The sequence below is a fragment of the Pinus tabuliformis genome, chromosome 3_1 (genome assembly GCF_031772625.1).
Source record: "Pinus tabuliformis cultivar Carrire ecotype Pingquan chromosome 3_1, CPIR1, whole genome shotgun sequence".
Taxonomy (NCBI): Eukaryota; Viridiplantae; Streptophyta; class Pinopsida; order Pinales; family Pinaceae; genus Pinus; species Pinus tabuliformis.
In genome coordinates, this window is record NC_142301.1 from 854452482 (window position 1) to 854596660 (window position 144179).

The 144179-nt window shown below is 38.1% G+C and overlaps 1 protein-coding gene and 1 pseudogene across 1 annotated transcript in view; one reads left to right on the plus strand and one right to left on the minus strand.

The window, feature by feature from the left end:
* LOC149190248 (plasma membrane ATPase 1-like) overlaps positions 1 to 522 on the plus strand; it is a 1037-nt gene extending 515 nt beyond the window's left edge. The window contains exons 3-4 of the mRNA XM_089410459.1: positions 96 to 215; positions 328 to 522. Coding sequence (XP_089266585.1) covers positions 96 to 215; positions 328 to 522 — 315 coding nt within the window. The remainder of the gene's footprint in view (positions 1 to 95; positions 216 to 327) is intronic.
* Positions 523 to 10270: 9748 nt separating this feature from the next.
* Positions 10271 to 93121, minus strand: LOC149190249 (uncharacterized; annotated as a pseudogene).
* Positions 93122 to 144179: the final 51058 nt, after the last annotated feature.

The following is a 144179-nucleotide window of genomic DNA, read 5'->3' on the forward strand; positions in this document are numbered from 1 at the left end:
AAATTGGCTAGTTAGGGTTCGTGGTAATATTCGATGATCGAGTACTGTTAGCTTCCTTCAAACAAGTATCAATTACTAATTGTTGTCATGAATAGGTTTTCACGAAAGGATATGACAAGGATGCTGTTGTCTTGATGGTTGCAAGAGCATCCAGAACAGAGAATCAAGATGCCATTGATGCAGCAATTGTTGGGATGCTTACAGATCCTAAGGAGGCAAGTATTTTTTTTATGTCATCATATTAAATTTTAGTCAATAAGCAGGCCTATGCTTATTTTACTGATTTGTATCTTTTGTTGTGGCTTTTAACATCCATGCATCTAAAAGGCACAGGCAACCATTCCAGAGCTCCATTTTCTTCCTTTTAATCCAACTGACAAGAGGACAGCTCTCACTTATATTGACAATGAAGGGAAAATGCATCGAGTTAGTAAACATGCTCCAGAGCAGGTATTGTTCTTTGGAAGTTTGACCTTCTTCATTAGACCTCTTACATATATGGATCATTTTCTGGATCTTTAAATGAATCAAAAGAATAAACAGCAACAGGTCAACAACATCTCAACTACAACGTATTGATATTTTCCAATATACGAATATTTTCCAATTTTAAAATGATAGAATTGATATTTTATGGCCTAATATAGATGTCCTTTACCAGATATCCTTTATCAAATATAGAAGCCTTCATTTAACATTATCTTTCAATGATTGTTACCCATAAATGCTTAAATTCTCTCAGTTATTATTATACACAAATACTTACGCAACTTCAGCCATTATTATACATAAATACTTACGAAACAGGGGAGGTTATGAATAATGATATAGTAGACAACCATATCCTTCAATGCGATGTCAATACAGTCTGATGCATTAATAACTCCAAAATGATGCAATGGCATTAACAGCTTCCTTCTAAAAGAAAGGTTTCCACGAAATCTCAATTATTTTTATCTTTCACACAGAAGTAATGAATAATATAAATTTTCACAGGAATGCTGAATAATATTCTTCTTTTTATAAGAAAAATCAATGAATTACGGAAATAGATTTAACCCGAAGGTCGGTGTTTGGCTCTGCACTTGTGGGTGTCTCCCACTAGAAATTTGTAGATAACATTATACATAAAACTACTAAGATTCATAGTACGTAGCTCTCTATTTCAGGAGAAGGTGCAATCTTTGCATCACTCAACGATTAGATATCAGTTCCAGTCTTATTTGTATTTTTGGCCTAAACAACATAAATTCTCAACTGGGACGGATGGAAATCTATTGGAATGCATACTTGCTCACCAGGATATCCAAGTCCTATGCAATAAAAATGGGCACTAATGCTTTGTGAATGACCTGGTAGAGTTTATAAGAATAATTTCATTTATGAAAGATGAAGACCTGTAATTTCTAACCCTATGATGGCCAAAGGTGTCAGCCTTGGCACATCCTAATGAAGCGGTTCCATATCCCCACTCGTGGAAGCTGCATTGTGTGTTACAGATCGCCTGATCGATCTCTCTTTCGACATTCCCTAACTGTTGGTTGGTATTTCTTTCCACACCAGCAAGTTTTTTTTGTCTTTTCCACCAAATTCATTAAACAGACCTTGTCTTCCGCATTTAGAGTCCTATCAAGAAACTACCTTTGGAGTTCTTCGGCAAGGGGACTTAAAGGTTTTTATGAAACCCGTGCCTACAATTTCTAGTTGGCTGTTTGCATTTTCTTGCACCATTTTGCCCCTTTGTTCTATACTAAGACAATGGCAATGACATGGTGATCGAAACCGACATTTACGGAAATTTCCATAAAACCCATGCAGATAAGAGAAACCCTCAGTATTTAACCAGAATGCCATTAACTTATAATGCTCAAATAACCATGGACTCTTGAGGGAAACGAACAGACAATACTGTGACAAACATCAACGCCACTGGAAAACGCCAAACGACAGAGGAACAAACATCTAAACAATACAGTAGCCGAACTTAACAAAGCGACACCAGACAGTCGAGGCATACAAGCCGGACCTGGAACAACAGAACCGCAACCAAACGTTTGCTATACAGTTAACCGAGCAAGCAGGAACCACATTCTGTTTTCACCGCAGACAATACAACAAATACAAAGGAAAAATCGCAGAGACTGCAGAGCTAAACAACCAAGTAACAATAATAACCCAAAGGGCGGAAACAGGGTAAAACCCAAGCCGAGTAACTTTCCAGGATCTCGACAAGGGACAGTTGTCCGCCAATAAGACCACCACAGTACATGCCGTCCTCAGCACTCTGGAATATTTTGAGCCAATGTTCGTATTAGATCTCGTTGAAAAGCATTAGCTAGTTAGCGTGAATCTGAAGTTTGATGACACATACAGATCTGTAACCAGTAATAGGATTGCATGTGATAAAGTACCTTTGAACAGCTTGATCTTATTTTGAATTTTTTTTATCTAATTAGCAGCGCTACTGCAGTGACTTCTGAAATCATGCACACAACAGCTGCCAATATTAGAATATTACCAAGAGAAGACCTTCCTCGGTGTGCTTTCGAAACTGATCAGTTGGTTCAGGTATATACAATACTCAGTTTCTAATAAATTGTTTTTGCAAATTAAAAGAGATCTCGTCAAGATTGGAAAGCTGCAACAAGCCATGTTAGAGATCTGTTTTACTCTTATACAGCTTTAGTCAATCAAATACTCTTTTTAATGTTAAACAAGCTTTTGACACATTGTACATGATATAAGGATTGCACAAGAAGCTTTAGTTCACATAACTCCTTAAGATGTTTTGTCTCAAATATGTCCTCTCTTCAATTTACAATGTTATCATTTTATTCTAACTAACTATTTGTTATACAAATTACAAAATGCAGGAACATGCTGGCCTTCACGTCCACAACAAATGCAAAAGTAATATGAATATGTTTCTTCATATTATGCTCTTACTCCAATACAAGTATTATGACTTTGTAGCCTCACGGTTTTGATCTCTCCTTCTGCATTGTCATGTTCAGCTAGTTAGCGTGAATCTGAAGTTTGACGGCAGATACAGTTCTGTAACCAGTAATAGGATTGCATATGATAAAGTACCTTTCAGCAGCTTGATCTTATTTTGAAATTCTGTTGTCTAATTGGCAGGGCTGCTGCACTGACTTCTGATATGAGGCACACAACAGCTGCCAATATTAGAATATTACAAAGAGAAGACCTTCCTCGGTGTGCTTTCGAAACTCATCAGTTGATTCAGGTATATACAATACTCACTTCCTAATAAATTGTTTTTGCAAATCAAAAGAGATCTCGTCAACATTTCAAAGCAATGTGAAACCCACAATAAGACCCCAAAACTTTGGTTCGACTTAGGTTATAATCACTTGCTTATAACAATGTGTTAAATGGCTAGTGATTGAAGCTCGATTGTTGATACCTTGCTATGAAGATCCTTTATTGATCAATCCCATTCATCATCAAGCTATCCGACTATGCAGTCTTCACCAACCCCATGGTCATCAAAGGTCAGCTTTGTTTAAACATTTTTATTTATTTCAAGTGCACCCATTTTGTATGCAGTTCTTGATTTCCCTCCAACATTTTCCAACATTTGCCAACAATTCCTCTACTGTCCCTCTGTTACTACTTTTTCATTTTGATTTCTTAGAATAAAAGCAGATTCCTTGCTGCAATTAAATTTCTATTTAAGATAATTAAGCATAAATCTGTCTGCAAACACCAACCCCTGTAATACTAACTATATGCTTTGTTTCAAAATTCAGTCAAATCGCGATATAAACAGTATTGGCAATTTCTCTGAGTTTGAGGAGCCAATTCTTCGTCAAGGGAGTTCTGCCAGATTTGGAAGGTACACAAGATTTGCAAAACTTTGTCAATTGCTGCTATCATGGGGGGTTTTGCTGATCACCATTTCTATACTAATGTCCCTGGCATTGTATATCGCCTTTGGCAGTGTCACAGCAGCTCGTGAGCTTATCACAAAAACTACAGTTGAAGTTGTAATATCTGAACGCACAGTCGCAGCCATTCTAGGAAAGTCTGGAAATGATGTTGTTAAAATTCAGCAGCTAAGCTCGTATAAAGAAGCATAAATTTCTGCAAATTCCATGGGATCCCCTTCAACTGAAATTTTTGAAACATGGAGACTTGGAATGAAGTATTGTACTGACAGAATGACAAAATGTTACAGCACAAAATTTGACATTGTACTGACACAATACTTCTTTATCCAGCCTATAAAGTGCCATTTCTTTGACTTGACATAAATGTATTTTGATAAACATGAATTGCATTATATTTTGAATTTGGATTCTACTGCCACTGCTTACGCTCCAAAACCAATGTTCTCTGTGTAAAAAATATATATTTTTATATATATTCAATATATCATTACACAATGTATTAGCTTATCATTTTAAATTATAAATTATATTTTTTAATTCGAATACTATGATATTGCAAAAAGCAAGAGTATAGAACACCAAAAGATAATGGATTTTTTCTTGGAGATCATGATCAATTTACATTTCAACTCGTAAAGATTAAATGTTTATTTAATTTTAATTTGTTTATTTTAATTTATAAAATAAACTTATCAAAATTATTTTATTATTGTACTTAGATGCTATATTTACTAACCCAAAACTATAAAAAAGGCCAAAAGTCATGTCCTTTTGCATCACAACAAATTATTAATTAAATGCAACAAATTACTAATTACAAATTAGATGCATTTCAACTCGTAAAGTTTAAATGTTTGTTTTATTTTAATTTGTTTATTTTAATTTTTAATTTATAAAATAAACTTATCAAAATTATTTTATTATTGTACTTGGATACTATATTTACTAACCCAAAACTATAAAAAAGGCCAAAAGTCATGTCCTTTTGCATCACAACAAATTATTAATTAAATGCAACAAATTACGTCCTTTTCTTTGCTAATTAGTAATTGGACAAATTTAAAGTTCACACTAAAGTTATGATAAACAATATTTTTAAATAAATATATCTTTTGTTCTTTTGACCATGGAATAATTCCTCAATCATTGAGATTAACCTGAATCGTATCATTTATGTCCAAACATGTTACTAGATATGTAATCTTTCAATCATGGGTTCAAGACTCCATAACTATAATTTTTAAATGCTTAAGTTCTCCACCACGAATTTAATTAACAAATTTATATTCATAATAATGTTTATTTGGTCATTATCATTTTATCAATATTTCCATAATATTCAACTGTAAAAAAATAAAAAAATTCTATGTTTTGTGCACCATGGTTATTAAAATACATAACTTACTTTAACACCTTCCTATTATTTTAATATGTTTTGTGCACCATGGTTATTACAATACATAACTCACTTTAACACTTTCCAATTCTTCATACATTATAATTCATTATTATGCATTTCAAGATATTTTATACCCCGTGCTTATTAAAATACATAACTTACTTTAACACTCTCTAATTCTTCATACATTATAATGCATTATTATTACCTTTTATAGTTTTTTTCCCTCAAGTTTTCTATGTTTCACTGTTCAATTTTATTATATTTTAATTATTAATCTAAGCATTTTTTAAATCATGAGACATTGGAAAATTATATCTAAAACTAATCTTATTTTAAGAAATACAAACTCAACATTATAAGAAGATATATGACAAGTGTCTTTTGAAAATTAATTTTAATCGTAATAACAAAATATAGGACCAATGTCTTTTAAAAATTACTTTATAATTGAAAATAATAAGACAAGTGATAAGGTAATTTTACTTTATACTTTTAAAACATATTTTAAATATATATGTTAATGTATTAAGATACAAATTAAATTATTATTTTAAATAGATGGATAGATTTGTAATATGAAACAAAAAATTTGAGATATAGTAAAATTGTAACAAGCATTTATCAATTCAATCACATTTCTGACAATCCTTACTTAACAAAGGCAAAGTTCATTATATTTCACTCTTCGCATAAAGTCAAAAAGTTCATACAACAATTGGCCATCCAATTCATTAAATCTTAATACAAGTAAGCATGCCTACAACACACTACTAATGGAAACCAGCTCTCATGATAACGCAAATTAAATCTCATAATAATAACTGACCAAACTGTTCTGTTAACCGGCAGGGACTAGCGCCACAACAGTGGCTCCTTGTTATTATAATTCCTATCTATATATAATAACTTATTAAATAAATAAAATAATTAATTTGTAATTAAAAAATAAGATCGCATTTATTTTTAGTGAAATATTAATGAATTCATATTAAATGCTAACAAAATTCATATGAATAAAAAAGATAAACCCAACCACATTTATTTTATGATATATTATATATTTAAAAAAAATCATAATTATAATTTTATTTTAAGCTATGATTATTGTTGTTAATTAGAAAAATTAATATATGAATTATGTGAAAAGATATATAGCAAGATTTTTAATTATGGAAATTCATTTCAATTTATTATGGGTTTTTAACCTATAAATAGCTTTAAGAAAAAAAGGTTTATAATATTATAGGCTAATACCATGGTTTATTAATATTGCATGCCTAAAAAACCACAACTCATATTCATTTGACATTTTTTTTAATTAATCAACTCAATTAAAAGAACAAAAAGTACATGACTATCTTGAATATAAATCTCAACCTTTTGTTTGTGAATATAACTAGCAATTGTCCCAAAAGGTACAAAAAGAGGCCGATAGGATTATTAAATTAGAATTGTTGAATTTCTCTAAAAGAGATGTTGGTCCAAGTGCGCCAAAATCATGGAATGTAATAATTATAAGAATTTACATCTCTTTTTAGTGTAAAATTACCTTAAGTTAAAAAAACGGATAAAGTCAACACGTTCACAACCTCTGGCTTTGTAGCATGAAGAGCATTTCAACAAATTTTAAGAATTAAATAAGGTGAGACTGAATAATCTGAACAATGCCATGAAATGGAATGGAATGCAAATGAAGGCTCGACTGAAATCCACTGACAATGAACGAGACTGCAATGCAATGTAATGAATAACAAGAATCGAGTGGGGAGCGTTGCGCTTCCCTACTGTTTTGTTTTGTTCCCTACTTTCCACCACTCATACAGCTGTGAAATTAAATTAGAAAAAATCAAGCTCTAATAATAACAACAGGCATGCATGCAACCCAGCCCGTAAATGGAAACAATACCGGGTAATAATAGAAAGCTTCCCTTAACTTAAAAAATCTTCGAGCTTTATCCATTTGTAAATCTGCATACAAAGTTGGCTTTTGACAGCCTCATGCTTAGAAATCAATCATCCCTGTAATGTGTAACAACTGTCTGTAAACTTGGCAATGGTATTACAGCTAATAAAAGTTTGATGGGCAACAACAAACCTCGAACCCCAGACGTATGAGTTGGTAATATTGAGCAATTATTTGGCTGCCCCTGCAGGGTACAAGGTCATGACTTTAATTCAAATATGTTTTGTCCAAGGGAAACATCCAAATATGGCAAAAAAGAGGGCATACAAATGACATATGTAAAGGAATGATTCAGAACATTTTGTACCCAAGAAACAAATATAGAACATCAAAATAACAACAAGAAACATATAACATTTGATTCAGAATCTAGAATGCAAAATGTAACATGCATAACCAAACAATCTACTTACTTGGCCAATGAAAAAACCTTCTCTACATCCTCTTTGTTGCAAAGATCTCCCTGCAATCATAAGCATAGTTCAGTTTGATTATTCCTGTCATTTTAAGTACCAATTTTCTATCATTACACCCTAACCAGAATTTAATATATATTCAAATACATAAGTGATTCTTCTTAAAAATAAATACAACTAATTTACAGACATTTCACAAAACTTACACAGTTCAATCTGCAGAATTCGAGCATCATGACTTTTTGTTGAAATCAATGCAATCCAAAGGAGGTGAAAGGTACAACTAGTTAAAATAATCTATATAAAAAGTGAATCTTCCTAGAAACCACAACAAGACAAGCCTTAAGAATTTATGAATAAGGATATATTTTAAGAAAATACGAAAGATAAGTCAGATCATCTAAGGACTTGCGCTTTGTCACCATGCTTACCAAGTTGTTTTGTTGAAGTTAAAAATTTGTCAAAGTTCAAAGCCTCCAACTGAAATCATAGTGTTTTATAGGAATTCATTTTTTAAACATGACTTCTTTGGGTTATTTAAAAGTAAATTAAAGTAAAATAAAAAAGTGATATCTTCAACTGTCATACATTCTTGTCAATGCTCCCAATACATTCTCCCTTGTTTTTGCTGCTAAAGCGACTGTAGTCTGTGTGCCTAAACACCAATGGGAGCTGAAAAAGAATACAATATGTGCCTTTGCCTGAAGCAATGCAGTCTATGCCTGTGCCTGAAACACAAGCCACTGCCGAAAACCTGGAGACTGAAATAATTCTCCATGGATGTGCTTAAACCTGAATCAACCTGTCTGAAGACTGATCTGAGGGGCATACCAAGTTGAAACGATTGATTTCTTAGCTCAACCATGAATAATTATGTATATTAATGTTATATTAATATATTCATATTCAGGTTCTCTCTCTCTCTCTCTCTCTCTCTCTCTCTCTCTCTCTCTCTATATATATATATATATATATATATATATATATATAAGTTAGGACAATATAAATTAACATAATAATGGAAACATAGGTGAAACCAGTGTTGAACAGATAACAAGTGTAAGGAAAGTAATTTATTTTGCACCAACTCTGTTGAACCTTGAATACGGTCAGGTCAAGGCCATTGCATCCATGGGTGGTCATGTCTCTGCAGTAGTAGGAAGATAGGGTTACCTACCACCACAAATCCATTCATCATTAAGGAACATCGAACACTGTCTGGCCAAGGCATTCCATTTGTGGCTGCCCTGCCTCTATATTTTCAGCAGGGAGGGAGAGCTTGCCTGCCACCAAAAAATCTATTTAAAGAGCCATGAAATTAGATGTTTGTTCAACCAAACATAATTTCACCTAAGCTTATATCATTATGGAACTGTCTGGATGCCACAACCCATTATGATTTTAAGGGAAAATATTGCAATATCAATTGGAAAAGGGATTATTACATTTCTATTTGCTTGATTTATCAATGCGGGAGCATACTTAAATGAGGTACAGCATGACGAATATCTATCTACCTGAATCTTAAAACATCTAATGTCTCTTCAATTGAGGATAACTATACAAAAGCTACAATGTCATACTTACTCCTGTGCACCTTTCAGAGATCACTAATGGTATAATTAGTACTCAAAATAAACTGCCTAGTATGGCGTGCAGAAAATATTTCGGAATACAAAGAATATCATTTCATGACATCAATGAAATTAGTGAACAAACTTTAGCTCCTATACTTTTGCCAGCCTATTAGAAACCCTTAGATCCTTATTCAGATTCAGAAGAACAGTTGGAAAAGGAGACTAAACCACCACATTCTTTTCAGAGAGATCTACCAATTCACAAATTTAGCTTCTAGTCGGTGCAGCCTTCCAGAAATTTTATTAAACAGTTCATATACATCCCATTCAGAAATGTTATCAAACATTAGACATGCATCCTATTCAGAGAGTTTATCGAACAGTTCCCCTGCATCCCAGGTTTTCCAAACAGTTCTTATGCATCCCAGGTTTTTCAAATAGATCCCATGCATATCAATTCCATCAAATTGAACCCGGGTGGGTACCCTGATACTATAATTTAACAACCCTATCCACCAATGCAAGAATGCCGGAGAGATGTTCTGGACCATTTGAAACCAACCAACAAAAAATATAAACGAATGGCAAAACATCAACAATTAATTGAAAATACATGCGAAATGCAACTCGCAAGCTAAGCTAAATTTTGGCACAGGATGAAATTGCATACCAGAAAAAAGTGAAGATTTTGGCGGAAGCGCTGATCAACTAAATCCCTCACTCTGTTCACTGCTTCTTCAACAGAGTTATCTAAATTGTTGATGATATAAACCTCGTAGCCATCCTCGAGGAGCTGCAGGGCGGTGTGGCTTCTGATGAAACCAACGCCTCCAGTGACTAGAACGCACTTGTTGAAGCCTTCCTCTAGTTGCCCTTGTGACCCCATCGCCAATTTTGGTTTTGGTTTCTGCAATAGCGAAATTCTCCGAATGCTTCGATTGATATTCCTCCAATTATGATGAGTTTGTATTTATAGAGAGAAAATGGGGACAATTCTGCTAAAAACGGAACGTGGGAGGAGATGATGATGAAGCCCAGTAGGAGAGCGGAATCGAATGTGGGAGTATGGTGTTTAAAGGAGGCTTTGACAGAGGGCGAGCTTGTTCACGGCGCTGCAGTAGCCTCTGTTTGTAACATGTTCCTATAGTTCCATAATAGGAAATGATAGTGAGGAAATGATAGTGCGGAAAGGCATGGGATTGATGATTTTTCCACAAGAAAAGGGCGGGCTTTCTTGATTTTTGGTATAGAATCCTTTCTGGTGAGCTTTTGTGCTTTCTTGACTTTCCGTGCTTTTTTGATTTTCCGTTGTTCCCTTTTCTAGTTCAGATCAATGGTTGAAAGTGTCTCACTTGATCAAACGGAGCAGGATAAAAGTGTTGACAAAGAAATTGATGCATAGGAAGGGTGCTTTTTTTATTTTCCGTTGTTTTCTTTTCTAGTTCAGATCAACGGTTGAAAGTGTCTCACTTGATCAAACGGAGCAGGATAAAAGTGTTGACAAAGAAGTTGATGCATAGGAAGGCCTATCGGCCTAATTAAGAATGTTTTAAAACATTCTATGGAGGTTAAGTCTTTACTGTCCACCGAATAGTTATTGATAATTAAAGTAAAATTCTAGAAGCTCTATTATAATTTAATAAATATATATGATTAGTTAACAATTAGATGATTGTAAATTAGTAATATTAATATGCGTAGTCTAACAAGGCGAAGAAGTTGCCCGGAAAGTTATGAAAATTTTGGTCATATTTAGAGAAAATCCGGCAAGGATTTTTGTAAATCCAAGTTATAATTGTTAAACTTCAAAATTTTAGGTGTCCAAGACGTTTTTGATGGTGTTGAATCCATTTCCACCATCAAAAACATGATTCAAACACTATCTTTACAAGATTTTTTGAAATTTGTTTTCCTGGATTCCAGCAACTTTTGGTCGTCCGAACAATTCCTCTGCCTCAACTTCATATTAATATATAACAACAATCATAATTATCTAATTTTTAAATTGTGATCTAACTAAATACCAAATTAGTGTATAAGATTTTCATTTTATTTAAAGTTAACTATCTAAATTTGTTGAAAGTACATTTAAATTTAATAATATAGTCTTTTGTCATAATTTATAGCGCTAATTAAATTTTTTATGTTAAATTTATCTTTATGATAGCATTAATATGGTGATGATATTTCATAATACCACAACCAATAACATAAATAATATACTTCTTTGGCGAAAATCACATGGAATACCACACTAGTTGGTTCGAAACGCGTCGACAAATGGTATTCCATGTGATTTTCGCCGAAGAATCTCTCACAAACTTGATATGGATCACAGAAGCCTAAACTCGTTAATATACTTTTTTATTACATATATTGTTCCTCAAATTATATAGATTTGGTAATTGATTTATACATTTAATGTTCAATCAATATTGTACTTACACCTTATAATTCAACACCACCAAGTTGATAAACAGCATAACACCTTATTTGTGAGTTAAGTGATTATACAACTATTTGAATGCTTAATTAATTAATGACGATTTACCCACTTATCTTTGTGACTACGAGGGAGCACATAATGTTCTTAAACTAAACCTATACAAGTTGTATGACAATATTTTTCAAACTTTGACTTCATATAGTTGATCTAAATTATATATCCAATTAAAGTTCTTTATACAAATTGTACGACAATACTTTCAAACTTTGACTCCATATAATTGATTTAAATTATAAATCCAATTCGAGTTGAGTTAAAATTGGATGTTAAGTTTTAATGTTTGTAGTATATTTGTATTTTCATTATTTTCTAAATAAATCATCAATATTTTTATCTTTCATTGACATTAATAAACAATACCATTTATTTTCTTCAATTTTACGTGGATCTTTATAATTGACAAAATATTATAACTATATATATAAAGTAATGAATCTATATATATAAAAAGAGTAGTTATTACAATATAATATTATATATATATATATATATATATATATATATATATATATATAAAATAATGACCATTTAAATATATAAGGATATAAATATTTTAATTGGAATATATATGTGGGTGTGCAAAGGTTGGAATATACATATTTGTGTGTGGGGTGTTGAAGGTGGATAGGGTATAAGGTGATATAAATAATAAATAAGGATTCAAGAACTTATCTATTGAGTCCTCTTTGGTCATGGTAATTATATATATCTTTTTCTTCTCTAGATTCGATAACTACATTCTAATTAACCTAGTTGAAGTTCTTTATTGTAGAATTTTGCAAGTTTTTCTTGGATAGTTCTAGGAATCGATAATTCCAAGAGTTGGGCAAGTGTTGCAAGTAGTGATGATGATGATGATGAGTTACTTCCTAGTCTTGGAAGTACCTCCCTCGTTAAGAGGGAGTGTTGATTTCTGGTAGCTTGGGAGGTACTCCAAGCCCTAGGGTTCGGGGTTTGGAGGTTGGAGCACCACAAAAGAGCTTTGTGGGTTTGGAACCCAAGATGTGGGCTTTGCACCCAAGCATGTGGGTGTGAATCCATGAGGACTATTGGACATGTGATAGATGGAGATGATAGAGGACGTCGAGACAAACTAGACACATAAAAAATAATCAAAATTCGAGTTGTCTATATGGAGAAATTAATTTTAGGGTTAATGAGTGGGTTTGGTCAAAGGTCGACTAGGTGTTTAGAGGCCTTATGACAAGTTGTTAAGCACACATGAGTGATTTGTTGAAGCCCTTGTATTTGTGTATACATATAAGGTGACTTGAGATCATTTCCTCACATCCCAAGTGCACAATTCATGAGAAAATCACATCTGAAGTTGGTTGTAGCCGTAAGAGACCAAGAAAGGAGGACGAAGAGCATGTTTTTATGATTGTTTGATTCTGTTTAGGGTGCAGATCAAGGAAGACTCTAACGAAGGTAGAAGAGGGCAGTTAGAGCACTTCTTGGTGATTATTATGGGGCCGAAATGATCAGATGTAGGGGTTGAGTTTGATAGAGATTCTGGGCAGTGTTTAGGTGGTAACGTTGCAAAGAGGACAAGCTCAGCCTAGACAACAACAAGAGGGCCATGACCTCTATCTTGGAGTGTAGAAGGATTAGACTTTTTAGAAAATGAGAAAGGCATACATATTTTCTTATGTTGATAATTACTTGTGATATTCTTGTAGTCTTATTATCTTCTCTTTATGTTCTTCTTTTATCTTTGTTTCATTAAGCAATCATCAAATCAAAACATGAAGAACAACAACATTAGATTTAGGCAGTCAACTAGGTTTAAATTCCCTCTATAGGGGAAAACTTGGTCAACCTCTTCCACTATTAAATCAAATTGAGATAGACCAAAACCTTAGACCCAAAAGACTTTCCTCCTCCACCAAGTCATCCTTCAAAAATGATTCAACAAACTTCAGTAGTCTCTTCTTGTCCAACAGATTCAGCCCAACAACAATCCATAATTTTGACCCCTAGCTTCCAAAATTTCCTTTAAAAATGATTCAACAAACTTCTGTAGTCTCTTCTTGTCCAACAGATTCAGCCCAACAACAATCCATAATTTTGACCCCTAGCTTCCAAAATATTGGCTCTACTGCAGATCTGAAATTTCGGCCTCCCCAGCAACTTCGGAATTTCGCATGTGTGGGAGTAGAGAGAGAAAATTTGACTTCCTTTTGCTTGAAAAAGACTCACTTCTCCTTCACTAGGGTTTTCTTCCTTTTCCTTGAATTTTGAACCTTTTTTCTTCACCAACAACTGTAGATCGAACTTCTTGTGGATTTGCTCCAAATGAGGTAGAGCAGTTTCCTTTATATAGTGGTTTCTGCCTCTCAATTAGGTCGACTTGTCTAGGTTGAGGCCGACTTGGTGGAGGAGGCGTAGAAGACCTAATTAAGGGTATTTTACATATTGAAAGGGACAAGGAATCTTGACAAAAATGATAGAAGCCTACAATGGAGGCTTTGACCTAAAAATCATTAACCCAAGCTTGAACCCCATGCTTTAATAAGTCAATTTATTTTATAATAAAATTTTGTTTTCTTTCTTTTGACAAATACACTACATCATGACTCAAATATAATTATGAAGACTGACAGTAGTTACATTTTTCAAGACTCCCTCTTAACTAGGGAGGTATTCATAATTACATATAACAGAGGTACATGGAAGATCTCAAAATGATATGCTCTTATGAAGAGTCACAACAAATGCAGTGCTACAAATTATATCTCTGACCAGGGTACTCTAATCGGGTGGGACTAAGGTGTACTCAAGCTTTAACCACTCTAGGTACCATCAAGATTTTAAGCTCTAACACCAACCCAAGGATCTAGTTGTGTATCCAAGGTCAAAGCTCCATGGCCAACACCACCCTCCCTACTTTGGGATGTAAACATCAACACATAGGTCGACCAGATGTCCTCCCAAGCATCTTGTTGCCACAAGATGCCTTTATCTCTCCAAATCATATATATATCTACCAATCTGAGCATGCTTCAAACGTTCAACCTTTTTAGAGAGATCCTACACAATAACAAACCCAATCAGTGATAAACCTTCAAATATATATACAAGTAAACACAAACCTTTGGGGTACTCAATCATTCTGATGCTACATATATCATCAAGAAGTTATCCAAATACAACTTGTCAGAAGCTTTTTTCTTCTTTCATTTCTTCGGTAGCACCGAATATAGCCTCAATACTTCTCAAATATTTTCTTTGCAAATCCAATTGTAGTACTTTCATTCATTCTTCAAGGTATTCATTATGACTATCATGATATGCCCTCCCTCTCAACTGGGAAGATATACCTTTTCTTTTATCCAAGCTCCCTCTCAATTTAATAACTTCCTTCTTTTATAACATTGGAGAAGCTTCAACATTTCAAGGATTCATTTTTTCTCATGGCATCAAGGTCATCTTGATCATCATCATTCTTATAGCTTCTTTCACCATGCTCATCATTATTATCATCTTCAATCATGAACATCTTCAACATCTTGAAGATTATGTACATACAAAACTTTAATAGAAAGTACAACCAAATACAAATATACAGAAGAACGAAGTCAACTATATCAAAATGATGGAAGCATCAAAACATTTAGGCTTTAAACATCAAATACCTAATCTTAGTTAGGTTCATAATCAACAAGGGTCACATCATTTTACATACTAGACTTCAACTTCTTGCTTGGGTTCTGTCATAAACCCTAGATTCCATCTTCGAGACACAAAGCCTTAGATATCAACAATAACAATCCAATCATAGTACTACACACCTAAGGTTTCAACAATATGCTTTTAGAATTTACATGTCAAACTCTGCTAGGGTTAGTTGAAAACCCTATATTTTATCAAAGCTAAATCATATCAATAATAAAAAATAAATTCATCATGCCCTAGAATATTAATCTATAATATGGTTTTGTTACAAACCCTAAATTTCTAAAGCATGAATATCAACAATTAGGTTAGCATACCAATATTTCATCTATAGAGTCTCATTCCTTATATCAATTCTTTCTATGATGTAAACCCTAGATGCAAACATTAATTTCCAAAATTAGATAACAATTTTGACCAAGCTAGGGTTTCAATCACGCGGAAGAATATACACCTAGGTTTCCATTCCTAGGATCTTACTATAATTATTACAACAATTTTCTTCATAAACCATAATTTACCAAACCCTAAAAATCTAGGGTTTCAATATATAACCTATACATTAACAACAAACCCTAAAGGACTAGGGTTTTTACTTCAACATTACTAAAACCCTAAACATAAAAAGAATATGATTTCATTATGTGTTCTAGATTTTTTTAATAACAACTAAGTAAACTAGGGTTTCATTATCAACATTGGCATAACCTTAGCATCAAGAGGTATAGTTTTACAGTGAACCCTAAGGGTTAGGGTTTCAAAAGAATGACAAGAGACAGTATAATGAGGGTAGATTCAATCTAATGATTAATCACCCTAACAAGAATCCTAAAACATTAGACATAAAGATGTCAGTAATATAAAACAAATTTCAAAAGAAGAATGATCATACCTTTTGCAACAAAACTTTTAAGACATACCTTGAGTTGTTATTTAACAAACCTTGTAGGACATCAATTCTTGAAGGGCTTCCTTTGCAACATAACTTCTTTCATGATTCAAGTCTTTCCTTTGAAGTCTACTCCACAACCTTTGTGTACTCTGCAAGCTTTTCGTAGCAAGGAAAATATAAAGAAAAAGTTTATGAGTATATAACACAAACAAATCTCGATGTGAGGAAACCAAATATGAAAGATGAAACAAAGAACAATATACTTATATTTTGGTAAAATGGTGAAGGCTCCCTCTTGATCCAATATTTCTTAGGGATACCTACAACTTATCAAAACAATTTCAAGAAATTTTAGCAGGACATATTCGATCTATGGATCCTTAAGATCAAAACATAAAACATTACAAAACTTTGAATAATAGATTTAGAAGGATATGTGAGAGAATACTTAATAGTATAAGTCTTTGACATCAGATTATTTAGTCTTGTTCTTCTTAGCTGGAGGTTCATCGACAACATTTTCATGTTCTCCTTCTCTCTTCTTATTTATTGGATTTTCTGGAAATTGCACTACAAGAAAAAGACCTTCTTGCGTTGGTTTTTGCGGAAGCCCCTATAAAACTAGCCCAAAAACATGTTTGTAGCGAAGGTGGGCGGACGAATGTTTCAACATATGTTTTTTGGACGGTGCGTCTACAATATACAAACACATCGATACTTTACTATCCATACAAGCACCGATGTTGCATATAACATGGTGCATCGTGGAAAAATTATTTTTATAAAATAAAAAAACACGGTGCGTTAAATAACACGACGCACTGGTGCTTGAATAATTGATGGCACCAATTCCCTTTATGTATTAAAACATCCAAGTGCATACCACTAAGTAGAAATGCTATAGTTTTTAAATTTCAGAAAAATGTGGTGTTATTTTCCAATGATGCACTGGTGCAGTAAAACTAAAACACCCCAAGGCATCTACAAAAGAGCACTACTGAGTGATTTTTAATTTTTAAAAATAGAGCTGTGATATATTCTGACGAAGCACTGGTGCAATACCTATATTAGAGCGTTCTGGAGTGTCCTAAGAAGTCCTAAGAAAAACACTGTGAAATAATTTTTAATTAAAAAAAAAAACACAATGCTCTTGAATCTATTACACACTAGTGTAGTTAGCGTAACACACTAGAAGAGGGTTAAATAAAAAGCCCTTCTGGACGTAAATTTAGTTTTTACCATCTATAGTGCTGGAGAGCTCTAAAGCACTAGTGTCACTCTTACCTCATGCAAGCACCCTGATGTCGATGCTTCTATTGCTCACCATCCTTTCGTACCATGCTCACTTCCTGACTTTCCAATTTTTTCACACTATGCTAAAATTTGTTTTTCTCTATTACAATGACCAAATGTGTGGTGTGTTCGATATATTCAGCTCACACTAATAGCGATGCACCCTGTATATTTACAGCATGCACCGCATTTTGGTGTGTGAACACAACACACTATGATTATCGTGGTGTGTTTCGTAAATAAAAACGCACCGAGAATTCGATAAATTGTATGTCGGTGCATTACTCCCAATGCGTTTATTTTTACCAAACACACCACAAAAATAATATTTAAAAATAAAGTTCCAACTCGGTGCATTCAATAACCTGAATGTTCTGTGCCGATGCGAAAAGGTTATAATTGCGCACAGGTGCACAAGTGTGACACACCCCTATGAAAAATTAAATTTGTGTACAACCAATGGTGCGTCATAATTATGTGCACACCGTCGTCAATGCGGTTATGTTTGGAAGCACACTGGAGATGGTGCATGACTGTGTTTTGAGTGCACCGATTTTTTTTTCTTCTTTTCTTTAATTAAAATTATGTTTCCATATTTATAAATACATGTTTCATTTAATAAAAACAAATGTATTTTATGTATAAGGCTAATGTATTTTACTTGTGAATCACGTAGCAGAGACGTCAACAGAAGGAGCAGGAGTAGTAGGCGAACCCATACAACATGGTAAGAACATGGGAGGCTAGAGAGAGGGAGAGGGATTTATACCCTCACTCTATTATTGTAGTTACTCAAGTGCTCTTGAGGAGTGTAGGCCTCCTTAAGTACTATGAGGAGGCTACATCCCTAGAGGCGCACTCTATCTTATTGTTGCATCTGATTCACTAATGGATGCCCAGGAGCAGGCTTTCCATGTCGATCCTGGGGCGTGGTATAGGCCCACTCAAGAGGACATATGCTTTATCATGACCCTATCGAGGAGAGGGGTGGATTGTCCCCAATTCCCTGATGTCCCCCATGGGGTTGCAGCAGAGAGTCAGCTTGCCTAAACTCAGAGATATGTTGGAGCTCATGCAGTCCTTCCAGCCGATTTTCATGTCTGTGGAAAACAACTATGGATTTCTTCTTTTTCCACACAGGAGGTTAGGTGCCTCTCTCTATTAGTCACCACCATTGCACACTTTGGCAGTGATGTGTAGTGCATTAGTTGCCCTGTTTTGTATTATGTTGACTCTTTGATTCGAGAGCCACACTGTATCAGATGATCTACCATTTTTTTGAGGCAGTTTTGCATGGCTTTAGATAGATGTTGTGCGTTGAGACAGGAGAGGGCGACCTTCCCATTCACTTCATATATATTTTGTTTATTTTTTTTATAGGTTTCCAGAGACAAGACCTAAATTTGACTGTCGACCTCCTACGCTGATCACTGAAGTCCAGATGCACATGCGGGGACAGACGATGCCCAATAGCGGCCTGCCAGAGTATTCGGCTAGGATTTCTATCGAGGAATTGGTGCTACTAGCCAGTGAGGATGACCATGCATTTGTTGCATTGGCGTTCCTGTATGTGGGGATTGGTTAGAAATAGAGCCTCAACATCCTCTTCACAACAACTGAACATCTAGATGATAAAGGTAATATTAGTGTTTTCTTTAAATTAATCTAGTTTCATTCTATTGTTTTAATTAATTAGAATGAAATTTATTCTAGCATGTTCTTTAACTTGTTTTATTAAATTGTTTAATGAAATTGCCTAATTATTGTTGTGTACTATATAATTTGTATACATTGGCACATTCGATGAGGACATGCCTCCTCCCCCATCGGATGGATGAGATGAGGAGATGGGCGAGGGTGCCTAAGAGGGTGAGGCACATCCTGAGGGGGGCATGGGCGTCCGAGGCCATAAGGTTGGTTTGCAATTTCAGATGAACTACTGTGACAAATTGGCCTGATTTTTTATTGACGTGGAAGTTGCCCTACAAGGGCTTGAGCTATTAGTATGGATCTTAGTTTTGTGGATCTGTACAGGGATTGTTTGCATGAGATGATGTCACTTATATGTCATATCATCGGAGCTAGTAGGTTACTCACACCGATGAGGGATGCAAGGCATGTAGTGGTAGACACATCAAATAAGGGTGGTGATGATGATGATGAGGGTGATGATCATGATCATGATCATGATCATGATGCTTTTGGTAGTACCACCCCATCGAATCATGACTGTCAGGGTGGTGGTGATCCTTCTGGTAATACACCTCCTCGTTAGTCACCTGATGTTGAGATGCTAGAGCTAAAGGATGTGCCTTATGTTTATCCTAACAGAGCAGAGAATCCACCTCCTCCTCCACCTCAAATTCTGACAGACTGCATTGAGACAATAGTTGACCATCCATCATCTTCTACTGTAGAGTAGCCACCTCCTCTTGATCCACCTCAGCTAAGTTCGACAAACCTTGAGGCAGTAGTTGACCATCCATCACCTTCTATTGCAGACCAGGCTGAAAATGTTGATTTATAGTAGCATTATAACGTACAATATGTGAAAAAAAGGGTAGTTGCTATCATTTGTAAACCATTAGTCACTACTAGTTAAGTGCGCCCCTCATGCTTTGCGTTGCCAGCTTTGCTTTGTCTAACCCCTTTGACCCCCTGCACCTATAACATAACTATACCCCACTTAAGGCTTCTTTCGAGGAAGTGAAAGACGGTGGAGGGGCACTAGACTGACTCGCTTTTCCAAAAGGTTTTGTCTTCGCCTCAATCCGCCTCTTTCCCAACAACTCCAATCGCCTATCCCTGCCCTTATTGACTTAAAGCTGGGATACTTAGACCCAGACCCCCACGACTATTAATAAAGCACTGCTCTTTCCTCACATCTACCTAACCAACAACGACTACCCTTAACTAAGTTAAGAAAGGGATGCCTTTCCCCTGTCGGGCCCACCGAAATGAACCTGATGCACTTTGGCCTAATTAGGGAGTGAGGATGTGCTCTTAGCCTCAAAATTTGCAGGGAGGCTAGGATGCATGTATTCCATAATACCCATAAATTGTTTTGGGAAATTCCATCCGGAGACAGTTTTATTAAAATAATTAATTATTTTTAATGGGTGCCTAAGTCTAAACTTAGGAAATTCAAATAATTAGAGGGTATTAATCTAACTGTGGGTGAAACTTCTAGAAGAAGACAAGGATCAAGCCAAAATGATTTGAGCCATTGGTTAGGATCTAATCTGGGTCGTTGATTCTCAACAAAAGGATTATAAGAGGAGGCTTGAGGGGCATTTGGAAGACACATCGAGTAGAGATCAGAAGATCGAATTTCTGAAGCACAACAATTACCAGGAAGAGAATTCGAAGTGATATTTTGCAGTGAGGGGTAGGATAGCATTAGGAGAGAAGTTTTTCTTAGGCCATAGAGTACAAGGCAAAGAGGGAAGAACGATGTCCAAAGAGGATGACGCTGGGCCACGTAGAGTTGACGCAGTGGCAGTGTAGAGCCTGAAGGGAGATTGAATTCCTGCTAAGGAAATTGAGTTTCAGAAGCTAAGACCCGAGGTGTGAGACAGGGAGGCTGAGTTGAAGTTTCGAGCAACCAGAGAGTTAAAAGGAAGAGCAACGCAGTCCCCAGTAGAGGTGATGCAGAGACTGTGTGGGGTTGACGCAGTTCTGCGCAGAAGGGACACAGAGGCTCATTTCCAGCGAGACCAGAGCCAAATCTTCTAGTGACAGGGTGAGATCATCTCACTATTTCGTTTTGTCCAGTTTCTCTTTGTATCGGATAACTAGTTGGGAATCCAAAAATTGTACTCATAATTACTGCTGCATAATAATAAAACCCTCAGTTGTTGCACCGGTTTTCCCGCATTCGGTTTTTCCGAGGACATTTGTCAAAAAATAACTTTGTAGATTTGTGTGATGCTTATTTCTCTCCTGTGTTGTATTTAGTTTCTGCAATTTTATTTTGGTGTAGGCTACAATGTATGTATTTCATTATTTGTCGTAGAAAACTGCAAGTAACTTGTTCAATTAATTTAACAAGTAGGTGAAATATAATCAGTTTGTTTTAGTAGGAATCGGGTAACCGATTTTGCACATGGTATCAGAGCACAGATTGTGAGCAAAATAGCTTAGAAGAAGAAAGGAAGAGGATTTGAAAATTATTGTAGAGGCAACAATTCGAACCCCAACAAGCAGCGCAGTCCTTGGGCTAGAAGGTCAAAGTTTTTGAGGAGAAATTGATTTCTCTGAGAGAGTTGACAGAGAAATTCGATCTCCAGATCGAAGCTTTCCATAGGGAGAAGGGAGCAACATTTTTTTCCTTGCACAACAGATCTTCAACTAGGACGCAAACATTTTGCATTAGTTGCTAGCAGAATAGCGTCAGTGGGAGAGAGAGAGAGAGACTTGAGGGAATTTCTTCCTTAGAGAATTCCTAGCCAAGGAATTTGAGTTCTCATTTTTTGAGCAACAACAAGGGGTAAGAGATCTACTGACTCCGACAGGGAGTGCGTAGGCTAGCCTAGTAGCAACTCAGAGGAGGGAGGAGGTCATTCAAAATTTTCGATTGGTAGAGATGGCAACCAGTAGATTGAGAGATCAGGTTTGTTTGGATGGTGCATCCAACTATGTGATCTAGAAGGCAAGGATGTCATGCCTTCTGGATGAACATTTTCTCAAGATCTACGTCGACAGTGTGGTAGTTGAGCTCGCGGATCCAGCTCCGCTCAAAAAGTACAAAGGAGAGATGGTGAAGGCCAAGCGAATTATCCTCGACGGAGTGAAGGATCATGTAGTATGTCACATCTCAGGAAAACACACTGCTAAGGAGATGTGGGATTCCTTATCCTTGCTATATCAAGGATCTTCTGAGCAACGAAAGATGTACTTGGAGCAGAAGATGAGATCCACACAGATGCAAAAGGGGGAATGCATTGATCAGTTCCTTGCAAAGCTTTAGGAGACTCGTGACGAGTTGGTAGTTGTGGGGTCAACACCTCAACCTAACTAGATGGTGAGGATAGCTCTAAATTCAAGATAGATAGACTAATTATATATATAGAGGTCAATATATATAGATAGATTAGTTATGGGATAAGACCAAAATCTACAAAAATAGCATGAAAAACAACTGCTTTGAGATTGAGATGCATTGAGATCCAGCTCTCTTCCCTGTTGGGGAACTGATCCCTCCCCTTTCCTGTTCAAATCCAATCTTTCTGCCACCTTCCGACAATTTCCCAACATGGAATGTGGATGGTACAGTCCTGGTTCATGATCATCCTGGATTAAAGAAAGGCCATTAGACTGTACAAGCATGGCCATTCTCTCATCCACTAATGCTCTAGTTGCAGCACGCCTTTCAACAGTAGTGGGATTTATGAGCTCTTCCTCTTCTTCTTGTTCCTCCTATTTTATAGGCAGAGGCATAAATGCCTAACTCTCGCAGCTTGGTAGGGGATTCTCTCCATTGCTCTTATGGAAAAGTTTTCTCCACCTTTTCTTCTCAATTCAATTCTCTGATTCATTCAAACTCTACTCCATGTTGTGGCCTGCAAACTGATTTTGAGAGAAACGATCTCCATGTTAGGGCTTGACCTCTAGGTCCCCATGATCTTGTCTATGCATGTCCATCAATGGAGTCATTTTCACTGGAGAGTAATTTGGCTTCACGCTCTTTGTAGGAAGCTTGGAGGCCAAATCTGCAACCTTGGCTCTTGTGCCTTAAAGGCATGCTGATGCCGATGCTTATGATGCCAATGTCTGTTGTGCTTTCTCTAATATGGTCTACAAATATTTACCTACACCTCTATTCTCCACTACAAGTGCATTTGAACCTACATTGACATTTACAAAAGATAGATTCCATTCAGTCATCAGGTAACTGAAACAGGGGAGGGATATTATGTTCATTGATTTTCATAATTTCAGAAAATAATTGTCATACCTCTAACTGGTCATGGAATCTTCTCTGAACTTCTATCTGAACTTCTATCTACATTGCTCTGTAAACATAATGATAATCAGAAAATCAGTTCAAAACCAAAGGGCTTATTTGAGTTTCTAGCCAAGTTTGCTTCTGCTGATTTTTTATTACTTACTCCTTATTATTTGGTGTGATGCTGCTATCCTAGGCCATCTTGATTAGGAAGTTTCCACCATCAAAACTTCCTCCTGAAAAAGATTGCAATAATAAGCAGAAATCTCCTAGAATGTGAAGGGTGGCAGTGGGGTTGAGGGTGGAAGGTGTCATCTTAGGTAGGGTCATGGTGCCACTACAGGGAATGGCTTGTAGAATTGGGCTTCCCCATTCCCTAGTGGGGTGGAAGCATTCTCTATGGGGCCCTGATCCATGAAGGTTTTTAGATGCTTGACCAATGACCAAGGAGGAACCAAGGAAAGGAAGTGAGGTTTCTGACCACTAAAGTGAGATAGATAGATTCAGACAAGTCCTTACAAATGTCCCAGGGAGCTTGTATAAATGCAGGGTAATATAATTTTCTATGTAGAGGTACTTCAAAAGGTTATTTTTTGAGCTGAAAATCTCAACCATTCCTATTATTATTGGAGGGTGAAAGGTGAGGGTAGGAGGTAAAATTCTTTAATTTGAGGATGGGGATGGGATGAAGCTGTCTTATTTGAGAAAATGGATAGTTGAAGTTGTGTAACTTGCAACAATGATAAATGGAAGCATCTTGTGACTACCATAAAATTTTTCAATGATTTTAAATTTCCAATTTAGAAATCTACTAACCATCATTACTTCTATCGACACTGACTTCTCTGTGGCACTGCTTACCAAGTCTATATTTCTGCAATAATCAATCAACACATGAGACAATGTCAGGTTTCTAAAATAGGTTGGTCGTTCTTAGTGTTTGAAATATTATTATACCATTGAAGCAAGATTATGTAAATAATTCTCAGGACCAGTGAATAAAGATTGCTCATATAATTCTCAGGAATTAATCTTGCCATTGCAACGCCCAAGAGTGAAACAAAAACTTGAAAACTTTTACAACAGGAACCTCAATTTAGAATTCAAAGCTCCTCATTTAGAATTCCAAGCTTCTCAAGGTTCAAGAGCTTCTGGAGGCAACTTGATATTAGACTTCGTTTCCCAATGTTCCTTGTCTAGTCCTGTAACAACATTATTTTCCTGAAATCTTTATCATTAATATATGGACGTAAACAATATCACAAGTTATAGTAGGAAACAGTTGGAGATTAGAGTTCCTTCCCAAGCCTAGGTGAAAAATCATGTCAAAATTCAAGCACATCCATGGCTTTGAAGTATGTTTGAAAGTTCCTAGTATATAACCAAAAAAAAATGTAATGCCCTTAAGCTTCAGAACTAACACTGGCAATGGTTACCCTATTGAATTGAATTTTAATAAATTCAATACTAAAATGGTAAAACCATTAGTGTATTTTATTGACAGTAAAGTTTATCACAAAATAAAGGTTTATTTTACTTGAGAAGCATAATATTGCAGTTAAGCATGAAAAAATGTGTGTATCCATAATTTAAATTAATGGAATTGACTCTGAAAAACCAATACATTTATCATAATAGGAATCCATGTGTACAGGTGTACTTTCCACAATTATTGTGAAATCGATGTAAACCAAGAAAGAAGACTCAATGACCAAACTATGTTCTACTTCCGAAATTGTTGACCCATCTCAAAAGAATGGTGAGTAAGAATGTATCCCATTACTACATCTTAATTTAAAATTCTAAAACTCGCTAGCCAGGCTTAAAAATTCTGAACTATAGATCCTATACCAGAACCAAAGGGAGACAAAATTTTTTGCTTCTCCTCGCAAGCTATATAACCAAAGAAAAATGGTAAACCCAATAGCCTAATCAAAAGCCTTCTCCAAATCATCCACTTCACTAGAAGAGTACTTATTTTTATTCTCTTAAGAGGATGAAACTTCAGTGGAACCCATAGATGTTAGAGGCTTGGAAGATGGTTGGGATACATTAGTTGACGAAGTCTCTCTTGCATTATATATCTCAAGAGCTCCATATGGATTTCTTCTTGTCAAAATAGGATTTCTATGGAATTGCCAAACTGGCCTCGATACTTCAACACTTGACCAATCCTCCATCCACACACTTTTGCTCATTTTTAAATTTTTTTCCATGCATTAGCCTTCATTGTTGTCCCATTTTTGTTGCCCAAGAATTGCACTTGGGTAATCCACCATTATGAGGAACTACACTAGCACCTCGATATACAAAAGCATGATCCACATGTATAAGAGCAGTTGCAACCCTCACAAGATCTGTAAACATGGATAATGCATTCTTGTCATTCATCTATACAAGTTCACACTCACCTCCAAATCTCAAAATCAGGGAACTCACTTCTGCTTCTCTTGGTAAACAAAACAATGCAAGGACGAGCCTGGGATACATATCTATAACTAAATTGAAATGTGGAGCTTACAACATCCCTATGGTAGGAAGTGACCCTTTGGGCATTAATCTATGTACAGGGGTCTTGACTTCTGTGTAACATGTATGACCAGAAAGCATTTTGGTTCCCATCCAGCTGAAAATATTGAGAGGTTCCATCTTTCTGCAAGATGTCTCAACATATCCCTTTGTCCTTTGGCATAGGACCAAAAACATGCACATGAATGCTGCTTGAGCTGGCTTTTGCTTTCCCCAAAACCAAAGTATCTAAACCTTTCCTCAACAGCTGAAACCCATTGTGGTTATCTCCTGATCAAATCAGCCAGAAATTCTGAAATCTATTCATTCACCCCTAGCAGATCAACTGTTATGCAAATGCCAAAAGCGTATGCCAGAATCTTCTTCTTCTCCAACTTTAGACATTCTTCATCACATGCAAGCTTTATCTGGCCTAGAGGCACTCTATTTGAATTCGACTGTACCGACTGAACAGGAGCAGGCAATTTGTGAAGAACAGAGGCATCAAATACAACATCAACTCTAGTATTGTTGCCTCCAGCATCACACGGGACCTTTGCAGTAAATCGACCACATGAACAAGTAATACTCACTAGAAATTCACATCTAGTATCAGGGCATGGAAGAGATGGGTGACATAAAGTAGTACAAGTATGCCTGCAATCTCTTCGAGGAGCTCCAAAAGGTTGCCCACATGAGATTCTACCTACTGATGATGAATTTTCCTTGGAAACTAAGTCACATGGAGGTAGATGGAATGTCCTAGTACACGCATGCATTCCACATTGCCATGGTTTCCCACGGAGCTTATTGCATCTAATGTCCAAAGAACCACATGGCACATTTTTCAGAGCTACATGACCCCCCACACATTCTTTTGCAACAGGAATAGTACAAGGAGGGCAATCCCTGAAATGACAATCATGAGTCGCAAGATGACCACATGTCTGAGGAATGGAGCAGGGATATGAGCACGAAGGAATGGGTGTTCCACAAGGGACTGGAGGAGGAATTGAGTTCTTCACACATGCACAGGAAAGATCAGTGAAAATATTTTCAAGGTAGGGTGGACAGTGGCCACTATGGCAAAGTTATTGGCAAAAATGCTACCCACATTGCAACTTTTTCCCACAGGGAATTTTACATAAATGTGGATCCTAGTCACCTGAATGAGTAATTGAACCCCCTCAATTTACAATAGGGCAACATCTTTCACTGCATCTATGTCTACCACAATTTTTCTTTGGTCCACAATGCTTTTCACATGTGAATTCATCATTCTTCTCCATGAATACGATGGTCTTCTAGCAAGGGATCGTCTTAGATGATGATCCACATCAAAAAAATTTATTAACATAAACCAAACAAGGAGGATATTTCCCCTGGTAACATGTATTTATACACAAATGTTTTCCATGGGGAAGAAGCTTCTCACATACCTCTGAGCAAGTTGGTATGTTATCCATACAACTCTTCCTCTGAATTTGCAGTTGAGTTTTACCACAGGGGCAATATTTGACCTTCCTAGGTGATAGTTCACACTCTCCACATTCTCCAGGATGACATATCTTGTTGCACTTATGATTCTGAGAGGAGATCATTTCATGCATGGGTTCTTACATGCAAATACACCAATTTTCATCAAGTACATAATACTGGAAATTGGTAGAGAGCCACTATTGCTTGATGATACTGGCTGGCCAATTTACCATGACCACCATGGGCTACACCTAATGTCTCAATAATATTCTGGACATCCACTTTGACACCATTAATGTCGACACTTGTTAGATACGAGGGGAGATCGTCATAAAATTCAAATGCAATTTTGGGATGGACTAATCCCAATCCATTTCATTTTATGCATTCTAATGTCTCGTTTGGTTGGTGATGAAGAATCCCATGAGGCTCAATAGAGAATGACAATTTTGAATTATAATGCGTCATTCCAGAAACATCAAGCTTCACTCCTCCCTAGTAACCAGTGATATCATGCCAAAACTAAATGTACCTGGAATAATACAAATTTAATATAAATTCAGAACAAAGTAGCATGCCAAATCAACTATGGAGGTAAGTTGTCTACATATACAAATGATAGTTTAAATATATCGACTATTCACTAAACAAAGAATGTAGCTTATGAATTCATGAGGCAAGTGCTAGAATGCAGGGTTTGCAGCATATAGATAAATAAGGAGTATAATTGAGTAATTCCTAATGGACAACTAAGGTAGCTTACTTTAAATTTGGGTCTTATTTTCTTTTGTAACAATGTGTCTGAGGCCCAAAGAAGTATCCTCTTGTCTCTGACCAGTCTTACCATATTTTTGAAACTTATAATTCTCTTTTATATGTGTCAGTCGATTTGCAAAACCGAATTATAAGCCCATAGAATGTTTAGAGTTCCACTAGAAAATTGAGAATCAAAATGAAATTATCTTCAGATTATAAGAACTTTGAGAATAAAAAAAAAATTATCTTCATATTGCTAGAAGATTGAGAATCAAAAGGAAATTATCTTCAGATTTCAAAGAGAGATGAATTATTGTCTTAAATGTCATATTTGAAGAAAAAAGAAGGTCAAACCTACTTTGATGTATTTCCAACTGGAGGAGGCTTTGCATTAGGGTCCATTTCAACATATTTCCAGCCATCATCAAGAAGCAGAAACTTTGGAGGGGTGCCCCCTTTCTCTAGACTGTTAAAGAAATACAAAAAAATCACAAACATTTGGAACTATACCCTTAGGATAAGGTCACAGTGTAACTACATCTCGACAAGAGTTGATATACGATTATAGAACATAAAAGGGGGGTGGGAAAAATAATATACATTTCTAAACCTTGTTTTACACCCTCAACTCTGACATCTGTGTAAAATGCGTCCCATGTACACCACCCAAACCAATTGACTTATCAGGTAGTTGCAAGAAAAATATTCAAATCATAAGACTACAGAGAACCAACGAGAACTTATAATGACTTAGTAAAACAATACACAGATATGTGTCATTGTCAATTAAAATTCAAGGCGAGCTAAAATTTTAGCACACAAAACAAATTCAAACACCATTGGAAAGAACCAAGCTTCAGTTCCATGAGAAATTATTGTCTTTCTTTCATGATGGGCAAAGGTTTTAGAATGCCTCTCAACAACCCTGCGCTATCAATAATTGATGTTAATCATATAACATTGATTCTGAAATATGAGAAGTTCCAAAAGAGAGGAAATTAAATAAGAAATGTTTTAGAATGCCTCTCAACAACCCTGCGCTATCAATAATTGATGTTAATCATATAACAAGGATACTGAAATCTGAAAAGTTCCAAAAGAGATGAAATTAAATAAGAAAGTTGAAGCATGGAAAGGTTCTCACTTGTTCTCACTTTAATGCACTAATAATCGCTTCATATGGATCTGTTCCAGCACCAACAAAACCTGAATAAACTCCTTGAGTTGTCTCAACAGCAGAATCTCCTGGAATGCCAAATACGAAGTAAATTCAAGAGAATCAAAATGCCTATTTTACTCCAAGGAATTGACAAATTGAGTTATATTAAGAATTTTATACCATTCATAATCCCTGCAATTCTTAACGCTTTCTAGACATATTTCAAGCTCATTGTTTTCATTTCCTTGAAAAACTGCTCTGAAATATCCTTTTAACAGTGGTAATAAAACAATATAGGTTTTTGGCTCTCCAATGCCATCACCCACACCAGTGCTTAGAGGTGAACCTTCACTACCCTCAACTAGCAAAAATTGAGTCTCAAATGGGACATCTCTCCCCTAGTAGCCCATCCTCTATGTCATCCACCAAAATTTGAAGCAGAACAAAGACATAAAACAAATGCCTCTACAAACATACATATAAAATCATCCATCATAACCTGTAGAAAATAATTGTGATTAGAATAACCAAAAAAGTCCCCAAAAAGTGCACTTCTTGCAGCTATCAAAATGCATTGTAAACGTCCTGCACATTGAAGTTGACATTTTCTGAATACAAGACACTAGTAATAAGGATTTCATACACTAAGTATGCACTTTCAATAAATTAATGAAACCCAGTCTTGACAATAAAGAAAACATCCAAATTGAAGACAAAAATATCCTAATATAGTAGTCTCCTACATGAGATTTTATTGCATTATTAAGCATGTAATCTTCAGTATGTCCTTCAAAATTCTCATAAATTATTAAAACTGAGTCCTCATCAAAACATATCAAAAGTTCAAAACCAAAAAACAAGAGATCCAAATATCATTTTGGTGTTTATTATCATACATGAACATTTAGTTTCTTCAAAAATTAATGAGACCCATTCTTGACCAAATCATGTTGCAACTAAAAACACATAAAATGATAGATTCCAATACCCAACATTCTACTACTTTAGGTTTTACATAAGTAGATAATGTAAACTATCAGACTACTGAAAAAAAAAATAACAGTCAAGATAACCTTCAAATTAGGCTTCTAAATACAAGATCAAGTTCCCGAAAAAAAGTGTAAAACACAAAAGCAAATTCAGTTAGGCTTCTGAATACAAGATCAAATACTCCCAAAACAAAGGTGTAAAACACAAAGGAAAATGCAGTTATGCTTCTGAATACAAGATCATGTTCCCCCAAAAAGGTGTAAAACACAAAAGCAAATGCAACATTTTGTTGCTCAAGATTGTACAGAACCTAAATACATTTTGTTGTAACAGAAACAACTAGTAAAATGAATCAGATCGTTACCCCAGAGAAAGCCACATCTAAAAATTTAACAACACAAACAACCTTCAAATTAAGCTTGATTTCGAACCCCTAATCTTCAAAAACAAAAATTTTCCATGAACAATTTCGTTGCATGGAATAACCGTTCTACGAATTGTAGAATCTTGAATTTTCTAGTCCCAATAAAACACCAAATATAGCCTACAAAACTGCAAATTACACTACTGAAAAGAAGATAAAACTCCCAACCCCAAAAAAACCCATAAAAACTGCAAAACAATATATTTCAGTAGCCTCAACGGGAAAAAGGCATCAAAAACATCCTAGAAAATAGGCTACTCAAAAGAAGATCAAGCTCCCTTGAAAACCAAATGAAAAGTGGCATGAATCACTAAGACATTTATGGGCACAAACAACCAATAAAAAACTTACAATAACAATTATAAAAAAAATTGTAAGGAGAAACTCAATCAAAATCAGTGCCCATGATAAAATCAATAATACTCAAACCAAAAAGTAAAACAACGTGACGACTATCTCACTTAGCAGATAATCAAACTATTGTAGCGGCTACATCCACCCTCCAAACTTTTGCCTTTGCTTCATTTTGGAGCCTCCCTACCAACCATCCTCAGTAGCATGTCTTGCCTTGTCAAGTACACAAGCTTCAGTGATTTTCTAGTAGACTGCCACCCTATGCATGATGGCATGTTGTACCCCCCTCACAGGTTGTTTCTCCAGACTTGCTCCAGCTGCAGGCTTAGCGTCTCCCTCAAGAAATTGCGTAGTTATGGAGGGGAACCAGCCTTCCCTCCAGAAATTGTGCAATTATGTTTGGCAGCCTGGTGGGCTCCAGAATTGCGCAAATCTGCCTGTCAAGCTTCACTCAGAAAATTGCGCAATTCTGGGCAGTAGTCAGCTGCTCAGCCCAGAAATTGCGCAATTCTGGGTAGTAGTCAGCTTCTCAACCCAGAAATTGCGCAATTCTAGGCAGTAGTCACTGCTCAGCCCAGAAATTGCACAATCCTTCTGGGAAATCAGCCCACCTCCTTCCAAGAAATGCGCAAATTTCCCCCCCAGCTGAGCAGGTTTTTGCATGTGCCATTAAGTTGATCGGTTCCACCCGAGACCGAGAAAACTTGACTTGCATGCATGGGCTACTTTTTCTCGGAATAGCAAAAAGCAACATGCAAAAAGCATCCCTAGATTTTAGGGAGCTATTTTTAGCAGCTGAAGGTTACATGCAAAGATCGTTTTAGAATCTTTCCTCCAAGTGTCACCTTTTCCTAGATTTGTGGCATGCGCGTCATGAGCCTCAAACTTATTTATTCGATGTTTCAGAGCTCATTTCTTCACATTGATATTGGAGCTCTGAAATCCCACAACACATCCAAGAGTCTTCGACACATAAAACTTAGCTATTTCCGGGTAAGTCGTCCTAATTTCTCTTTTGCATCATTTCTGTCGCTTTTTGTGTTTTGGCTTGTGTAAGTGTTGTTTGCTTGATTTCTGTGAATGCTTGTTGTCGTTTACATGCATACTAACTTGTACTAGCACCATTTCAATTTTTGTTAGCATCTCACTGTTGTTGCAAGCATGAAACTATTTTGCACAAATAGTCACTGATTTGGCGGCTCGCTTCACCCACATACATGTTTCATTTTCTGAATATTTCATTCACTGTTTGCATGCACGATCATTCACTCATGCTTACACTCAGTATCACCATGCATTCACATTCACATTTGCTTTCAGTTTCCCGTCAGCGAGTCTGGGCAGCCTTGGCCCGGACTTTGCCTCACCAAGACAACATTGCGCAATCCTGAGAGGGAAGGCTCTATCCTCCCCTCAGAAAATGTGCATTTCTGCCCAATAATTGTCCTTCAGTCTCACATTGCGCAATTATGCGGGACAGTGACTGTTGGCCCAAAAAATTGCACAATGCAGTCACTGGGCCTGCAACCATTGCCAGCTGAAATTGTGCATTGCGTAGTTCCAGCAGCTAGCAGGCCAGCCTAGATTGGGCATGCTCAATTCCAACAGCCAACGAACCTCCCCAGACAGCCCATACTGCCTTTTGCGCAGTTCTAGAAGCCAGTCTCCGTGACTCCCAAGAAAAATTGTGCAATCCTTGCCAGTCAATCCCCAGGTATGTTGCATGTCGTTCCTCAATTTGCTTTGGTTTTAGCTGACAAATTTCTTTCCATGCATGTCGCTTTGTCTCCAGATCTAGCAGGTGTTCGTCCGCCTCTTAGCAATTCAGGATCAATGTCCTCCACGAGAGCAGAATCAAAGGACATTAACGGAAGTGCAACTGGAGCAGCAGTTGAGCGAGTGTCTGCGAGTCTGTCGATGTATGAAAACACCAAGTTGATTGTAGACAAGGACATCAAGCTGAAATGGCAAGAGGTCAATGATGCATTTGCAGGCACATCTGGGGAAGACCTCGAAGACCGCCAAGTCTATGTGAACAACCACAAGTTCGACTTACACCGGATTGCATGTAAGTATCACGAGCTCCCGTGCGCGGACATGATACATTGGATCTTCTCGCACACTGATCTCGAGACGATGACATTGAGTAGTGTCAGCAGGACAAAGATTGCTACCTTCAAAGCACAGGATTATGATGAGACGTCTCAGATGTCGAAGCATGTGATCACCATGGAGATACCTTTCAGCTTACCCAGCAGCAATGCCAACTCCAAAGATATCTTGAATTACTGGGTAAAGGAGCCGGCTAAATTCAGGATGACACCCAACTAGGTCTACAAGACGAAGATACTGCAGAAGGCGTATCAATACTTGGTCATATTTGCATGTCGTCTATATGGCCAAGAAATCACGAAAACCTTCCCACAGAGTTGGGTGATCACGTTGGACCAACTGACCAGAGAAGGCAAAGCATGCAACTGGTCCAACATGTTGGCTCACCAGTTGAAGGAACAGGTAACAAGGGCTCAACAGCTGCCCAAAGGTATGCAAGCATAAATCTACATGTCTGCCTACATCTTGGATGCAATCTGTGCCCGTCAGGAGTTCCCGGGCTTGAAGTGGGCATGGACACTGGCGGAGACCTCTGTGAACACTTATTGTAAGATGTTGTCCGAATGCAGCTTCAGAGGAGTTATCACACAACTGTCTGATCATTTTGTCACCCCAGTTTACAAGATGATATTCGAACAGGATCCACCCTGCATGTCGAAGGCAGCAATGGAGGCACTAATCGACATAGCTAATTGGTATGCCTCACTATCTAGCACCTTCATACGGATGTACAGCGTGGAGAAGCCTCTGCATGTTCTACCGAAGTTTTCCTTGGACAAACTCGTTATGCAAGAAGTAGCATATCACATCTTGGCCGGGTTATCAGCTAGGCTGCACCGAAAGAAGAAGGCACCTTGGCCCGCTTTTCTGTTGCATATTAGGTTTTTACGAGATTCAAACTTTCAAATATGTGGATGTCTAAGCAAAAAAATGAAGAAATATCCATTCGACACTAAAAGTTACAATCCATATGACCCGCATTGTCTTGTGAAAGACCACTACACGAGAGTACAACTTAACTGGATCCACGGGGCATGTCATTGGGCGGAGGAAGACCCATGGAGATATTATTACAACTCCTCTAGACTCAATGAATCGGTCAGCCTCGTTGTGGAATGGATAGCGAAACAACATGAAGCAGCACCCCAGAGAGCACCAGAAGCAGCAGCAGCAAAGGTAACCATACTAGTGCGTGACAAGGAACTTGCAGCATGGAGGAGGAGCAACGCTGCAAGTTCCGAGAAGACCCACTTGTGCAAAAAGCAGCTTTGGAAATCAACGCAAAGAGGCAACAACGCGACAAGAGAAATGTGAAAAGGCAGAGAGAGAAATAAAGAATGGAGGAAACAGAGAAGGAGTTGCATGAGTTGAAGGAGCAACTTTGGAAGGAACGGGAGTTGCGCAGACAGGAGAAGGTAGCGCCGCAGGAACAGGTATAATAGGGGGCACAATTTGTGTAGACAGATGAAACTGTGCTTGTATAGATAGTAGACTCATTAGAACAGTTGGCATCAGGCAGACAGGGTGAACCATCGCAGGAGCAGGACTTCGCTCAGGAGATAGAGCAAGCACTTGAATAGATGGATACATATATGGAGCAACAGGAGTCAGAGCAAGACATCGACCTCATGCCTCACCACCAAGAGGTTGACCCACCAGCTTCACTGTGTCCAGAAGAGGAGCAAGTCCCAAGCGACCAAGGAGACACTAAAATCCTTGGAGACAATCTGGAGGAGGAGATGCACAACATCTCATTCGACGAGTCTCAACATAGAGTTGTGCAATCTCGTAGAGTGTCAACTCTAAATGATCATACATCTCCTGCACAGTTTGAGGAACGAGTGATCGTTTATGATGTGTGCAAACATCCAGCAGCATTGGTCGATGCTACCAGAGCATATGCCAAAGCCACTAGCTCGAGTGTTCACTTCTTGATAGCTGAGAACGAGCGAATGGCTAAGGAGCTACAGACGACCAAGCAGGGAGGAGAATTGGTTACAGCATCCGCTCGAGCAAATTGAAGAAGGCAATACTGGATGAAGTATTGTCCCTTGACACAGTCATGCGGGCGTTGTATTCCAAGTTTGGTACCGTGCATAAGGCAGTCATCCATCTCAATGGATGGCAGCAGCGATGTGCTAGAAGAGCACGTATCCTGTCGAACATGCATGTTGTTGTTGATTACATGCAAACATGGACGATGAGATACAAGGGAGCCCCACTTCACTTGCCTAAGATGATGAAACCCAAAGCATTCGAGCTAAAGGCACACATCCGAAGTCAGATCCGGAACTATGAAGATATATCGTAACTCATCACTAGTCTACAGGCTTCCCATGCACGTGTATTCAAGAGTATGGATATTGTTGTGCGTGCACATGCAATCCCATCTACTAGGACAGTCACCTAGGCGAAGACAAAGGAACAGGTCCGACTAGAGCTTGATTCATACTTTGACGAGTTGATGCGCATAGCCACCAACCCAAACTTGTCAATCAGTGCAGACACCATGCACAAGTATGTTGTTGGTTCAATCGCACTCAAGACAAGGATGCACATTCTATCAGACAAGTTTGACAGAGGAGATCGAGCAGTGTACCTAGATGCTATGGAGGCAAGAGTTCGTTTCTAGAAATATCTCACCTTATAGTACACGGACACCATCACGGATTACTGAGCTTGGCATCAGTTTTGGTACTATCGACCACCGTGAGGATGTCGAAGAGTTGGTCTTCCAACAGTTTTCTGAGTCATAGTGATGCCTTGCATGGCTTGCTCAATCCATTTTGTCTCACATGGGTACATGTGCATTGTAATGTAACGTCTTGACAAGTATAATTTCAAGTGTCGATAGTTGGATGTAAAAATCATAGAGTAGATGAAGAGTCATGAGGGTAGATGAACTGTCATAAAGGGGAATCTCAAGGGCCACCCCACCCTTTGCTATATATAGTATCTCATAACTCATTGTATAAGCTTTTGGTCAGCCAAGCTTCCGATAAGACTATCTTAGAGAGAGCTTGGACAGTATTGCAACGAGCCTTGGGTTCTCCACTATGCAGAGCTATTATATCTCTTTGGAGTAGGCAGTTGTGGCTGTAACGTTCCGTTGTCGAAACTGGTGTTTGGACATGGATGTATTGTATCACTGGAACTTACACTTCTTAATATAACAAAGCCAACACATTTGATGCATATGTTGTATTGTATTTTAGCTATCTTGAGTACTCTAAATGATATATGTATTTGTTTGCTTATGCATGCACATGTAGCTATTTCTGTATATATATGTATGAACTTTTCTGAAATGTGTTTTTGGTTTAACCATCACTTTGGATTGCTAGCTTATTTTCCTTCCATGTTGTGATGCATCTTTGCTTGTGCGTTACATTCTTAATTCCATGCTATCACAAGTTTCCAAGGGGCACACTCACCTCACCCTCCATGTGTTAGAACCACTCATGCACCTTCATTGACTTACTACATATGTCACACCTCTGCTACCAACAGGGACATCTTACTTGCCTCTATGCAAAACCGCAGTCAAGGCATTACCGTACGACCCACTGCTAGGACTCCTACACCAAACAATCTGAGGTCTAATTGGGATTTCTTACCAGGGAGATCCCATGACATGTTGGTGGGTCCAGCACCGTCAACACAAACCTTCAACATTTATGCACACAAACAACCAATCAAAAACTTGTAATAACAATTATAAAAAGATTGCGAGGAGAAGCTCCATAAAAATCAAAAACCCTGATAAAATCAATCAACTAAAAACCTCAAACTAAAAAGAAAAACAACTTGATGACTATCACAATCAATAGATAATCAAACCTTCACCCACCTCTCACAAGAAAAACAAAGCGAAAAAGAAAATGGAACAAGAAAATAGAACCAAGAAAAGCATTAGAATTCTGAATGGAAATCAAATAGACAATATCTCTTTAAGTGTTGGGGATTTCCCATTCTCATTAGTCACAACAAAAAATTGTTGCATGCAGAGTTAAGCATTACCAAGGATGTTTGATCATTGTAGATTCCTTATGAGGAGGTGAGAGCAAACCAACCGACACATAGTGAAAATATGAGTGCTCGATTCACATATACCTATTAGAATTTCAATTTTCGCCTACCCAATTCTCACAACTACCAAGAATTACCAATAATAAATTTTATGAAAGTTATAAAGAATAATAAACCACAAGAATGACAATAAAAGCAGGCACAAATTATATTGAAACCCTTGCGAAGAAGGTTGTATCAAAATGAAAACTCAAAAACTAAAATGAATCAGATAAAAGACATAATAGCTAATATGCACTCTCTTCACGATAGGCAAAGGCAGCATCAGACCTACCTGAACAACTTCCAAAATCCTTTTGATCAAGAAGATTCAAAGAGTGCCTTACCTCCATCATTCAGGCTATAATCATTGAAAATTCATAAGTGATCAATATGAACTGTTTTCTAGGGTGATAATGTGGATCCTAGTAAACAATGGATAGGATTTGAACCATGATCTGTCTGCCTACTTGAAATAAAAAATCAGTCCACAACCCCTCCCCCAATATTACCTCCCAAATCACAAAATACAAATAAAGAAAGCATTATGCTCATTGGCATTGAAAACAAACCCAACATCAAAAGGTTGAGCACCCCATGAGCCGATAAAAAAACAGACAAAAGATACAGTATCAAATTCACAAAAATAGAGGGAATCCCAACCCAAAATAAAATAAAAATATCATACCATTGCTGAGAAATGTATATCAAACCCAAAAAATAAATACACATACATATTAAAATAAAAAATGCCAAATCCTGAAGGCAATATTTGCAAAACTCACTCGAGCTTCCCAATAGGAAAAATATGATGACCCTTGCTCTAATCCGACATGGCTCCCAAAAATGCACCGTTAACCATTCCCACCCCTGATGTAGGGGTCAAGGTGATATTCCCATGAATGTTGGACAAAACACATTGCCCCAACACCATCAACTTCCCGTCCATGATAGAAATACCAGGAGTCACAGTCATTTTCATAGCTCTCAGAGTTCTCTCTGCATGTAAATTTATATGTTTCTGTGAGATATAACAATGAAATTCTCATGCAATTATAGACACCCCTTCAATGAAGTATTAGGTGTGAATTGCAGAGAAAATACACCCCCTTCCTACTAAAGGAATTTTATTGCTGAGAGGACCTGCAGAGCATAACACAACAATGCAGATGAATTTGATTGAATATAGGGGTGAGGTTTATATGGATTTCTTGTATGGTCTCCTTGGTGTTGCTCTGCTATGATATATTGTCTATAAACCAAAGTCTCTTGCTTGAAAACAAGTCACAACCTGTGTAAAACTCACAAATGCGCTTCTTTTCTCTAATATATTGTCTATAAACCAAAGTCTCTTAACTATCATAGTTACAGTAATAGCTTTCATATAAGAGCCTGGATAACTCGTTACCATTACTTCTGTATTACTAATATTATGGAGATCATACCTTATACTATAACATGTACGTTAATTAGGTGATTATCATTGTCCAATATTACAGAGCTTAGGGTTATACTGGTAATGATAAGGTCAATAAGCTTACAACTAGTTATGGAATTACAATACCTTTCATATTAGTGGGGAGGTTTTCACGTGAGAAGGGTCCTTACGAGCGTTCAAGCGTTCAAGCAGACAGGGACACAAGTAGTGGGTGGAAATAGTTTCTGCTTGGGATAAATAAAATAAACACTGCTCACTTAGGGGTAATACTTTACTATCCAGCTTTCATGCCTGTGAAGCAGAAAAGGGTGAACCAACCAATCTTTTCGAAGCCAACTTGAAATTGATCAAAGCCAGCTAGAATCTATTTCAGTGGCTTCTAAACAACACATCCATACTTACCCGATGCAGATGGATCTACTCATACCGGCTATGGTCCTGCTACGTATGCATTTGTCTCCCGTTACGACTCAGTTCCTGTTACGTATCAATACCTTTCCTTCCTTTTTGCTGATGGCCTCTATTTTCTTCCTTTAGAGAGGTTGTGAGGAGACCTGCTTTATCTTTCACCATCCTTTAATTGCAACAACCCACTTTCCTTCCTTTGCTTCTATGCATTATTAATGGAAGCTAGCTTGAAATGGTGGAGAAAAAGGTTTATCAGAAGAATTCTGGTCGGTAGCTGTGTACTCTGTCCGGGAAGGTACTCCCCAGGGTAAGAATCGGGACATATAAATGGCCAAAATAAGGTCCCTAGTCGTTCAAAGTAGTGCTCCACCCTTCTAGCTAGTTCAAGGCCTACCCTTATCAGTTTCTCTAGAGTCCATGGCATGTCCCAGGGTAAGAATCAGGACATATAAATGGCCAAAATAGGGCCCCTGGCCGTTCAAAGTAGTGCTCTACCCTTCTAGCTGGTTCAGGACCTGACTTTATCAGTTTCTCCATAGTTTGTCCAGGAAGGGAATCTACCCCCTCATATTTGGTCATTGTTCTTTGACCGGTCTCTCGAAAGAAGTTGTTGTTTTCCTGTGTTTACTGCTTGGAAGAAGTCGTTGCTTTCTTGTGTTTACTGCATGTGTAAGTTTCCTGTGTTTGAGGGAAGAGAATTCAAGAGATTTTGTTCTTTCTGGAAAACGAGTCACGACCTACACAAATAGACACTGAGTCTCTTGCTTGAAAACCAGTCACGACTTGCACCAATGAGACTGTATAATTTAGATAGGAGAATCCTCAAATTCAACCCTACCCTTGATTTGCAAACTAGTAAATTGGGGTGATTGGAACCAAATCCAACCTCCATCCCAAGAAATCGGGCAATTGCAAGCAAATCCAACCTTTCAAATCAGGCGAATGGGGCTTTCCATTGTTTATCTGCTTTTTTGGGGGGCTAAAATATAATAAATACTTTTTTTTTTAAATAAATTTTGGGCTAACTATAGAAAATGGGTGTAATATAAAAATTCGCCCCTCCAAAGTATAAAACCTCTTAAATTTCACCCTTGGGCTAAGATTTGCCCCTAGAATTTTCTATGATCCTGGGCAGAGAAAGATTGTCGGATTGGGAGGGAATGTTAGCCGTTTTTTAGTAGGAATAGATGAGGAGAGACTTAGTCAAGTGAAAACTTGACAGTAGTAGTGGGACGAAACCCAAGCAGGAGGATGAGAATGCAGCCCTCACATTTAAGGGGCAGCTGGAGCAGTGGAAGAAGAAGAAAGAAATTTTGAAGATGAAGTGCTTTCGATGTGGTGAACTTGGTCACTACGCTACATAATGTCCTCTCAAGAAGAAGGACAAGGACGAGAAGCATGATCTAAAGGCTACATTCGCATGGATCGAGGAGGAGTTTTCCTTATCGCCAAGAGGTGGGGTGATATATAACTGTAGTTCGAAAGAACTGCAGATGGGCAGGATCTTTGAGGAGTCCAACTCTTGGATCAATCTTGCTACGGGAGCCCAAATCAGTGGTAGTAGGATGGACCAATTTCAGTTGGTGCAGAGTGTCGGGGTGACATTTGTAGTGGCTAGAAGTGCCAAAGACTGAGTAGCACAGAAGTAGTCTAGTTGGCAGCAGTGCAGTTAGCATAGAGCAGAGATCAGCAACAGCACAGAAACTTCAGAGGGTCAGTGTAGAGACTAGCAGTAGTCAGAACTCCAACAACAGATGCATCATGTTGAACACCAGTTTAATAATTTTGGATTCTTTTTTGTTGTTGATGTAGTAGCAACAACAATTGGAGAAGATTGCAGTGCAGATACAGTGTTGGTAGTGGGAGTGCCAGCAGCAGTATGAAAGCATAATTTGAGAGGGAGTTGCAGTACATATGCAAAATTTGTGCAGTAGTTGGTGGGCAGCGATGTCAGACATCAACAACGCAGAGGGAGATTTTATAGAGCAGGGTGATGTTTCAGCAGGTTGTATTATTATAGCACATTTCTCACTAAGAGGGAGCGTTGATTTCTGGTAGCATCGAATGTGCTCTTAGCCTCAAAATTTACAAGGAGGCTAGTACACATGTACTCCACAATATCCATAAATCGTTTTGGGAAATTCCACCAAGAGACAGTTTTATTAAAATAATTAATTATTTTTAATGGGTGCCTAAATCTAAACTTAGGAAATTAAAATAATTAAAGGGTATTATTCTAACTGTGGGTGAAACTTCTAGAAGAAGACGAGGATCAAGCCAAAATGATCTCAGCCATTGATTATGATTTAATTTGGGTCGTTCGTTCTCAACAAAAGTATTATAAGAGGAGGCTTGAGGGGCATTTGGAAGACACATCGAGTAGAGATAAGAAGATCAAATTTATGAAGCACAACGGTTGTTGGGAAGAGAATTCGAAGTGATCTTTTGCAGTGAGAGGCAGAGATAGTACTCGGAGGTAATTTTTTCCTGGGACGGAGAGTACAAGGCAGAGAAGGCAGAACGACGTCCATAGAGGCTGATGTTGGGCCATGTAGAGCTAATGCAGTGGCAACGCAAAGCATGAAGCGAGATCGAATTCTCGCTGAGGAAATCAAGTTTCAGAAGCCAAGAGCAAGGGTGTGAGATCGGGAGGCTGAGAGCTAAAGTTTCCAACCAGTAGAGGGTGAGAAGGAAGCGCAGTGCATTCCCCAACAGAGGTGACGCAGAGACTGTGTGGGGTTAACGCAATTCTACACGAAGGCTGACACAGAAGGGATGCGAAGGCTCATTTTCAGTGAGATCAAACCCTAATATTCCAATGACAAGGTGAGATCATCTCACTATTTTGTTTTGTCCAGTTTCTCTTTGTATCGGATAGCCAGTTGGGCATCCAACGAATTTTCCTCAAAATTACTACTGCATAATAATAAAATTCTTAGCTGCTACACTGATTTTCCCACACTGGGTTTTTCCAGGGACATTTGTAAAAAAATAATTGTGTAGATGTGTGTGATGTTCTTTTCTCTCCTGTGTTGTATTTAGTTTCCGTAGTTTTATTTTGGTGTAGGCTACAATGTATGTATTTAAGTGTTTTCCGTAGAAAACTGCAAGTAACTTGTTCAATTAATTTAACAAGTAGGTGAAATATAATCAGTTTGCTGCAGTAGGAATCGAGTAACTGAATTTTCACAAAAACTACTACATCTATTGTATCGACAAAGATTTGATTGCACTTATTTGACTTGCTTATATATATATGGTGCATTTTTTTGATCATGTTTATGTATTTAATTTATATGTTGATGTTGATGTGTATATTGTTATGTCATGTTAGATATGTTCATTTAATGTACTTGTAGATATATGTGTATGTGATAGCAATTATTTGACAATAGATTTATATTAATTTTAGGATGTGTGTTGTGATGATGTTAGATTACAATGTTTGTGTTTTGTTAGATGTGATCACAATCATGATCTATGGTTAAATTATTATATTTGTGTGCTAGCTAATGATGTTTATATGTGCTATAGGTGTATAATTAAATGATGGTAGTGAATTCAATTAGATGTTGTTTATGTTTGTTAGAAGGTTATCATCATAATGTTTATTTTTAGGAAATCATATCTATTATAGATTATATATTGGTGAACTTATATCAAACTTGTATATATGAAATTACATGCAAAACGACTTACTTTAAAAAGATGCAAAGATATTTTTATAAATTACAAAGTTTAATATGGTTGAAACTATGATTGTAAAATTATGATAAATATTTTTTCTATTGCTTAAATAGTTCGTTGATATTCGATCTAAATTAATTAGTAAAATATTTCAATACTCACAAGGAAGAAATAATTAAAGGTAAAATAATTTAGTTAGTTCTAAATAAAACGAAAATGTATAACTCATTCAATTTTTAATATAAAATATTATTAATAATAAATTATTCAAAATACAATTTAACTAATTTAATATTGGTTTATAAAATTCAATCTATGGTTAAATTTTAAAAACTTAAGTCATCTTTTTTATAACCATCCTATATCCATCTTAACTCTAGATCTACCAAGCCGAGAGAGAGATCAAATATCTTGAGATGCAAACATCTTTTAGAGTGAAAATGGATTTAATCCCTCTAGGTGTTTGGTAGATCCAGAGTTAAAATGGATCTAAGCTGGTATAATATATATGTAACTAACATTGAAATATTTTATTTATAATTCACGTTCTCCACATTAAAATGTTAAATTATGTCCCCTCATATTTTTTTCCTCTATGTATACATTAAATTATTTCTATTATTAATATTTTATAAAATATTACATATCAAATCCATATTAAACGTTGAAAAATTTCAATTATCCCTCATACATTGAATTAGAAAGCAACTATTAATGGAATAAGAATTCTCTCAATCTTTCTCACTAAAGTGAAAATATAAGAAATTTTTCAATTTAAATTACTTTATTTTTCTCTATATAAAATATCTATAAAATTGTGTTATTTAATATGGACATTGAAATATTTTACTTATGGTTCACAGTAACATGATTTTTGCTATATATATATATATATATATATATATATAGAATGAATTACACATCATGTAATTTCAATAATATTATTTCTTGTCATATTAAAAAATTACATTTCTTCCTTGTAGTAAAAAGTAAATTATATTTTTTTACTTGTTACATTTCTTTGTCATAATAAAAGCTATTTTCTTTTTTTTACTTTTTGTTACTTTATATCTCTATATAAAATTATATAAGATTAAGGTGTAAATTGAAGTATTGTAATTATGGCTGACATTAATTTCTTTTGTTATTACTATTTTTAATTTGTTAATTTAAATTATTATTTTACTATTTTTAAATGTAACGTTACATGACAACATCTCTTCCATACTAAGTTGTAGAGCACCTATTGGCGCAATTAATTTATATTTAATATAACTTAAAAAATTATATTTTTATAAATTTTAATTTATTACTAAAGCCCTGAGATTTTCAAGCAATTATTTAATGTTTTTAGCAACACTCACCAATTTAAATTAGAAATCTCTCTCTCTACAGATCATGATCAAGAAATGTAAAATAAGGCTTGTGAAATTACTTGCAGTTGGAGATTTGCTTTATTTGAAGTTCACCCTTAAAGAGGCAAATGAACTTTTTTTCTAGCAATAAACATATAACCTTTCGGTGTTATAATAGTTATTTATTTGCTATTGTAGTGGTTTAAATTTAATTATTTTTAATAATAAATATGAATTAAATAATACAAAATTGATACTATATTAGATTTAAACTTTTGACAAATAATATATCTCATTATTTCTTAATGAACAACTCAAAAACTATTATTTTTTCCGCATACTTATCACGAGATAGTCACTAAAATTCATGTTTTCACATTTCCCCTAGCTAATATTACATCATGTTCACAATTATAAAGACATGTCTACTTTAAATAATTTAGTTATAAATACATAAAATTAGATACTTATTTTACATAATCTAAATAGGAAACAAAAATACATCACCAAGTCTATTTGAAATTAAAACAAATGCCTCTGAATAACGATCACAAAAGCGATGCTCTGGATATGTTCGGCACGCACCAAAGCTATTATATTTACCAAACACACTCCAAAAATAATATTTAAAAATATAGCTATATCTTGGTGCGTTCAATTCTATGAACGTTTTGTACTGTTCCGCAAAGGATATACATGCGCAACAGTGCGTAAATGCGATGCACTGTTACGAAAATTTAAATTTGTGAACCAATAGTGGTGCATCATACGTATGTGCACACCATTGTCAGTGCGATTGTTTTTTATAGTGCACCGAAGGTTGTGCATGACTGTGTTTTTGGTGAACCGATGATTTGTTTTTTTTGTTTTTTAATTGAAAGTTATGTTTCCATATTAATAAATAAATTTTTCATTTAATAAAAAAGAATTTGTATGCTATGTATGACGCTGATGTATTTTATGTGTCAATCATGTAGCAGGAGCATGAGCAGGAGCAAATGGTGGACCCATACAATATGGTCCAACCATGGGAGGCCAGAGAGAGGGAGAACACCTAATTGTTGTTCTATAATACACACTCCAGTTGTCTTACCTCAATCTCAGAGGTCCCTGCTACAAACCAGCATGGCGCCATGGATTTCAAAAATGGAAATGTGAAAAATTTATACTTTCTTAAACATTGTCAGTTCAAATGGTAAAATAGGAGTGAAGTTAGAAGGAAGTGGTATGGAGAAAATATATCATTTTAGGGTTTCATGGGTCTTATCAGTCACACATCAAACACTGTGAAAACTTACTAGTGAGCCTTTCACGCCACAAATGTCTCTTATTGATTTTGAACTAAACAAGAAGAAAAAACATGTGAACTGATTAATAAAACAATAAGTATCTAAATCAAGGCTAGATCTTCAATGTTACTTCTAAATTCACTATTTTGTTTTCATTTTCCTATTTGAGAAGGGTTGACCTTGAATCCTTATTATCATAGATATTGTACACCATTGAAAATACTTAGTTTTAAATGTAAAAATGTTTCCACTGCAAAAAAAAATGTGTAAAAACATTTGTGAATCTTACCAATCATAATAAAAATCGCCAACAAGATGAATAAAAAAAAAAATGTAATTAGTGAAATAAAGAAATAACACAAGTACATATCACTCTCCATTGGCATCACCCTCGTTATCTTCCTCGCTTGGCATGATAACACCGTTGTTTTCAAAAATATGATTTGATCTAGGGTTGTGTCTTAATACGAACCTCCAACCCCTATCCAACACATCTGGGTAAAAAAACATCTGGTTGCAATGTTTTGGGAAAACATAAGGCTCGCTAACTTCATGCCACATCTTTATAGAGTTGATAGATATCAACACACTATTGTAGTCTTCTTTTACATTATTCTGATCAAAGGTGTCCCACCACTTGCACCTAAAAATAACACATTGGAATGAAGAGAAATCCACTTGAATGATCTATTGTATCTTTCCAACGTAACCTAATGTCCCCTGCATTAGGTTTTGATTGTGGTGGCTAGCATGACTATATTGGTCGAACTTGACTTCAACTCTACATCATTTTGTCATGCATCCATCATCAACATCCTCTATATGAAAATAATGTCCAGATTCCCTCATAAATGGGAAAAAATGCACCTACAAAAAGTGAAAAAAACACAGTGTCATGTACTATCTAATAAGCCGAACATATATATATATATATATATGTTACAATTAAAAGGTGCAGTATGAAGTTAGAATTGTACAAAAAGATATTACAATTACTGAGTTGTTGCACCCAATCCCTATGTTTAGCACATCCTCTTTAGCACGTGGGTAACAACCAGATGCACCATACTTCTTTCTGACTTGATCAACAACCCAACTGTTAGGGCATGTCATTGGCATATTTTCTTTTAAATCATTAGGATAAGACACAACTTCTAGCATTCAACCATTTGAATTCTTTCCTATCACTGTCCCATTTCCCCCTCTTCTCTTCATACAATGTGAGACACGGTTGTGTCGCTTCCATATTGTAAAGAATGAATTTGTTGATGGCTTCAATTTCTAAATTCGCTAAAGAAATGAATGAATATGCATTAATATGAATTTTAGTGTGAATAGTTATTGTGTATTAATTTGACAAATGATAAGCCTGCACTTACTCTTTATCATGCGCCTCTTTCCATTCGTATCGAGAAGCTCTCCTTTTTTGTCTTCCTCCCTTTCATCATCCCAAATCGCCGCACCTGATGTATTGTCGATCTGCTTGATGTACTCACTGGCATAATAGAAAGACTCATACAATCTATACCCCTCTGTCATAGAGCCCTTGAGTTATGCTCTTTGCAAACATAACCTTTCAATTTCCTCATGTACCTCTTTAAGAAGAACATCCAATGACAAGAAACGACCCCAACTAATTCAACCTCATCTACCAAGTGAATTAGAAGATGACTCTGCAAGTCCATGAAACTCATCGACAACTAATGCCACCGTGGAATGCTAGCCATATGAATCTCCTTTGATGTGATCTAATGTAAAAATGCATATAATTTAGATATGGCACATCATAGGCCTTGGGGGAAGTCATGGTTCACACATGCAAGCACGAGCAGAGGATAATGACATTGCACAGTAAATAATATATTATACAAATATTAATTATAAAATATCCCATTACATAAAAATAAACAAACAATAAAATCATGTTTTTGACATACGTACTCTTAGAAGGTTAAAATGGTCATGTGATTTCAACCTCAAAAAATGGTCTTCCATAGTGAAGCAACACCGTAGTGAAAACAAATATAAATAAGACACCTTCACACTCATTATAACTTCCTTTTCCAAAGAAAGATCATATTTCTTTAAAATCCATGAGACATCACCTTATTTGAAAGACCGAGAGGGACTAATCTCTCCTCTAGTTTCTTGTCTTGGCTAATGTTTATTTTTAATTTTTGAAGAAATAATATATCTCGTAATAGCCAATGTGTCACTTTCTTTCGATGATATATGCCTCCATAAAGAAGATGAAACATTTTTAAATATATACATGGGATCTAGTAAATGGTCAATCTTAAGATGCGCCCAATATGGGATCTCATAAAAGACAAATTTCATTTTCATCCCAATAGGAAATTTCTCAACATAGGTGTCAAAGAATTATAGATCATTGAACATAGGCTCCCCATTTGAATTGAACATTTATGTATACTCCTTCTCCTTCTCACTCTCATATGCTCTAATAATTCAAATGGTGTCATTATTGCAGGCCTTTAGGTTCTCTTTGGTTTACCGTTGAAAGTTGATGTTGCTCTTCTATAAGGGTGCTCTTTTAGGAGGAATACCTTGGAGCAGTCATACATTGGATTTCGTAGGTGGTCGGGCCACCTAGAATTCAAAGAAGGCCCACAACATTTAAATCCTTGATACCCTTTTTTTACAAGACCTGCGAAATTATTGTATACAAGCTGACCATGAAGATCTAAACAATTGCAACGAACTAAATTAATATGCAAAAGAATATGGTTACTAAAAAAATCAATAAGAATGTAATTTACTAGAGAAAACTCCTAAGTTTGGATAGTCATGCATGGTGTAAGCACATATGCCATACAACGTAAAACTCATCTATGTTGTGATGGGTCTTGTAACATTTTACACATGTATCCCTTACCATAATTCCTTAAATTCATCTATCAATGGTTGTAAATAGACATCCATATTTTTCACTTTTTTTTTTCTACTAGGGGCTATGAAAGCCAACATAAGATGTTCATTCTTCATGGACAACCATTGGGGGATATTGTTATTGATCATTACTACATGCCTAACAAAAAAATTGGTGTTTTGGAAGGAATATGGGTTGACGCCATCCATGGTTATTCTGAGTCGTAGACTTCGTACTTCATTCTTGAATTTTTTTGGCCATGTAACCTCTATATGTTTCATGGCTATTGAATCTACTAAGATTCGCATAACTCTGGACTCACTTATGTGTGAGATGTGCCATCCTTGCAACATAGCTAATTATTTGCAATGAAAGAGTCTTTGAATCCATAGGATTATAAGCATGTGCCTCAATATCTTATGAGGAGGACCATGTGATTTACCCACTTTTTCGAATTATAGTGCTCGTCATGCCCACATTTCAGACATATCTCTTTGTCTACATATTCGAATCTATATAGAATACAATCATTCAAACATGCATGATATGATATGTACTCAACACCCAACATTTTGAACAACTTGTTTTCCTCTTCGCACTTACTCGACAAGAAATTAAAACTAAGAAGAACCTTATCTTTAAATATCTTGTAGTAGGCGGGGAATATAATTATACAATGTCAATATTTAACATTCATAAAATCGACCATTTTTAATTTTGATTGTGTGACAAAATATAAGGAACTTGATCGATAATGCAAGTGAATTACTTCAATATTTCCTAGAAACATGCATTCGACATGCCAAGCTTTGCTTTCACGTTGTACAACAACATAGTTGTTCCCCACTGAGTAGACTTTGACTTGCCGCGAGGTCCAAAGAAAGGGGTGGTGGAAGCAGATTTCAGGCTTTCGAATAAGGAATCAGTGATATGAGCATCATCCCCTAGCTCATCGTTCTGGAATGCATCTAACAACATGTCTCCATGTAATTCGTATCTCGTAAGCAATCATCCATACCAACCTCTATTTGATTGTCTCCATTGCCAACTTATGATGAAGAACTACTATTGTTGTAGCCATTCCTAAATGGTGAATCTAGACGTAGTGGGAATTGAATAGGTGATTAATTCAACCATTCTTTGTATGCTTCCTCTCTGATTCTTTTTCTTAATGCAACCTTCTCTCGAGTTGACATTGTAGTGGGGTGCTCAGAAAGATGGTAGGTGGGTCACTCATCATCACTACAAGCCTAATTTCAAAAAATATTGAACGTCATTAATATAATATCAATAATATTAGTAAGCATGTAAATGCAATTGGTTTGTTGAAATTACATTATACCAAACAACTATTACCATCATTGATCCAAGATTACGGCTGGAAGATGCCATGTTGCAATTAATAGGATTAAGAGGCTATCCATTTTCATCTACCAACTGCTTTTGATATGCTGCTCCTAATAAGAGCTTCCAATGTCTTTGAAATGGAGGAATATTTTATGCATCTGAATCCGATTCTAAATCAGGATCCTGCAAATTTAGATACATTTTTATTAAAATTGATATGGATTAAAAAAATCAATTAGATAATCAAAATATAAATAAAAACGGAATTCACTGGAGATGGAAAGGGAGAACTCTGTGAAGAAATTTAATCAACAACATAGAACGAGGTGAAATTTGAAGAATTGACCATTTGATAATATTGAGATTTTGTCCTTGCATTTGAGAAAAATCAGAAATAAAATTTTGTGAGCATATCTAAAATGAATCTCGAAAACCATATAACCACAGTCTAAATTTCAATATAATTTTTAAACCATTTTTAAAAAATAAAGCGACTTTAAGCGGAAAATGTATATTATGAACTACTGTAATTCATGTGGATGCATTCTAAAGGATAATTTGATATTAATATGCCATTTTATGTGAAATTAAAATTTCAGATAACTTTTAAACCCAACTGGTGCACTTATCAAAACAAAGTGCACTGATGCGTTTAAAAAATTAATAGCACTGAGGCATTCAAATAATACCTGCACCAATTTCCGACATTCTAGAGACCAAAAAAAAATGTTATCATATCGGTGCTCTTCTACAAAAACACATTGATGCGTTAAAAAAAAACATCGCTATGCACATGTTTCCCAATTTAAAAAAATAAAAATGAATTCAACCAACTCGGTGCTCTTATAACAATTAGAGCATCGATGTTTTTAAATAGAAACCACACCATTGCGTTAAAAAAATTAATCGCATCATTTCAAGATTTCAAAAATAAAATATATATATATCATGTCGATGCGTTGAACAAATTTGGCGCCCCAACAATGTCGATGCATTTTTATTATAAACGCACCAGTGCGCTTGACTATCGAACACACTGATGTGCAGAGAAATTGAAAAAAAATAAGCAATTTGTTTTCTCTATTATTTTTTTTTTAAATTAAAAAATGAGCAGCAATTGATTTTTCGAAATCTAATTTCATAAAGTCTTTTAAATAGTAAAAATTTATTCACCATTTCATTATTTTACCAAAAATTTCAAGTGAGTGATTTGCAAGAGAGACATACCAGGAGCACTGTGCAACAACAGAATACTTTGGAGCAACAAAACTATTCAGAAGATCAGAAGCTGAAAGGTATGGGATTCACTCAAATTTTTGTATAGTAAAAAGATTAAATTTTATCATTTATTTTACTAATGAAAAAATTTACAATTTCTTTTAGGGTTTAATTAAAAGAGATGATTTGCAAGAGAGGCATACTGGGAGCACTATGGAACTGCAAAATATTTTGGATCCACCGAAAGATCAGAAGTTGAAAGGTATGATGATTCATGTGGAAATTCTCACTGTAGATTAAACTGATTATGCAATGTACTAAAGCAAAATACTTGATCTACTTCTACTATCAAACTTTGAGGAAGCTTAATCAATTTGAGCAAGATTAAATAGAACACATATAACAGAGAATGAGAAAGCAATCACACATGAACACAGAAGAATACTCTGGGGAAAGCCTCAGTGAAAAACCCCGATCTCTGTATTATCATACAAGTGAAAATATGTCTAGATTACATAAAGCTTTAGCTCACAAGCTATCCAGCTCTCAGTACAATCCCTCAATGCTGCTCATAGACTGAATAGGCACAACATATGCTTTCCTCTAGTCCTCCAAGCCTCCTATTTCCTTGCGCAGTTTCTCCTGGGGCCCGTTTCTCCTAGGGTCCAATGTTGTCACCTGTGTGAATTCACCTCTCACACAATTAACCAAACTCAGAAGTAACTGCACAGTCCTAAAGGAGATAATTCCTTCTACATGGATGAGTTTCCTATATAGGAAAAATCCTCCAACTGATAGTACACTGTCCCTTCCTCTAATCTCAACTGGGTCTCTGACTGAACTGACATGCATGAGTTATTTATGAGAGAATATTCAGTTATCTGAAGTACACTAATTATATGCATGAATGCATTAACTAACTAAACTCACAATCAGTTCCACAAACTGTTGGAACTAATCTAACTGGACTTAACTCAGTTAATTGAGCTAACTAATTACAACTCAAAGTACAACTCATCATGATCTCCTTAATTAAGGTATAACTTCCTCAATCAAAGGGGAAACTATTGCATGTCTTCACATAGACTTTATGTTTGATTTTCTACAACTAATTAACTCAAAATGAATTAATTAATTATTTTACAAACAATTGCTAAGATCAAATTCGAATTTTAATTTAGGGACTAATTAAAACTGGAATCTATCCTGAAATACTATTTATAGCAATGCTATTTTTAGCATTTCCATTTTTTAGTCTTTGTTGCTATGTCCAACACTGGTACCTGAAATGCTATTTATAGCAATGCTATGTTTAGCATTTCTTGTTTCTATTTCCAACAATTCACTCAAAAACCTAGATAAAAAAACTCTTATATTTTACTGTTAAAATATTTTACAATTTCCATTAGATTTATTCACAATTCAAAAAAAAATTAAAAACCTTATATAATATAAATTTAATATAAAAAAATTACTATACATTATACTATCTCCTGCAAAATTTCACCTTAGGGTTTAGCTTCATATACCACTTCATAATTAGGGTTTTCCAATTAAGATATTTTAGATTTAATGCGTTTGTGTACTTACTATATATAGGTCATTTGACATGTAAAGTACGAGAATAACTTATTGAATTTGATTCAAACCTTGTCGACCCTCTCCATTTTTTTAAAAACGACTATATGTTTCACGGTGCACCCTCTATAATACAACACATCAGTTCTCCCTATGTAATACAATGCACCGATATATTATACACTTTCGATTCATTCTAGTTTACTCGTTGCTCTCGATGTAATATAACACATCGACGCGCCTCTTCCAAATGACATCGTTAAATCATTCCGATGCATTTATCCTTACAAATTAATTTTCCATGACAGAGCTGAACAATTAAACGCCCAATGTGTTTAATGTCTTAAATGCACTAATGCGTTGATTCAGATAAATGTGCCAGTTACCATAGCCTTTTTGGCTGAAAATTATTTGATTTATCTGTAAAATATATTTAATGGCTTCTATATTGCATGGTACATGTTGTATATTAATAAAAAATATCTCAAAATGTTTCAAATAACAAAAATATTGATCGACACAATGATAAATGCATAAAAAAAAGCAAGCAAGACAAGTTCTTTTTCAATTATTTACAAAATTAATATATGTTTGAACTATATATGTAAGCTTAACTAATATGTATTTGTTGGTGTGTGTGACGCAGAACCAGAAAATGAATAAGGTCAATAAGATTATTTCTAATCTAAGTGTAGAAGAGCGTAAAAGCCTGGTAGAAAAATTACAAAATGATGTATCAGGTGAATGAAAAAGGTGTATAAGGAGATGGTCAAATAAATAAACATAATTACATCACAGGAGGAATCATCTCAACAACAATGTGCTTCAAATGTATGTAATCATGATTGACTTTGTACTTATAAAAAAATAATTTAGCATTAAATATTATTTTTCAAGCATTTTCTTGCATAAAAGAAAACAAGATGGAACTCATTCAACTCATAAAACATGGTGAAAAAAAAGAAAATGGTTGATTTCAAAATTTTTGAGTAATTGTTAATATTTCCTCTTAACGACTCAAATTTTCCATTTTGTATATTTTAAGTTATTTTACAACACAACCATCCTTGAATGTATTCAAATATATGGTAACACACAAAAAAGAACCATTGGAAAAATTGATTGACATTGGGTTAAATAAGGGTGTGAATATATGTTGGCATATCAAAAATAAACTCTGGAATTTGTAAGTATCTATGTTGTTATACTTCTTTGATTTTATAATTAATAGGGAAAAAATAAATATATAAATAAATTCATTTATATTAAATCTATGATTTATAATTAGGTTTCAAACTTGCAAGAAACAAAATATGGAACTACGCCAACAGAAGATTTGTTGCAACGAGGCATGAGACTTGGTTTTGAAACCATGTGCACAGTGTATGAGTCAACTCTTGTTATGGTACATCAATATTATATTTACATTGATGTGTATTATTTATTTCAATTTTCATTATTATCACCAATGTAGATACACTCATTACACTTTATTTTTATGTTTGCAGATAGAACAAGATCAAGAAGACAAAAACAATCGATGCAATCAACAAAACATTCATCCAAATAACCCAAGTCATGGAAGTAGCTCGAGCACTGACAACAGTTCCAACGAAGAATGATGATCTATTTGGATATCAATGCAACCTGTTTTATTTTTTGAAATAATTATTTGTGAAAATCAAACATTTTGTTTAATATAATGAACATAGTTTTCCAATTGAAAGACAAGGGGTTACCAATAACAATCCCATTTTGTATGACAAAGAGTCTCTTATTGATACATAATAAAATATATATTAATTTATTCTATTGTGTTATTCAATGTCGTTGTGAAATGTTACACCACTAATTAAATATATGGATAATTAAAAATTATAATGAAGAGATGTGAAATCTGATAATATAACAAATTAATTCAAACATCATATACAAATGCATTAATCAAATTTTAATCTATATGAATATTGTTATAAGATATATGTCGGTTTTTTGATAAATAACAGATTTTAAAAAATTACAATAATTGCACTGTCACATGTCGATGTTTCCAAATAACAGAAAATATCATTAAAAAATCAGTGTGTATAACATATAAATGCATCGATGTGTTATTCTATATAAAAGCACCATGATGACATCTTTTTGCATGACCGATGCCTTTTTGGAAAACGATAGAGCCAGAACTTTTATTTCTTCAAGCACCGATATTGTTTGAGATTAACACCCGAGTGCATTGTAATTCTTAACGCACTAGTGCTTTCATAGAACTAACACCCCGATGCTACAAAATATTATTTTTGGCCCGGTGCAGTATGAAAACTAACACTGGGACTTTTGTATAATGAACGCACCAGGGCGTTTGTACTAACGATACACATCAGCGCTGCAAATTTAAAAAAAAAAAAATCGGTACAACAATTATTTTTTACGTGCCCCAGTGTCATTCCTTATAAGAACGCCCCAGGGCTTTTATATATATTATCACTAATGCAGTATATATTTCGCATTGGTGTTCTTTACATAATGTCTTAGTGCATTTAGTTATGTATGTCGTCTGGTGCTTTTATTTATGCAACACAACAATGCTACTTGTTCCCTGAAACACATCGTTCAATAATAATAATAATAAAAACCTCCGACCACCCATATTTTTTCAGTTGTGATGAAGTTTCGTTGAAACCTCCACTAGAACATCTGCTATCGCAAACGAACGTTTTAGCAGAGATGTTTTTATGACAATTTTTCAATTTTTTTAACTCTAAAAACCTTTGTTATAAGCTTCGCTAGAAGGCATTTTCCTTGTAACGTTGGCTTTTGCAGTGTCCCATCTTATGACAATTGTAGCATTCAATCTTTGATAGATCAACATTCTTCTTTGGACTTTTGAACTTCTTGTATACTCCCTTCTTCTTGTGATGAACAAAGTAGGCAGTTGAAGTGTTGTTTTCTTCATCCTCCTTTTTGTCACTTACTAATGAGATACGGGTTGTTTTTTGACTACGTGCATTCCACATTTGTTCAAAGGTTTGCGTATCCTTCCAACTGCTAATTCCTGATGCAAAAGAGCTCTAAGATTTTGGTAGACCTAGTAGTGCAACAATCACAAGTTCTTTCTTTGGTACAACTTCATCTATACATTGGATTTCATCTCTTATTCTAAAGATGGAACAATATCATCTCTCATCATCTTTATTGTTCTTAGTTCATTATTGAGACTAGTTAGTTGACCAATGTTCTTGATGGTAATTAACTTGGAAAGAGATTCATATATTTCTTGAGTGGAATCTATATTGTATATGTATGGGATTAGATTGTCCTTCACTCCATCTAGTATTAGATTCATGGTCAAGATGTCAATTTCTTTGAATTTCTCCTTTCCTAAACCATTTGTAGGTTTCTTAACTTTTCCTTGAACAATATCCAAACTTTATGCTTAGTGAGAATAATATTTATCCTCTTCTTCTATTCCCTGTAGTTGGAGGCTCCTTCTAACTTGTTTTCAGACTTCATTATCATGTATTATTTGCTTGATATAGTAGACCTTCTTTTTATATCGTCCTTATCCTTTGTATCTTTCAGTAGATCTTCCAGCTACCTTTTTCTTTCCTCCTTTATCTTAGATTTGATACCATGTTAGAAAATCATAAAGGAAGAAATATGTTTTTATGTTGATAATTACTTGTAATATTTTTGTAGTCTTATTATATTCTCTTTATGTTCATCTTTTATCTTTGTTTCATCAACCAATCATCAAATAAAAACATGAAAATCAATGAAACCAGATGTAGACACTTAGCTAGGACTAAAACCCCTCTTTAGGGGAAAACCAAGTCAACCTCTTCCACTATTAAATCAAATTGAGATAGACTAAGACCTTAGACCCAAAAGACCACCTTCCTTCACCAAGTCATCCTTCCAAGATGATTCAACAAACTTCAATAATCTCTTCTTGTCCAACAGCTTCAACCCAACAACAATCGATAATCTCAACCCACAACTTCGAAAATCTCGACCCTACTTCAAATCTGAAATTTTGGCCTCCCCAACAGCTTCGAAATTTCGCACTAGTGAGAGTAGAGAGAGAAAATTTGACTTCCTTTTTCTTGAAAAAGACTTCCTTCTCCTTTGTTAGGGCTTTCTTCCTCTTCCATGAATTTCACACCTTTTATCTTCACCAACCATTGTAGATCGAACTTGTTGTAGATGTTTTCCAAATGAGGTCGAGTTGTTGCCTTTATATAGTGGTTTTCACCTCTCAATTAGGCGGACTTGGTGGAGGAGGCCCATAAGACCTAATTTACATCAAAATAATGTATTCTTTAATAGATAAAGCCCAAGAAGAGTCTTTTACATATTGACAAGGACAAGGACTCTTGGCATAAACCATAGAAGCTTGTAGTGGAGGCTTTGACCAAAAAATCTTGACTCAAGATTGAAACATATGCTTTAGTAAGTAGATTTATTTTATAATAAAAATCATTTTCTTTCTTTTGACACATACATTACATCATGACTCAAATACAATTATGAATATTGACACTAGTTACATTTTTCAACAAGACCTGTGCTAGAAGGGGAGCCACAATTGTTGGTGCTTTGTTTGGTATGTTAGGAAGGGCTTAACAGTGACTGTTAGGAGCCCTAACCAGGAAGCAAGCTACAACAATTTACATCATCCTAAAATGTATGTTGAGATGTTGATTTAGAGTTTTGATGCTAAGTGGATAGAAGTTTGTATTGGACATCTTGTGGTTGGTGGAGGGCAACAAGTAGATGTCCAAAGTAGCCCTAGAGCGGTTGAAAAGAAGGACATTTGACAACTGTGAGTTGGGTAAAGCTTTGGTAGCCAAAGTAGCTCCTTGATGGACTAAGGATGATACTAGAGGAGGCAAATTGGAGCTCAAGGTTTAGCCAGCTAGAGGAGTAGATTGTTGGAGCCCATGTTCATCATTAGAGAAGCGACATTTAATGGTGATAGGTGGAAACCTTTATGCCCTATGTTAGTCTTCATTAGAGCAATGCAAGAAGACTATAGTGGGAATAAAACCTTGAGAATCTAAGGAACAACAGTGGGCAGTTGTGAGTTGTTCACAAATGAAGTTGTGAACAACTCAACAAGAGTCTCGATGTGTTGATGCATTGATGGACAAATGATCAACGAGAGAGCAAATGGGATCGCCGAGATTCAGTGGCTAGATGGAATTGGAGCATTGATAGAGGCAGACGTTGTAGATTGCGAGCGAAGGACCCGCAGGTGTACAAGATATGACAAAGAAGTTGTGATCATGCACTACATCATCCAGACCATCAAATTAACTTGTATTTTGTTTTCTTGTACTTGTGGATATTTTAAGGTCATTATCCCTGGTACGAGAGCTCGAGAAAAATGTATTATTCAATTGGATTAATATAACGAAGATTGGGTTATTGTACAAAATTGTGTATATTTTGTGCACTAGTAGATTCATTGTTGTTTATATTCCGTTGTGCAAAGTAGCTTTGTTGTGATTCTTGATTTGGTAGCGTCAATGATTTAAGATTCTATCCTAGACACCAGGATCGTGGAAAAACAACATGGTATCAGAGCATGTATGAGCCACTTTGAAGGGACAATGAAACAAAGTGTGCACAACAAAGTACAACTTAACAAGGAGTTGTTCACATCGTAGGTGCATGGTTCCTTACAATGTAGAAGTTGCAAGTTGGTCTTCGGTATGAGGATAGGTTGGGAGGATTGTCCAACTATAGTCCATGGAAGGAAAAGATCAAGTTGGTCTTGCAGGTCAATAAGATTTGGGAATTTGCTGAGAAATCCAAGAAGCTTACTGACCTTAAGGAGTTGGAAATGTACGAGGAATTGGATATAAAGGTGATATTTATCATCCTAGATGGTTTGAAGGACTCCCTAATACCTCATTTGTTCGGGAAGAACTATGCACATGATGTGGATGCCTCTTCAGATTTTGTTCAAGAATAAGAACGAGAACTGGGAGATGGTATTGGAGGATAAGTTGACGTCCACCAAGATGATGCAGGGTGAAGAAGTGACTTCATATCTGGCGAGGTTATCTCAGGTAAAAGATGAGCTTACTATCATCGATGTCACTATTCAAGATTCTAATATGGTGAGGATTGCTTTGAAAGGGTTCATCGAGGAATGGAAGCCCTTCATCAAAGGGATCGTCGCTAGAGAGAAGTTACGAAACTGGAATAGGCTGTGGGATGACTTCATTCAAAAGGAGTTGTGAGACGAGGATCTTCATCCGAAGAAGAAGGCTTCAGATGATGACGTGGCACTTACAACATGAATGAAGGGAAAGTAGAAGGAGGACTTGAGTAAGATCTAGTGTTCAATTGTGGTGAGATGGGTCATTTTTCAACCAGTCCAAAGAAGTAGGGAGATGACAAAAAGAAGAAAGGGAAGTAGGTCTCTAGGGTCGCCACTTCTTTCAAGATAGGTGATCTCCCTAGGAGGTTAGAGAAGGAGGACTTTGCCTTGATCTCTCATTTCTTGCAGGGTACCATCAATGAAGCTGCATGGTACGTGGACAATGGTGCGTCAAAGCATATGACAAGGCCACAAGAGCTATCTGAGACTCTAGATGAGTGGGACTCAAAGTTGCACATGGTTTTGGGCTACAAGAGTCAGAAAGAGGATCAAGAGTTGTGCCATTTAGGATGGAGTCAGGACAGGTGATGCGAGTCTAGGATGTGCTATTTGTACCACGACTTAGATATAGCGTGATATTTGTCTCAACGATTGAGCATAAAGGGGTTTGAGGTCTTGTTCCAAAGTGGGACTGAAAGACTCAGGCCTAGAGGCTCTAGCTCCGTAGGTGTTGCGATTGGAGTTAGAGAGCATGGTCTTGTTGTAGTTGCTACAACACCCTCCAAAATTTTGACTTACACTCAAATTTGGAGCCTTCCTTGGTCATGTACATTGTTGTCGCAAACATTAGAGCTTAGTCATGAGCTTTCTTGCAGTTTTTTGTTCCCTTTTCCATGTTGGGTTAACTATACTCTTTCGACATGTTTGGTTGTCACGCAATGTTTGCAAGCCCATTATGATGGTTTCAAAGGTTTGTCTTTGTGTATATGAGTTGTTCTAACCATTTAAATATATGTCACACCCATACACAAAGTTCTAAGCTATGTTGCATAATTATCGTCAGGGTCGCCTCAAAGTTTATCTCTAGTGTCGCACTTGCCTCAAAGTAGTGAAATGGAGGGAAAATGAGTAGTGAAATGGAGGGAAAATGTTTTGTTCATATGTTTGGGTGATCTATGTTGTTGTGTCGTCAAGTATTATAAGTGTGAGATCACAGCGAAAACTTTATCACCTCACACACTAATCTCACTGGTTCGACATTTAAACATTTTTGAAGAGGCTTTCCAACCAGCAACTTGACTTCACCCAGCCTACCTGGACTGCACACTGCGCAATTCCAAAACCTCAAGATGTGACCCAACCTCTTGGCATTGCACAATGCGTAGTCCCTACCTCTCAGGGTTGTTGCACTACAAAGTTCCTATGCTCAAGGCCCTGTCTTGGCCTTCAGGATTGCACACTCATTACTCTCAGCCTGAACTAAACTGTGCATTGCACAAACACAAGCATCAAGCTCTCTCCCTAAGCCTTTGAACTATGCATTTGCCCTGTCCCCCTTGCTTGTGCTTGTGCAGTGCGTAGTTTAGGTCAGGTTGAGAGTAATGAGTGTGCAATCTTAAAGGGGGATAGGGCAACTGCGCAGTTGCCTTATCCCCCTTGCCTCAGTCTGCACTGTGCAAATTTTTCCCTGGGTTGCACAATTTTAGTGATCAAGCTTGACCCTTGTCCGCTTGAACTACGCAATTGTGCAATCATTGGACCCTCTCTCCCAACCTATCAACTGGTTTGGGCGCAGTTTACAGATCCAAATGCTCTATCTTAGACTAAGGGCTTTTACACTGATATCATCTTTTCCTGAGTGAATTGTAGCGCTTCTCACACCATGACAGGATTTTCATGGAGCGGACTTGCTAAATATCTGCTTGTGAAGAGAGGCAGAGATAGTTCCAGAGGGTCGGCGCAGTGACTGAGGAGGATCTAAGTTGCAGCGAGGGGCAGTGAGTACATAGCAGAAAGGCATAGATAGCGTCAAAGGGTCAGCGCAGTGACTGAGGAGGCTACGCAGAGGCAGTAGGAGCCACGCAGAGGCAGCTAGAGACTGCACAGAGGCTGAGGGACCTGCGTGGGTGACGGAGAAGGCCAGAGAGCTGACGTAGAGAGGCAGAAGGCTGACACAGAGGGTTCCAAAGCTACGTAGAGGCTAGCAGGGCTAATGCAGAGCCTTAGAGAAGCGCCCGAATGATTTTTACACAGCAATAATACCTCTTCTCGGAAGCAGATACTCAGCTTCTCAACACTAGTCTGCCCCATGAAAATCCTTCTGGCGCTTCTCCAAGGCTCTGCGTCAGCCCTGCTAGCCTTTATGTAGCTCTGGAACCCTCTACATCAGCCTTCTGCCTCTCCGCGTCAGCTCTCTGGCCTTTTGCGTCACCCACACAGGCCCCTTAGCCTCTGTGCAGTCTCTAGCTACCTCTGCGTGGCTCGTGCTACCTCTGCGTAGCCTCCTCAGTCACTGTGCTGACCCTCTACCACTATCTTTGACTCTCTGCTATGTACTTACTGCCCCTCACTGCAACTCAAATCCTCCTCAATCAATGCGCTGACCCTCTAGCACTATCTCTGCCTCTCTGCTATATATTCACCGCTCCTCGCTGCAACTCAGATCCTCCTCAGTCATTGTGCTAACTCTCTAGCACTATCTCTGCCTCTCTGCTATGTACTCCCCTCGCTGCAACTCAGATCACTTGTTCTATTTTTCTCAACGAACCTCGCTCCAGAAAATCGAACTCACTGATCATTCTTGGTGTATCTCCAACTGACCCTCAAGCCTCCTCTTAAACTTTTCCTGGTGAGTCTTCAATGACCGAGATTAAGTCTCTAATCAACGACGAAGATTAGATTTGGCTTGATCCATGTCATTTAGAACATTCTAACCCAGTTTTATATTAATACCCACTAATATTTTAATTTTCCTAAGTTCTAAAATATTAATTATTTTAATATCTTTCTAATCGGGTGGAATTTCCCCAAACCATTTCTGGGTGTTGGATATCTCATGTGTTTTAGCCTCTCCACCAATTTTCATGGCTATAGCACATCCGATGCTACAACAAATCAACACTCCCTCTTAGCGAGGAATGTGCTCTAATAATGCTCCACCACTGAACATCACACTGATCCTCCAGCACCGGTACCTGTGTTGATGTTGGGCTTGCTGCCCTATATCCACTGCATTGTTGCCTCCTGTACTACTGCCCATGGCTCTGCCACTGCCACTGCTACATTTGTACTGCAGCTCCCTCTCAACATGTTGCATCATGCTGCCTATAGTAGTACCACTAGTAACTGTTGCACTACAAATCAGTTACCGAGAAGTAAGTAACTGATCTACCCAAATCCTGACATCCTTGTCAGTCTGGAAGCCTCCTAATGTTGAAGCTACCTCTGCTGCTATCCGGTGCTTTCTATGTTGTTTCTGCGCTACTACAACCATCTCTGTGCCTCTCGCACTGCTGCAACATCCACTGTGCCTCTCGCACTGCTGCAACCACCTTTGTGCCTCTCGCACTGTTGCATCCCCCACTGCACTGCTACAGACCTTTGCACTCCAGCATTGCCTTGTCGCTTCATTGCATCTTGCTTCTACCTGAAATCCATCATCCTGCTACTGTCATTCGGGGCTCCCGTAGCAGAATATGATCCAAGAGTTTGGGCACCTCAAGGATCATGCCCCTCATCTTCTGAAGTCATCTTGACTACAGCTCGATGTCATCCCACCTCTTTTCTAGAGGTGCATGAGCACTCATGGCATGGTCGTCATCAGCCTCGACTTCTATTTCTGCTTTAGTCGGAGCTGCCTTGGAGTCAGAAGCCTCTCCCTTATTCTTCTTCCTGGGACATTGGGTTGCATAATGACCCAACGCCCCACAATGGAACCACTTCACCTTGGAGATGTCCTTCTTATTCCTCTTCCCCTACTGTCCCGCAGATGCTAGAGCCACCACCTCCTCCTCCTCTTTCTTGATTCAACCTCATTTGCCACTACTTCCCGCCTTGGTCAACCATATGATCTCTTCTTAGCGAAGAGCTGCCCACATCTCTTCCCATTATAGAATATTAGCTCTGTCCAAAATTCTTTCGACAAATGTCTCCCACTCCTCGGAGACTGCATTCAGGGCGGTCCTCGCCATGAACTCCTGATTTGGCATGGACCCTATGGAAGTAAGTTGGTCTCGGATCTCCTACAATTTAAGGAGGTATAGATTTATCTGATCCCCCTTCTGCATCTGATACGACCGTAACTGATTCTCTGATAGCATCTTCTGCTGCACAAAAGTGCCCTGATACAATGTCGTCAAAGTATCCCACATCTCGTTTGCCATGTTCTTCTCGACAATATGTGGTATGACATGATCGTTGACCCCATCAAGGATTATGCACTTTGCCTTCGCCATTGCATCCTCATACTTCTCATTATCGGCTTGGCCGACTGGAATAGCCATGGTTCTCAAGGTGAAGCCCTTCATTCGATTTCTATCCAGCATTGATAGGATCTTGGACTTCTAGATGACAAAGTTGGAAGCCCCATCCAACTTTTCCTAATCCCTCAGTCCGTTCACTGCCATCTCCGCTCCTTCTTCTGGACTCCATTTGAGATTCGACTTCCCTCCTGGAAATCTCCCTCTAAGTCCTGATTTCCCTGCTGGAAATCTTCTCGCCAACTGTCGATCCGCTCCTCTCCAATCCTCTTTCCAACTGCAACTCAGATCTGGATTTGTTAGCTAGAAATCTGTGAAGGCAGTGACTCCCTCTACCTTGGTTTTGTCCCGTTAGGTATTGTTCTTCTTTGACAGAAACGACACCCCACCAGCTTCCCAATCCACAATCTGCCCACAGCTCCCTAGGACTCGGCAACTAAAGAAACTAAGTCTTCCATCTCTGCGCAATCCCAACAAAAGCTGAATCGGTCCTCTGGCCAACTGCGTCAAGCCTACCTGACTGAGTAGGATGACGTGGCTCTTCATGAGCCTCTTCTTCCTTTCTCTGCCTCTGCGTTGGCCCTCTCTCTGGCTCGAAATGATGACATAGGCCCTTCGCGTCACTCCTTCTCTGTTGCTTTTTGCACAGGAGCAACTATATCTCTCGTGACAGTTGCCACTGCTGCAAATACTTCTGATTATGTTGGTGCCTTCAGTCCTCCTGTGATCTGCAACGCTGTTGGGTCCCTATAATACTAGTGATTACCCCATTACTATTGTAGTTATACCCCTTATTTATATGGTTATGCCCCTATTACCGCCATATTGTTATTTCTGTGCCCCATAGAATCCCTCTATTGTTATTTTTGTGGCTTTATATTATTATTGTTAGGTCGGCTGGATTATATTGTGACTCCTTAGACTCCTATATATAGAAAGGAGGTTTTGTCATTTGTATCATCCAAGAATTGTTCATTTATGTAATGTAAAGGAGGTTGCCCCCTCGAAGAGGCTGAATTCTAAGGCGTTGATCTATCTTTTCTATATTTCCTTGAGCTGGTTTCATAACATTTGGTATCAGAGCTTTGGATTTTAGGGTTTTGCTGCTCCAAACAGGTCATCGTGGAATTTTCGCTATAACGTTTTTTCTGTGACGTTTCAAAAGTCACAAAAAAAACCCATTTGAGAAGAAATCGTACTGAACCTTGGGTCCGAATTTCAGAGCTTTTAGAGCGATATTTGCGGAGATATGATCTGAGGAAGTTGGTCTTTTTGCAGACTCCTGAATTACATTCAAAACAGGTGACCTGGGGAAAATCGTCATAACTTTCTCTCTAGGGATTGGATTGAAATTTTGTAAGAAGGTACAAAAAGAGGACGGACTGTAGTTTCTTGTATGCATGTTTCAGATCCAAAGGTTGAAACAGTGTTCACTCTACTAAACTAGTCTAAAAGCAAGTCACTGTGGGAGATTTCACATAACTCTTCCTTGGAGAATCCAATTTGGGTCAGACTTGTGGCATTGGAAAGAGGACGCAGAAGGCTACTACAGGTTGCAAATTCAGAACTGGATGATCCGAAATTACAGAGATACATCAGATTCAATATCAGGCTTCTATAAAGTGAAAAAAAGTGTGTAGTTTTTTTTAAATTTTTGTGTAAGCTTGGTTTAACAGAATTCAAAGGGCATAGTAAAGCATTATTATCGGTAACTGATGCCCCGAGGAAAGAAAATGCAAACACCTAGTAAGGAACCTGAAAGCTCTAGCATGACTCATGAAGAAGAGGAAGAAATGCTACATGATATATCAAAATTACAAGAACAAGTGCAACAAATGTCACGCTCACAAAAGCTAACAGAAGCTAAGATAAATGGCGTGGAATCTAAGATAAATGGCGTGGAATCTAAGATAAAGGGCATGGAAGCTAATATGGATGATTCCAAGACAGATTTGAAGAGAGACATGGTAGATTTGAAGACAGACATGGCAGATTTGACAAATTTTCTACAAGAAATACTTACTAATGGTGAAAAGGTTGTAAAGGAAACTCATGATGTGAACAAAAGAAATGTTAATCATGATTCCATAGACTCTAATGTTGGATCGAAGACCCACCATATTCCAAAAATCGATATGAGGAAGTTTGATGGCAAGGATCCCGCCACATGGATATTACAGATGGAGCAATTCTTCGATCTCAATAATGTGCAAAACACACAAAAGGTACGTATGGCAACTGTATATTTGGAACCAAATCAGTTTGTATGGTATCAATGGCTTTGCTCTCGTAAAAATTTTATCACTTGGGCAATTTTTACGGAAGAATTGATAGCACATTATGAAGATACAAAAAGCAACACTTTTTTTAGCCAATTGATAAGTCTCAAACAAAAGGGTTCAATAATGGAGCACATTGAGGAGTTCCAAAAATTGAACATAAGGGTAAAAGATATTCCAGAGGAGCATAGGATTGATGTGTTCATAGGGTCTTTAAAGGATAATATCCAACATGATGTTCGCCTTTGGGAACCTGATTCATTAGAGAAGGCATTCAGGTTAGCAAGAAAAATGGAAAGCAAAATTATGGCAACCAGGAAGCATACCACTCACAACTATAAAGACGGAAGTGTTGTTGCCCCTAGTCTTCCACAACCTATAAGGTTGACACCACAACAATTGGAAGAAAAAAGAGCAAAAGGGCTTTGTTACAATTGTGATAGCAAATACACTAAAGGTCATAAGTGTGCTGAGAAGAAATTATTCTACATAGATTGTGAAGAGGAAGAAGAAAAGGAGCAAGAAAGGTCAAAAGAAGAAGATATACTCCAGGAACAAAGCCTAGATGAAGAACAAATAAATCCGACCATATCTTGTAATGCATTGGCGGGAATTACCACTCCTCAAACCATCAAGATAGAAGGACAAATCAAGAAGAAAAAGGTAATAGTGTTGATTGATTCAGGAAGCACCCACAATTTTATTCATTGTAGGGTAGCAAAAGAATTGAATTGCTTCCTATATCCAGCACCAGAGTGTCAAGTGATGATTGCAAATGGAGGAACAATAAATTGCTCTGGAAAGTGCCATAATATCAAGCTATCCATGGGAGAATATGTATTGACTAGCCCAATGCTTTCCATTCCAATGGGAGGTGCTGATGTTGTACTAGGAGTCCAATGGCTACAATCCTTGGGTACAATAGCTTTTAATTTTCAAGAACTTTTCATCAAATTTTCTACGGAAGGAAAGGAAGTTGAATTAAGGGGTATTGCAGGGAAACCAGGAAAGATAATCAGCTCTAATGGTATGACAAAGCTTCTAAAAAAGGAGCAAAGAGGTGTAATTGCACAATTATGTTCGCTAGATGTTTCCACATTGGAATCATCTATTTCTCCAGATCTCCAAAAAGTCTTGGACAATCATTCCAAGGTATTTGAGACTCCCAAAGGTCTCCCACCTATGCGTGATCATGATCATGCTATTCATCTGATTCCAGGAAGTGTTCCTCCAAACATCAGGCCGTACAGATATCCCTATGTCCAAAAAAGTGAAATTGAACGTATGGTTGCAGAAATGCTAGAGGCTGGTATAATTCAACCGAGTCAAAGTTCTTTCTCTGCTCCAGTAGTATTGGTGCACAAGAAGGATGGATCATGGCGCATGTGTCCGGATTATAGGGAGCTCAACAAGCTCACTATTAAAGATAAGTTCCCCATTCCTGTCATTGATGAATTACTGGATGAATTGCATGGATCAATTTACTTCACCAAGTTGGATCTTCGTTCGGGATATCATCAAATCAGAATGAAGATTGAAGACATTCCGAAAACAGCATTTAGAACTCATGAGGGTCATTATGAATTTTTGGTCATGCCTTTTGGCCTTACCAATGCACCTTCAACATTTCAAGGTTTGATGAATTCAATTTTCAAACCATTCCTTAGAAAATTTGTGTTAGTATTTTTTGATGATATACTAATCTACAGCAAGTCTTGGAAGGATCATGTTGAACATGTTGACAGGGTGCTACAACTATTGGAGGAGAAACAATTATATGCAAAAAGATCCAAATGTTTCTTTGGAGTCCAGGAGGTGGAATATTTGGGTCATATTGTATCTCATGAAGGAGTTAAGGTAGACCCTAGCAAAATTAAAGCCATTAAGGAATGGAAAATCCCCACATCCATAAAGCATCTGCGAGGATTTCTTGGGTTGACAGGGTATTATCGCAAGTTTGTTAAGAATTATGGGAGAATAGCAGCACCTTTAACAACATTATTGAAGAAAGATGCATTTTCATGGACTCTTCGAAGCAACAAAGGCCTTTGAACATCTTAAAGAGGCAATGTGCCAAGCACCGGTCTTAGCTACACCGGACTTCACAAAAACCTTTATTGTGGAATGTGATGCTTCAGGAAATGGAATTGGTGTTGTTCTAATGCAAGATGAAAGACCCATTGCTTTTGAAAGTCGTCCAATCAAGGGAAAGTTTTTAAGCAAAGCTATTTATGAGAAGGAAATGTTGGCAATACTCCATGCACTTAAGAAATGGCGACCCTACCTAATGGGAAGACACTTCAAGGTAAAAACGGATCATGATAGCCTTAAATACTTTTTAGAACAAAGATTATCCTCTGAAGAGCAACAAAAGTGGGTCACAAAGATGTTGGGTTATGACTTTGAAATCATCTACAAAAAAGGGAAGCAAAATGTGGTGGCAGATGCACTCTCAAGAAAGGATGAGGATGTGGAAGCATTGTTGTGCGCCATTTCTATTATCCAACCAGATTGGATAAACGAAGCAAGGGAGGAATGGAAGAATGACGAAGAAGTGTGGGCACTTATTCGAAAGCTACAACAAGATTCCAGTACGTCTGATACATTTAGCTGGCAAAATGATTCGTTATGGTACAAAGATCGCTTATACCTCTGTAAGAATTCCCAGCTAAAACAAAAGATTCTTATGGAATTGCACACTTCTCCCTTAGGAGGGCACTCAGGATTTTTAAAAACTTACCACAGGGTTAAGAAGGAATTTTTTTGGGATGGCCTTAAATCAGATATTCAAAAGTTTGTGGCGGAATGTTTGGTTTGCCAACAAAATAAAGTTGAAACAATTAAGACACCGGGTCTATTACAACCTTTATCCATTCCAAGCCAACGTTGGGAGGAGGTTTCAATGGATTTTATCACAGGTTTACCCAAGTCTGAGGGAAAGAGTGTCATCATGGTGGTAGTTGACAGACTTACCAAGTATGCACACTTTTGTGCATTATCACATCCATTTAAAGCCAGTACAGTTTCTACTGCATTTATGGAAACAATTCAAAAGCTACATGGAAACCCAAAGATTATTGTAAGTGACAGAGATCCCATTTTCACTGGAAATTTTTGGACAGAATTATTTTCTTGTCTTGGTACTCAGTTAGCTCATAGCTCATCTTATCATCCTCAATCTGATGGGCAAACTGAGATAGTAAACAAATGTTTGGAAGGATATCTTCGTTGCTTTGTATCTGATAAACAGACACAATGGGTCAAATGGTTGCCTCTGGCTGAATGGTGGTATAACACTTCCTTCCATACAGCAACAAAAATGACCCCATTTATGGCACTTTATGGGTATCAACCACCATCCATCACATCATATTTAAGAGAAAATTCTAAGGTTCAGGCAGTGGAACATCACATCGAACATCAACAACAAGTCCTCCAACTCTTAAAGGATAACCTCGTGTTGGCACAAAATAGAATGAAACAACAGGCAGATCAACATCGCAGTGAAAGAAGTTTTGATGTAGGTGATTGGGTATTCCTACGGCTACAACCATATAAGCAAATGTCCCTAAAGCAAGCTAAGAAGGATAATAAATTATCACCAAAGTATTATGGTCCGTACAAGGTGTTGCAAAAGATTGGTACTATGGCATACAAATTGGAGCTTCCTGCAGCTTCTCGATTGCACCCAGTTTTCCATGTTTCATGTTTAAAGAAGGTTATAGGTGACAAGCTCCCAGTTCAAACAATATTGCCAGAACTTGACGAGGAAGGAAAAATTATATTGGAACCGGAAGCAGTCACAGAAACAAGAACTCGACAGCTACGAAATCGATCAATTTCAGAGTATCTTATCAAGTGGAAGAACTTATCCGCTGAAGATTCCACATGGGAGGATGAGAATTTTATGCAGAAGTATCCAGAACTACTCAAGCGTTGAGGACAACACTTTTTTGAAGGAGAGGGGCATGTTGGGTCCCTATAATACTAGTGATTACCCCATTACTATTGTAGTTATACCCCTTATTTATATTGTTGTGCCCCTATTACCCCCATATTGTTATTTCTGTGCCCCATAGAATCCCTCTATTGTTATTTTTGTGGCTTTATATTATTATTGTTAGGTCGGCTGGATTATATTGTGACTCCTTAGACTCCTATATATAGAAAGGAGGTTTTGTCATTTGTATCATCCAAGAATTGTTCATTTATGTAATGTAAAGGAGGTTGCCCCCTCGAAGAGGCTGAATTCTAAGGCGTTGATCTATCTTTTCTATCTTTTTTTGAGCTGGTTTCATAACAAACGCTCTGATACCATGTTGAAATTTATAAATGTTACCCATTAGAAATCCCTACTACATTATCTGGTTTATTTCACCTACTTGTTTATTCCTTAATGAGTTATTTATTCATATACATATTTAAAATAAACACAAATGCAACCTTAACTCATATACAGATCAACAACTGAAATACTAGACAAACACACAAAGGACACCGTTATTTTTGGACAATCGTCCCCGGAAAAACCCATTGTGGGAAAATCGGTGCAACAGTTCTGAGGGTTTTATCATTATGCAGATTTCTTGTGTACAACTAGGGTGCCAAACTGGCTCTCTGGCCTTCTGCGTCAACCACGCAGGCCTTACTAGCCTCTACACAGTCTCTCTGGCCCTCTGCTGGCTCCTGCTAGCTCTACATAGCCTCAACAATCATTGTGTTGGCCCTCCGGAACTATCTTTTCCTCTCTGCTATGCACTCAATGCCCCTCGCTGCAACTCAGATCACTTGTTCGAATTTTCTTAGCAAACCCCGCTCCAGAAAATCAAAATAGCTGATCAATCTTGGTGTATTTCCAAATGACTCTCAAGCCTCCTCTTATACTTTTCCTATTGATTCTTCAACGGTCGAGATTAAGTTTCTAATCAACAGCGAAGATTAGATTTGGCTTGATCCATGTCATGTAGAACTTTCTCACCCAGTGTTATACTCATTAATATTTTAATTTTCCTAAGTTTAGATTTAGGAACTCCATTAAAAATATTATTTATTTTAATATCTCTCTAACTGGGTGGAATTTCCCCAAACCATTTATGGGTCTTGGAGATCTCATGTGCTTTAGCCTCTCCACCAATTTTCATGGCTAGAGAACAAACGATGCTACAACAAATCTGACTGGTTCGACATTTAACCATTTCCAAAGAGGCTTTCCAACTAGCAACTTGACTTCACCTGGACTTCCTGGAATTCACACTGCGCAGTTCCAAACCTCAAGGTATGACCTTACCTCTTGGCACTGCGCAATGTGTAGTCCCTACCTCTTAGGGTTGTTGCATTACAAAGTTCTTATGCTCAAGGCCCTGTCTTGGCCTTCTGGATTGCACAATCATTACTCTCAGCCTGACCTAAACTGCACACTGCGCAAGCACAAGCATCAAGCTCTCTCCCTGAGCCTTTGAACTGCTAAGTTTCCCTATTCCCCTTGCCTCAGTCTACACTGTGCAAATTTTTCCCTCAATTTGGTCTGAGTAACACAGTTTTAGTGATCAAGCCTGACCCTTATCCTATTGAACTATGCAATTGTGCAGTCACTGGACCCTCTCTCAGACCTATCACCCAATCTTGGCACAATTTACAGATCCAAATGATCTATCTTACACTAAGGGCTTTTAGACTGATATCATCTCGCCACGAGTGAATTGTAGATGCAAGTACTCTCTCACACTATGACAGGGTGACGAAGAAGGAGATGCAGAAAGACATCTTTGCAGTTGGGCATGTAAGCTCCTCTATCAAAGCAAAGCAAAGGGACACCAACTTGCGACACAACTCAAGACTTAAGATCATCAAGGTTTCGTATCATCAGGCCATGAGGAGGTGGAAGACAAGGTGTTCTCAAAAAGACATTAAAGACACAACAACAACAGTGGCTTGACATTGCCACATTATAAAGCAATCCATGTCAGCAGTGTCATGTCATGATGCGTCATGAGTTGTCATATGCCACATCATCATCATGGACTATGTATATTATATTCAAAATGTATTGTAAAGTAGAAGTCCAAAGGACACACATAAATATGGAAAGTCATGTAAGTTGAAAAGTCATAGGAATTTGAATAGTGATTAGGGTAGTTAAAGAGTCACAAAGGGGAAGCATCACCCCTTGGTTATATATACACCCTCGTTGTATAAGAAAATGACTTTTCACCTTGGCTCCTCTGCAAGGGATTAGACAGATAAGCTAGTTCTTTGAGGAGCAAGGAATGGCTCTAATGTTCCACTACTGAGGCTAGTGATGTACATTGCAAACATGTGTCTTGGAACTCTTACCTAATAACAGACGCTTTCAACACCAACACATTCTTTATGCAAGGATTATGGATGTTTGTAAAACTATTATGCAGATGTTTGTAAAACTATTCTGCCTTCACACGTACTAAGATAGTTGAACTATTTTGGTTATTTTAGTACTTATCATAGTGAGAATATGTTGTAATGTTTGTTATTGTTGCCCCATCCTTGTGGACTATTCCATGGGATATTAGCCAAATCCTTTTTCATTTGTTGGTTGTAATGACAGTCGCATCCGTTGTGGACTATTCTGTTGGATGTTAGACGGACCCTCCTAGTTCATGTATGTCTCTTATTGGATGGTACTATTACCTCTCACCTAAAGGCTCACTCCCCCCTCCCCTCTCTGTGGTAAAAGAACCATGACAGTTGCAACGGAACACTCACCAAGAACACCTTCTTGATTTTTGAAGATACCACTACATCCCTCTCTCTTGCTGACAGTGAGAATCAAGGCATATCTTTGAGATATATGGCAACCAAGGCGATATTCTGAATGGGGCTCCTACATAAAAAAGTGTGATATATAATTGGGACTTCACATCGGGGAGACCCCTTGGTTGATGGATTTCCAGCATCGTCAACAGTGGCACTAGAAGCAGGGTTGGATGAAAAGTTGAGCCCATTGTATCTGGTTTAAATCTCTTATCTAAAATGGTTCATACACAAATCTTACTCCCGGGGTCTTTTTCTAATTTCTCCCTTTATCAATTTTCTATCCATGATGAGCCTCTCGATCACTTGTCCTAGTTAAAGTTTGATGGTGAGGATGGAACATCCATAACCAAGCACATTTCTGATTTTCTTAAATTTTTGAATCTTACGAAATTAATGACGAAGAGTTTGCTTGTGCAATTTTCTTCCTCAGCCTTCATGGTCGTGTTAAACGATGGTGCCATACCTTGCCACTTGCTTCCATCAATTCCTTTCATAACTTCCTCGGGGAGCTTCATCAAGCCTTTAATAGGTATAATTACTGACATGTTTGTAGAAGAATCAATATCTTAAGAATTAATCCTAATGAGTAAGTTAAGGATTTTGTTGATTGATTCCTTCACCTTTGTTTTGAAATTCCTAAAAAGGACATGAATCAGGTTTTCTTGAAGCAAGAGTTTGAGTGCTTGGTTCTATCTCTTTACACAGTGAACCTAAACCCCCTAATTTACCTAGTCCCCCAACTCTTGTGAATCATGAGACACCCCTAATTTCAAAGGAGGAATCCACTGCCCCTTTTGTTCCTTGTCCTCCTCCTTTTCCATTCTCGATGCTGGTTCCTCCTTGTGGAGGTTGTAAAGTTGGGAAATCTGCAAATCAAATTCATAATCATTACTCTCATTCTGCTTCCGCTTTTCATGATTCAGATTCAATGTAGGAAATTCCAGAATGGCTCATGAAGCCTATGGCGAAGATTAACTCCTCCATTCTACAAGATGTTGCAACTGTCTATAGTTTTAGTCTCGAATCTAATATGGATTTATATTATCCTCTATCATCTACATGACATGACTCTTTATACCGTGACCCACTTGATCAATCTGCTCCATCAGCTAGTTTTTCGCATTCTCTTGATTTTTATGCTGTTAATCCAAATTGCGATCAAGTACAAGGTAGTCACATCACACAAGTAGCGGAGCAGGAAGGTGGAGATGCTTTCAATCTTTCCTCTCTTTTTCAAAATCCTCCATGTCAAAACAATGTGCTTCCATTCTTGGATGATTCTCAATCTTCTAATCTCGGTATTCAATCAAATGTAATCAATTCTTTCGATCAATCCGTAGCCTCGAGCAACAACAATCATTCTAATGATGATGACCTTGTTAATGTATGTGATCACGAATGCCCAGGTGTATTAGTTGATCTTTTGGTTTCTCATGAAAATTTTACTTTAGATCTAGAATCTGATTCGGTCAAAGAAGATGTGCTTATCTAAACTTCCTCTTCATCTCATCATTCCTTGTGCTCTACCATCTGCGATGCATCTACTTGCGACAGGGGTACTCCATGTTCTTCAAGTCCATCATCTGATGAGTTAACCTATCAAATGGCATAAGTTGGTGATATTATCCATGATGCAAATGAAGACAATCAAATCTTTGAGTACTCTCCCCAACCCTCATCTCTTCACTTGCATGAAGACAACTCTTTGAATCAACCTGCTCATCAAAATTCCTTGATTCATCTATCTTTTAATTTGTGATCAGAATAACCTTTCGACATGAGTAATCTAATTGTTGAAGTTGAAGAATCTAATCAAACCGGTGACAAAGGTGGTTGTAATTCAGTGATCAATGGTCTTATTGAAACCGATGGTCGCAGTTATCCTCACACCATGTACGATCTGGTACAATCTTCAAAATACGATTTTACAACTCTGGAAATTTCGGGACCTTCCAGGAAGTCAAGGCACTTCAACTTCCATTGATGGTTATGTCAGGATCTCGCGACTCTAGTAAGCCCCCTGAACTAAGCAGATATGGTTTCTCCTGCACAACCCTTCTCTCTGCATGGTTTAACTCAAAGTAAATTTTGTTTTGAAAAATGTTTGGCATTTCAGGTATGATCTTTCAAATTTTCAAGATTTTACTTCTAATGGGATTCATTAATTTTTTTTAGTTCATTCATCTTCATGCAAATCTCTCCCAGCGAACTTGGGTTTGGAATGTGTATCTCTCATAAGGTCATGGAATTGTGAAGTTGATCATTCCAAAGACCATCTTTGGCTGAAGGAATCATATCTATCAAGTTTATTTCATGATGAGTATCTACTGGCTTTCCTTGCGAATATCATATCGCAAATCTTGTTCTTCATTGCACCTGAGATCCTCTTGAGTAACAATGAATGCACGAGTTATCACACGAGTCAACTTCTCCATTCACCACATCCTGAATAGTCTCATGTATCTGTTGTGCTAACATCCCTTTTAAATTATTTTCATGATTACAATGCTTGCATAGTTTTTCACCAATTACAAGAAAAAGATTTGTCACATTTGGCAAATGAGGAGCTTGGTTTGATTGTTCAGAGCATTCGCAGAATTGTTCAAATTTATTTATCTTTGTTTACCACAAACCGAGAATCTGATGCTTTAATCAGCTCATTTGATCATTATTCTGTCTTTGATGGTTGTCATTCATGCTATCATTTTCCCATCAGTATATCCAATGGCACTTGTTTTACATCCTTCAATCTTCATCGTTCAACATCTCACTATTCATATTTTTTTCAAGTGGTTGACGCGCTTCAGTCTCCACTGATGGTTATGTCAGGTCCTCACTATCTCGACACAACTGTTGATATGATCAAATTTATTTTCTCTCACAAGATTCTCATTATAATCTCATGCCTCTAATTGAAAATCCATATTTTCAAAGATTTCAAGGTTTTCAAGAGGATCATCATGAATTTATTATCCAATCGCTCAATGGTTGGAGCAATCTTACTTGGCAAGCTCCATTGCAATAAACATGTGTCGACCTTTTCTCATGCTTGCTAAGTAGGATGACACAGAAGAAGGTTCATTCGCAAGAAGTCTTCGAGGTTTGTCCGATTATGCTTTCCGTCGAAGAGGTAAGAATGTGAATTGGAAGAAAGTAGTCGTTGTGACACATCTTTCTGCCCACGGGCAATACCTTCCTTTTGTTATGTAAGTTATTCAACTCTCATATTTTCTCTTGCACACTACTTTATATATGTTTCAATCAATCGTATCCTTATGATTGCAGGTCGGGAACGATTACGGTGGCTACATTGGAAATTTCATTATACATGACCCCGACCTATTAGTTGTTAGGTTAGGAGTAGGATTATCTGCATCTTAGTTTTCCTTCTCTTGCACCCATCCCATGTTGTTCTCTTTAGTCTCTCTTGTTTTTTTGTTACTTTTTTCTTGCATTATGCTTTGGTTTAACTTCTTTTGCTTGTCTTCTAGTTTTGTTTCCTTGTTGTGTGTTTTCTTTCCTTTCGTTTTGTGCCTTTTGTTTTTCTTTCTTATTGTTTGTGTCCTTTTGTTTTCATCATGTGAATAAGTGTTGGGCCTGGACCTGTTTTGGCTTCTTAGTATGTGTGTGGCTAAAATCTAAAGAGTCTTGTGACACTTCAGCGTGTTAGATCCCTATAATATTAGTGATCCCCCCATTATTATTGTCGTTGTATCCCTTATTGTTATTATTGTGCCCCTATTGTCCCCATATTGTTATTATTGTGCCCCATAGAATCTCTCTATTGTTATTTTTGTGTCTTTATATTATTATTGTTAGGTTGGCTTGGTTATATTCTGACCCCATAGACTCCTATATATAGAAATGAGGTTTTGTCATTTGAATCATCCAAGAATTGTTCATTTGTGTAATGTAAAAGAGGTTGCCCCCTCGAAGAGGCTTATTTCTAAGGCGTTGATATATATTTTCTATCTTTCTGTGAGCTGGTTTCATAACATTTGGTATCAGAGCTTTGGATTCTAGGGTTTCGCTGCTCCAAACAGGTCATCGTGGCATTTTCACTATAACTTTTTGTCTGCGACATTTCAAAAGCTAAAAAAAAAACCCATTTGAGAATAAAGCTTACTGAAGCTCGGGTCCGAATTTCAGATCTTGTCTCACTTTATTTGAGGAGATATGATCCGAGGAAGTTAGGGTTTTTGCAAGCTCCAGAATTTCATCTAAAACAGGTCATCGTGGAAGTTTCGCTATAATTTGTTCACTACGAAGTTTCAGAAGCTGAAACAAAAACCCATTTGAGAATAAAGCAGTCTAAACCTCAGGTCTGAATTTCAGATCTTGTCTCGCTATATTTTCGGAGATATAATCTGAGACATTTAGGGTTTTGGCAGGCTCCCCGAATTACATTCTAGACAGGTGACCTTGGGAAAATCGTCATAACTTTTTCTTTAAGCATCATATTGAAATTTCATAAGAAGTTGCAGAACTAGGATGGACTATAGTTTTCTGTGTATTGGTTTCAGGTCCTAAGGTTGAAACAGTGACACGTGACACGTCGCACAAGTTCGCTCTACTGAATTAGTCTATAATCAGGTCACCGTGGGAGATTTGGCATAACTCTTCCTTGGAGAATCCAATTTCGATCAAACTAGTGGCATTGGAAAGAGGACACAGAGGGCTACTGCAAGTCACAATTTCAGAACTTTGAGATCCAAAATTACAGAGGTACATCAGATTCTATATCGAGCTCCTAAAAAAAAAAGTGTGTATTTTTTTTAAATTTTTGCATAAGCTTGGTTTGAAAAATTTGTTTGAAGGAATTCAAGGGCCATAGTGAAGCATTGTTATCGGTCATTGATGTCTCAAAGAAAGAAAATGGAAACACTTAGAAAGCAACCTGAAAGCTCTAGCATGACTTGTGAAGAAGAGGAAGAAATGCAACATGATATATCAATATTACGAAACCAAGTGCAACAAATTTCACTCACACAAAAGGTAACAAAAAATAAGATGGATGTTTAAAGAAAGACGTAGAAGCTAAAATGGATGGTTTAAAGAAAGGCGTAGAAGCTAAGATGAATGACTTGGAAGCTAAGATGGATGGCATGGAGGCTAAGATGGACGGCGTGGAAGCTAAGATGGATGATTTAAAGAAAGGCATGGAAGATTTGGAAACAAATTTGAAGACAGATTTGACAAAGTTTCTACAAGGAATGCCTACTAATGGCGAAAGGATAGTAAAGGAAACTCAAGATGAGAACAAAATAAATGTTAATCATGATTTCATAGACTCTAATGTTGGATCGAAGAACCACTATGTTCCAAAGATCGATATGAGGAACTTTGATGGCAAGGATCTCGGAACATGAATACTACAGATGGAGCAATTTTTCGATCTCCATAATGTGCAAAACACACAAAAGGTACGCATTGCAACTTTATATTTGGAACCAAATCAGTTTGTATGGTATCGATGGCTTTGCTCTCATAAACAAATTGTCACTTGCACTATTTTTACGGATGAAATGATAGCACATTATGAGGATACAAAAAGGAACACCTTTTTTAGCCAATTGATAAATCTCAAACAAAAGGGTTCAATGATGGATCACATTGAGGACTTCCAAAAATTGAATATAAGGGTAAAAGATATTCCAGAGGAGCATAGGATTGATGTGTTCATAGGGACGTTGAAAGATAACATCCAACGTGAGGTTGGCCTTTGGGAACCAGATTCATTGGAGAAGACATTCAGGGTGGCAAGAAAAATGGAAAGCAAAATTATGGCAACAAGGAAGCCTACCACTCACAATCATAAAGATGGAAGTGTTACTTCCCCTAGCCATCCACAACCTACAAGGTTGACACCACAACAATTGGAAGACAAAAGAGCAAAAGGGCTTTGTTACAGTTGTGATAGAAAATACACTAAAGGTCATAAGTGTGCCGAGAAGAAATTATTTTACATAGATTGTGAAGAGGAAGAAGAAAGGAACAAGAAACGTCAAAAGAAGAGAATATACACCAGGAACAAACCTTAGAAAAAAAGAAATGAATCCGACCATATCTTGTAATGCATTGGCTGGAATTACCACTCCTCAAACTATCAAAATAGAAGGGCATATCAAGAAGAAAAAGGTAATAGTGTTGATTGATTCAGGGAGTACCCATAATTTTATTCATTGTAAGGTAGCCAACAAATTAAATTGCTTCCTATATCCAGCAGTAGAGTGTCAAAGTGATGGTTGCAAGTGGAGGAACCATAAATTGCTCAGGAAAGTGCCATAATATAAAACTATCCATGGGAGAATATGTATTGAATAGCCCAATGCTTTCCATTCCAATGGGTGGTGCTGATGTTGTACTAGAAGTTCAATGGCTACAATCTTTGGGCACAATAGCTTTTAGTTTTCAAGAACTTTTCATGAAATTCTCTTCAGAAGGAAAGGAAGTTGAATTAAGGGGTATCGCAGGGAAACCAGGAAAGATAATCAGCTCTAACAGAATGACAAAGCTTCTAAAAAAAGAACAACGAGGCATAATTGCACAGTTATGTTCAATAGAGGTTCCCACATCGAAATCATCCATTTCTCCATATCTCCAAAAAGTCTTGGACAATCATTCCAAGGTATTTGAGACTCTCAGGGGCCTCCCACCTATTCGTGATCATGATCATGCTATTAATTTAATTCCAGGAAGTGTTCCTCCAAACATCAGGCCTTACAGATATCCCTATGTCTAAAAGAGTGAAATTGAACGTATGGTTGCAGAAATTCTAGAGGCTGGTATAATTCAACTTAGTCAAAGTTGTTTCTCTGCTCCATTAGCATTAGTTCACAAGAAGGATGGATCATGGCGCATGTGTCTAGATTATAGGGAGCTCAACAAGCTCACTATTAAAGATAAATTTTCCATTCCTATCATTGATGAATTATTGGATGAATTGCATGGATCAATTTACTTCACCAAGTTGGATCTTCATTCAGGATATCATCAAATCAAAATGAAGACTGAAGACATTCCAAAAACAGCATTTAGAACTCATGAGGGTCATATGAATTTTTGGTCATGCCTTTTGGCCTTACTAATGAATTCCATTTTCCAACCCTTCCTTAGAAAATTTGTGTTAGTATTTTTTGATGATATACTAATATACAACAAGTCTTGGAAGGATCATGTCGAACATGTTGACATGGTGCTCAAACTATTGGAGGAGAAACAATTATATGCAAAAATCTCCAAATGTTTCTTTGGAGTACAAGAGGTGGAATATCTGGGTCATATTGTATCTCATGAAGGTGTTAAGGTAGACCCTAGCAAAATTAAAACCATTAAGGAATGGAAAATCCCCACATCCATAAAGCATCTACGAGGGTTTCTCGGATTGATAGGGTATTATCGCAAGTTTGTTAAGAATTATGGGAGAATAGCAGCACTTCTAACAACATTATTGAAGAAAGATGCATTTTCATGGACTCCAGAAGCAACGAAGGCCTTTGAATATCTTAAAGAGGCAATGTGCCAAGCACTAGTCTTAGTTACACCGGATTTCACAAAAACCTTTATTGTGGAATGTGATGCCTCATGAAATGGAATTGGTGTTGTTCTAATGCAAGAAGAAAGACCCATTGCTTTCGAAAGTCGTCCAATCAAAGGAAAGTATTTACACAAAGTTATTTATGAGAAGGAAATGTTGGCAAAACTACACGCACTTAAGAAATGGCAACCCTACCTAATGGGAAGACACTTCAAGGTAAAAACAAATCATAATAGTCTTAAATACTTTTTAGAACAAAGATTATCTTCAGAAGAGCAGTGAAAATGGGTCACAAAGATGTTGGGTTATGACTTTGAAATCATCCACAAAAGAGGGAAGAAAAATGTTGTGGCAGATGCACCTTCAAGAAAGGATGAGGATGTGGAAGCATTTCTTTGTGCCATTTCTATTATCCAACCAGATTGGATAAACAAAACAAGGGATGAATCGAAGAATGACGAGGAAGTGTGGGCACTCATTCAAAAGATACAACAAGATCCCAATACATCTGATACATTTATCTGGAAAAACAATTTGTTATGGTACAAGGATCGGTTATACGTATGTAAGAATTCCCAACTCAAACAAAAGATTCTTAGGGAATTGCACACCTCTCCCTTAGGAGGGCACTCAGGATTTCTAAAAACCTACCACAGGGTTAAGAAGGATTTTTTTTGGGATGGCCTTAAATCGGATATTCAAAAGTTTGTGGCAGAATGTTTGGTTTGCCAACAAAATAAAGTTGAAACAATTAAGACTCTAGGACTATTACAACCTTTATCCATTCCAAGCCAATGTTGGGAGGAGGTTTCAATGGATTTTATCACAGGTTTACCCAAGCCCGAAGGAAAGAGTGTTATCACGGTCATAGTGGACAGACTTACCAAGTTTGCACACTTTTGTGCATTATCTCATCCATTTAAAGCGAGTATAGTTTCTACTACATTTATGGAAATAATTCAAAAGCTACATGGAAATCCAAAGATTATTATAAGTGGCAGAGATCCATTTTCGCTGGAAATTTTTGAACAGAATTATTTTCTTGTCTTGGTACTCAGTTAGCTCATAGCTCATTTTGTCATCCTCAATCTGATGGGCAAACTGAGATAGTAAACAAATGTTTGGAAGGATATCTTCGTTGCTTTGTATCTGATAAACAGACACAATGGGTCAAATGGTTGCCTCTGGTTGAATGGTGGTATAACACTTCCTTCCATACTGCAACAAAAATGACCCCATTTAAGGTACTTTAAGGATATCATCCACCATCCATCACATCATATTTAAGAGAAAATTGTAAGGTTCAAGCAGTGGAAGATCACATCGAGCATTAGCAAGAAGTTCTCCAACTCTTAAAGGATAACCTCACCTTGGCACAGAATAGAATGAAACAGCAGGCAGATCAACATTGCAACGAAATAAGTTTTGAGGTAGGTGATTGGGTATTCCTACGGCTACAACCATATAAACAAATGTCCCTCAAGCAAGCTAAGAAGGATAACAAATTATCACCAAAGTATTATGGTCTGTACAAGGTGTTGCAAAAGATAGGTACTATGGCATACAAATTGGAGCTTCCTGCAGCTTCTCGAGTGCACCTAGTTTTCCATGTTTCATGCTTAAAGAAGGTTATAGGTGACAAGCTTCCAGTTCAGACAATATTGCCAGAACTTGATGAGGAAGGAAAAATCATATTGGAACTTGAAGCAGTCAAAGAAACAAGAACTCGATAGCTACGAAATCGATCAATTTCAGAGTATCTCATCAAGTGGAAGAGCTTACCCGTTGAAGATTCCACATTGGAGGATGAGAATTTTATATAGAAGCATCTAGAACTACTTAAGCGTTGAGGACAACACTTTTTTGAAGGAGAGGGGCATGTTAGGTCCATATAATATTAGTGATCCCCCCATTACTATTGTCGTTGTATCCCTTATTGTTATTATTGTGCCTTGTTATCCCCATATTATTATTACTGTGACCCATCGAGTCCCTTTATTGTTATTTTTATGCCTTTATATTATTATTGTTAGGTTGGCTTGGTTATATTATGACCCCGTAGACTCCTATGTATAGAAAGAAGGTTTTGTCATTTGAATCATCCAAGAATTGTTCATTTGTGTAATGTAAAGGAGATTTCCCCCTCAAAGAGGCTTATTTCTAAGGCGTTAATCTATATTTTCTATCTTTTTGTGAGTTGGTTTCATAATACAGCATTTGGCTAGCTTCTAGTATGTCTTCCTTGTGTTGGTTATATCTTTTGGCGAATGAAGTTTTCATGGAAAATACAATTCGTCCATAAGGAGAGTTTTGGTCCAACAATGAACCCATGTCATTTTTGTTGCTCAGATGGAGATTCTCACTGGACGGTTGGAATATTGACGAGAAAACATGCAAAAATGACTATAAGCTTGACAAATTCTATCACTAACATCTCTGGCCCTCAAGGGAATCTTTTCATCAACTTAAGATTTTGCACGTTCAAGGTTCCACACCCTCTACAAATCATGGTTCTGCCCACTCAAAGTTTCGCGCTCAGAGTTTCGTCTCTCGCTCCTCCGCTGGTCCCCCTGCCGAGCAAATGAATATGGTTTATATATTAATTCTCAAGCGGACTTAACAACGCTTTGGCCATTGGGCCAACAGTGGCGGAGCCCATTAATGGGGAGTTAGGTTGCGTTCAAAACCCACCTGGTCCATTTTTAAAAAGTGGTTGTGTTACCGTTGTAACACATAACGACTGGCAGTAATATGTTGATGCAGTGGTTACATATAATTTAATGGCAACAATTATGGTTTGCATTGTATTGGCATAAAGTTTGGGTTTATGTCGGATTAACACGGTTGCATTTGTTCCATAATAGTTTTTGGAACAACCATATGTGGTTTAACGCCCAACTAACATCACAATTGGTTTTTATATATATAAACTAGATATCCCACCATTATGACCATTAATTCATTGGAAAACCATGGCTCTATTTTTCAATAGTTTGATTTTATTTGGTTATTTTAATAACTATATTCTATATTATATACTTTTTAAATTGGGGTTTCGTTTTAATATTATTCCTTTTTTATGTATTTTTGTTTTATTTGAGATTTTTAACATTATATCATTTTGTCTTTTCTGCAGGAGCAAGGTGCCAATGATGGAGGGCCATGTGTTAATGGATGATTTGATTCCATGTGGGTCCCACTCGTTGACTGGGATGCCATGTGGCGCACTGTGGGCCCCTCTTTTTCCTTGTCTTTTCAAATTTTAAAGAGCCATAAGTTGGTCCTATAGACTCAGTTTTGAGTGTCGTCTGCACCACCAAAATCGTAATGACAAACACTATGACTTGGTATTTGTTTGGCTATATTTTTAAGACTTTGATTTTCGAGCCTTTTCCATAGCCACCACTGAATTTTGAGCGTGTCTGGAGCCACCTGGATCATTCCTCTCCACTAAGGAGCTTTTGGTCCTCCAAAAGCATGAACATAATCTGCAACTGTTGTGTTACATTGTCTGCACCACAAGTGTCCTGACATGTCACACTTACTTCTCTTTCACCCTTGTTCTTCGAAGCCATAAGTGATGAGTCGACGCCTGCATCCTCTACAAACATGTAGTAAAATATTTGCAAACTACATGTTCAATTACATGACCAATCATGACCCAAGCATCCCCATACTTCCCAAGAGTTTATAACACACATTGTGTGGTCAAGTTTACATCAAAATGGAAATCAATACCCCATCTATCAATAAAAGACCAAAGCATCATTATTGCTTTAATAAGAGATGGAAAACACATCATCACTTTTATATTTATATCGCAACACATGATTTACAAAATACAGCCATGAAAAGCTACTATAACTAGTAAAACCATCTCTTACTCATCAAAGTGAACCACAAGGACTCCGGTGAATTTGCGTGTCGAACATCTTCACCAACTAGTTTCTGCATGGGCCCTATGTCCTTGAAACGCTGCTCTGGATGGAGCCTTCAACATGTGGCTCTTTGATGACCACCTCTATTGCAATGGCTACAAAAAGTCTTCTTCCTCCAAACCTGCTTAACTTGATTCCTTCCTTGATGTGGAGATGGCCTTTCATGCCTCATCATTTTTCTTACTGCCATTCTCTTCCAGCACTCAGAACCACATTGTTATGTAAACCACAAAAACTACATAGTTTGTTATGCCATGATTTATGTTCATCATCAACAACATGCTTGTAATTAAAATGAACTCTAGAATACTGAGATTGTTTATACCTCTCTCGGTTGTCTCTGGTGCGATTATGGCAATGAGAGCTTGCCTTAGCTCTCCCTTTGCAATGTGCACTGTCATGAGAGGATGGTGATGTGTTCCCATCATTCTCTTTCCTCGACAGTTTCAACAATGTATCAGAAGCTTCTGACGTCTTTGATCACTCTCCTTCAGTGCACCCCAAACTTGCAAATCGAGGTCTTTGTACAACCTCCAATGGCTGAGTCATCCCTTGGCCATTAACATGAAGTCCTCCTCCTTTATACCCCATCTTGGTAAGGAGTCTCATGCTAGTTCATGAAATGGGTACCTCCACATTTCCAATAGAAATAGTGTCGTGTGAACATAAAACTGAAGAATGATCAACACTGCTTACCTCAATTGTCGAATCTGGATGATGGCTTCGCTAAGCCTTCGTTGCGCTGCAACTTTTCCACGGTCTCTTCCGTGGCTCGTAACTGAAGTTGCAATCTCTTCTTCTCCTCTTTTTCTTCTCGTAGAGGTCTCATCAATTCAACATTCTATGCTTGAAGACTCTAATTGATCTCCTCATCTAAATGACGAGAAGACGATGAGGAAGATGAATGTACACTTAAGGGGGTAGATGGAGCATCATCCTTTGCTCTTTCTCTTTTGTTCCTCTCTTGCCATTTTCTTCTCATAAGCTTCATACATTATGTCGACCATTTTGGACATCATGAGGAAGGCTTCGTACATATCTTTGTCATCTTCCATTTTCTGTATTGTTGCACATTCAATCCTTGACACTCATAATTCACATCAACAAGAAGATCGCTTTGATACCAAACTTGATCCAGATCTATTCAACTACTAGAATTAACCAAGATCTTTTATTTATATGATGTTAGCAAAATCACATTCAAAAGAGCATGAAAAGCCACGGATGCATCACGTCCATCTCCAACCCCATGGCTTCCAAGTTGTTAGTGGGTAGTTCTGTCTACATTCATTTGGTTAGAGGAGGTTGGGTGTCTATTAATTATGGCCATGACAATGGAATACTATACCTGTGATGGAAAATGCATTAATTTCCCTTTGATGCACTATTTGGATATTTTAATTCAAATGGAAATACTAATAAGGTGGTCTGCCATTTTTTTGTTATATTCTTTTTTCATTGGATCATTGTCATGCTATGTTTGATGGGAAGATTGTCTTCCCCTTTGCTTCATAGTTATTGAATTTATTTTTTACGAGGTTTCTAGTCACTCAACCAACATTCAACCATGTCCTTCATAGGTTTATGACAAGATGTATATATGTACATGTGAGGGTAGATATTTCCCAATAGGGGTCAACCAAAGGAGTTGTGTAGAGTAGTTAATTTAGAAGTATTACATTTTCTAGCTAGTGAGAACGATCACATCCTTGATCTTGTATAATACTCATACATAGGGATAGACTTGCAAGGGTGTCTAAACACCATATTTAGTTAAAATGATCCATTAGATGCAAGAGGTAATACTATCATTATTTTTTTATTAATTTAGTTGCAAATTTTATCTTAATTAATGCACATGTAATTGATTATGAGTTTTTGCTTAAATTGTTTATTTATTATTTGTCCATTTGGTTTTGCATATGTTGGTAATTGTGTTCGGGAGATGCCACCTCAACATAATGAGGTGATCATTGAGTCAGATGATTCACCTCAGGTGTAGAGAGTTGGCATGCTACATAGGCTATATCATAGATTTTGTTTACATGTGATGGAATATATATATGCATTGATGGCTCATAGTAAAGCAGACTATGTATGCGCTCAAAAGATCATGCAAACCCCTAAGCTTGCACCAACATGGGATAGACTTCCCTATGATATGATATTATTGATATGTCATGTTAAGGGATAGGTAGAATTATTCTTTAGATTTGTCTACTAGGGATAATATTGTAGCTACACCATCTCCTCTAGTAGCAAACTAGCAACCATCTCCTCCTTCACTAATGGGATGACCACCATATCCTCCAAGAATAGACCAATCACCATCTCCTCCTTATATGCTAAATTCCAGAATTTATATTTCTAAGGATGCATTAATGGGTATGGCTCTCGTGGTGTATGACTCTTAACTCTAGTGCTAAAGGTATTGAGGCTTTTCGCTTTAGTGGTATACTTAGCTAAGAACAATTAACATGCATATATTCAATTGTTGTGATGTGTATTTTACATGTATATTTAACATATATATCAATTTTGATACTAATATTCATATATATTATACATTTTCATGTTATGTTGATGCTAATGTTGTTTTATTTTCAAATATATTGTATATGCTAATGATTTATATTATCAAATATTTCTTTATTTTTAAATTAAATTTGAGATACATCACACATTTAAATTTGAGATGCCATGTAATACTCAACTCATGTTATGAGAAATCATTTAATTTAAATTGTGATTGTAAATATTATAATAATTTAATGCCATTCACAAGGTAAATTATTTTTTTGAATAATAAGATAAAATATGTTGATTAACTATGTTTAAGTGATTCATTCACCGATTTCCCCATTTGATCTATATTTTAAATGAAAAAATTATATTTCTAAATATTTCTAAAAAGCTTTTTTATTAAATTAAAATTAATATAATTAAATCTAAAAAAAAAATCTTCAAACTTTTTTATATAGTGATAATATTATGTAGATTAAATCATGAAAACAATTCTAATTTTATATTTTTAAAATTAATCTGTTTGATTAAATATTCTACTCAATTATGAAAACAATTGTTTTCATTTTTTAAAGCATTTTATATAAAAGAGAATTGGTATCCAAAACATACTATTTATTTGTGTCATTAGGGCTCGTATTATTGCCACTATAACTCTTGACATGATATAATACTCTCTAAACCATATAGAATGGTTTAGCCATTATTCGAATTAAAGTGGACATGATATAATAGTCCCTAAACCATATAGGATGGTTTAGACATTATTCAATTAAGGTGGACATGATATAATAGTCCCTAAACCATATAGGATGGTTTAGCCATTATTCAAGGTGGACAACATTAATGTGGTTAGTCCACAACAATTCTAAATTTTTATATTAAACAAGAGGGGCTACATTGCAGCTAGTCCCGGCCTTAAGTGCAGCGAGTAGGTGGTTGAGGACTGAATGGTTGTCAGGTTTAGACACACGTCCTAGCAAAGTCGGCAACCAAGCCCTAGCTCAGTTTCCCTCAACCAACCCACCAAGCGATCTAATTAATCCCAGCGAGGTCGGCTAGCTAGCTAGGATTTCCCTTATCCATCAACTTGGCTTCTTGATCCACACAAATATAGCAAACTCCTCTCATACGACCAGCAGTGTGTAGTATCATTGGCGGGCTTGATTTATAGATACATATCCAGTTTGGCAGTTTGATGGGAGACCACCACTAACAGGGGAACTAGCAGGTTACAAAGAGTGGAAGAATCATTCATAAGTGAAATCAATTTAACTGCTAAATAGTCAGAAGCAGGCGTGAGTGGACGAGTTCCATGTGCAGTCCCAGAAGCAGGATGCAGCCAAGCCTACCAACTTGGGTGTCCTCGTTTGAGGGTGGTAAATTTGGAAGTGGGGTGTAGCTGGGATTTCCCTTATCCGTCAACTTGGCTTCTTGATCCACACAAATATAACAAACTCCTCTCATACGACCAGCAGTGCGTAGTATCATAGCGGGTTTGATTTATAGAAACATATCCAGTTTGACAGTTTGATGGGAGACCACCACTAACGAGGGAACTAGCCAGTTACAAAGAGTGGAAGAATCATTCATAAGTGAAATCAATTCCACTATTGAATAGTCAGAAGCATCCAACTGAGTCCATCCTGTGATTCGAACCGTGGCCATTCTTTCGCCCCAAACAATAACACTAGTCCACAACATTACATTTAAAAAAGCAACACAGAGGACGATGACGACAACTTCTATAAAATTGGCATCTGAGTAGGAACGGAGACTGAATCAGATGGAGATCAAACGCAAGAGGCAGGGTTCGATACCTGACGATGCCAAGGAAAAAGCCTATGAAGTGTGTAGTTGCATGACACGCAGATTTTGCCGACAGTTCTTCGTATAGACCAGTAACAGAAGAAGTTTCGTGGTGTGTTGTTGTACAGTTTATATTATATGGAAATGGAATCCATCCTTTCCTCCTAAACTTTCGTTTTTCCGCTACTGAGACTTTCGTTTTTCCCTGCAGTGCACCCCACGAGGCATTTAATTTTCAATACTCACTTCCCCAGTCAATGCCCCATCTCACGTACATCAAAAAGCTCCACTCCCATGACCACCCAGCGGCGACCTCTGGTTCTTGGATTGATGTGGGATCGTTTGACTTGCTTTGTCAAAATAGATTTTTTTATTACAATAAGGTAAACTTCGGCAGTCTCAGAATTATCTTTTTATTAAGACAAGGCCAGCCGGGTTTTTGGCCCCACCACGAGAGACAAGCCAAGCGCCACAGAGACGTGGTTGAACATAACAAGAGACGTGGTTGAACATAACGCATAATGCATGATCGAAATGTAGCTGAAGAGCAGGACAACGGTGACAGGTACCATTCTATGTTAATCTTGCGTGTTGGATAGTTAAGCGAAAAAGCTTAGAAGCTTGGTTAGTACTTGCAGTAGCAGCAAGCATGAGCTGAGGTTCTCTCGGTTGTCATGAAAACCTGGAATGGGTGTAGTAAGTAGTTAGGGGAATGGGTGAATCTAGAGTGCATACATGTGAGCATAACAGAAGATCTCCCTATTTGCATAACAGATGAGCTGCTGGGTAGCCATAGTGTCGATTCTACTGCTGGTTGTGTGGAAATGTCAGTCATGTGGAATGTTGTTGTTATGTCTATCTTGAATGAAGGAAGCTGCACTAATCTATCCATGTTGATAGTTACATACACCTCATATCACAATCATTTGTGGCCTGCTAATCGTGCCAACTCCAATTCGAACGTCAGCCTCCCTACAAAGTAGTCTCAGTCTCAGCTTGGAGTAGCTCCCATTGTCTCAGAAAAGAGTTCCAACGTTTCTCAAGAAGTGGCATCGACTCCAGAAGAGGCAGCACCTTGTATAAATTCGTCTGATAATCTCTTCTCACTGATCATAAATTCCCATGGGAGACTAGAGAAATGCGTGGTCTCTTCCATACAAATTCAAGAAGACGAGCCTCTGGAATTCGTGCAGGATGTAGCTGAGAAAAGATCAGAATGATCAGAAGCAAAGATCAGAAAAATCAGAAGGATATTCATTGGCCCAATTTACTTGAGCTGAAATCCGCTACTACCGCATCATGCCCTAGGAAGGATCGACCATCGATTCAAGATTAGTAACGGGATGAGAAGGAGCCTTTTCAAATAGCTATTGTTCATATTGGACCTATGAGGAGCCAAATGATGATGATGACTTATATGCAGAAAATCAAAGCTTGGGGAACTGCCCGAATCATCAGCAATTTTCAGCACAAGGGGTAGGCGGATGAGCATAGCATAATCGTACTGACTGGTTATGAGGTGGCCAGGTAAAGCATGTGAACAGAGAGGATGGACTGGGAGTAGGTGACCGTGTCGCTCGCATTCATCTCAGGTAATGTTCTTCCTGGCTAATACCTGGCTTAGCTGCAAGAAAGTAGTCTCATCCTTCTTTTCTTCATTTCTTCATTATGCTCAGGCAGGTTCTCTTCCCTCTGCAGCGTCTGAATCTGGCTGGTTAAGATGGCCCGAACCTGAACCTGGTTTGCTTCATTATGCTTAGGCAATGTCTGAATCTTGCAGCGTCTCTTCCCTACGCAACGTCTAAATCTGGTTGGTTAAACTATAAGTACGCTTGTTCATGGGTACAGGGGTATACACTGCTCCTCCATTGGTTTTTCTCCACGGCGCTCTTGCAGTAACATCGAAGCAACATGCAGTAACACCGAAGCAACATGCAATAACGGGTGGCAACAGGGGCAAGCAACATGCAGTAACGGGTGGCAACAGGGGCCTCTCATGTCAGTGTTCTAGGTTGCAAGACATAGAGAGCTAGCATTTCATACTTGCTAGACTAATGCTAGCATTAGTCTAAACTAATTCCGAATAGTTCTGAAATATGAATGACACCAATTCAAGATACTATATGCTTATAGCATGTCTGCCTTGGGAAGAGGCCAAATAAGACCATGAAAAAATAAGAACATAGTTTTCAAACCACATAGAGCGGACTGAAATAAAAACAGTGTAAATAATAACCAAAATTAATGTTATACCGGTCGATTCCGATTACTATAGTCTATGCCATCTGCCAAATGGCAGGGACTAATAGCGAATAAGATTAAAAAGAAAATTCTTCAACTAAACTACTCTTGATGATAATAATTTCTAAAATTAATATTTTAAATAGTAATAATAACATTTTACACTATACTGAATCATAAAAATAAAAAGCAATGGTAGATTACATTTAAATCATTTTAAAACGAAATTAATTTTAAAATTAAATTATTTAATTATTTTTATTAAAACATAAAAATATATCTAAATTAATATATTAAATATAAAAGGAATAAAATATAATTTTAACTAAACTCACGTGGTTAATATTAATTTAATTTTTTTTATAAATTTACAATTAATCACTAATAATTAGATGTTTTAATATTGGATTAAGGATAAGATTTAAAGTAATAATAAATAATATAGATGAAAAAATATTTTCCTTAAAATATTATATATATAATTTATATTAAATGTTAATATGAACGTAAAGGTAAAGATTATATCTTTTATGTTTGGGATTCAAATTTATTGTATTAACAAGTGTTGTAGGCAGTGGTAGTCTCTGTTGGGCAAGTATTTTGTCTACACTCTCATTCTATGACACTTATTCTTTGAAAACATCTTTGTTGATTATTGTCTTCTTGGTGACAAGGTTTAACATTTTATATGCTTTTCATTACTCGCTATAACCAGTAAATATGCATTTTTCACTTTATCACCTAACTTGCCTCTTAGCTCTTTAGGTACATGTGCATATGCTACACATCCAAACACTCTAAGATGAGATATACTACAAGACATACTTGACCATGCTTCTTTTGGCACTCTATTTATCACGCTCTTTGTAGGAGATCTGTTTATCACATAAACAACACATGCAACTGCTTCTACCCAATACTCGTTAGACAAGTTTCTTCCTTTTAACATGCTTCTTACCATGTTCATAATTGTCATGTTCCTTCTCTCTGATACACCATTCTGTTGCGATGTGTATCTGGTTGTAAATTGTGTTTTGATTCCATGTTGTTGCAGTAAGCATGGAATGCCTTTGAATCATATTCTCCACCACGATCTGATCTCAATACAGTGATCCGACGATTGCTCTGGTTCTCTACTAGGGCTTTGAATTCTTTGAAATTTGCAAAAGTTTCATACTTCTGCTTCAAAAAATAAACCCACGTCTTTCTTCTAAAATAATTAATAAAAGTGAGGAAGTAACAACTTATGCCAATTGATTGTGTTTTCATGGGTCCACACAGGTCTGTATGAACTAGTTCTAGTGGCTGCTTTGCTCTGTATGCAACTTCTTTAAGAAAAATTTCACGATGTTTCTTTCCCAAGATACAACACTCACAAGTATTAGAAGGTTCTTTGATGGGAGGTAATCCTCTAACCATATGTTTCTAATGCAACAATCTTAAACAAGAGAAATGAAAATGTCCATACCGAAAGTGCTATAACCAATAATCATTAGAACTAGTTCATACTTGAATTGATCTTTGTAATCCCTGATTAGAGGAAAGAGTTTGTTCCTCGTCATCTGCACCTTTCCTATCAGTTGCTTTCTTGGGGGCTTGTCATATATAACACAATCTTGTCCCTCAAAAATAACTCATTATCCTTTTAGCATTAACTGACCAACACTTATTAGATTATGTTTTAAACTAAGAACATAATATACATGTGATATTGTCTTCGGCTCCCTTGCCTACACAGAATGTTGACGACTCCTTTTCCATCTACATCCAAAGTCTTGTTAGTGCCCAACTTTACCTCTGTCCTGACAGATTGATCCATATTTGCAACCAAATTCTTGTTTCCTGTCATGTGGTTACTACAACAACTGCCTAATAGCCAAACATTATCAAAAGGTTTATGCATGGTATGGCAAGCTAGGAACATGTAGTCACTATTTTCTGTAGTTACATTAGCTCTTTGCTTTCCTTGATCAGCTATCATCTTCATACAATCACGTGCATAGTTCCCAAACTTATTACAATAATAATATCTCACCTTTCATTTGTCGACTCTTTGATTATTGTTGTTGCTTCCACTTTCTTGTCCCTACTCTTCTTTGCCATCTCTTTAACCACCATTTCTTCCGCCTGGTCTGTTTCCTCTCAATCTACCTCTTCCTCGACCTCTACCTCTTGAGATAGAAACCTGACTTTTAAAAGCGGTTTCTAATGAGGAATCTGTATTTTTGTCTATCGTTGCCTCATGGGATAGAAGCAATCCCATCAATTTATCAACTGTCAGGAACGCCAAATCCTTGGCTTCTTCAATAGTTGCTACTACAACATCAAACTTAGTAGACAAAGATCTGAGGACCTTTTCAACCATTGTTTGATCTTTAATGTCATCACCATAAATCTTTAACTGGTTTACAATAGTCAAAAATCGATTCATGAATGAATCAATATCCTCTATTTCCTTCATCTGTAGACTTTCAAAATCTCTCCTAGTATTCTGCAACTTAACAATATTGACTTTGGCCATACCTTTATAGCTCGTCTCCAAAGTCTCCCATGTTATCTTTATTGATGACATGGTCATAATCTTCTGGAACACTGCTTGGTCCACTCCTTGTTGGATAAGTTGTAATGCTTGTGCATTCTTCTTTTTGTATATCCTCAATTTCTCCTTCTCTACATGTGTGAGGGCTCGTTTTGCTTCATTCTCAGGTTTCATAAATATAATCTTGATGCAATCCCAACGATCATGAGCCTTTAATGTCGTATCCATCTTAATGGCCAACATATCATAGTTCTTCCTTATAAATGGTGGAAAATGTTACAGAAACTCAATGAAGCATCTTTAAAAAGCTTCTCTTCAAATAATAAAACCCCCTTTTAAAAAAAAAAAAACCTTTACTGGCAAAGCCTTTATTTTTGTATTACTCCTTTTTCAAAAAAATAACTCAAAGTACTCCACTCAAAACATATAACAAAACTCCTTTTTTAATAAATCTCAAAAACAATTTTTTATAAAAAAGCTTCTTCAAACACCTTGCATAAACTTGTATAAGCCCTTTTACAAAACTTTTTAACACCGCTATCTGTATGAGACTTAAAGCACCATTAAACATCATATGAAAAGAGACATCCCTTTTAGATTTTTTTGAAAAAAACAACGAACTTCATAAACCTTTAAGAGTGCTCGAATTTTGGACAATTTAAAAAAAAACCTCTTTTATGTTGACTAACGCGACCTTTTTAATGACTCTCCATTGCTCGCACCTTTTACATGTAAAACCTGCGACAGTCACACGAAGGTGTTGCGTCTGTAAGCCTTTAAATCTACAACAATTCAAAGAAATGTTTTTTATTTTAATTTTTTTAAATTGTCGGCCTTCTTCGCTTGGCTCTCTTCTTATTAGTTCTGCAGTTTCTTCGGATCTTGTATTCTTTCCTCAGTTTTGATACCAATTTGTTAGAAAGGCATAGGAGTAAAGACACAAAAATTCACACGCACAATATGAGTTGTTGCTCTTCTATTGATCACACAAACTTGACTTGATTACAATGAACCCAATAAGGGGTATTTATACTTTTTAACTTGTAACTCCACGTTAATCTTAACATGCAAATACTCACTAAATTTAACCTTTCCCAAAATAAGACTGAACTCGAAGTGACACTCACTTGACTCAATTAACACACATTGACACTGGTTATATCAAACTCTAAATTTGGATTTCTCTACATGTGGGAGTAATTAGCTATCTTTAACAAAATTATTTTGCAGGTTTGATATGGTGTGGAGGTAGTTGAAGGAGGTTGCAAGAATTGTATGTGAAGGAGATGGTAAGAGGTGAAGGAGGTGGCAAGAGGTGGTGAGAGATGTATGTCAAGGACATGCTGAAAGGTGAAGTTCGTGGCTAGAGGTGTCTTTGACATTGGTAGAAGTATATGTATTCAACTTAGTGATAGAGGGAATTACTCCCCTAGGGCTTTTTGGGTTGAAACCCTAGCAGACTGAAAGTTATCTATTAAAAGAAACATACATTCATACAGCCATTATGCTATAGTAAGCAAATTCTATGATAAGGGTACGTACCTTTGGTCCTACGTTTGAGAAGGCCTTTAGGGTCCAAACCCTTCTTGGAGTTCCCTTCTTCTCTTTTGTCCTGCAAAACAACCAATTCAAAGAACACAGCAGTACATGGACAAAACTTATAAAGAAACCATCTTCATGTTATAAAGAAAGATAGTTAGTTATGAAATCCAAACAACCATTTACATATGAATTCTAAACATGACTATCATTAACATAAAGAAGATTCATTTCGGGAACCAAGACATGTGTTTCTTTTATTATAGACAAATAAAGTACATAAAAAGGAATATGTTCACCTGAATCACCTTCAGCAGGCTCCAAGCAAAGCTTCCTTCCGGATCCGTTCCAGTCTCAAGCCTCTAACAAAACTCCTTCCATGCCTCTCTCCATGATGTCATAAATGGTGGATGAACATCAACACACAAGGAAACAAAGGTTTCTTGTACAAAATGGGGGAAGTGCAGAAGGCACAAAGGACTTCAGACCTGGTCAAGGGAAAAATCTCAGCATAATAACCTTTCTCTCTATTCTCTCCCCCCTTAGGCCTTCCTTTTGAGGTCTTTTTATACCATCTCCAAAGTACTTTTTTAGTTAGGAGTTGGATGGGAACAGTTGGGCCACGGGCACTAACAGGTGATCAGCAGGTAAAACCCGCGATCTCCGCCCGAAAATGAGGAGTTTTATATTTTTTTAAGTGTTTTAATACATACACGCGGGTTGGCTATACACATACCCGCGTATACACGCGTTTAACTCAGGGCAATGTCACGCATAAGGGATAAAACACTGTTTTTTAAATTTTAGGACCAGGTCTGGAAGGAGGGGTTGCCCTAGGCCATGAGTACAGCATCACAAACCATAAGAGTGAGATTTGGAGCTATAACACTTAGCTTAATAGTTGCCTGATGTAACGATATGTTTGGTTCGAAGCGTTTTTCAAGCTTAGTTTAAATCAATCTATATAAGTCTAACATCTAGCCTAATGTAATGATATGTTGGAAGCTTAGTGCAAACTTGGTTTAAATCAAAAGAATATTTATCTCCTATTCTAAGTTTTAACTTAGATTATTACAACATTATTACATTGGAAAATTTGAAGTGCTTAATAAGAATTCAAATGATATAGGAAATTGCATTTGGAATAATAGATTTTTTTCTATTATATAAATAAATTTATTGCTATATTATGTTAAACATTAGTATATATAAAGAGGTTAATAGGCAAATGTAGATTAATATCAGGTGCGATTTATAGTTCAGGCAGTTCTAATAAAGGGGTTAACATATTAAAATATAATTTTTTTTTATATTTGTATGTTATTAAAATGTAACAAAAGAAACAATTTGGAATCCATAGGAAGAAAAAGTACATTTATTGAATATTGTGAAAATTCTAAAGTTCTTGGAATATATATTCCTAGTCAAAGGAAGGTTGAAATTAATAGAGATGTTACATTCGATGAAGATGTTGCCCTTGGAAAATCAAGGGACCTTCCTCTACCTCCTCCTCTTGAGAAGAATGATGATATGTATATTTTAGATGGCCCTTCAGTGCCCAAATCTAAGACATATATTGTTGATGATCCCATGGAGCCCATGGATCCCTTAGATCCTCCTACATGTGATCCTGCTGCTAGGAAGAGGCCATTTTGGCTTCGTGACACATTACAAGATGATGAGAGACGAGCTCCCGTTTGAAGATCATTTAGAGAAAGGAAGAAGCCATGCAGGTACCAGGGATATGTTGCAGCCATGAGTACTATGATTCAAGTTGAACCTCCCACCTTTGAAGAAGTCGTAAAAGAACAATTTTGGATAGATGTTATGGCCGAAGAATATGAATCAATTATGAATAATGACGTATGGGATGTTTTGCCGAGACCGAAGGGGAAATCCGTGGTGACGTCAAAGTGGTTATTCAAGATCAAGCATGGAATTGATGGTAGCATTGAGAAACATAAACCAAGGTTTGTGGCCTGAAGTTTCTCCTAGAAAGAGGAAGAATATTAGGATGATATATTTTCACTTGTGGCTCGATATACAACCATTCATTCGATAGTTTCCCTTGCTGCAAGTCAAGGATGGAAAGACTGCATTCCTTCATGGCATGTTACAAGCAGTGTACGCTGAGCAACCATAGGGATTTGAAGTAGAGGATCGAAAGACACATGTTTGTAGGTTAAAGAAGGCATTGTATGGTTTGAAGCAAGCCCCTAGAGCATGGTACGCCCGCATAGACAGTTATTTGGTGAAGTTGGGATTCACAAGAAGCAATGTCGATCCCAACCTCTACTTCAAGGTAGTCCAAGGTATTCCGTTGATTTTGGTTTTATATGTTGACGATCTATTCTTGACAGGTAGTGAGCCCCTGATGATTGAGTGTAAGAGAGAGCTAGCCTTTGAATTCAAGATGAAGGACCTCATACCCATGCACTACTTTCTAAGCTTTGAGGTGTGGCAAAGGCCCTGTGAGATTTTCCTTTCACAAGGAAAATATGTTGTGAAGTTGTTGGAAAGATTTGGAATGACATAATACATGTCCATACCCACACCGATGGAAATGAACTTCAAGAAGTTATGTGGAGAGGCTATAGGACTTGATTTGACGAATCGATCAAGTATAGACAATTGATTGGGGCTCTCATGTTCCTAGAGAACACCCATCCAAACATCTGCTATGCAGTGAATACATTGAGTCAATTCATGACCAAGCCTCTCCATGCACATTAGATCGTTGCCAAACACATTTCGAGATATTTGTGTGGGACGATCACACATGGTCTAAGATATTCTGCTAGAGATGCTCGACTTCATGGATACGTTGATGTTGACTGGGAAGGAAACATTAGCGACATAAAGAGTATGTTTGGATGTTGTTTTAGGATTGAATCTGTCATGATATCTTGGATGAGCAGGAAGCAGAAGTTTGTAGCATTAATTACTGTCGAGGAAAAGTATATTGCTGTTAGCATGGCTAGTTGTGAAGCAATTTGGTTGAGGAAGCTCTTTGGAGAGCTATTTGAGTAGGTCCTAGACACTACAGTGATATATTGTGACAATAAGAGTGGGATCCATCTGGCAGAGAATCATGTATTTCATGACACTTCCAAGCACATAGAGAACCGATATCACTTCATTCATGACATGGTGCAGGTGGAATTCCCCCTAGTTGAAAGGGAGTGTTAAAATTGACAACTAGGGCCAAATTTCACGTTGGAAAACTCATTTGATGGAGATGATGATTCCATTGAATTCCTCTTTTTGAGACGACCAAATAGACTTAAAAATCATCAAAAGTTTAGACAAGGGAAAGTGTACTTATGAAGAAAAGCCCACATATGCACATTTGGACAGGTTGGCCCTAATGGTAAATTGGTCACCCTTGGAAGCCTATAAATACAAGTGACCTCGAGCTCATTTAGATATCACCAAGCATCTTCTTCTTCTTTTCTTCATTGATTGGTTCGCACAGGTCTAAGGCTCGGCCGACAAAAGAGAATAGGTTCGAAATTACATCAATTTCTAGGGTTTTGGGTTACATTTGTTGGGTCATCAAAGGACAAATTCGACCACAGTCACTGGCTTGCAGGCTCAAGGGAGCGACGGGAAGCCTTCAGTCACTAGCACAACTCCTCCATGCGACCGAAAAGTTTGACTAAAATTTTACCGTTGACCGAAGTTGACAGCAGACAAGAAAAGTTGTCTATGATATATTTTGATGCTGGAAACATATTTCTAAATGTTATTGGGCTATTTCGCTGGATGATATTGTATTGGGCTCATTGCACTCTCTACTGATTATGGCAATCTAATTCAAAGGGTTTTCCCCCTTGTGGGGTTTTTCGTTGGTCTTTGACCAAACTTGGTGTCTCTTGTTAATGTGTTGATTGTCTCCTTTGTCATTGCATTTATTGTTCGATCTTCAATTATTGTTGATGGTTGGAAAGATTAATTAGTATTGAAAATATTGCTAATTGAAGTATTGAATTGGGCTAAATTAATTGATACAGTATAAAACAATCTGAAAATTTAACACGATTCATTAGTTGGAGGCCGAGAGAAATTCCGGAGGGCCTAGTGAATCATTGTTAGAGGCTAAGTTGGGCAAGACCACTTGATCAGAGCAACTTCCATGCAGTGCATATGAGGGCATGCGCAGAATGTTGATCCAGGGGTTTAAGCAGCTTAGTTTGATTTTTGTGGCCAATTTCTCTTGTGGAGGATTGCTAGTTTTGGGCATCCAAATTGTACTCATAATTTCATTGTTGCATTATAATAAAACCCTCATCTACCGCACTAGTTTCCCTGAATTGGGTTATTTCGGGGACAATTGTCCAAAAATAACTGTGCCAATTTTATTGTGTGTTTGCATATTATTTCCCAGTTTCCGGTTTATTTACACAACATTTTATTTGCAATGAAATTGCAGTATGAATTATTCATTTTTTTTCCGCAACAAAATAAACTGCTTAATAATTTATTCAGATAGAAGAATTATTTCCAGTTGTTGAATTTCGAGGAAATTTTCACATGGTATCAAAGTGAGTTTGACAGATTAGTAGCTTAGGGATGAAAAGGGAGAAATTCACAGCGCTCAGAGGGAGCAACAACACAATTTTTCTAGGGTTTGCACAGAGGGCAGTGCGATCGCTGGGCAGAGGGGTCAATTTTCCAGTGCAGGTGGAAAGAAAAATTCGCAGAGCCCAGTAGCAGTTCCAACAAGAAGTGGTGAAGCCGAGAAACAGTTCTGGTGGAGTAGAACAAAGAATTCATTGAACAGATTCCTGATCAGGGCGCAGTTGTTTTTGTAGCAGTTTTGTAATAGCAGAATCAATGTCGGGTGGAAGAGAAATAGCACACACTGAGGGATTTTTCTCAGAGGGTTTCCAGATTCATTTTTCTGAAGTTCTTGATTTCCAGTTGCAGAAGATCGTGCTAGTTTGCTAGCCTAACCAGTTCGAGTTGTTGAGATTGCAGATCATGTGCCAGTTTCTGGAAAATGACTTCTGGAAGGTTAGCGAGTAGTCTCAGGCAACAACTGAAGGGAGAGTAAGGAAACAGTGGCAATTTTGCGCTTTGCAGGAGGGAGTGCAAGTAGCAGAACAAGTAGCCGATTAGGAAAGGGAGGAAATTCTCGTTTATTTTCCATCTTTTGAGTTCGCAGATTTTGCAGCTCTATAGAGATGGTCGTATGAGATTCCAACATGAGATCATGCGAGATAGCCAGAATGCAGATCTGGACAACAGATCGCCTTCCAGTTACTGGAGACAGGTGTCAAAGGAAGTATGAGTTATCTAGTGCGAGTTGTAAAGCGAAGAAGGGTCCCAGCGAGGGACTAGGCTTGAAAGGAGATAGTCGGGCACCAGATCCAAGAGGAAATGTGAATTTCTCTAGTCAAGAGTAGTCTTAGTGGCAACAGCAGAGGGTCGAAAACTATGAAGGAGGAGGAGAACGTAGCCCTTACATCAAAGGGAAACGTGAACAAAGGTCCCAATCATGGACAAGGCACATAAGGAGGTGAGAAGAAAAAGGACCTATCAAAGGTCAATTGCTTCAGGTGTGGTGAGTCCGGTCACTATAGTACTTGTTGTCCTCAGAGAAAAAAGGACAAGGAGAAGCAGGGGCAGGAAACAACTTCCACAAAGATAGATCAATTGTCATCCAAGTTAGAGGAAGACTTCGCTTTGTGTGCAACTATACCTCCAGGAGAGAGGTGGGGAGACATTGAGCTCTAGATTCCAGAGTTTCGCAGAGATGGGCAGGGTCCATTGTGGTTAGCATCAGGTTGGTGTTTTCTCTTGGGTTAATACCCTTGCTATAAGGGCCCACAATATTCAGTAGCAGAGGGATCAGTGCCAGATGGCGCAATCAGATCTTGAGGGACAATTGCAGTGCTAGTTGCAGTCAGATGTTGAGGAGCACAGTGTAGTTGCAGTGCAGACAAACTCAGTGGACGATGCAGAGACTGGTACTAGTCAATGACTCAAGAGACAGTTGTAGTCCATAGATACAGTTAATTTAGTATATTAGATTTCAGTTACAGTAGTTGCAACAACAACAACAACATGAGATCAGTCGTAGCGCAATAGTAGAGTTGGCAACAGTACAGGGTGTACTGTGTAGTGTCAACAGCAGAGCATACGTAGGATGATTTAGCTACAGTGTGGCAGATGAATCAAAGTTGCGCATTGGTTGATGAACAGTAGCAGGATGCTACAATTGTCAAATATCAACAATGTGTATGGAGGATGTTATGGGAGAGAACACCTTCCTCACTAAGAGGGAATGTTAGTTTTTGTAGCATCAGATGGTGTGTTAGTCTCAAACCTTATGGAGAGGCTAAAACACATGAGATCTCCAGAACCTAGAAATCGTTTCTGGAAATTCCACCTAGAGACAACTCAATTAAATTAATTGATCGATAATTAAAAAATGCCTAAGTCTAACTTAGGAAAATCGATCAATTATTGGGAATTAATTGAGAAAGGTGATAATTCTCTAGAAACTCACACGGATTGACTCATAGATGATCTCAGTGATTGATAAGGAATTAATCGTGGTCATTGGTGATCCAACTGTAAATTATTAGAGGAGGTCGATGGGGTTGGAGCAATATACACTTGAGGTCGATTTCCTTGGCAGAATTTGAGTTTCCCAACTGCAATGATTCAACAAAGAGAAGTTCGATCGAGAAAGGGGACGCAAAGACAGTGAGGGGGAAAGACAATGAATCTAGAGGAGATTCCAATTTCAGAGAGTTAGCTACAAGAGGGTCTAGTTTTCCTCAATGAAGTTGTGCAGACAACTTCAGAGGTAGAGTTTGATTTAGATGGAGTGAGGGTCGATTCAGCTGTTGGAGGCCACGAAAATTTCTGGAGGGGCTAGCAAATCATTCTCAAAGGCTGAGTTGGGTAGGATGACTTGATCAGAGCAACGTCCAGGAAGTGCGTGTGAGGGCCTATGCGACATCTGTGTAGAAGGTTGACGCAGGGGTTCGAGCATCCCAGTTTGTACTAGATTTGGAGTTGGATCAGTGTTGGGTGAGGCAAGATTTGTCTCACTAATTTTTGTGGTGGGTTTCTCTTGTAGATGATTGCCACTTTTGGGCATCCAAATTGTACTCAGATTTCACTACTGCATAATAATAAAACCCTCATCTATTGCACAAGTTTTCATGTAATGGGTCTTTTCAAGGGACAATTGTCCAGAAATAATTGTGTCAATTTTATTTTGTGTGTGCATATTATTTCTCAATTTCCAGTTTATTTCCACAGTGTTTTATTTGTGAAGAAATTGCAGGGTGAATTATTCATTATTTTTCTGTAACAAAATAAACTACTTAATAATTTATTCAATTAGAATAATTATTTCAAGTTGCTACATTTTGAGGAAATTTTCATAGCTAAACCTAAAGAAAGTACACAGGAACAAAATTAGTGATACAAAAGAAACAACCAAAGTTTTGGTGGATGAGTTGCAGCAAAATCTTTGAAATATTTATTCAATAATAAGTAAACCTAAAAAGGAAATAAGATAACTAGGAAGTTCAACATCGTAAGTGGGATGAGATACTTTACTCTGTGATTTTGGAGTGGGTGGAGCAAGAAGTTATGGAGGCCTTTGTGAAGGAAGGAAGTGGGTTGATGTTTGATTCATTAATAGTGGTTTTGTGAATAATATTCTTATGATGCCTAAAGGAAAACCTTTTGTCTTTAATATCAACAACATAAACAAAGGAAACTCCAATGAATTCAACAATCAATTTTCTTGTAATTTTCTTTGAAGAGGAAAAATACATTAACATACCAGAGTTTTGCAACAATATATAATATTAGGTCTTCTTGAAGTCTTCTTGTGCAATTATGGTATTGCTAGGGAATAAGGATGATGGATCACTACCTCTCTTGCTTATATAACACTTGTCTTGACTTTCTATAACACTTATCTTGACTTTTATAGCATTACCTCTTGACCTTTGTAGCACTTGACTTCTTATCCAAATTAGATCATCATACTATTTGTCATCTATCTCAATAATTTTTGGGTGGAAAAATTGTATAAGTTGGCTTGTAGGGCACATTTTAGTGGCAAGTCCCAATTTAGAAAATTTGGGTATGGAACTTTCTAAAGCAATTTTGAGCCATTAAATGACACTTTAGTGTTGTAGTGTCTGGAACTTATGTGCACACCATTCAAAATTTATCTACAGTCAGAGACCTTTCCAATAGTCTAAAGATCACCTCAATTAGAGCTTGTATGCACAAGTTTACCTCTCACAAGTTGGCCAACCTAGTTAACCGCCATGGTACAAGTGGATGTCACATTAGTCCCTGTTACTCACACTTATGAGGCTAGCCATGGGAATACTTTCAAGAAGATTGTATAAGGCCCAAAAACTTATTACAATAAGGGTTGGGGAAATCAAACCCTTAATCGTAAATGATTATCGAGCTATGTTAAATATCGGGCCACTAAGAGAACGGGTTGCATTCTCTTGCATTGTACTTATATAGCATGATATAAGATGGAGTGGTATTTGTAGAAAATAATAGAGGAAGAGGTTTTTGTAGTAGCCATTCAGGCCACTATGTCAAAGGTGTGACATCCCCTGTAACCCTGTTAATTGTAATGATATTTCTGAATGCCACACCTACATACGAGCAATCATAGCTTATTGTAATGATATTTGTGACCCCAAAAACTATGTGCTCCTCTCCACCTGCTGCCATGAATTCTATAGGATCACACTACTACAATAATGTCGTATTTAACCGCAAAAATGACTTCCCCTAATCTTGTGAAGTTTCCTCTCTCTACCAACGTGAAATCCAGCTCCAAAAGTCTCCACAAATCACACCCCTTAGTGATTGCGCAAATACCTTGTTAGTCCATGCCGAGGCCCAAATTAGAGCAGCTCAGCTCACTCGAAAAATCAATTCTCCAGCCCTGGAATTTTGCCAAGTATCTCTGCTCTCCTGGTAGGTGAATTTCCTGCAAAAACTCCTCCCCCAAATTCGCAATTCACTGCCCCAACCTAGCTCCACGAACAGCCTCTGTGTCCTTGGAGAAATACGCCCTTGTTGATGGTTGCGCTTGAAATTTGCTTCTCTAATGCCTGCAACAATCTCCCTACAACTCCCTTAGGGTGACACTCAAGGTCCGCCGAAGAAGGCATTGGAATTTCCACCCAGAAACTCCTTGTGCTAAACAACACTGGTAGTCTTGGCTAAACAACACAAGAGAACTCTAGTTCAGATGTCAAATTGTCAAAAGTGCCAAAATGAGGTCCTCTCCTATTTATGCTTCTTGGTCCCTTTCCCTTGTGGGCTCCACCAAATTCGAATTCCTCCTTCTCCCTCCTTCCCCACAAGTGCAAGTTAACTAAGGGTGTGAATTTCCCTTATGGGTGCCCCCAACCATCCACCAACACTTTATTTTTTCCTTTTTACTTATGTTTGAGACCTCCTCTTTACCAAAATCAAGTGTTGTCTCCTCAACCCACTTTCCCTACTTTTTAAAGCCAAAATATCTCCGAATGGCCAAAATTGAAAAAATGGAAATTCTTCTTAACAAAATTAATTGATTTGGGACATTTAGTTCTCCCCACAAAAAATGGCTTGTCCTCAAACAATGCCTAAATAAGCACTCTCTCGATTAGTTGGCCCAAACAGTCACTGCAAACAATATCGGGATCCCATTGTGCCACTGAGTCATCCTTGATCTCTACATTATCTTGCATGGGGGAATCCCCTGATACCGGTATCCCAAGCCATCCTTATCAGTATGAGGCATCATTTGCTCCACTTACTGTCTAGCCCGACATAGGCCTCTGTCACCCTTTGCATACCGCCACTAAGTAGAGCATCCTGGTTATATAAAACCCTGATCATCTCCTTGTGAAACTACTCTACTGAGGAGTCCCTCTCGTGCACTTTGTTATCACAATTTTAGTTGTTAATTTTTAAAAGCACTGACAGTTTTAGTGTCAGGGCCAATTTGTAAATAAAATAGTGTAAAAGCGTTAACGACTGGAGAGTCAACGCCGATTTCTAATAAACAGGAGAATTTCGATAATGGGGTTATCAACGTTTATAAGCTGTAGAAAAATGATTGACAGGAATACACTGACAACGGGTGTGTCAGTGTTATCAAGTATTGGCTGATAGCGGAAATATTAGCGCCAAAAATAAAATTTGAATTTGAATGTTTGAAATGCGCTAACAGATTCCACGTCAACAACAAAATAATCATTATTAAAATTAAAAAAGGAAAATGCACTGGCAATGGAACTAGTAGCACATTTCTGTAAAAATGGTCAGTTAAAATTGTGTTTTTCCTATACAACAAAGTAATTTCAGGCACACTTTCCAGACAAATGAGAATGAATTTTTCAAAAATGAAAGAGGTTTTTGTCCACAACAAACCCATCTAGAAAATCCACTCTCAGTTTTCTAACAACTATCACGGTTTTGGATTTTCAAAGGGATAACTGGACCCTATTTTTCAAGATTTTGTGAGGAAAAGCCTCATGGACATTTGTTGACTTGGATGCCACCTCACCAAATTTGACTTGTTGATCCTTATCTCCAGCCATGACTCCAACAACAGTATGATATTTAGCTCCAAATAGGATTGGAAAGTTTTATATGCATGTATTTGAGATAAATGATGTGATTATTTAGACTTTGTAATTAAAGCTTTGCTAGAAACTGGTTTTTAGCTAGTTTGTCTTTTCTATAAAGACAGGGACTAGGTAATGAAGAAGTGTTGGCTTTCCCTTGAAAAGATAACATTTTGGTGTATTATTTGAGCAAATCTTAAATATATACAGTGTTTGATGAACATTTGCAAAAAATTATTGTGCTGTAATTCCCTGTCCATTTTTTCTTTGTTTTAAAAACCTTCTTCATGTCTGGAAAACATAGTATCTGAAATTGGGATTCTTTATGCTCCAGTTTCGTTATTTCTCGGGCATTAGTACTTGTTTTTCAGTTAGATAAAATATTGTTTTCTTCAGTTCTCTTCTTCCAAATTTCTCAAATTGTCAAAGGAGTTGTTGCTACCTTGTGTTTTGTGCCTTGCTCACCAAATCTATAACATCATCTTATAAGCCTAGACTCCATGCCCAATCATTTATTTTCTGTTCAGCCCAACCAAATTTCATCATTTCGTAGACAAATTTGGCCATAGAGCTTAAAGTGAAACCTACTACTGCAGTGACCTAAAGTAGTTGTATTTTAGGGAGAGATCCCTCTCTAGGTTGAAGGGCCAACTTTCAACCTCAAAGAGTTTAGAGGTTACCTTAGAGGTTTTCCTGCAGCTAGGTTTCCTCTAAGAGATAACACACTTCAGGAGTGGACTCTTGAAGATGCAATCCAATCCCTGTGGGGTTGAATCCTCGTCTGCATGAGCTTCCCATGTTCTCCTCCTACTGATCACCCTGCCACACTAGTGAAGTCCCCCATGCCATCAATGAATAACTAAAATCCAATGGAAGATTTGGATGACTTTCCCCTGTAGAAACCAGCTCACCCTATGGGTAGTTGAACTATTAAGTCCTACGATGCCAAAATCCCATGCTCGTCGCAAAATGAACCTATCCTGCTGACACCGTGACACCCCGGTCATGCCCAACCAGATCCTCTTCTCTGGTAACTCTCAGCCACTATATCTGTCATGATCGATGCCATGCCTAATATACATGGGCAACTCAACAATTCTCGAGTCCACCACTCCACAACTAGCCTCGATCCTAAGCAGCAACCTGCCTCCCCATATGATGAAGATCTCAGTGATTCCCCATGTGTCAGTTTGAGAAAGAATCAAATCACTCTCCATCGTAACTCTGCCCATCGAGAAGTGAAATGATCCACACGCCAACTAGATTCCTATATCCCCCAACCATACTAGGAGCTCACAACTCCCACTCCTCACTGGCTACCACTGCATAGCACTATTACCCGCTAGAGCCCATTCGATCCTCATCTATGACCGTGTATGTATAACTTAGGTGGACCCCAAGCATTAAGAATTTGTTCCACGCATACCAATTTACCTTGCTCTTTCAAACCACACAATGAAGTCTATTATACCAGTTCATGATGGTACACCTGGACACCGCTTGGAGTCTAGACACCCTCCTAAAGGCAAAATCTACCTTCCACTATCCCTCATGCTCATGTAACACATATAGGCAACGATGGTATGTTCTATGCTTTAGAGCAATTTTACTTCAATTTCTTTATTAGCCCAGTATCAATATTCAGATTAGCAATCACTTCAACATGAAAGTAGAATGCAGATAGAACATAAACATAAACAGTAGAAGAGAAGCCAAGACAAGAGGACACAAGATGTGTCACCAACCAGGGAAAAACCCCAATGTGGGGAACCCTTGATCAAATATTCTTTTAGTCTTCAATAGTTCAGCAAAGAGATAATACAATTTACAAATATGATAATTTATAACAGCAGCAAAAGAGCCCTAACCTGAAAATTCAACGGTGGTCAACAGGGAAGATTTGACCCTCAACAAATTGGTCAACTTCAGTCAACTTCGGCCTCCAAACAGCAAGATAAAACAACCCTCAAAACAATCAAATTCAGCCCAGTCAAACTCTGGTCAAACACCCCAGCTGCGGTCAGCCCTAGCTGCAATCAACGATGGTCAAAAGTCAACGTTTAGCCTTGATTTATATGCCCAGAAATGTGGCTTGCCCAAACAGAGACAACGCTCACAAAAACGTTTTCAAAGGAGGTCAATGCTTGGTCAAAACCATCAAGAAATTCGGTCTCCTGAAATTTCGGCCTCTTGAAATTTCAGACGTGTGGAGAGAGAGAGGCCCAGAAATCCGTACCCAAACAATGAGGAGAGAGAGAGAGAGAAGTGTGAAGATGAGTGTGTCCAAATGAGAATAAGGCATTATGTATTTATGGCAAACGTTGAGGATGAATAGACGCGACTATTGGGCTTCTAAGCCTACATAATTTTGTTGGTCGACCTTGACAATTTGTCCATAATCAAAATGAATTCATAACTTCATTTGTACATGTCAGAATCAGATGATCTTTAGATTAATCCTACACCTCTCGAAGAGAGGAATCCAAGAAAAATATCAGTTATCATAAATAAGATGACACATGTGGAGTTTGGCCCTAGTTTCCAATTTTAACGATAGCATTATTACCTGTTAGAGCCCATTCGACCCTCATCTATGACCTATGTATGTATCCCATGCGTGGACCCCAAGCACCAAGAATTTGTTCAACGCATGCCAATTTACCCTACTCTTTCCAGACCACACAGTGAAGTCTATTATACCAACTCATGATGCTACACCTAGACACTGCTTGGAGTCTAGACACCCTCCTATAGGTGAAATCTACCATCCATTGTCTGTCATGCTCATGTAACACCTCATACAACCTTGCCAAAAGTGTATCATGCAGCTCCCTCACAAGCAACTTCTGAAGTGAGAGCCCATGGGTGGAACGTATGCTACCTCGACAGTAGACCATGCCATCCCTAAGCCTGTATCTGTCAGCTCGTGCACCCACCAAACATCTCAGTTAGAGAGTCTCCCTCCTTCCCGTTACACATTGTGTATCATCCAACTGCCTAGGGTGAGCCTCCCATGTCCTACTACCAGCACTAAGAGCATTAACCAGTAGCAACCCAACCCTCGACAATTGCAAGCCATAATAGATAGTGATAGGCATGAAAAGTCCCCAAGGGTATGACCAAGAATATGCACAAACACTGAAAGGTAATCCCATGGATGCCCCTCTCTCAGTCTTGGTCCTGCTAATAACTCCATCAAAGACCTATCTCTGTTGAACAAGATGTCCCTAGATGCTCACCAATGTCCCCATCAATCCAGGGTGAGTTTCATCCACTAGTACGCCTAATGTCCCTGTCCATAAGTCTCCAGGGAGGAAACGCTCCAAGAGCCTTCTATGCCTCACCATACACCATTGCATATCACCAAATATCCTTGTACTCCTAGGAAGGCCACTTTACACTATAGCCTATCATTGTACACCATTGGATACCCCTGCATGTTGTTGTATCACTTTGTACTGTCTGGGGTCCCATATGCACCAAAGCATCCATAACTCCACTAGAAAACTCGATGTGGTATAAGTTGCTCATCCCACTCCATGGAGCAAACTCGTGCACCACAACACGCTGCCATGCATCTACGTGCTCACCTGCAAAACGTTGCTCAATGTTGTATGCTCCTACACACCACTGGATGCCATGCCCTAAAGCTGAGATAATGCACGTCGGCGTGCACCCTACTGGCATCACCACCTCCACTGTTGCATCACCATACTCTGATGAATCGATTTTCCCTCCAAATCCTCCCTAAGGGACCCAAGAGGTGAATCACCCTAGATACCAAAAGTAATGCCACCACTACTCTGCCTCTCTTTGTCCTTTGTGCCCCACATAACTATGGAGAATCCCCAACCCCATACAAGGCACTATCTGGTGGCCTGCAAATGCCATCACCTCCGACAATCCCCTGCCAAAGTGTGTTGACCATCCCGTGACCCCATGCACAACTAGCATACCAAGATGACCCATGGAGTCCCCTCACAAACTAATTGGCCACTAGTGCTGACTGAAACTCCCCTAAAAAGTGTGTGCACTCGACCGCTGGATCAACTATACCACCAACGCCATGGTCAATCTACATCTTTGGTAAATGGTCGATAGTCCCACCTGGATCCCAATGCCAACCTGGGCCTTTGGTATCGCCGATGCTTGAATGCGCTCGTTGACTCTCACTCTGGCCCATGACCAACTCCATATGCCTAGCCCACTCTGTTGGGTACCAACTCAAAATCTCTCACCATCCAACATTAAGGGAAGGATCGAAATCATGAAGTCCCGTACATGAAACTAGCCCCCCATCATGCAAATGTTGCTTACTGCGCAGCTCATCTCATTTATCAAGTCGACACATAAAATATCTCAGGATAGTTTTGCATCTTTCTCTCCATTGTGAAAAGGTAGCCTCACAATGTTGCAAGCCCCATCTATATAATCCTGAAGAGAGCTATTATCTGGAGGTATTGCAACTCTGTTGATGCTCTGTGTGTCTGCATGCTCTAAATCGGTGGTTGGCCTAAAAGATAACTGCTCGTCCTCCTTCACCATGGGCTCAACATGAGTCACAAATTGTTCGTCCATGACTAGTTCATGTCCCTCTATGTGTTCTCCATGTTATCGTAGGTGGTTGTCGTCTAGAAATTCTACCATGACTCCAGATAACTTTGTGCTTGCTAACACTTCATCAATGTACACATCTCTAAACACCTCACCAATTTATTGTGGGTTGTTATCACCTGAAAACTTGTACAATGCCTTGGACACCTCATCCATGGGTCCCTCAACAACATATGGCCCTCTAAGTGTATTCTCTACTCTCTCCACTAGGGTGTCAACCGAAGCTAGCAAAGAGATATCCAACAAGGGTGACTTCAACATCACCACTAGGTACATCAACATGTTCCTCACACTCTTGTGTGCCCTCAGCCTCATGCTCAGCATCCTCCTCAGGCTCCTGATATCTAAAGCCATGTCTTCACCAGCAGAAGCGGCTCTTGGTCTCACCCTCTAACTGCCCTCCTCTACATGATGATCTAGTCCTTAACTTATGCTTCTCCTTCTCTAGTTCATAGAAAAAATGAGGCGTGGTGGGACGACCAGACTAGTCATACATATGGGTGTTGTACTATTGGGTTGTGCGTGCACGTGCTTGGCTTCTCTGTTGGTTTTTTATCATTTGTTGCATCCCCTTTAAAATCTGTTGGTTCTTCCTCATTAATTGTTGGCTCTGTCTTATCAACTCCTCCATGGTCCCCTGTGTACTCTTCCCTTTTTGCGTCATTGGAGAGTCTATAAGTTCACCAATCATTGTGCATGCGTGTCTAACACCTCCATGATCTTGCTAGCTTTCCCACAACTGGCCAAGATCAAGATTTGATACCATTGTAATATTCCAAACAGAAAAATACAATAATAATAGAAGCAAAGAACTAGCTACAACTATAGAATTCAAAAATGCACAACCATACACATTAAACACTAGAATAAGAGCAAAAATTCTGAACCATTCTATTAATATGAGTAAAATCTGAGTACAACAAATGAGAGTGGATGAACCTGGGATTGCAATTGCAAGCTATGACAAGGACCCAAGTGTGAATACAATGCTAAAACGCTGGGAAGGTCCCTCAAGAAGAACTGTGCATACCCAAGAAGAATAGTTAGCTACTGCTGGAAGGAAACTAGAGAAACTACTCTGTAAAGTGCCCAAAATGAGAGGAAACTTGATGAGCAGCCTCCTCACAAGAACCCCAGAAAAAACCAGAAATATCTCATGAACCCAAGTGGTGGGAATAGTCTCAGAGTGAATTGCACCCTCCTCCAATAATTTCTAATGTTGGTTGTTGTGTGGAACTAGGAATTCTACCGTCAGAAGTGCTCAAGAAATTCTGAAAATTAATTCTAGCCTCCTCTCACCAAACCCACAAAACCCAGAAACGGTTTGGGTTGAATCCATCGGTCACCAGAGACCCCCAAGACTGCGTGCTCCTCTCCATCGGCTGCTGAGAATGCTACAAGATCAAAATGTCTCAATAATGTCGGATTTAACCCCAAAAATGACTTCATCTAATCCTGTGAAGTTTCTGCTCTCTACCCAAGCACAATCCAACTCCAAAACTCGCCACAAATCACACCCCTTAGTGATTGCACAAATACCCACTTAGCGCAGCGCACTCGAAATACCACTAGTCCAGACTTGGAAATTTGTTAAGTATCTCTGCTCTCTCGGTAGGTGATTTTCTTACAAAAACGCCTCCCCCAAACTCCCAATTCGCTGCCCCAACCCAGCTCCACAAGCTGCCTCTACATCCCTGGGGAAATACGCCCTTGTTGATGGGATGCACTTGAAATTTGCTTCTCCAATGCCTGCAACAATCTCCTTACAACTCCCCTAGGATGTCACTCAAGGTTCACCAAAGGAGTTGGAATTTCTGCCCAGAAACTCCTTGTGCTAAAGAACATTGGCAGTTTTTGCTAAATAGCACAAGAGAACTCTACTTCAAATGTCAAATTGTCAAGAGCACCAAAATGAGGTCCTCTCCTTCTATTTATGCTCGCTGGTCCCTTTCCCTTGTGGGCTCCACCAATATCAAATTCCTCCTTCTCCCTCCTTCACCACAAGTGCGAGTTGCCTAATGGTGTGAATTTCCCTTTTGGGTGGCCCCCACTATCCACCAACACTTTAATTTTTCCTTTTTCCTTACGTTTGAGGCCTCCTCTTTGCCAAAAATCAAATGGTGTCTCCTCAACCCACTTTTCCTAGGTTTTAATGCCAAAATATCTCCCAATTGCCAAAATTGCAAAAATGGAAATTCTTCTTAACAAAATTAATTAATCGGGGGCATTACATAAATCTCCATTTTCCACCATTAGTGCAACTTCTGCCTTAGCCTTTTCTGAATGGCTTTATGAGGATTTCACATATCTCCCTAATTCATGTGTTAGGCCTGATTGTTACGGATTTTGCCTACATGTAGCTGCTGTTCTTTTATTCTCTTCATAAACAGGAAAATTCTGACAACTCATTTCCTCTGTCTTCTTTATTGCTGATCATTATGGAAGGCGCCAACCATTAGTTTCCAGATTGACCCAGCTTTGCAAGTGTTCCTACTGCCAGGTTTGCTGTCAAACTAGATTCAAGTCTGCCCATGAAAGATATACTTTAACATTGGCAGGAAACCTCCCTTGGTTCATTTTAGATGAGAACAGTGGTACGCCTCATTCTTGGTGATGAATTTACTTTGTCCAGCACGCTGTCCATGTACCAAAATTGTTGACTGTGACCTCTCATAGTCACACCATTATCAACAAAGTATATGAAATCAGTATTCTCCATATCTGTCAAAATAGAGCATTCAACATGTCAACATCTCTCGTAAGTGGCCTTCAAGATTTTGGTTCAGGTAGTGATAGGCTACCTTAAAAGCTTTCTAAACTCCCTTAATAGAATCAAATGTGACCTGGATAATGTCACTAGGTATTGAACATAGACTTTGTTATCTCTAAAAGATCCATTTTTATCTTTAACTTGTACATTGCTTCCTATAAAGTTGGCTCCAGGACATGTCTTCCTGTCTCAGACAAAATGGTAGGTAAGACAGTATTCGGTGGATTGAAGAAGCATGTTGTAGCTATTTGAGAGGAGAGAAAGAGCAGTTTGTTCTCCAGGAAAGGCAGAAACAAATCCGGCCATACTGTTGTAGCTGTACCCTCTCTTACATACATCATACACTGTTGTTTGAGGAAATTTTATTGACTATACAGTGACTGGTTTAAGCACACTATAGAGGTAACCTTATAAGCTTTAATCAAAGGTATGAAAAGTTGATTAGAAGGAAAAATCCTTGTGTATGTATGTGTTTTATTTCCTCCTGGTTTAAACAGGTTCTAGAAGTCACTTTGTAAGCTTTCATCAAAAGAATGAAAAGTTGATTAGGAGAAATCCTTGTGAATGTACGTGTTCTATTTCTTCCGTCGTTCATTTTTCAGTTGTGTGATTGATGCTATATTAAGAAATTTAATTTTCTGCTATTAAATAAATTTTGTTTTGAGTTAATTGATGAGAGAACATTAGAATAGTGGTCACTTGGGCCTGAAAACTTTATAGACAACAACCACAAAGTGCTGATGGAGATCAGGAGTCCACTAGGGACATCACATTGATGCCATCCCAGATGCAACGAGACTGTTAATCACATTGCTGAAGCACATTGCAACCCCATTAGCTGTGCCCTACTCAGGACCTTGTGACCTGGGAGGCATCAAACTGACTGCAGTATACATCCTAGCAATATACATTTTGGATACATTATTAAACAACCATAGTGAAGTTGGGAAAAACAGTATAAATGAAAAAAAAAAAAAAAAATCTATCAAGCAGAAGACTTAAAAAATAATATTTTCAACCTCAGAAAATCGAAGGCACAAACAATAGGGTTCCTTTACTTCAAAAATCACAAAAAGAGTTAAAATATTGTTGTTCGCAAAAAGAGTTAGGATTAGGTCTGATAGTAGGTCATTCCCTATCTACTATGATCTCATTCTAGTTATTGATACCACATCCTTTGCAAATCTATTCTTGGGGTATAAGTATTGGCTAACAGTGGTTATTTGATCTTCCTCTAAATTTGTCCCTCAATGAAGCTTGAAATTTAAATGAAAATGCTGGTTGTGAAGACAACCAAGGGATTGTGTACCAAAACCACCACATATATTCCAACCAATGGTCTACTACCAGGTGAGTGTTGAAATTTAAATAAAAATGTTGGTTGTGAAGACAACCAAGGGATTTTGTACCAAAACCACCACAGATATTCCAACCAATGGTCTACTACCAGGTGAAATTGTTTTCATTATTTACCTAAGGTGTTCCCTGATAATTGGGTAATCATATATAGAATATTTCACCTATGACGTTAATCTAGTAACAGACCTCTATAAAGAACAGATTATTCCCACAGGAAAAGCTACTCCATGCCCAGTTCCTTGTCATTTGATTCAAGCAAAACACTTTATATGCTTTCAACTTGTGACAATATATGCAATTAGCAGTAGTACAGCTGAAGCACACCGATTTTCAACTTAATAGCAGACTAAGTGCCTTCTTATGGAACATTATGATCAAAGTTTATGTCTGCAATGGCAATTGTGAAGAGGCCCTCGAGCTCAATTGTAAAATGCAGGAGACAAGAAAACAACCGGACAACCAGACAACTATAACTTTCCCTTTCTGCTCAAGGCCTGCACTTCCTCGTTACAAAAAGGACAAAGAAATTTATCATCAGAAAATTGGAAGTCGACACAAATCTGATGCTTTTGTGGGCACTGCCCTCGTAGATATGTATATTAGATGCGGGAAATTATAGATTGCATATGAACCTTTTAACAAAATGTCTGAACGACGTTTGACATCATGGAATGCCATGATAGCTGCCATGTATGCTCATAACGGGCACCCTTGTTCGCGCTCCATGAGTATATTTTGACCTTGAACTAGTCGAAGTATTTTGTAATGTATCCAGAATGGTTAGAGAATGTAATACCTTGGTTTCGATTCCTTAGGTTAACAATGTATGTTGTACATGATGAAAGGCCAAAGATCCTAGTAATGTATTAGCTTTGCATATTAATAATGAAAGCACATTACAGGCTGCAGATGGTCAATGACAGAGTCATACGGCGCTATGATTTCCCAAGAGAGGGGGCTAAACGGGCTATGCCAAATTATAATATTTTATTTAATCCACCTTGAAATTAGTTGGGAAAAGTGGCTATGGGAGCTTCATGGGGAAGGAACATAATGCATTTTGAACATGCATATTTTAACTATACGTTTCCCTCTTTGGGTATCTCTTGGTCATTCCTGCTCATTCATTCCCGTTCTTGGTTTTGGCATGGAAGGAAAAGCTAGCTGAGAAAGACCAGAAGGTTGTTGATTGTATCCAATTTTTGGTTATACCAATAGTGGGAAAATGATGCCTGTATGCATGTGAAATTTAGGCACTCATCCGTACACAACTTAGGAATTTTCCCTCATCAAATTTAGGCACTCATCCTTGTGTATTCAAAGCCTCAAAAACTTAGGCACTCTATGTTATAAACTAGATCGCACCCATCAACTTAGGCACTCATCCTTGTGTATTCAAAGCCTCAACTTGGGGGTGACATGATGCTAAGAGAGCTAGAGCAACGGCGTCTATGGCGGGAGGAATGTCCATTTGCAACTAGTTGATGTAATTGTCTTTTCAAGATAAGTTCTTTTTTCTCTGTGTATTTCAATTCCACTGTATTAACTACTTTTTAATGTTGTATCTTGCATGAACATATGATAAATTCATGTTTTCTTGAATTATGCATGAGCCTATAATTGTTCAAATGCTTATTGATTGTTGCATGAACTTGCACCAGGATTTTAGTTTACATTGGTAATGGAGTTCGAAAGGTTCAAGAATACAAGTTCTTGAGGGAACTCAACATTGCCGTACATTACAGATTGGTATCAAAGCACCGGTTGCAGTGCTCAGCTTATATGGTCCAACAAACAGGTTGATGAATTAATTTACAAAGGAGGAGACAGACGGTGGCTCAGTGGGTAAAGAAAACTTTCTTGAAATTAGGCATTTTTTTTTTATTTTTGGAAATTTTGGTAGTTTATGTATAGTAATGTCAATGATGATGTGGAGGGTGATGTCAACGGTGATCTAGTGATGATGTTTACAGGTCATGGTGACAGTCTTATTGGTAATGGTCTAGAGGTGGTAGGCCTTAGGGTAACATGGGTGGTCACGCCATATAAGTGGTTTATAGGCTCGAGTGATAATGGTTTGGGCCCTAGTGATGTAGTGATGAAGTATACAAGTCAAGGTGGAAGGCTTAATGGTGATGGTCTAGAGGCACTAGGCCCATGGGTAACATGGATGGCCACATCATATAAGTGGTTTACAAGTCCAAGTGAAACTGTTTTTGGGCATGTTTGTGAAGTTTCCACAATTGCAATAACCTGGAATTTAATCTTCTATCTATTAGAGATTATTTGTCTTCACAATTGCAATCTTCACTATTGCAATCTTCACAATTAAAAACTTTGCAGAAGATAAAATACAAAACTGAGAAAATATGCACATACACACAAATATGACACCGTTATTTTTGAACAAATGCCCCTGGAAAAACACTGAAGGAAAAACCAGTGTAGCAAATGAGGGTTTTATTATTATTCAACAATTTAGGATAAATTACAATTGGTTGCCTTTCATTGGCAAACCCCCGGTAAATATTGATCTCCTCAAGCAAAATAATCTAGAGACTAATTGTCTCCCTCTGCAACTATTGACATTGGTAGCTTGGGAGGTACTCCAAACCCTAGGGTGCAGGGTTGTGGAGGAATTGACATGACTAAAGGGCTTTGTGGGCTAAGTACCCAAGGGGTGGGCCTTGCAACCAAGCTTGTGGGTGTGAAACCAAGCATGATTTTGTTGATGTAGCCCATGGAGCAAGTGTAGCACCCTTAGTGGAGCAAGGGCATACTAAGGCACCCATGGAAGAACGAAGCAAATGAGAGAAATAAATTTATTTATGTGTTGTGTGGGCTTGTAACAAAAGATTCAAGTCGGTTGGCTTGAAAAGGTGCCCAATAGTTGTTCGTTGCACCCAAGAAAGAGCATATAAATAAGAGATATGTTGAGGCTCATTTGCTCATCCAACAACACATTCATTCACAAGAGCAAAGGAGGCCAACACCTCAGGTACCCAAGCTGAACAAGAGCAGAAGGAGGAGATGGTTTTTTTCTTGGTTTATCTTATGGTTTGGCACAGGTTCAAGGAGGACATTTGGCCGAGTTCTTGAAAGCAAATTCTGGGCATATTAGGAAGGGTTTCTCTCTGTGATGCTAGACAAAATTTCTATGTAATTGCAGGTGGTTGGATCCTTAGTTTAGGGAGGGCCGAGTAGCCTAGTGGGCTGTTAGGACTAGGCTGCATCCTTCTGTGACTGTGGGAGAGTTTGGATGCAATTTTAAGGTGTTGCAAGATGCCCTTAACGGGGCCCAAAAAACTCAGAGAAGTGTGCTCAGATGTGAAGATTTCAGAGGCCTAGTTAGATGTCTTCTAGAAGAGAAGAGTGCAAGTTTGTAGTTCAGGGTTTGGACAGTGGTTGGAATAGTCAAAAGAGCAGATTTGGAGGGTTGTAGTGTCTTGTTCCAAAGCCCTAATAATAATCACTTATAAAGGAATTTGAGGACTGTCAGAGAAGCCCTAAGGGCTAGTTCGTAAAGAAATAAGGACCAGCCAAGTGGGCTTATGAACAGGCCCTAAGTTGACTATTGGAGAAGGACTTTTGATAGTGATAGAGGGCAGCCTCCATGCCCTAAGTTTGTCTTCATATAGCAGCAGAGGAAGGAAGAAGTGGGAAGAAGTCCCAAAGTGTTGCATTCTTGAAGGACTAAGGAGCAGCAAGTGGGCAGTTGATGAAGACCCTATGTGTTGACTCATTGATGGACTAATGATCAGCTAGAGGGCAGATTGAAATCGTGTTCAGTGACCTAAAGGAGAAGGATTCATTGATAGAGGCAGATTGGTGCTGTTGTAGATTGGTATCCAAGGAACTAGCAGCCGTGTTCAGGGTACGTGGACCGAAAGGAGTTAAGGCCAACGATATTAGTGAGCAGGTCAGTTGGTATTTTGTTTAAAGTAGATTTGTTGTCATAATTGTTGACACCAAACCCTAGTTTGTATTCTTGTATCAGTGATTGTATGAGGGTCATGATCCCTAGTACGGGAGCCCAAGACTGTTGTATTAAAGATTGATTAATATAACAAAGTTGAGTTGAAAATTTGGAAGTTGCCTATTTGTGCACTGGTTGATTTACTGTTGTGTTTATTTCGCCGTGTAAAGTAGTTTGTTGTGGCATTTGAGTTGGTCATATCAGAGATTGTAAGACCCTAACCTAAATTCTCCAGTTATGTCGAAAAACAACATGATATCAGAGCTACTTTGAAGGGCTAGCGAATCAAAATGTGTACAACAAATACAACTCAAGAAGGAGTTTCATTCCATTGTTATTGAAGGACTAACAGCAATGTTTGATCCGAATTTAAACAAGAATGCAACAAATTACAGATATAACCATAAATACAGAGATGCAGCAGAAATAACACTTCCTTTGAGTAATATCAAATAATGAAATATGCTTACAAACAGTATGGAAATGAAACTAGCTTGGCGATGTTAGCTTATCTCTGAGAAGAGATGTGGTGGCTACATGCCTCTAAACTGTGTTACAATGAAGCTCCAAGGCCTTTTTATTATTGAACAATAAGAGCAAACCCTAAACAACCAAAACCCTAAACTGAGGAGATGTAACACGAAGAGTTTATGGGCCCCGTTGGGGTTAGTTGGACAACCAACTTCCCGGGGTCGTGACTTGGTCATATTATCTCCGCTTGATGCACATGATACCCCGTTGGAAGATTTTTCCAAGGAATACGACGGAAAAGACGATTTTATCAATAAATCACTGGTAGTAGATTGCCAGAAAAATTTCGTTTAGGGCCTCAAAACGGCTCCAGAAGTTTAGGACCTAAAAAACTGCTAAAAATAGTAAACTGTGCTACAATTGAGGAAACTGAAAAATTGAAAGAAACAATGGTGGAAGTCCAAGTGGAATTGGCGGGTGGCCACCAATATCCACCTGGATCATTCCTTCCCCCCTTAGGAAGCAATGGTCCCCACCATTGGTCCGTGGTGAGCCACTTGCCTTGGTGAAGGAGTTGCCTACTTTGACAACTCGATACAGTTGGATCTTTTGCTGGCGAGTGTGCTTGATCTGCGTGTCCATGATTCGATCAGTTGCATCTTGTTCCATGCAATCTGGATTTAACTCTGTTGGTGTGAGTTGTTCTGCAATGTCGGATGTGTCTAGTAATGGTGGAAAGTATGGCCGAAGGCGATCCACATTAAACATTGGGTGCAGGCCAAGGAATGGGGGAATGCTGAGCTCAAAAGCATTATCTCCCACAACCTTGGTGATGGTGTATGGCCCATATCAGAGTGGGTGAATCTTGTGGTGGGGCCCAACGAGGTGCTCCTTCTGCAAATGTAGCCAAACTTTGTCGCCCACCTAGAACTTGTGTGGCACCCGATGCTGATCATGCCGCTGCTTGTACTTGGCATTGGTTTTGTCCAATATGTCATGGACCTGTTGGCGGATGTGTTGAATATGCTCAATGAAGTTATTTGCCTTGTCGACTTCGGACTGGATATGAGCCAAATCTCCCTGAGTCATTGCAACTAGTATGGCCACATCAATGGGACATAGTGGCTGGAATCCCAAGCCCACCTAAAAAGGGTGTAGAAATTTTGAATAATATGACACTTATTCACAGAGATTATCATGATTATACACTATTGCGGAATGCATGCATAATACATAACCTCCTCTACATTGATCATCGATTTTGCAGAATTAAAAACAATGAAACATCAATCGCATGCGCACATTAACACAGTATGTAACCGGGGAAAGCATACAGCTGAAAACCCCCAACTATCTGTATATTATAATGATTGATAACATGTAACAATACATAGTACAATACTCCTCGCAAGTACTCAGTACTATCTCCCCCTGTTACACACAAACTAGCTCAGATCTGAATCAATCACAAGTTCAAATCTCCTCCGCTGCTTGCCTGCCTCCACTGCGCAATCCTGCATGAGAATAGATGAGAATGGCTGATCCAAACTCGTATTTCTCTTGGCTGAATCGCGCAATCCTCATTGGCAATACTCAATCCATTGATTGTGCAAATTTCATGCACAACTATAGTCACAACTGATAGTAGTCTCCACCTCTAACACCTGTCTCCACTGAATTGTCCATGCATTGAGTTAACTGATGTATTCTTTAGTTGATTTATGAGTTAATAATTAGTGAATTAATTAACAATTAATTCACATCACTCATCACTAGTGTATTTGCAGTGAGACTAAATACAACTAGTTCAACTAAGTCAAACTGAACAGAACTCCATCAACTCCTCAATCAACTCCACCAAACTCAATCACTTGAGTTCTAACTAAAGTCCATCATGCAATAGCTCAACTAACCCATAATAAAAGCATATTTCCTTCTGGCAGTTGCATGTGCCACATTCGTAGCTCGAACTGAAGTGCTCCAAGAGGATAAGATAATGTTTATAGTCCAAATATTATTAAGAGCTAATAGTATTTGATTGTTCTATTTTTAGCCTGGCAGTCTAAAAATAGACTCTGCCCATATGTCTAAAAATAGAAGTCCATCTATTTTTACCAACATGACCAATCAACCACAAATAGCATCCTGCAACTCATAGACCATGATCCATATGTCTAAAAATAGACATAGTCTAAAAATAGACTTTGCGCCAAAAATAGCCTACGGACCCACTTAGTGAAGGCGACTCCTTTCCACTAAGCTCCATCATCTTGTTGCATTTTCAACACTCCCTCTCAACAAGATATGGATTATCTGCAACCCCTATCCTGCAACTCTGAAATGTTCTGCATGCAACACATTTGCCCGGTCCACTTGCTCTAGCAACACTTGGAACAAAAACACTCCCAACTAACCACTATGTTGGGCTAGGAACATACTCTGATGCTGAAGCTCTACCTGTTGCTGACAAGTGCTCCCTCTCTGACATCTGCGCTACTGCAACATCTCCATGCATCTCGCACCATTGCACACTTCTCTGTGCCACCTAGCACTGTGCAAAACACTTGTGCCTCTCGCATTGCTGCAGCCTGCTAGCTATGCGTTGTCCTAGGATTCCCTACACTATCGCTCTCTCTGCCGCTCCATCCGCATCTGTCTCTACCCAATCAGTCAGTTCCTGCTACTCCACATCGGGGCTCCCGTAGCAAGGTCTCATCCAAGAGGTTGGGTACCTCAAGGATCCTGCCCCTCCTCCTTGGGACGATCACTCTATATCGCCCCACCTCCTACCTGGAGGTATGGCTACATGTGATCCCTCAGCCCACCTGGCTCGAAGTTTCCCCCTACTGGAGGTCTCTGCATGAGTAGATGTCTCTACTTGATCTCCTCTCAGCTTCCCTTGTTGTGGCTGCTCCACAACCTCCTGAAGCTGCTGCACCAATCGTGGCTCCTCCACAATCGTCTGAGACTTCTTCTGGCTCTGCATGTTGAGAGGTAATATACGCTCCCTCTCAACCACCAAGTCTCCATCAATTGCCTCGCTGCTCAAGGCTTTGCATGCGTCTTGAACCTCAAGAGCATACAAGTTCTTGACCCGTGAACCAATTTGCTTCACCTGTCTAGTGATGATGTGTCTAAGGAAAACCTTTCTCTTACTAAAGACTACATGATAGCCTTTGTCTTCCAGCATCACGATCGACACCAAGTTTCTCTCCAGTCCTCGTACATACTTGACATCGATCAAGGTAAGGCGAGCTCCATGCTCCCTCTAAAAAATAACCGTGCCTACACCTGAGACACTATACTTCTCATCATTACCTATCGCTATGAGTATCTGGAGATCTTTCTCCTCCAAAGTACTGAAAAAACTCTTGTCACCGGTCATGTGGAAAGAAGCTCCACTGTCAAGAAACCAACCACTTCCCACCATGGATGAAACCATGCATGCGAAGAGTGTGAAATCCAACTCAAAGTATGAAGCAAGTGCCTCACCTTCATATCCTTCCCCGGATCCCTTCTTGGATTTCCTCCGTGGACAATTTGCAGCGTAATGGCCCACCTCATGACAACGAAAGCATCGCACTTCGATTTTTCAACCTTATTCCCATCATTGGAAGAACTGGATTCGGAAAGAGAACCTTTCTACTTCCCCTTCTTCACCAGATGCCTTTGATGAAGATCTGTCCCTGGTATTCCGCCTGATCTCCTCTTGCACAAGATCCGACCAAAGTCTCTCCCATCCTGGCAATTTCTCCCAACCATTGACAGAGTCCTGATAGGAATGCCAACTCTTCGGAAGACCAAGGAGAGCCAACCTCACCAAGTCCTCATCATCGATAGTCACCCCCACACTTCTCAGCTCATCCCAGCATTGGGTGAACTTCGTGAGATACTTGGGCATACTGTCTCCATTCTCACACTTAATGTTTCTGAGTTTATCCTTAAGCGCCAACTTCCTCTAGTCGCTCTTGCTTTGGAATAGATCTGTCAACGCTTTCCACATCAACTATGGAGAAGCCTTTCCATGCAAGCTGGACACAATGTGATCCTTCACGCCCTCCAACAAAATCCTTCGACACTTTGTTGTCTTCTTTTGCCAAGCCTCAACTTGAGCAATATCAGTAGGCTTTGGGACCTCAGCCTCTATGAACTCCTTCACTGCATTGTCATCTAACACTGCCTCCATCCTGTCTTTCCATGCAATATAATTCAAGCTGCCCTCAAGAGCATACTCCAATCGAAATCCGTTGAAAGACATTTCAACTTTGACACCAAGAAAACACTGCTGCAAATTCGAATTCCACCAGCTCAAAACTCAACCGCTTTTGATCTAAAATTCGTGAGAACAAAGTATTTCTCGTACAGAGATTGACTGCATGGGCTTTTACCGGATATCTCACCTTCCAAAAGAAGGATGAATCCAGAGGTTACCTGGCCCGATTACAGACTCTGCCTGAAGAAATAAAATGTAATCACTTTCTAAATAATAGATCTGATGATCAACTCTGCTCTGATACCATGTAGAAATTTTGAATAACATGACACTTATTCACAAAGATTATCCTGATTATACACTATTGCGGAATGCATGCATAATACATAACCTCCTCTACGTTGATCATCAATTTTGCGGAATTAAAAACAATGAAACATCAATCGCATGCGCACATTAACACAGTATGTAACCGGGGAAAGCATACAGCTGAAAACCCCCAACTATTTGTATATTATAATGATTGAGAACATGTAACAATACATAGTACAATACTCCTCGCAAGTACTCAATACTATCTCCACTTGTTACACACAAACTAGCTCAGATCTGAATCAATCACAAGTTCAAATCTCCTCCGCTGCTTGCCTGCCTCCACTGCGCAATCCTGCATGAAAATAGACGAGAATGGCTGATCCAAACTCGTATTTCCCTTGGCTGAACCACGCAATCCTCATTGGCAATACTCAATCCATTGATTGTGCAAATCTTATGCACAGCTATAGTCATAACTGATAGTAGTCTCCACCTCTAACACCTATCTCCACTGAACTGTCCATGCACTGAGTTAACTGATGTATTCTTTATTTGATTTATGAGTTAATAATTAGTGAATTAATTAACAATTAATTCACATCACTCATCACTAGTGTATTTGCAGTTAGACTAAATACAACAAGTTCAACTAAGTCAAACTGAACACAACTCCATCAACTCCTTAATCAACTCCACCAAACTCAATCACTTGAGTTCTAACTTAAGTCCATCATGAAATAGCTCAACTAACCCATAAGAAAAGCGTATTTCCTTCTGGCAGTTGCATGTGCCACATCCGTAGCTCGAACTGAAGTGCTCCAAGAGGATAAGATAATGTTTATAGTCCAAATATTATTAAGAGCTAATAATATTCGACTGTTCTATTTTTAGCCTAGTAGTCCAAAAATAGACTCTGCCCATATGTCTAAAAATAGAAGTCCATCTATTTTTACCAACATGACCAATCATCCACAAATAGCATCTTGCAACTCATAGACCATGATCCATATGTCTAAAAATAGACTTTGCACCAAAAATAGCCTGCGAACCCACTTAGTGAAGGCGACTCCTTTCCACTAAGCTCCATCATCTTCTTGCATTTTCAACAAAGGGTTGTGGCCAGTCGAGCTCTGGAGAGCCCGGTTGAGCTATGCTGGACATAGGGGAGGCTCTCATCCCATGTGCGTGGATGCTTTGAGTTGTACATGCACAAAATGTGTATGATCATCATGTTGACGACCTCTGTCTGGCCATCAGTTTGGGGATGGAAAGCTATGGACTTAGTGAGCTTGGTGTCCAGCATCGACTAGAGGCTGGACCAAAATGCACTGAGGAACTTGCTGTCCCGATCTGAGATGATAGACTGTGGGATCCCAAAGTGTACCCTCACTCGTTCAAAGAACAGTTTAGTAGTGGCTTCTACTGTGATACTCTTCTTGCATGTTGCCATAATGGCCATCCTTGAAAATTGGTCGATGACCACAAAAACACAGTCATTGCCATGCATAGTACAAGGAAGGCCTGAAATGTAATCCATGGAGATGGATTCCCAAGGTCGACTAGGGGTAGGCAGTGGAGTATAGAGACCTTGCTTCTTTATGGTCGGTTTGGCGATGGCGTAGGCAGTGCAGGATCCGATGTACTTCCCGACATCCTGTCGAAGATTCGGCCAATAGAAATACTTTTGCAGTACCGCCACTGTTTTCTCGACCCCAAAATGCCCAGCAGCCCGACTGTAGTGCGCTTCTCAAATGATCTTCGCCCACTTGCTTCAAGGAACACAAAGGTGTCCCATATGGCATAACAGCGCATCCTAGAGGTGAAAACCTAAAACTTGCTGACCCCCCAAAAGCATATGGTATGTGTAGCCGAATTCTGGGTCGCTTTTGTAAAGAAGTGGCCAATCAGAAGTCTCATGCCCACAAGAGTTGAGCACGTAGTTAACGCCATGATCAGTGGTCGGCTGAGGCAATCTGCAACATTATTTGTGTTGCCCTTCTTATACTTGATATTCAAATGGAACTGTTGCAGGTGTTTGTGGACCAATTCTAATGGCGATCAGTCTGCAACTTCCCTTGCATTTGTATGAATTGCAGGGGTCGGTGGTCTGTGTGGATAACCGTTTCCTTCCCCAAAATGTAATGCTTCCATTGTCGGCAGGCCTCACAACGGAATACATCTCTTTATCATAAGTGGGATACTCCCAGATCGTGTCTGAAAGTTTCTCACTGTGATATGCCACTGGATGCCCCTGTTGAGTAAGAACTGCCCCAATAGCATAGTCAGAGACATATGTCTCAATTTCGAATGGTTGTTGCAAGTTTGGTAATGTGAGCATTGGTGCAGAGCAAAGGCGATGTTTCAACTCTGCAAATACCTTCTGTTGAGATTCAGACCAAAAGAATTTTGCTTTCTCTCCTCCTTTGGTGACTTGAATCAAGGGCCAAGTGATATGAGAGAACCCCAACACGAACCTGCAGTAGAAATTTTCAAGACACAGAAATCTGCAGAGCTTTGTCAGAGTGGTTGGGGCTAGCCAATCCCGAATGACTTGGATCCTGGTTCGATCCACCTGCACCCCCCGTTCATCAATAATGTATCCCAGATACTGAACCTGGGTCATGCCAAAAATACATTTCTCCAAATTGGCACACAGCTTGTGTCGCCGCAGTGTTTGGAGAACCTGTCGGATGTGGTGGAGGTGCTCTTCCCAACTCTGGCTGAAGATCAGGATGTCATCCAAGTATACCACTACAAATGAGTTGGTGAATGGCCATAAGATGTCATCCATGAGCCTTATGAAGGTTGCAAGAGTATTCGTCAACCCAAAAGGCATAACCAACCATTTGAAAAGGTCGTCCTTGGCTTTGAAGGCAGCATTCCACACATCGAAGAGTTTGATTGGTACCTGGTGATATCCAGACTTCAACTCGATCTTGCTGAAATATTTTTCTCCCGTGAGTTGGTCCAAAAAGTCATCAATCCGTGGGATCAGGTATCTATTCCAGACAGTGATCTTGTTCAGCGCCCGATAGTCAATACTGAGTCTCCAAGTCCAATCCTTCTTCTGTACCAACACGATTGGGCTCCCATAGGGCGATGAACTTGGCCGAATGTGACCTTTTTGCACCTGCTCCTGAATTTGCCTCTTGATTTCATCGTTCTCTAGAACGGAGCACCAATAGATTGGTCCATTAGGTAACGGCACACCTGAGGTCAGATCGATCGAGTGCTTGACCTGACAGTGCAGAGGCACCCCTTCGGGGGAGGTCAACATGTCCTCATACTCCTCCACGACCTTGTCTATCTGTTGTTGTCGTGTGGAGGGGCCTTATTTGGAGGTCGTGGCCACTGTCTTCTTCTTTCCTTGAGGGTGTATCATTAGGAAAACAAATTTCCCGGTTTTTGAAATTAGTTTACTGCATTGTTTTGCAGTAACCAGAGAGATGGCAGTAGGCGGGGCTACCTCCGGTATCCTGTACAACTTATTTCCTAATGTAACAATAACAGCGTGAGGCCTTGACTCATACACAGCATGTCGCTTCCACAAGTATGGTTGGCCTAATAACACATCACAAACATCAAGGGGAGCAACGTCACTTAAAACCTCATCCGTGAAGGGCTTGATGTTGTATGGAAGGCGGCATTTTTGGCTCACACGCAGATCCTGTCCTTGGTGGAGCTACTGGATGGTGTACAGTTGTGGGTGTGCTGTGGTCGGTAAGCCCAGCCACTTCACGGTAAGCCCAGCCACTTCACGACCTTTGCTACAATGAGGTTCTTTTGGCTCCCGTTGTCGACAATGAATTGTAGTGGGGAACCCTTCACCCACATCTAGGAGTGGAAGAGACACTGCTCCTCCTCTGGATCTTCAGGTTCCTCCTTCTAGATCTTTGTGGTGGCGACGATGGCATTGGGCTCCACATCAATAATCTGCTTCCCCTTATCATTCCCCTTGTCGGGTTCTAACTGAGAGTCGAAACATGCATCTAATTCTGAAGCCTTCAACTTGGCCACCAGTGATTACTTGGCCCGACACACGCTTGTGTTGTGGGTGGAGCTCTTATGAAACTCACACCACTTTCCTGTGTCCTTCTTTGGCTTTGTAGTGTTGTCCTTTGATTGTGGCCTTGGTGGGTTGTCCTGGCCCGTCCCGCCTTGGCTTTGTCCTTTGTTCTGCGGTTTGGGGGCACCTTTCCTTTGCTTCGGATTCACAGATCCAAAGTCTCGCTTCTTCTGTTTGAACTTTTGCTCGATCTTGATGGCATATCGGTATGTCGTGCCGAGCGAGGTTATGTCCAAGAACTCCATCTCGTCCTAAATGTATCTATGTAGGCAGCCGCGATACTTGAGTACCAAATGTTTCTCAAAATCCTTGATGCCCAACTTCATGTGCAGGGTATGAAAAACATTGGTAAAATCTAGCACATCTTGGTCCCTTCCCTGCCGCAGCGTGGTCCACTTTATGTATTTGTCGTCATAGCTCCCGACAAAGTAGTACTGCTCCTTGATGGCGTCCCAGAATGAATTCCAAGTGGGAGTGGCTAAAAACAGTGAGTTTGTACTTTCATCTTTCTACTCACAATAGGTTTCCCACCAGTCCTTGACATGGGGGGCGGCTTTATGAAGAGGAAAAGTAATATTTTCTCGACTGGAAAAATCATGAACAAAAAAATATCCTTCTAATAGATTCAACCATTTATCTATGGCGTCTGCATCTATTTGGCCCTCAAATATGGGAATGTCAAAGTTTACTTGTACCTTAAAAGGTGTGGAGCCTCCAGAGTGGTTGATGGACGTGGATGCGCCGTCGATGGGCAACTGTTGAAGGATCTGAGCAAAGTTATCCATCATCACGTTCCTTTGTTTCTCGAGGACCTCCTCGAGCAATATTTTGATAGGATCTCCTGCTCCCTCGTCTTTCTTTTCTTCCTCCATGGGAGCCGTCGGGATTTACGAGGCTAGTCTTGCAAAGGTGCGACCAGTTCGAGCCCCAACTCCTTATATCTCGACCTGGTTGGAGACATGCAAAGAAAAATAGAGAAAGAGCAGACCGCTTTGATACCATTGATCCGAATTTAAACAGGAATGCAACAAATTACAGATATAACCATAAATACAGAGATGCAGCAGAAATAACACTTCCTTTGATTAATATCAAATAATGAAATATGCTTACAAATAGTATGGAAATGAGACTAGCTCGATGATGGTGGCTCGTCTCTGAGAAGATATGTGGTGGCTACATGCCTCTGAATTGCGTTACAATGAGGCTCAAGGGCCTTTTTATTATTGAACAATAAGAGCAAACCCTAAACAACCAAAACCCTAACCTGAGGAGATGTAACAAAGAGTTTATGGGCCTTGTTGGGGTTAGTTGGACAGCCAACTTCCCAGGGTCGTGATTGGTCATATTATCTCTATTTGATGCGCATGATACCTGGTTTGGAAAGATCTCTCCGAGGACTACGATGGAAAAGACGATTTTATCAAAAAATCATTGGCAGTAGATTGCCAAAAAACGTCGTTTAGGGCCTTAAAAATGCTCCAAAATTTTAAAACCCGAAAAACTGCTAAAAATAGTAAATTATGCTACAATTAAGGAAATTGAAAAACTGAAACAAACAATGGTGGGGTTCCAAGTGGAATTGGTGGGTGGCCACCAATATCCACCTGGATCAATGTCTGCGATATGTTGAGAAATCTAGGGCAGCTAGATTAGGTGTGATTTCTCTAAACTTGATAACTTCTTTTACTTTAACTTGAAGTACTTATAATTTGTTTCTTATTATCTTGATTATTATGGTGTTCTTATCATCAAACAACTATCAAAACATGAAGATCAATAGAACAAATGGACACAAGATGTAGGCTGCTAGCTAGGGCCAAAACCTCTCCTAGAGAGGAAAACCCACAAGAAATTATTCTCTTCTTATAGAATCTTCAAATGATGAATTCCAAGACCTTTTAGACCCAAAACCAAGACCAATTCAACCTTCCTTTCAACTCAACAAAATCAGTATAGTCAAATTTCTCCAAATCCTCAACATCAACCCTGCAATACCTTTTCGTCCTCTTCTTCAGTTTATCAATTTTCGTCCCTCCTGGAGGTGCTACAACTTTGCATGTGTGGTATAGAGAGGTTATTTTAGGCTTCCCTTTTGCTTCGCTGGGGTTGCTTCTTCCTTCTAGGCTAGGAGACCTTCAATAAGCTTCTTTACTTCAGTTTTTGGCCCTTCTTGAGAGATCAGAAATTTCATCCTTATAGCTACAGAAACCCTATCTTCTTCTTCACACATGTGAGAGAAATAGACACAAACTTCAAATTTCGACTTTTCTTTTGTCTTCTAGCTTTTCCTTGACCTTCGCTTGTCTCTTAAATTCTTTCTTCTTGTGATCGAACTTCCTAATAATTTTGTCCTTCAAATGAGGTCAAATGCTTCTTATATATATCTGTTCTAGGAGTGTGAATTGCCTTAATGAGGCCGACTTGATATTTTAGGGGTACTTTACACATTTAACTCAAAAATAAGTTCCTCGACTTGTTACAAGATGCCCAATGGGGTCTTTCACATATGACAATGACTCTTTTGACTTCTTGACTCTATGACAAAACCTAGAAGCAAACAATGGGTGCTTTGATCTAAAACAAATTGACTTGAGCATGAAAACCCATGCTTTATAAAATGATAATAATAATTTTTTGTTCTCTTTTTACATCAAATATAAAATCAAGATATTATGAAGACCGAACCTAGTTACTCATTTCAACACTCCCTCTTAACTAGGGAGGTATTCATAATACATTAATGGTACGTGGATATTCTCATACTGGATAATTCTTATAAGAGTTGGATTAGTAAGCCATCTCATAAGCTATCCTCTCAGCTTATGTTAGTGCATCTCATCATATCAACCAACAATGTCATATTAATATAGCAAGTCCTTGACTAACAACTCTATCTCTCCACTAGTGTAGAGCACAATACTAGGGAGACAATGATTTATAGACACCTTCATCATTGTCTCTCAAGGCACATACTGCATCCGGATGTTCACAAGGTATGTCCTTTTAGGACCATTCCTTTCTTGGATTCACATCCTCAAGGAACCCCCTCTTTGACTACTTTTTGTTATTGGATTCCCTACCTCATCCTCAAAGAGTATCGATATTTGTCTCAAATGCTTACCCAATCCTCCATTCTTTCTTCATGATGTGAAGACAAGAATGATGTGTCTATCTCTCCCTCTCAACTAGGGAGGATATACTCATTCCTTTACATGAAAGGAATATACCCAAGCTCCCTCTTAACTAGGGACTTGTTTCCAACAACAATTGTTTATTCTCTTGTGGAGATCATGGTACTATCTGTTGCTTGTAGGGTTCATCTTTCTGCATCATCATGTCATTAATAAGCTTCAATTTCTACATGATGGAGCCATCTTCTTCCATAACTTCTTCGTAGGGCTTCAACCATCTTTCACATCACTTTCCTTCAAGGAACATAGTGGTGAACCAATTACTGCTAGGCATGTCATCCTTCTTATCATCGGAAAGTGACCTTCTTTGTCATCATCTGGCTATCCTTCATACTACTTCCTTTTCCAAGTCACGTTCCTTTCATAATCATCCATCCGATTTTATTTGTACTAGTTGTAGGTGAATTTCTACAACTTTATGTCAGTAGCTCTGTTCCAATCCAACCAAATGCTCGATTTCAAAAATCAAAAGTGAACTTCAAAAAATAGAATTATCTCTTTATGATGGCCCTTTGTCAAGATATCTGCTTCTGCAACATCAACATCTTTTTGTCTACTATACGAATCCATCTCCAAGACATTTATTACCAAGGTTCTCCTACTATACTTATTAGAGTCTTCATAGCTTCTTCATAGAGATGTCACAGCCAACCCTTTTTAACATAAGATGTTGATTATCCATAATATATATGTAGTTGTATTTTCACGAATTCTTCTTTTAACTTCTTCACATATTGATTGCTTCAGCATTTCTATATATAGCTTCTTTTGCAAAGGAACAAGTGGGCACCAAATGCTCGATTTACAAATCAAAAGTGAACTTCAAAAAATAGAATTATCTCTTTATGATGGCCCTTTGTCAAGATACCTGCTTCTGCAACATCAACATCTTTTTGTATACTATACGAATCCATCTCCAAGACATTTATTACCAAGGTTCTCCTACTATACTTATTAGAGTCTTCATAGCTTCTTCATAGAGATGTCACAGCCAACCCTTTTTAACATAAGATGTTGATTATCCATACTATATATGTAGTTGTATTTTCATGAATTCTTCTTTTAACTTCTTCACATATTGATTTCTTCAGCATTTCTATATATAGCTTCTTTTTCAAAGGAACAAGTGTTGCCCACTACCTCATATTCTTCATGAGGTCATATAATGTTGATTCTATCATGTCATTATACAGAAGAATTCAAGGCATATTGTTTTTATACCTTCATGTGTCATTCATAAGGAAGAGTTCCTTCTTCTTCAACCATGCTCATGAGATAGAGTATTTAACCATTCTATCTGCAACTAAGTGATGACATGACTTTATCTATCAATTAAAAAAAATTACCAAATATGTGCATACCTCTTACTTCATGTGGTCATCTAGACTTCCTTTAGCAACTTCCTTTCCCTTGCTTGAAGATGGAAAAATACTTCAACTAAATTATTGTTGAGAAATTTATAGGGCAATAGTTAAGATGATTTCTCTTTTACTTTATAACTACTTGTGATGTCTTTTTACTATTCTTACTTATTAGCTTCTTCTTATATTATTATGTTATTCTTATTAGCAAACTATCAAAACAAGAAGATCAATAGTACACAAGAACACAAGATATAGGCTACAAGCCAAGGCCAAAACCTCTCCACTTGAGAGGAAAACCCACAAATCTCTTCCCTTCTTCTAGATTCTTCAATTAACGAATTCCAAAACCTCTAGACCAAGACCAATACCCTTCAAAGACCAAGTTCGATCTTCTTGATGATGTGCTTCCTTTATCCAAGTCAAACCCAATCAAATCTCTTCCAGCAGTACAACTTTGACCCTCAGCTATAGAATTTTGGCCTCTATTTTAGGTCCGAAATTTTCGGCCCTTCCAGCAATAGTTGCATCCACACATGTGAGTTAATTTAGGGCTTCCAAGGCTTCTTGAGACCTTCAATTGAGTTTCTCCTTATTCTAGGGCTTGAGGATGACCTAATGAGCCTTCCTTCAACCTTCTTACTACACTATTTCCATGTTTGATCCTACAGCAGCAAAACCCTAACCAAGCAACAAAACCCTAGTCTCCTTCCTTTGCACGTGTGATGAGAGAGAGAAATAACCCAATCACTTGATCTTCATCCTTCTTCTTCCTTCGCTAGCCTTTTTCTTCTTCTCCTTCGCTTGCTTGATGAGAGAATGAATTGTGTCCATAAGAGGTCGAGTTCCCTCCTATATATAGGCTTCCAAGGTGGACTAAGTACCCAAAATTAGGCCAACTTCTTAGCTAGTCGACTTGGTCTTGTAGGGTATTTTAACAATTTTAAATACAAAAACAATTATTTTTACAAGTCACAATGTACCCGATGGGATCTTCATCATATGACAATGACTGTTTTGACTTCTTGACCAAAGACAAAGCCTAGAAGCACTCAATAGGTGATTGACCTCTAAAATAAAAGACCTTGAACATGAATCCCATCTAAATCAAACTGTCAATCTAAAGCAACTGCGCAGTCCATTGTGTTGCCCCACTGGTAATAACTTGGCCCTCTTGCTACTACCTCTCCGGATCTGGAAAACTTCCTCCAAACTCACTATCCCTGCCCCTCACTCACTGCTTCGATCTCTAGTTCTTCGGCAGCTGACTGCTACTACTTTGGAAATCGATCTGCCAAGGAAATCAAATTTTTGGTGTTCTCGAGTGTATTCTCCAAAGTGCCCATCGACTTCCTCTTGTAATCCACTATTGGAGCACCAATGGCCAAAATTAATACTTAATCGATGGCTAGGATCATCTAGGAATCAATCCGTGTGAGTTTCTAGATGATTCTCACATTGACTTAATTAATACTGATTACTTAACGATTTCCTAATTTTAGACTTAGGAAACATTAAAAAAATGGTTAATAATCTAATTAAGTAACTTCTAGGTGGAATTTCCATAAATATTTCTGGGTCTTGGAGATCTCATGTATTCTAACCTCTCCACCAAATTTCGTGGCTAGAACACATCCGATGCTATAAAAACTAACATGATATTCTTTGAGGACTGGGAATCCAAGATAAGAATAGTCCTATAAGGACATACACTGAGAGAACCCAGGTGGGGTATGTTCCGAGAGAGACAATGATGAAAGTGTCTATAAATCGTTGGCCTCGCCAACATTGTGCTCTGATCTTGTGGAGAAACAGAGTTGTTAGTCAAGGCCTTGCTATGTGACAATGTTGGATGATATGTTGCTAAATAGATGGGTTACCAATCTAACTATTCTTATGAGAATTCTTCAAATTGAGAATGTCCAAGTACCTTGTATGGATTATGAATACCTCCCTAGTTAAGAGGGAGTGTTGAAATATGTAATTAGGTTTGGCCTTCATAATGACATGTGTAATCATGATTTTATGTATTTGATGTAATAAAAATTGTTATTGTTTTCTTGAGGAATGGGTCTCATGCTCAGGAGGAATTTATTTTTAGGTCAAACTCCCATTATGAGCTTCTAGGGCTTGTCATTGAGTCTACAAGTCATCAAGTTATTGTCATGTATAAAAGACCCATTTGGGCAAGTTTCATATTGTAAAAGAAAAATTATTTGAGTCAAGGAACCCTCTAAGACCAAGTCAAAAATCTTGCAACAAGTCGGTCTTCCATAACGATGAGTCGGCCTAGAAGCTGGGACAAGTCGATCTATTTTGAAGGGACCAGAAGACTATATAAATAAGTCTAGTCAATCACCTTGCAGAGCCTAAAATACACACAAGAATCTCGACTAAGACAACTGCAATCAGCGAAGAGAAGAATACGATGAGTGAAGAGAAAAAGATATATTTTTCAAGACTATTGTTTGGGCCAGAACCTTCTCACGTGCGGGTTGTATCTAGGGCATGAATTGTAAAACAGACATCAAATTACAGTCATCCAAAAGGAACCGAGATCAATGCCAAAGTTGTCCATGTCAAAGACCGATGTCTAGAAGAGGAAAAGTTGATTCAAGTGAACGAAAAAGGGCTAAAAATGCCCTACTTACCTCACACGTGTGAAAAGTGCAAAGATCTAAAGGAGGCCGAAAATTGCAGAAAGTGAAGTTGACTAGTATTGCAGGACCGAAGTCAAGAAGTTGCAATAGCTTGAAGTCAAGATTCAGTTGGTTTGTATTGACAAGTAAAAGGCAAAATTTGACTTGGTCTTGGAGGAGTTTTGGGGTCTAGGTCTTGGAATTCTTCAATTGAAGATTCTATAAGAGGAAGATTTCTCATTGGTTTTCCTCTCAAAATGGAGAGGTTTTGGCCCTGGTTGATCGCCTATATCTTGTGTTCTTTGTCTTATTCTTCTTTACAATTTGGTAGTTTCTTGATGAAAGAGTATAATAATAATAATCGAATAAAAGAAGCAATTAATCACGAAAAGTATAAATATACCACAAACAATTATCATACAAGAGAAATCACCTTCAGTTGCTACCCCTGGATTTCTCAACACTCAGTTGGTAAATTTAGTTCTATGTGGTGATCTTTAGATTTATTGTGTGAAGTTTCTCTTTATTTTTATACCAAAAAAGAAATTATTGCTTGCAAAGTGTTTGTAATAATTCATTAAAGTACAAGCCAGCATAAATAAGGATCTATGGGGCTAACTTGACTTCAAGGCATTTCAAAAACCATTATATAGTTTGACCTGTATTATGTGATGATATGGATCTTGGAGTTAACCATTATAGGTCTTGATTGTTAATGTGTTTCAAAGGGTTCTCTTTTGTTTGATAGGTTTCTTCATGCATTACGATGGGGTAACTTGCATCATAATATTTGAGGAACCCATTGTCTGAAAGTTTTGGGATTAAACATACCCATTTTAGAGTCCTCAAGTATGTATTTTAAAGCATTATGAGTTGTTTGATAAGCACATTTAGAGAAATCTTTGAAGGTTGGAAGGGTTGGAAGGGTTCGCTTTGAAGGTCAATTATTCCACTAGTTGTCCCTTGTTTGTGGGTATATATTGCCCTTGAAGGATAGTTAGACAATACACTTGAACATGAAGTATGAATTGGGAAGCCCTTGTACCCACCTTGGATGCCACTTGGGCAGTTGTGTACTCGCATTAGAGGTTTCTTAGGGGCTGATGGGTAACAGTTTTAAGGCCTATGGATGAAGTTACGTTTTTGAAGGGCCTTTGGAGGCTAGACACTACATCAACACCTTCTTTTTTCCATTCATTTCCGGGAAGTACCATCTTTTGAGGATTTGAGCCGCCTAATTTTTGTACATTTGGTGTTAGAAGCCCCATTTGATGTTAATTTAGCGTAATCAATTTGTAGTGAGGGCCTTTTGCCACTCAACACTAATTTCTACGAGGGAAGTTGAGCACCGCCTCTATAAATTGAGGTGCACTTCCTCTCATTTTTTGATAGGGTTTTGGCAGATAAACCCATAACAATCTGAAATTTCTGCAATTTTACTTTGTAATTTTGGCTTTGGATTTTTCAAGTGAGATGAATTGTCTTGGGGCAGACATGTTTTGAATAGAGGAATTTTCTATGGATTAATGAAGTGATGCTTGGACGAATAGTGTTTGTTTTATTGTGAGTATTGTCTTCCATTTTGATACGATTGTTGAATAAGGGTTTTTCATGTGCCATATTAAAAATTGCAACATTTCTTATGAACTCTCCTTTCTTCATATGCAAAATCTGTCATCAAGTATCCATCAAGGAAACCCGATTTCATTCCTTGACCATAAGTATCCTACTTTGGAAATTTGTTAGGGTTATACGTAAAGGTTTCTCTTCTCTCTTTCACACTCGATACAAGCTCTTCAATTATTGACTCTCCCCTTGTCTGACTCCACATGCTCATAAATTGATAATTGAGCCAGGGAACTGGTTCAAGTGACATGTTTTTGGAAATTTTTTTGAGCATCTCTAAAGCCTATCTTGAGCCATCAATTCTTTGACCTAGCTACTTTGTTTCACCCAAAGCCACACTTTATTGAAGATCATTTTGGGGAACAAAATTGACAAGCTCCTTTAAGGCTAGGATTCCTTTAGTCATCTAAACTCCATGTCTTTTCAAGGAAGCCTCCCTTGTGGGGATAACATATACCCACAAAACAACAAGAAAATTCACTGCTATGGTGACAGTGGTGGTGGATCCCATTGCTACCACGGATCTAGAGCAACCTAGCACTAGGGTGCTATATTTTGCAAAAACAATGACCATTTAGCCCTACATGTTTTAGGCTTTCAGTTTACACATTACACACATAAATAAAAATGTAGAATTATGGCTAGATCGATGGATTGTAGAGGACATGAATGATGGTTTCCAAGTAGTTTCCCCCGAATATTATGATGATCCAATAATATATGCAATTTGAGGACATCTCCTTACTTCTTAAAGAGAAAAAGGATTGAGGCTATCACGCCCAATGCTGATTACACCAACATGATATGGCATCAACATCTTGGTCATATCAATTATAAATCTTTGACATTTGAGTAAGTTACATATGGTTGACGATATTCCATATATTGAACCACTGAGTAGTCTCTACTTAGGGTGTGTAATCGGGAAACATCATCTCGAACTCTCTCCTAAGCACAAAACAAGGTGATTTTTTCAGTGTGATGCAATAAATCATAGTGTAGCTCTATTTATACGTGGGCTTGTGGCTCTATCTTCTATTGGGTGAGCTAAGTACCTCCTCACCTTTATTGATGGTTTTTCTTGCTTTCTTTGGTTATGCATCATTAAATATAAGTATGCGGATTTTGGAAAGTTTTGTGAATTCAAATATCTTGTGGATAATAAGCAAGAGAGATCAAGTGTCTAAAAATTCATGCAAAGGTGAATATATTGGGCGATGATTTTTTAGAGTGTAGGATTTCAGAATTTGAATTCATATCAATATTGTTACTTCTAAAAAAACTATGGAATGTGTATGAAACGACGAACGTTTTGAGTGGACACTCCATTCATCATTTGGGACAAATGAAGAGAGCCAAACCAGGTTAAATAATAGCAGGGGGTAACGGTTAGATTGAAAAGAATCAACAGAACGGGCATGTACAGAGGAAACAGTTGAAATATGTAACTAGGTTCAGTCTTTATAATGACATATTTAGTCATGATTTCATGTATTTGATGTAATGAGACAAATAAATTTATTATATTGATCTTGAGGCATGGGTTTCATGTTCAAGGAAAAGTTTATTTTTTAGGTCAAGCTCCCATTGTGAGCTCTTAGGTTTGGTCATTAAGTCATAAAGTCATTAAATGTCATTGTCATGTATGAAAGACCCATTTGGCCATGTTACATATTTATTTGAGTCATTGTAAGAGTCAAAAGACCCTCCAAGACCTTGTCACAAGTGCTCAACAAGTCGGTCATCCAAAGGAGCTATAGATCTATCCAGAAGCAGATGTCGGCCTAGACATTATGGCAAGTCGACCTATTTGCATAAGTAAGATGACTATATACAAGGAAGGAAGGAATCCTCTCATCCAGCGAAGAGAAGGACAAGAAGATCGAAGGTTTTTAGCACTGTTTTTTGGGTCCCTCTACTCGCACGTGTGACTGCAGCTAGGGTTTCTACAGTAGGGTTACATCAGACTTCAAAAGCGTTGAGATAAGGGTCAAGAAGGAAGTATAAATACTAGCCAAAGTCTCAAGGAAAAGGGTGCAAGCCTAGCGAAGAAGGAAAGCCTCATAGATCTGCCCTATCAAGCTCACACGTGTGGCATCTTGGTGATTACAAGTAGGCCGAAAGTTGCAGGTCTATGTTAAGAAGTCGAAATTCAGAAGAAGTCGAGAACAGTGGTATAGAAGACAGTTTGACCATCGTTGACTTGAAGAAGAAGGAGAGTTGTTTAAGGAAGCATTGTGACTTGGTCTTGGAGAGGTTCTTGGTCAAGGGTCTTGGTCTTGGAATTCATCAATTGAAGATTCTATAAGAAGAAGAATTTTGTGGGTTTTCCTCTCAAGATTGGAGAGGTTTTGGCCTTGGCTGATCACCTATATCTTGTGTACTTTGTCTCATTATTTATTATGTTTGGTAGTTGTTTGATGAAGAAAACACAATGATAATCTAGCTAAAGAAGAACCTAATCAAGAAAAATAAAAAGTCTTCCCAAGTAGTTATCATCAAAAGAGAAATCACTTACACTTGCAGCCCTAGATTTCTCAACAGAAACTTTGGGAGAAAGTTTGACCGAAAGACTAAGAAATGAATAAAATAAATGTTCACTAATTATTGTCACCATATTCGAAGGTTGTAAATTTAAATTATTTAAAGAATTGCATGTTATTTTATAATATTGTTAGTTATTTATAATACTATTAAATATAATATTAATAACTTATTATTATTATATGGTTAAATAATATGTCAAAATAGTGGACCATAGTTTGTTATAATTATATAATAAAAGATAATTATGAAACATGTTATTGTATGAGATATGAAGGAGATTTGAAATGAGGAGAGGAAAAAATGGCTCTGGAGAATGTGGTGGACGCGACAGAGAACGGTAAGGGAAACGGTGGTGCAGCTAAGCTACAAACGCTCTCTATTCTGAAACCCCATATGATTGTGGAGGCTCCGCATGGGGCTGAAGAAATTACGAAGTCTCATCATCCCAAGCGTAAGGCTGACCATGAGCTCCCTCTCATCCTTGACACCCATTTGAAGTTCAGTGCTACCGAGGTTATGGTCTATGATGAGACCGAGGAGGCTGGTGCAGAAGTGAAATCGTCGGTGGCCCTTAAGGGCACCTCAGTGATTCTCTATTTGGAGACGGACAACGTTGATGCGATAGTTAAACTAGCGGTGGAGGCCGGGGTAACTGTTACTAAAGAGGTTGCGAAACGTCCTTGGGGTCAACGATACGAAAAGGGAAAGGGAGCAGGTTCATTCAAATCCCACATCCATCGCAGGAAGGGACCTGCACGTTTCAAAAGCCTCGACTTTGGTGAGCACAAGGGCTTCATCAAGGGAAATGGCACAAGCGTCGTACACGATCCTGGCCACGGCGCTCCTCTTAGCAAGGTGATCTTCAGGCACGCATTGTACCCGAGACATTTTGTTTACTACGGAAAGAAGACCATTTTGATAGTGGGTAACGTGTTGCCCTTGAGGACAATTCCGGAAGAAGTCTTTGTCTGCATCGCGGAACAAAATTTCGGCCATCGGGGCTCATCTGCTAGGGTTTCTGGAGACTACACCATCGATGTCAGCGATACTGATATTTACCCTAGAATCCATGCAAACAGTAGAAAGGAGACTGCGGAAACCACAATGAGGAAAAAAGCATGACTAATAGGATTTTGCCCAACAGAGCATCAGGAGCAACCCTGCCGGGACCAGATCTCGCCCCCTCAGATAGAACCAGAACCGGAATCGCTGGTAAGCCCTCTTCCTTTTCAAGTTTTTATAAAAACCCCATCTGGGAGGACACATCTGGCCTGGGTATAGATCACCAAATCAGTACTGCTTTTGAAGAACAGCATCTACCAACACACTGGTTACCCTACAGGATCACAGGTTTTAATTTTTGGAGGCAGAGTACTCCAAGACTACAAAACCCTTATGGATTACAAAATCCTACCTGAGTCTACCATCACTCTCAACCTGCGGCTGAGGGGAGGCAGGGCAGACCATCACAAAATGAATCCCTCAGGCAATGGCATAGGTAGCAGCACAGCAAAAACCCCAGAAACACATCAAAAACAAAAAAATGCAGGGTTATCCTTCAAAGACATTCTTGAAGGAAACAAACTAGCCACAAACGCAACAAAACAAGTTGGCACAACACCTGCCCCATACATTGTGGAACAACTGAGCTACACCCCAGAAATAAATATGGATATACCAGAAACAGACGAGTATTGTTCTACATTCGAAAAACAAGCAGTAATCTGCAGATTCAACTGTTTCTGGCCCAAGTCTATGGACCTTTTCCTTTGGGTTTTCAGAACCTGGACCGATACATGTGACATTCGGCTCTGTGCCAAAGGTTTCTTCATTGTAAAATTTCGTACAGTAGAGGAAAGGAACATCATTATGAGGGCAGGACTATGGTTTATGGGATCCACAGGTCTCTTCATGACTCCATGGTTCCCAGAATTTGATCCAAACACAATGGTTGTATCTCGGATGCCAGTCTGGGTTCGTCTTCACAACCTACCACTACACTTCTGGAGCCCTCAAGTCCTGTCTACTATAGGCAACACCATTGGGCGATTCATTAAAATGGATACAGAAAGAACGGAGGAAGGAATTTATACATTCGCACGCATGTGTGTGGAAGTAGACCTCAGTAAAGGGCTTCCAGACCAAATACAACTCAAGTATAAACAGAGCTGCTGGACACAAATACTAGATTATGAAAACACTGCATTCAAATGCATAATTTGTCCCCAAATAGGGCATCTTCAAAACACATGCCCAGAAGCCAAAAAAGATACGCGTAGAAAGAAGAATGCAAGAAAACAGCGCAAGGGATGGCAATTCCCTCCACCAGCCCTTGAAGATGTCCCTGTTGAGGAAGAAGAAACGGAAAAGGAACACCACACTCCCCAAGAGAACAATCAAATTCACAAGAAGCCAGAAACTGTGGAATCTGTACCACATGATCTGATGGACTCTTTGTCGGAGAAGATACCAGATTCAATGGATACCGATGGAGCCAAAAGACTCCATTCTTCAGACCACTCCGATTCAGAAAAGGATAATCCTCGCCCAGAGGAGGACACCTCACTCGTACTGTTTTCATCCTTGCCAACTCAAGGGGAGTGGCGAAAGGTTGAGAAGAAAAAAGGGAGAAAAGCATAATTTTCTCCCCAATTGTACATTATTTTTCCGGTTATTTCCTTTCTGGTTTTTCTTTGAACGGCAGTTTTGCCCTGCTTATGAATATGCACTTCAGCATCTACAAAATGTAATTTTGTTATTACTAATAAAATTACGATTTTTCCTAGGGGAAAAAAAGAAACATGTTATTGTATATTAGTATCAAAATGTTTAGTGAGTTAAGTTAAATTAATATGTTTAATGGGTTTATTAAACATATAAGTTTATTATGGTAACATTGATAATACTATTATTAGGTTATATAATTATTATTAACAATCTTTAATTAATAAAATATTATTGTTATTAATATTATATTATAATAGTATTATCAATAACTAATAGTATTTTAAAACTTTAAATAATTTAAATTTACAACCTTTGGATATGTTGACTATAATTAATTAAAATTTATTTTAGTGATTTCTTAATCTTCCAGTCAAACTTTCTTCCCAAGTTTCATCTGGACATACCCCCTTTGTTGATTATTTCCAATCTAACTGTTACCCCCTCCTATTTAACTTGGTTTGGAAAATATTTACACACATAGAAAAGCTTCATTGGTGCTTAACGATGAGTAGAGCATCCACTCGAAACGTCCTACATTTCATACGCATTCCATAGTTTTTCCAAAAGCAACAATATTGATTTGATTAACGATGCTTACCAACCACTTCTCATATTTCAGGGCATCTCTTCGCAAAAAGCCATTCCATATACTCCATAACAAAATGAAGTAGCAAAACAAATGAATAGGTCTATCATAGAGATGAATGATTACATGCTTAACTCCAAGAAAATAAAACTTTTAATCTAAGGAGATGTAATTGTTGCACAACCCATATCACCAATAGAACACCTACTTGTGCTATCAAAGATATGACTACTTATGAGAAATGGTATAGTAGTAAATCTCATGATGGAGCATTTCGAAAGCTCAAAGAATTCAAATCTCTTATAGATACTTAAAGCAAGAGGAAAATCAAGTGCCTTGGAACTAATTGCACAAGTGAATATATTAGCAATGTTTACCAATCATTTCTCATATCTTATGACATCTCTTTGCAAAGGACCATTCTTTATACTCCACAACAAAATGGAGTAGCAAAAGGAATGAATACAATTGGAGATTATGCTTAACTCTATGAAAATTCCTTAAATATGGGAATTCTCACTGCAACACTGATGATATTTCTCCTACTTGTTAGATTTACATAAACAAGTTATCTGCAGTTTCCTACAGCAGACATCGAAATACATACACTACAACCTACACCAATTAAATTATATGCCAAAACAAGAAACTGAACAATAGAGAAAGATACACACAAATGACGTAGTCGTTTTTGGACAAATGTCCCCAAAAAACCCAATACGGCAAAACCGGTGCAACAGATCTAAGGGTTTTTATTATTATGCAGTAGTAAAATCTAAATGCATCTCTAGAAGCCTTTCCGATAATCCAGTTACAGAGAATAATCCTAACAGAGAGATTTGTGAGATTACCTCACACTATCACTGGGAATCCTGGTTGATCTAGCCCCAGAAAGATTGTCGCCAGCTTTTATGGCTGCCTCTGCGCTACCTCGACGTCCACCCAGTGTAAAGATTGACTTGCATGGCCTAGAAGATCTCCTCATCTGAACTGCACTGTAGGTTCATCTGAACCTCCTCTGGAAGCCGAAACTTTTGGTGGTGGAATGAAGTCAATCCGACTGTCGATTTGTGAGATATGGTCTGCCCTAGTTTGATAATGAAGCCGCTAATGCTGATGCTACTGATCTAGGGTTTGCTACTGCTGATATGAATCAGATTTATTGTACTATTTCTCTCTGCTGAATTATTGAAGATAAAAGAAGATTTGATCAAAGGGTTTCCCCACACATTGTGGGGTTTGTCCCTGGCTAGCCGCCACATCTTGTGTCTCTTGTCTTGGCTTGTTTTCTGTCGATCATTTAATGTTCTATCTGCACTTTAATCTATGTACATGTGATTACTAATCGGTGGAATATAATAAGAAAAAGAAGTAAACTGTTATAAGCATAGAACATACCATAAATTAACAGATTTCCCTTCGGATATTATCCCTGCCCCTCACTACAAAAGTTCACTTCGAATTTCTCTTCTGGCAGCTGCTCTGCTTCAGAAATTCGATGTTCTAAACTCTGTGTGTGTCTTCCAAATGACCCTCAAGCTTCCTTAAATAATCTCCTCGTTGACATTCATGTTGGAATTTCTAAGTCTATCTGTTAGAAATCTTTCCTGTACTTTCCGATTTATTTCTTCCTACTTGTTTTGTTAATTAACAAGTTATTTACGATGTAAATACTGAAAATAAATACAAGTATAGTCCCAACACATACAAATCATCAACTGAAGGAAAAACAAGCATACAAGTGACACCGTTATTTTTGGACTAATGTCCCTAGAAAAACCCAATGCGGGAAAACCGGTGCAGCTACCTGAGGGTTTTATTATTAAGCAGTTTCAGAATACAATCTGGGTGCCATAAATGGCTCACCCAACAGAGAATTCCCTCAACAGTAGTACCACTCAGTTGGAGACAAATATCAACGCATATCTGCTCCACGAAATCTCCCAACGTCAACCTCGAGGGTTTGCGTCAGCCTCTCTGGCCCAACATCTGCCTCTCTGGCCCAGCGTCAGCCTCTCTAGGCTCTGCGTCAACCCTCTCCCGGCTTCTATGCTGATGCTCCTGGTACTATCTCTACTTCTCTGCCACTGCATTCACTGCCCCTCAGCTACAACTCTGATCACTCCTTCGATTTCCTCAGCAAGCCCTACCCCAGAAAATCGAATTCTTGATCAACTCAATGTATTCAACTGACCCTCAAGCCTCCTCTTATACTTTTCTTGTTGGTCCATCAACGGCCGAGATTAAATCTCTAATCAACAGATTTGGCTTGATCCATGACTTTTGGACCATTCTAACCCAATTTTTTATTACTACCCATTAATATTTTATTTTTCCTAAGTTTAGACTTAGGAACTCCATTAAAAATATTAATTATTTTAATATCTCCCAAACCGATTAGATTCTGCCCAAACCATTTCTAAGTCTTGGAGATCTCATGTGCTTTAGCCTCTCCATCAATTTTCGTGGCTAGAGCACATTCGATGCTACCCCAAACCAACAATTCAACGGCCCAGATTAGAAGCTAATCAATGGCTAAGATCATTTTTGCTTGATCCTCGTCTTCTTCTAGAAGTTACACCCACAGTTAGATTAATACACATTAATTATTTTATTTTCCTAAGTTTAGACGTTCCCATTAAAAATAATTAATTATTT